Source organism: Equus asinus, chromosome 3, assembly GCF_041296235.1.
Source record: "Equus asinus isolate D_3611 breed Donkey chromosome 3, EquAss-T2T_v2, whole genome shotgun sequence".
NCBI lineage: Eukaryota > Metazoa > Chordata > Mammalia > Perissodactyla > Equidae > Equus > Equus asinus.
Window position 1 is genome coordinate 103,968,527 of NC_091792.1, and position 144,179 is coordinate 104,112,705.

Sequence of the window (144,179 nt, forward strand, 5' to 3'; positions counted from 1 at the left end):
CCCCCTGGTCCTCTGGGGCAGTTGCAGCAACTCTCACCAGGTTCTCACTGTCCCTCCCCTGTCTATCTGAGTCCTTACTATACATCCAGGTCCTTGTAAGGTGTCTTAGAAGGTTGTGTGGAACAACAAAGGAAACAGCAGGATAAGAGGATCAGGGGTGCCAGTGAGGGTAGGTAGCAATTGTAAACAGGCTGATTGGAGTAGGCTTAATTGAGAGGTTGACATTTGAACAAAGACTTGACAGAGTGAGGGAGTTACCCACAGGGATATCTGGAAGTAGTATATTCCAGGCAGAGGAAAGAGCCTATGCAAATGCCCTAAGGTAGGCATATGTATGAGTTGTTGAAGGATAATCAAGCAGCTCAATGTGGATGTGGACAGTGAGCAAGTGGGACCTAGTAGGAGATGAGGTCTTATTGTTAGCTAGGATATTATGGGCTAAATGTTTGTGGACCTCCCAAAAATCATATATTGAAGCCCTTACCCCCAATATGAGTGTATTTGGAGATAGTGCCTTTATGAAATTAATTAGAGTTAATTGAGGTCATAAGGGTTGGGCTCTGATTCAATAGGATTAGTCTATTTATAAGAAGACACACCAGAGAGCTTGTTTTTCTCTTTTACTCCCTGCCCCATGAGGATACCGTGAGAAGGCAGCTGTCTGCAAGCCAGGAAGAGTGCTCTCAGCAGAACCTGACCAGGCTGGCACCCAGATCCTGCCTCCAGAACTGCGAGAAAATAAATTTCTGTTGTTTAAGCCACCAGTCTATAGGCAGACTCCAGCAGGGTGAGGTGGGGACAATGGAGCAGGGCAGGTAACATAAGGCCTTGTTGGCCGTTTTAAAAACCATTTGGTTTTTCTCTGAGTGAGACAGAGAATGATTGGAAAGTTTTGAGTAAAAGAATGACATTATCTGATTTATGTTTTCAAAACACCACTATGGCTGCTATTTTGAAATATGCTGTGCAAGTATTGAAGCAGGAGGTCAATTTGAAGATAATGGCATCTTCAGGTGAGAGATAATATGAGCTTAAACCAGGGAAGTAGTAGTTGAGGTGGTGAGAAGTGGTCATATTCTATATACATTTCAAAGGTAAATTCCACAGGATTTCCTGACAAAAATAATAAGTGATGTGCGGGTAAAGAGAAGTCAAGAAAACTCCAAGACTTTTTGCCTGAACATTTAGAAGGATGAGTTTGCCATCAACTGTGATGAAGACAGTTGCAGCTAGATCAGGTTGTTGGGAGTGATCAGAGTACCATTTTGGACATGTTCACTTTCTTAGACTTTCAAGTGGAACTGTTGAGTAGGAAATTAGCTGTACGTGTCTGGAATTCAGGAGAGGGTTCAAGTGTGGAGTTATAAATTTGGGAGTCATTTAAAGTCCTGGATGAAATCACAAAGGTGTGTTCTTTTTATCTTCCTCTACTTTGAAATTCCTCTCCTTGTCCCCTCTCCTCCCCTACTTGTGCTGCTGCTTCTGTATTTTCTAGCATCAGAACAGGGATAGAGGGATATAGAAAAAGGGTAAAAATTCTTTTTACTTAATTTGTACTATTTGTGATTCTTTTTTCACTGACGCTGGCTGGTCGTGCTTTGTTTTATAGCAGCCTACACATGTTAGCTTTTTATGGGTGTGTGGGTAGTTCTCCGGACAGCCTTGCACAAAATGCTCAGCACCATTCCATTCCCTGATGGGGAAAGGGGGGGGAGCCAGGCTCCACCTAACTTCTTATGAACCCTTCTCCCCAACTCTGCCCTCAAGGCACTACACCTCCAGCTTTCTTCTGGTGGTGTTTCCTTGATCTAACAGGAAACCTCTTAGTAATGTCCCTTAAAGTTGACTTATGCCATTATACTTATAACTAAAATGTATATATACACAGGAAAACAGACTGGAAGGAGATGCACTAAGATGTGGCAGAAATTATGTTAATATAGTAGGACTTGGGAATTACCTTCTCATCTATTATCCAAAATATATTGTAATGTGGTTAAATTTCTTTTTGAGTGAAAAACTATATTTTTGATATTATTTTTGTATAAAAATATGTATAGCATATTGTGTATACAAGCATATATATAATTTTTGTATAAAATATAAAGTATTTATGTACATACAAATATATTCAATATAAAAATACTTTATATGTATAGTTTTTATTTAATATATGTGCATATACAAACACATGGATATACTTGTGTGTGTGTATCATACACACACACGTACCTATGTTAAAGTTTAAAATTACCTTTGTTCTTCCCAGAAGATGACACTGTCATAATGTATCAATCCACTTTAAAACATGAACTACTTTAAAACCTTCCAGATTGAAGAGAGCTTTTAAACACAGGTTCATTATTCTTAAATACGTTGTATGTGACTCCCTCATTAAGAAGCCTGTTTTCCAGCAGTCCTAATTTAAACAATATATATTTTGGAGATGGGTACAAGGTTGGAGGCAGTATCCTTTTTCTTTATCCCAATAAATTCTTATTTAGCAGATTTTTTTAAGTAAAGGGAATCCAGCAGAAGTTTTTTAAAGGTAGAAAGATGACTGAGGAAAATCTTTTGAAGAATTGAGTCATGAGGCTTAAAGTGGATCTCCTGGGAAAGGAAAACTAGTTTCCTTTCCTCTACGACCGTGCCAACTATAAGGTGTTAATTAATGATTAAATGATGAAGACAATGAGATAAATAGGAAACATTAAGGTTTGAAACTTGTTTAGAAAGTATTGAAACTTGATTTAGATATACAGGAAAAATAAATGATATGTAGATCTTAACTGAAAGGAGCAAAAAGACGATAATTAACAACAATGTTACTACGTGAACAATAGCAATAATATTAACAACAAATAATCGCTACCATATACTGAAAACTTAACATATGCCAGGCACCTGTTAGCACTTTACATGTGGCCTTTACAGCATCCTTGGTAGTGGTGGTGGAGGGTGACTACCATTTTTCTTCTTATTTTACAGAGGCAGAAACTGAGGCTCAGACACACACATACATATATTTGAATTACAGGAAAGAGATACTCAATTCTTAGATAGAAAAACTCAGTAGTATAGATATATCAATTTTGCCTAAATTAATCTACAATATAGATTATATTATTTAATGTACATTACATTAATTATATTGATCTGTAAATAAAAGTAGCTTCATTTCTTTGGAATTAGGCAAATTGATTCTAAAGTTCTCATGGAAAAACTAACATTTGAGAAGAGCCATGAAATCTTTGAAAATGGGGAGTTACAAGAGGAGGATTGGCTCCACCTAATATTAAAGCATATAACGGCAGAGTAATTTTTAAATTAAGAAGATAGTTTATGAAGAATCAGGTGTCAGTAGAACAGAACAGGAAGTTGGAACTAAATTCACACAGAGGTTAAATATGTGCCAAAGAAGGTATTTAAAACCAGGGGGGAAAAGGGATGACAAAGAAATGGAATTGGGACAAATGGTTAAACATCTAGAAAAGCTGAAGCTAAATCTCATCTGACTTCTGATACCAAAATAATTTCCAGGCAGATCAAACACCTAGATTCGAAAAAGATGAGTTTTAGAATGAGGAAGTGCTTGGAAGCAAAACACAAACTCCAGATACCATTAAGGAAAAATTTAATGAATTGATTATACTAATAATATTTTTCCATGGAGAAGAATTGAAACAAAATAAAAATACAAATAGAAAGTACGAAATAAATATTTTACAATTCATTTTGCAGAAGAATGCTTATTTTCTTAATATATAAATATCTCTTACAGATAAATCATAAAAGACTAATAATCAGCAGAAAAATTTCCCAGATTATAAAATATAAATACCTGCAAAAGAATGAAAAGAAGCCAAACATGACTCATGATTAGAGAAAAACATACTCAAACAATGAGATAGTAGTTTTCACTATCAGTCTGGCAAAGTCAAAAAGTTTGATAACATACCACCATCAAAGACTATACAAGGGTGTTGGGAAATAAGCATTTTCACAGTCTAATAGATGGAGTTTAAAATGGTGCAAATTCTTTGGAAATGTTTTGGCAATGTTTATCAAAATGTAAATGCACGTACCCTTTGAGTCAGAAATTCCTGTTCTGTGGTTTTATCTTATAGATATACATGCATAACACGTAGACAAAAAATGAATATGTAAATATTCACAAACATTATTTATTGTACAAAAAAAAGTCTAGAAACACCTAAATGTCCCTCAAAATGGACTGGTTAAACAAATAATGGTGCATACCTTCAATAAAATATTCTTCTCCAACTCCCCATCTTGAGTAAGTAAGTAAATAAATAGATAAACAAAAATAGATGTTCTGAAATACAACAATGCTCTCATTTATGACATCGAATATGCTGGTGCATTCAGATAACATTTCTGGGACTACATACTCACCCAAATTGGTAAAAGTCATTACTCCTAGGAATGGAAACCAGACAACTCAGTATTTGGGGTAAGATGAAAACTTATCCCTCGCCCCTTTTTTTAAATCTGTACAAACTCTTACATTGTTTGAATTTTTACCATGTACACATGTTCTTTCAATAAATATAAGCACATGTACCTATTTGCTAATGTAAGTTTTGTCCCATGGGTAAAAAATAGCAAATTGAATAAAATGACGTGAAAGGAGCGTGGATCTCTCTTTTGACCAGATGACCCCAGGAGTATCATAATTTGAATGACTCCAGGAGGACCGAGTCAGAGCTGGGTCCATTCGATGTGTTTAGAGGCAGATCTTAAGAATAAGAGATAATTTTCATAAAGGATACAACTAATGGTCTTTCTTAATTATTGACCTGTCTTATAGATGAGGGATCCTTCTCACCTGGTGAGATTTGCATTTTAGAACAATCATTTGGCAGTGAATAAGAGGGATAGGGACAAACTGGGGTCAGGCAGACCAGTTAGGAAGTTCTTTCAGGGATACAGGTGAAAGCTTGGGCAGGCCAGAACTAAGGCAGTGGCAGAGGAAAGAGAGAGGAGGGCTAACTGAGGGTTAAAAAAGTTGAAAAGGCAGGACCTGGAGCCCGGCTGAATGCGGGGCAGAGGGAGAGGGTCACTCTAGGATGACCCCTAAGTCCCCAGCTTAAACAGATGGATGAACTGTAGTTTAACAAAATAAAACAGAGGAACAGTGGGTTTGGGGAAGATAATGAATGCAACTTCTCCTCCTTGAGCTCCCTGGCCAATGGGGTCGGGCATTGACCGATTGGTGACTGGTGGTGATGAGAGGAAGGGGGACAATTCTTTCCAGCAGTGATAATGATTAAGTCTCAAGAGAAGAGAAAAATTTCTGTGTGAATGATGAGTTCTGGAAGGAGATTTGGCTAAATTAAAATGATAACATGTTTCTGTTGGCACCAGGAAGAAAATGCAGAAGATAGATGTTGGTCCAGACCAAGATTATGGCATCTGATGATTCAGTAGGGGGAGGCTAGCAGAGCTGGCAAGGACTATCAGTCAGGATGTCTTAGATGGCCTGATGAATTACCGTGTCATGGGGAAGAAATGCACCTCAGCCAGAAATACACAGAGGGTCTCTTTCTGGAACTTATATGTCTCAGCATCCCAGAAGCTGGGTGTAACAAGGGTGGAACTGGCCCTGCTAGCTGAGGTAGCAGGAATAGAGATAATTGGGGATAAAAATCAGGATTCCTGGCTTCATGCCTTGGCTCTGCCACTAGCTAGTTTTATAATCTTTGGCAAGTCATTTATGTTTGTGTTGATTTAAAAACTTCCTCTGTAAAATGAGCTAAAATGTTAAGCCATTATAATTTTGACAGCTTGTATAGATGAAGAGCAAATACCCTAGACTTGAGGGGCGTGACAAAGGCCTCCTAGAGGAAAGGATATACAAACTAAGATCATTCTTCAGATGTTAGCTCCTCTAAATGTCAGGTCAGGTGAAGGGTAAGGAGGCAGGACACGGGGAAATGCTCCAAGTAGAGGGAGCAGTATGAATACAAGCTTTAAGCCAAGAAATGGAACAGTACCTTCAGAGGGACTATAAGTAATTTGATCTGACTTCTGGAGCATAAATTGGTTGAAGGCATTCACTTCTTTCATCCTTTCAATCACTCTCTAAAGTAGACATTAACATTTTATAGAAGAATAAGCTGAAATTCAGAACAGCTACTTATCTGAAATCACGTAACTTGTAAATAGTAGAACTAATAGGGTCTGTCGGCTCCAAATCCTGTTTCACCTATTAATTTTTACCACTTTCCCACATTAACACATTAAGATGGGTGCGGCGAGCAGGAATGAAGGCATATTTTCCCAATGTACCCAGCAGGTTACATTTTGAAAAGCTCTTTGCACCTAAAGGAAAAAAATCATAGTGAAAAAATGTAAAACGTGTGATTCATTAGGTGTATAGTGTTTGAACCACAAACATAAGGAAGCAAAAAATTTGTTGTGAAATTAGTCAAATAAATAAATGAATGACTAACGCTGATTTCATCTTAATGGTTCACTGTATCCCTTAGAAACTGTTTCACATCTAGGCATACTAACACAAGCCAAATGTGGTGACCCTGATTCTTCCTTACAAACATGTATACAAAACTGGAGCAATTTGATATTTTTCTACAACTATTTTATCCAGAGCAATCATTTTAGAAAAACCATGTATTCCTAGAGACCTGCCACAGGTTTCACCTTTCCTTGAGTCCCTCTTCTAGGGCACTTGACACATGGTGGCGCATGCTTATTCATTCATAGGTCTTATCTTTGCATTTTGTTTCTTTCAGGTTCACTACAACGTAGTTGAGTGTGAGTTTTATTTTTCTCTCCTGCTTAGCATCTACTGGGCTTCCTGAATATGGGAGTTTCATCTTAGTCATTATCCTTTCAAATATTACTTTTCACCCATTCACCGTCTGGAATGCCTTTCAGAAATAAGTTAGATATTATCATACTATTCTTGAAGTCTCTTAACTGCCTTCTTGTATCTTCTATATTTTTATCTCTGCTGCATCATAGATGCATCTAAAATAGTTGTCTCTCTACCTGAATCTAATCTACTGTTGAAGCCATCCAATGAGATTTTACTTTATGTAATCATACTTTTATTTTTAGAAGTCCCCTTGTTTTTAGGTTTTTTTAAATTTGGTGTTCCTTTTCTTATTATCTATTTGTCCCCTCCCCAAAATCTGCTTGGTTTCCTAGTATCTTATTATTTTCTCATGATTCTATTCCTTCTTTGATGTCAGATGATTTGAAACATATTTATAACAGTCTCCTTTGTTGATTTGAACACTTTTGATTTTAGGGATGCTGTTTATTGTGGGTCTTGACTGCTGCTTAGGGTGGATGGTTCCTCTAGAGTTTTGTAAATGTGGACTATGGATTTGTCTTCAGCATGGCTTTGTCTTTGAGACTCCTGTGGGGTCCATGCTGATGGTATGTTCTACTAGGGCAGTTTTACTTGCATTTCTGCCAGACATGGATCTGGCTCCTCTTCTATGCTAGCTAGGAGCTCACCGACCATACAGGTGTTATAATGGAATCCTACCTGAGGGTAGACTCTTGGTAGAGACTTTGCAGGGAGGAAATTGTTTTTTTCCCAACCATTGTCCATGTGGAGGTAGACATACTCCATATCACAGACCTGTGTTTTTTAGTAGCTTTATTTCTATTGAAGGTTCTGATTTTATGCTAGGATCTTTGTTACAACTCTCTATGTTAACAAAGATCCACAATCATGCCATCTGTCCTAATGTGAGATCAAAATGCCAACATCTAGCTAAGTGATTGCGACTACCTTCAATCCTCGCCCTGCACAACGCACAGCATTTACCTAGGAGATTTCCTCTCTCAGTTTCTGCTTCCTTTTTTAGGGGTCTGGGGAAAGATCCTGAGGAATTAAGCTATCCGTTTGGAAGGATTTATTTCACATCTTATCCAGTATTTCTAGATGATTTGTAGTGTAAAGCTTTTTAGGTTATTTTGTCCAAAAAAAAAAAAATCACCTGTGGAATCAGAAGTGCCACGCTCACTTTCCCTTCCCTTAGTTTTGAGAAAGGTGCTTTCTGAGTTGTAGAGAGGCCCCACCGAGTTATCTGCCAGCTGCTTGGAAGATCGCCAGCCTCATCCTGGGGTGGCTGCAGCAGCCAGGTCTCCGCAGTGTGTTCCCACTCTCCTGTCCACAGGGGGCTAGACCGTGAGTGGGTGTATGACTCAAACTGTGCCAACTGGATCTTTTTCTCTTGAAATTTGGAATTTTATATTCTAAAATACCATTAGTCTTCTACTTGTGATCCTGAGATAGTCCTTTTGTCAAACTCAGTCTCAGAGTTAATTGTTAGAGTAGAGCTTAATGACATGATTATAATTTTGCCATGATCCGCAGCAAAAACTTGCCACCTGCTCCAGTTTAGAGGCTTGGGCTATAAAACTGTGGATAAGGCAGTGTCGATAGTACCATAAAACTGGCTTATTAAGTACTAAATGGGAAGTAACTTTACAATTTTCTTAATAATAAGGACAACACTATACATAAAGCAATAAAAATAATGACACTTTATATATGAATTTTCATACTAACTTTCAAAGCAATCTCAATTTTATTAACTCCTCTTAAAAATCCCATGAGGCATGGAGATATTTTGTTCTGTTTTGTTTTGTTTGGCCATGTTTTCACATTTACAACTGAGTACAGAGAAGTTCAGACACTTCTTCAGAATCATAGAGCCCAACTCTTTCGACTTTTTGCCTGGGGCTCTCTCAGTGTGCATGTCACCTCTCTAAAGAGCAATAGTTTCTCTTTAGCAAGAGTTCCATATTGAGGAAATGTGTTTTCTCTTTCTGTCTCTCTGGTTTTGCTTTTCCCTCTGGCACACGCAGACACACACATGCAGGGATGGAATCCTTTGGAAGTGCCTGCCCAATTCGTACAAATGCTCACTTCTCTGTGAACTGTTTTTGCATTTTGCAATGATGGGTCTCAGATGGTCTTGTTTGCACCAAGTAACCACAGCCCCTTGGCCACAGTTGATTGGACCTATATGGACAGCTGAATCAATATGGCCAATAAGCTCTTCTATCTCAAGAATTAGAAATTGACTCTTAGAGATAGCAAGTTACTTTTTGTGGCTGACTTGCATAGAGACCAGAAAAGCAGAGAGAGAGAGAGAGAGGCAAAGACACAACAGATGACAAAAGAAAGTCCTGAGGGCTCCAGTACCTATGGATTGAATCCTTTTCTGCTATGAACTGATTGTTTGTGTTCCTCCAAAGCTCAGGGCCGCTAGAAAGAAATTAGGTCATGAGACCAGAACCCTCAGGAATGGCATTAGTGCCCACATAAGAAAAGACCAGAGGACTACCTTTCTCTTTGTCCACCATGTGAAGGCACAGCAGCAAGATGGCCATCTGTAAACTAGGAAGAGTACCTTCACCAAGAATCTGACCACGTTGGCACCTTGACTTTAGATTTCCAGCTTCCAGAACTGTGAGAAATAAATGTTTGTTGTCTAAGCCACCCAGTCCGTGGTAATTTGTTATGGCAACCCCAATGGACTAAGACACTTTCTGAAGCAGCATTTCTGTTCATTGGCTCCATGAGAGCATCACTCATCTGTTTACACATTTTTTTCTTCAGAAACAGTAAAAAGAAATGTGATATTTATTCACTGAATATGGTGTTGTATATGCAGAAATTTTACTAAGAAGTTAAATGATTAGAACATAGCTTTAGCTCAGTGTTTTCCATCTCTTCTTTCTGAGGCAGCATCCTTGTGATCTTCCCTGGGTCTATTTTGCTTTGTTTTATTTTTTAAGAATCCCCCTCCCCCCCCCCCCCGCTTTTTTTCTTTTGCTGGGAAAGATTAGTCCTGAGCTAACATCTGTTGCCAATCTTCCTCTCTTTTTTTCCTCCCCAAAGCCCCAGTACATAGTTTATGTTCTAGTTGTAAGTCTTTCTAGTTCTTCTATGTGAGCTGCTGCCACCGCATGGCTACTGATAGACAAGTGGTGTGGTTCTGCCACTGAGAACCCAATCTGGGCTGCTGAAGCAGAGTGCACCATACTTTAACCCCTAGGCCATCAGGGCTGACCCCTCCCTGGGTCTTAATGGTCATAAATTCCCTCCCTTTCCACTCTCCACATGATGACCTTATAGTTTCCTAGGTTGGATCACTTCTACTCTTGGCTGATGTTATCTATTAGGTTTGCTTTATTTAAAAGTAAATTCTTAAAATTTAAGACAATTCTATTATACAACTGTTGTTGTTAGCGCCATTAAATTGATTCAGACTCCTAGTGACCCTGTGTACAGCAGAGCAGAACCCTGCCTGTCTTTCTTTTGGCACTATTATCATGCAATGCTCTGCTGCTATTCATAGGGTTTTCACGGTCAATTTTTTCAGAAGTGGGTGGCCAGGTCCTTCTCCCTAGTCTGTCTAGTCTGGAAGCTCTGCTGAAACCTGTCCACCATGGGTGACCCTACTGATATTTGAAATACAGGTAGCATAACTTTCAGCAAGACTCAACCACCACAGTATGACAAGCGACAGATGGGTGCTGTGGTTCCCTGACCAGGAAATGAATCTGGGCCATGGCGGTGAGAGTACTGAATCTTAACCACTGAACCACCAGGGCTGGCTATAATACAGCCGTATGACATCTCATTTCCTTCTTCTTAAGTACATTCTTATTTCAGATCTTATAATGAATGGAAAATTTTTCTAAAAGAGATATTTCAGTTTTCAACACTGTAGATAAACAACTTTATACTGAGATCCAAGGTTGTGGGTGACTAAAATGGGGTGGAGGTTAAGGCATTTGGAATTCAAAGGCTGAGCAATCAAGAGAGCAGAGTGTTGACAAGTTAATAAAGAGCCATACTGATGTCGTTAAGAATCACATCAAAGGATGGGGTGAAGAGAAAAACAGTGGTCAAAGGCCAGAGTCAACTAGGAAGTTAAATGGACTAAAGGCGGTAGGGTGCAGCATGGAAAAGGTAGCATCTGTGAAGATATATTGACCCTAACAGGGAAACTTCTCACCTACCATCTGAGTTTTGGGGACTATCCTTCCTACATAATGGAAATTTCATCAACTTTCCTTCTATTACTGCCCTCACAAGTAGCCTGTCACCTGCCTGAAAACAATGTTTAGGTCTCCAGAATAAGTAGAGAAAGCAGTTCAGCAAAAGTTGAATTAGCAAAAATTAATGCTACTTTCAAAGAAAATTCTGGAGGATGTCCAAGCTCACAATGATGCCAAGGGCTCTCGATACCCATAGCATGTGATGTTCCTTGTGTGGCCATCAGCTAGGGGCACTACAATACAAGCTATACAGATACACAGGATTACCCATGTGTAGTCCCTTGTAAGAAAAAAGCCCACTAAAGAATAAAGAAAAAAGCCCACGTGTTTGGTAAGTTGAAAATTAATAATAGCCATAATTAAGTACTTTACATGTATTATATCTACTTCTCCCATGATAGAGCAAAGTAAGAACAAATGAAAACATGTGAATCCCCAATGTTAAGTGAATTTTCCAGAACGACATAAGCTGTAGCTGGTGGATCTGGAACACTAAACCATAGCAATAGGATTAAAAAACCCAAGCTCTCCCAACAGTTTGCATCACTCAACTGTCAAGGTGACCCTCGGGTGAATCATAAGCTCCATATACCCTTAATTTATTTTCCTTTTTATTTTTTAATTTAGAAAACCATGAAATTTAGTTTTTTGTTATGAGTGGTCACCTCTCCCTTCTTACCCAATGCTATAGCTTAAAAATCCAAGAAAATCCTAGGGTTTTTTCAGAAGTTAATCCAAACTCGCTCCCATATCACCTGCCAGTCCTTATTATACCCTTTCCATCCACCAATTTGCAAATTCCATTTGAAGTTTAGTTTCTAGAAATGTTCTGTCAGAAATAATTTTTTTTTCAAAAGGGGGAGGATTTTTTCTTAAGATCTCTTTCATCAAATGGGTCTATTGCCTGCCCAGCTGGTCTGCATACAGCAGCTTCTAGCAATTTTAAATCACTTTTATATTCAATGGAGATATTTATAACATAGGTCAAACTTGGATATTTTGTTCAATAGAAGATATGTACCAGTAGTTCTTAAACTTGAGTGTGCATCAGAATCACCTGGAGGGCTGTTAAAATGGGCTGCCTGCTTTCAGAGCTTCCAAGTCAGTGGGCCTGAGGTGAGGCCTGAGAATTTGCATCTCTAAGTTGACAGGTGATGCTAATTCTGGTGGTCAGGGAACCACATTTTTAGATTCTCTGAATAGCCTTATTCTATTCTTACTGTAATTTTATCCTAATCTATACCAGAGCGTGTATATATTTTAGATGTACATTTAATTAAAAGAAAAGAGAAAGCAAGAATATGAATATGATGGTGCCTGTCCATAAGCTTTTTGATGATACTCATCACTCATTTAGTCTCAAGATTCAAACAACTTAATCTCCCACCTTTAAATGTGATTCTGAAAAGAAAAGAGTGCTTTGGTTAAATAATAACGGTACTTAATTTAATAATGCTTCAAATTTCTTCATTAGAATTTCTGCAACATAAAATGCATATGCTTAAAATGATCACGGGGTTTTCTCAAACTATATTAATCATCCTCTTAGAATACAACTTTATTCACATCTGTGTGCACAACTCAGTTATTTTTAATCAATTAAAGAATAACATCTTTTCTTAGAGTCTTTTGAGATATCAGCTAATCAGCAAACATTTATTGGGCTTAGGATGTACGAGGCACAGTGCTAGACTCTGAAAAATCCACACAAGTGTAATATCTTCCAGGCTGCCAGTTATCAACCACTTACTATATATTCTTTGTCATTATAACTATTCTAATTTTGTTAGCTTTTAGGATCTTGTTAAAGCTTCATTTATTATTGGGGAGGGGAGTATAAATTGCTCAGTTAAATTGATTCTGTAGTTTTTAACTACACTTCACAGAATGACAGAGTTCCACCCCTTTGAAATTCATTACATGAAGACCAGATTATCTTGCCATACTCTGACCTGAAGTGTACATTCCAGGGTTTAAGAAAATAACATAATTTAACATCTGATTATGAAAACTAATAAAAATTATAATGATAATATAATGACTCCTTAACAAGTCACCAATACAAGGATAGCCGTAAAACATTGTACATAATGGTGAAAAGGTCAAGGTATGCCCTTTGAATGCAGAAACCAGACAAACGTGTCTGCTGTTACCACAGCCAACTCAGCAAAGCTAGAAAGATAAACAAAAGACAAGTTTTCCGAAAGAGGAAACTGAGCTGCCATTGTTCCCGGATGACGTGACCACTCAAGAAAAGGATTGATGGTACAAAATCAATACAAAATTTTATGTTTAATCACTGATAATAGCAAGACTGTGACATTTTATAAAGATGTTCTTTATAATAGCATGAAAAAAATATAGACTAGACTAGAAATAAATTCTTTATAATAAAAAGGATATGGCAGGCGTTTATGGAGAATATTATAAAACTTTGTTTAAAGACATTAGAGAAGGGCTCAAAAACTTGAGAGCTATTCTATGTTCTTGAAATAGAAAACTCAGACCCATAAATATATCAATAATTCACAAATTACTGTATAATTTTGAAGAAATTCCACTCAAAATTATAATTTAATTTAGTGCAAATTTTCAAGATGCTGCGAAGATTTATATGGAAGAGCAAAAACCTAAGAAAAGAAAAGCCACTCTGAAGATGGGAGAATTTTCCTTTCCTGATGTTAAGAATTATTATAAAATGTTAACAATGAAAATAGGACACAAGTATAGACAAATTGATTAACGTGACAGAATAGAGAGGTCATAAGCACTCCCACACATTGAGGGGAACTCAATTCATGCGAGAAGTAGTGTTGCAGATCAGTGGGTAAATAATAATATTTTAATAAATAGTGCTGGAACAATTGAGGAGCCATATAGAAAAATAAAATAAAATTGGATAATCCTTCACATCATATACAAAAATCAATTCCAGGTGGACTAAATTCTTAAATACAAAGAAAAAATTTGAAATGACAATATAGAAGAATATTTTTATGACCTCTGTGAAGGGAAATTGTTTTGAAACAAGACACTAAAAGTGCTAACTAGAAAAGAGCACATTGCTAAACTCAAGTGTATTCAGAATACAAACAGGTTAATTAAAAAGACATCATAGAATGAAAATATGAGCTACAAATTGGAAAATGGGCTATGTTATCTATAAATCTGACAAAGGATTAACATCCAGAATATGTAAAGAACACCTGTGAGTCAATAAGGAAAAGATAATATCCAACTAGGAAAGAGTCAAGAATGCAAGAAGCCAAGGAGTTTCCACTCCTGCCATCTTGAAATGCTGCTGCCACCATAAGAAGAGAGCTAAGCTCATCTGCTAGAGACATGAGGCCCAGCCAATGGCCAGCACCAAGCACCAAACCTGTGAGTGAGGCAGTCCTGCTCAAGTCATCAGATGACTGCAGCCACACGAGTGACCCCAGAGACCCCATCAGAAGAACCACCCAACTAAGTCCAGACCAGCCGCTGCATCACCTAGCCCAAACTGATGACCTATGGGGTCATGAGCCAGAATAAAATAGTGGTTGTTTTAAGTCATTGCATTTTGGGGAGGCGATAGATAACTGACAGAGTAACTTAGCTGATCACACAAAGTGGCTGAACCCATTTTTTACTTCAAATTGTTTGGCCAAATGTTCATCATATTTCCTTTAGACTGCCCTACAGTAGCTTGTGGTATGAATGGGTTATTAGTTCTTAATTAGTTCCCTGAAACTGCTTATACAAATTTTAGAAAGCCAATCCTAGAACCAAGATTCAAGCTAATAATCTTCTTTGGCAGTTACGAGAATGATCTAGTTAATGAAAATAGTACTGTACTAAATATCAGAACGTTGAGTTGCAGTCCATTTTCAAATAAAATAGTTCTGTGACATTTGGTAATTCCTTAGGGGTCTCTGAGCCTCCCCGGTGCCGTCTATAAAATGAGACAACTGATTTTTGTGTGTGATCTCTCAGGTTTTGAACTTGGCTGCTAAAAGATCAGTTCCTGGTTTTAATCTTGATTGTTTATTCCTCTCCAAACTATGTGGTTTCTTCTTCAGGGAACTGTTGAAAGCAAAAGGAACAATTCCAACTACTCCTGGCTTAAACAGAGCATATTGCTATTATCAAGTATAATAAAAATACAAACATGTCAATTGAAAAGACACCCTAGAAAGAATGAAAATATGAGCTACAAATTGGAAAATGAGCTGTGTTATCTATAAATCTGACAAATGATTAATATCCAAAATATGTAGAGAACACCTATGAGTCAGTAGGAAAAAGATAATATCCAGATAGGAAAATATCACTTTTTATTTGGAAGACAAAATGTCACCAGGACTACCAACTTCTCCACAGATGAAGTTAAGGTCCCGGATGTGGGTTTAGTAGGTTCTAGCCTCTATCCTGAACTTTAGGGTCTTATGGATCCAGCTTCCATGTTTTGACTTCAAGGTCAGCACGGGAAGAGTAATCAGAGGCTGATGCCCTGCTGTTGGAGTGAATTATGACTCTAATGTAAATCCAGCAATTCCAATTTCTTGATTTGAGTTGGTTTCCTAGTTTCCTCAGAATAAGAAAGCAAACTCTCAGAATAGCCTCTAGGAAGGTGAAGAACTCAGTTGTACTTGATGATGGTCTGTGTGGTTGTGGTTAAGCACTGCCCTATTAGTTGTCACTTTTTCCCTGCCCTACTTCACATTTTCCTTCCTTCTGATTTTCTGCTATTATTCTCCTTAATAAAATAAGAGTATAAGTCTTTGCCTTGAGATCCAATTTCTGAGGAATCCAAGCGACCAAGTTTGGGTTCCCCTGAAAGCAGATTCTGATACACAGACTTGTGTGCTGTAGTTTATCTTGGAGATGATCATAGGAAGAACAAGTGAGGGAGTGGGGGAATACAGGATGGGGGAGACAGAAAAGATAATAAAGTATATGTCATAAGTGAAATGTCACTGCAGGTAACTAAGGCTTAATCTTGCTATGGAGCCTCTGAGAAACCTTGTAAAACATTCCAGGGAATTGTCCCATCAAAACTTCCATTTCCAGCCATGTTGGAGTAAAAGGAAACTGTCCTAACCTCCCGCTGTAAACAACTAGAAAACTCAACAGAATATATGCAACAACTGTTTTTAGGCATTGAACAACAGTCAGCAGAGGACTAGGGCCCCTGAGAAAAGGAAGCAAACATGGTTAGATCCATGACCACCCTGGCTTTTTCCTGGAGCAATTCTGGACCACTGTGCAGGACGGGAGATCCGAAGCAGAGCACAGTGGTCTTGTTGAGTTGAAGACACACAGATTTGAATTCAGGGAAACTGAGGTGACTAGAAGTTATGGAGTAAAGCTGCAGAAAGGAGAGATCCATGCAAGAAAATAAAGCTCCAGAAATCTGCATCGAGGTTCCATTGGGTCTCTTTGATCAATACTAAGTTACACATGATAGGGTGAAACTCCAGAAGATCAGGCTCAGGCTTCCTATGGGACAGGGACATAGGTATATATATATTTTTTTAAGTTAATTTTTATTGAGTTTATGATAGTTTACAATCTTGTGAAATTTCAGTTGTACATTATTGTTTGTCAGTCATGTTGTAGGTGCACCCTTTCACCCTTTGTGCCCACCCCCTCCCTTTCCCCTGGTAGCCACTAATCTGTTCTCTTTGTTCACATGTTTAAATTCCTCATATGAGTGGAGTCATACATAGATTGTCTTTCTCAATCTGGCTTATTTCACTTAACATAATTCCCTTAAGGTCCATCCATGTTGTTGTGAATGGGATGATTTTTTTTAAAAAAATCAGTTACAAATATGCTTAAAGATTTAAAAGAAAATGTGAACACAAAGAAGAGAGAAGTTGAAAAAATATATTTATATACATACATAGTGTAACCTCTAGAACTGTCCAACCAAGGGACTGGAAAACAGAATATTCATCCACTAACTCCTGCCCCTCAATGAGGGTTGCTCTGAGGGCATTAAATTATAGGCCATCCTGCCTGTGAGCTGAGCAAAGTCTCTCTACCATGCTTCCCTCCCCACACCCAAATAGAGAAAGCCGTCAGGAAGAGAATCAGAAGGATAGGGGAGGTTGGGCTGGGAAACTGCCAGCATGTATGGATGTTGCCCATTGCAACTGCAAAACTCACTGGTAAACAGAGGGGATATGGAGTGGGGCATCACTGCTAAAGTCAGGACAAGCCCTTCCCCTTATTATTTGTGTGGGTAGTCAGAGAAAAGAGAAACAGTATCATCTTTGTCCCTATTACACTATTGCAGTTGTGCCACCTCCGCCATACCGCAAATGTCTTTTCCGTTACTTCGGGAAGTTCAGAGAGAACATCTCAGTGGAACTCACAAGGAAGGACTCACAGTGATAGAATAGGGTCAGCCATATTTCCTCCTTTCTGGCTCTAGCTTCTTTGGTGTCATTGTTCAGGAAACCTCAAGTCATTCTTGCCGTTGCTGCTTCCTGCTGATGACCTCTTAAAGTTGTGCTGTGTCACATATTTTTTTCCTACTTCCTTCACCCAATGGCCACCACCTCACACACTCTTGTGTCCCATTTCCTGCCATAACACTCTCAGTGGGAGACTGCTTTGTACTCACAAAGTCTCAGAGCAATTTGGTAAGACAACAACACTACATATCCACTTCATCCAAGACTGACACTGAAACAACGTCCATGAAATTGGTCTGAGGACCAATGGCAGATTTCTGAAGCCATTAATAATCCTTAATCACTGCAACAACTTCAGAAAGTGTTTTCTGTTATTGTCTTTGTTTTACAGAAGGGGAAATGAAGTTGGATGGAGTCAAGAAATTTGCCTGAGACCACACAGTCAACAAGTGATAGAGCTGGAATTTACTCCAAAGTCAATCTGATTCTTTGAAATCTTTGTCTTTAACCACCCTATGAACAGAAATATCTCCTTCCTCCTTTTTATGCTCCGTGTTCCATATTGACAAGAACTAAGTGGCCAGTACAGCAAGCTTAAGACAGTGTTTGAATGTAAGGACCGGTCTTAGGTGTGAGGGCTTTATTGAGCCCTTGGAGTCCTACTTGTAAATATTTTCCAACAACCTCTGATTTGGAGTTAGAAAGTGAATGCTAGCATTTATGAAGCTTCTAGAATGTTTTGCCTTTATTTACTTCTGTACAGTTCACAAATTTTCTTTCATCTCATTTGTAATTAATAACATTGGAATTATGAAGAGTTGACTGTTTTTAACTATTTTAAGAGGGAAAAGAAGCTCACACAGTTATTTCTTGCTACTTAGAGCCTTGCTTACCCAGCTGCTTGGAGCAAGCCAGAACTTGATCTCCAGTATTTAGGCTGCCAGCTCTGCCTTCTTACCTCTGCTGAACTCTTTTACCTAGGGCTCAGGATTCCCTCAACTAGTCCTGAGTCAGAGCCAAGCACACGTCCCACACATCCACAAACCTTCTTCCTTTTCAGGTCTGGATTACACTGGTTTAGCTTACAGGGCTCTTTCTTCCCTTGACGTACCAACTTTGTTTCCGTCTTGGAAACCTGGAGTGCTACTGTCATCCTGGGGCAGCACTGAATACCAAGTTCCTGGATTTTCTCAGTCTAAATAATCTATCAGTTTCCATACAAAATGCACTCAAATCTTAAAACCATTCTATCTGGTAAGTTGGTACCACGGACTGGGATAACATTAAACTTAGTGGTAGTAACTTATAAATGAAGGTTAGAAAATTGAACCCGAATATCCATCACATCACTTCATAGGTCAAGTACTCAGTGATTCACTTTTTCTTCTTCTATTGATAACACAAGTTAAGTTTCAAAGAAAAAACCCACTTTACCACCATTTCACTGCCAGCTTTATTAAATTGTCAATAATTGTTTGAAGAATCATTTAGCAAAAGGAATTAAATAAGAGTCCTTGTTAAGATAGCTGTAAGAATGTAAGCGTTTTTACAATGTATGTAATGTTACAATGAATGTAGCTCAAGAATGTAAACTTGAGTAGTGAGGTAGAATGGAGCTCCTTATAAAAGCCAGCAATATATATCAGTGACTCTCACACTGAGGAGGGAGGGGGCAGCCCACAGTTTGGAAAAGCACAATCCTGGGTGGGTGAGAGCCAAGGGGAATGACAGCTATCACCAGATGAAATTAAGCATAGCTGATATTTTCATTTATCTGTGTAGCAAATTGAATGCCCAGGAGGGGAAAAAACCGTTGAGAAATGTTGACGTAAATCATCACATTATCCAGTAAAGACGGCCCTCTTTTTTTTTCCCAGAAAACAAAACAAACATTGCTTATTTTGAAATACTTTATTTTCATGTTTATTTTTGCAAAAAACATCAATAAATATTTAAAGCTCTCTGTTCTAAGACATAAAGAAACATTGCATAATTAACATGAAACAAGGCATTATGCCTTACAAGGAAGACATGAAATGTCCAAAGGATATTTAGAACATTGTGGTTCTGAAAGCTTCAACATGAGAAGTGTTGACCACTTCTCACTTCTATACTACTATAAAATCACTTCTCATACTATAAAGTCATTTCAATAAAGAATAACTGACATTCCTTTAAAAAGTTAGAAAAATAGACATACACACATATTCCCCCACCCTGACAATGACCTCACTGTCTAATTGCTTCGACTCCCCAGCCTCTGTCACAGACACTGGTATGTTGTGGGCTCCTCAAAAATATTAGTTTAATGACTGCAGGGCGTTTGCAAACCTTCTACCTTCAAAGTAAATACAAATCAGGATTGTACTAATTTGGGTTTGGCATAAAATAAACAATAAAAATAATGGTACAGTGCACAAATAGATGCAATTACATAATTATTTTATATTTAAAATAATAACATAGAATCTTGGAAAAATCAAGCAACAAATAAATAAATAAATAGGGGAGGATCCCTCCTAAGCGATGTCAAACACATTAAGCCTGATCCAGGCGGCCTCGGGAGCTGATGATCCGTTTCTCTCTTTCTGCTTTGATTCCTGTAAGGGCAGGGCCTACTTCAGCTACAGCCACTGATCAGCTTCTTCCTCTGGTCAGTCGGAGCTGCCCCTGTAATGAGAAAAATGTACTTAGTAACTGCTTAGGAAAGCTGGCTGCATAACATTCTTCTCCTGGCCTGCCCCACCGTGTTCCAGAGTTTTCTGAATTTAAATTTTCCCAGCCTGGCACCACGTGGCTACTCCCTAAACTGTAGCAGAGGCCTCTAGGCTCTTGTATGCTCTTATTTAAGATGCTTTTCTTTAGGATGCTTTTATTTAGAAAAACTGAATTATTGGCTACAAACAGCCAGAACCTGTGACTCTTTGTCTGTCTGTCACACTGCACCTCACTTCAGCCTCACAGTAACTCACAGCAACCCCATGCAGCTTCCCTGTTCGACTGGGCTTAGATAAACCAAATAATCGTCCTTGAACCACATGGCTAATAAGTGGTGAACCCAGGTTTGTACTCAGCGCAGCGTCACTGCAAAGTCCCTATTCTTCACCGCTAAGCTTTAGGAGCTAAGTTGCAGAAAATCAAAGGTTCTCCTTTTCAGGTGTGAAGCCCAGAAGGCACTGAGGAAAAAAAAAAAAAAAAATGCCTGTTTTCTAACAGGGGAAAAGCTTTTTAGCATAACTGACCAACCCCAATGAGTATTTTAATGAAAGCAGCTTTACCCACACTTATTTGAATGGGGATAGAGTCAAGGGTGGAGATGGAGGGTACTAGAAATGCCCTTCTGGCACCAGAGCAGATTAATGATCTTAGTGGCAAATTAAATTGAGAAATAATTATTTTTCCCTCCTCAGCTAAACCCTGGGTTTCTCTGATACAGTTTTCAGGAGTCAGATGCCAGTGACCAATGGCTCTTACTCACTTGTTTAGCATCCTTTCGATCATTTTCTTAACCATGGGGGCTTCAGGGTTGAGACAAACTTCCTGTCCATTCTTGAGAGTGGCTCTGCAGAAAGAGGGGAAAATCCAAGTGAGGCAGGAGGTCGGGCTGGGGGTCGGGTTGGGGGCATCGGGACGGTGCAGGTCACAAGGACGGTAGCAGCGGCGGCGCGTGGTGGCACTTACATGACTTCGGTTTGGGCGCAGTGGGAGCCCGCCGGCGTCACCTTCACGCTCTGGATGTTCTTGAAGTGAATCCCCTGCACGGTCTGCAAGCACTGGCAGCGCAGTTCACTGACCACGGGGGCCCCTGCAGGGAGAACGGACTCGGTTAGCATGACTGTCCCCCGGTGGGCCCACCCGATCCCTGTCCCGCCCTTGGAACCCCAGGGCGCCAGGTCTCACCTGCAGCGCGCCGGGTGGAGGCGACCAGGAGAAGGAGCAGCAGCGCGGCCCGGAGGAGCCGGGGAGCGCAGGAGGCGGTGGCGGTGGCGGCGCGGGCCATGGGGCTCAGCTCAGTCGGTCGGGGCGGCGGGGCCTGGAGCGGGAGAGCTGGCGGGATTGCTGGCGGAGCGAGCTCTGTGGCTCCCCGACCTCGGAGCACCCCTTTTATCCACGATGGGGCTGCAGCGCCCACAGCCCCGGGCCAGGGAAATTCCCGGACCTCCAGGTCTCCCCCGGGTGCGGAAAGAAGCGCGGCCCCGCCCTAGGATGAGGCGGGGTGCTGGGACCCGCCGGTGCCACCCTACCGCGTGTCACCTCCTGCGTGACTGTAACTGCGCCTACTCGGGACTCTTCACTTCCCTCCCTAAGTGAGTGAGCGAGGCGAGTGAGTCGCAGCCACCCTGGAGCTCCGCCTGCGAGGGGGGACCGTGGGCGCCAAGTGACCCCTAGTCCCGGAGTGGGCAGAGGGGAAAGAACTGAGGGCGGGTCCTTCTGTGAGACTCCCGAAAGGCAGCGACAGCTTTAGAGGGACAGAATCATGTCGCTTTAGTTATCAGACCTGGGAGAATTAAGGAGGGGCGAAGGGTTAAATTTTGCTGTTACCTATCCTCTATCTACATATAGTCTCTGTCTCTCTAAAGATTTTGGATTTGCATGCTTTACGTGTCTGAAGTGAATGCTCTCTGTCAAAAATACAGCTGTCATCTCGGATTCCAGAGAAGAATGTTTGACACGTTCCTCTTGTTGCATATTCTCAAATCACACTTCGAAGATCTTGGTTATGTTTTCCATGTGGTGGAAACTGGAATCAGTGTCAAAAGCTGAATCCAGTGTTAATTTCAGTGAAATTAAGGGCGGTAATGTGACCTCTTCTTTTGTAACCTGCTGAATTTCCTTCTTCCCTGAAATGTTGGAACTTCTAAAATTCTCAGGACATCTCCTTTTCCATGCATGAGGAGATCAGACTTGATCCATGAAATTTGGGACTGGAGATCACTTTAAAGCTGTGGAGAGGCAGGTTGGTCAGGCTCACAGGGTTCACCTTTTTCGGTCTATCCCTGGACAAAATAGCACATGGACGCTAGAATGGGTACCTGCTGTGTAGCAGCCTTACTCCGGACGTGGGGATGAAATATGAAATGCTGAGTCACATGTAAAACCCCATTACATTTACTACCAGGCCCTTCCGTGTCGGTTCCCCCTTTCTCTAGAAGCAAACATTGATGTCTCTGTTTTCTGACCAGGAATTTCAGTCTTTTTACCTGATGCCTTTACTATGTTTTCTCCAGAAGTTTTGTAGATCTTTGATTGACTCAACATTAGGTATAGAAGGTTTAAGTGTGTTAATAAACAAAATTCAACCGAGAAAATCTGAAGATCTAACTGGCTTTGTTAAATAATTCATGAATCAAGCAACATCCCAACTAGGAATTAGGAGGGTGCTCTGAGCAGTTGTACAAAAGGGAAGGGTTTTTATGGGAAGAAGGATGGGGCAAGGGAGCTGTTATCGGAAGAAAAAAAGGATTCTTTTTAGGTCAGCCCATCTCCTCTTGGGAGAAGGGAACTAAACAGCAGGGGTCTTTGTCATGAAGATTGCCTCTTCTTCTTCTGTGGGGGTGGGGAGGGGATGGAGAGGGCCCACCCGATAGATTACCTTACTGATGCTTGACCATAAAATTCCAGACTGGTCTATTAAGATTACATTTCTAGGAGAGGCTGAAACTGCTGTTCGATGAGATATTAAATCTAGGTTTGGTATCATTGGGCTGTAGCATGAGTGACATCATTTGGGGCCAGTGGTTTTCTTTTTAACAAGTGTAGGTCTTCAGATTGGATTCAGACCTCTTGGAGATGTGAAATACGATGGGAGGGGGAAGGAGAAAGAAATGGCCTCTAGCCAAGGGATGAGTGTCTAGGGACAGGGCACTAGGCAGCCCAGCTCAGTGGATCAGAGCCTGCCCGCCATAGCCAGCCATTGCAGTGCAACAAAGTGCCTGGATTTAGTTGCCACCCATCACCTGTGAAGGGAAAGAGAGAGAATCCCCCCCCCCCACACCCCTTTTTCTAAGGTTCTTATGGCTGGTCAAATAAATAAAAAGGCAGGTTAGCAGGAGAGAATCAAACAGAGTTTAATAAAATGTACATGTGGGAGAAACCCAGGAAAACTGAGCAACTGGCCAGAATGGCCAAAGCTGCCACCTTAAATACCATCATCAGCTAAACACAAAGGAGGATGCAAGGGGTAGTGGTTTGGGACTTCAAGGGGGAGGAAGGCCATTTACATGGAGATGGAAATGCAAACGTTTGTTAAACAAGTTTTGCTGGGTCAAAAATGGTGCCTTGCTATCACACCTATTTTTATATTATACTATAGTTATTTTATGTTATTAGCTCCTTCCTGTAACAGGCTTTCTGTGTTCAATTCTTTTAGGCAGTTTGGGGGAAGGTTAAGTGTTCTTCCTGAGTCTTCTAAGCCCTTATTGTCTTCAGCTCGAAATAATCCACATACCAGAGTGGCACATTTTGGGGCAGCCTGCCTTGAACCCCATCATCTGCAAGTTGTTAAATATTTCTTTACCTACCCCAACATAGTGTTAAAAAACAAAATGATTCCACCCAGTAAATTTGAAGATCTAATTGGCTTTGTTAAATGATTCATGAATCGAGCAGCAGCAGCCCACTTAGCATCTTGAAGGGTGCTCTGAGGAGTTGTACGAAATGGAAAGTTTTATAGGCAGAAGAATGGTGGGGAAAGGAAGCTATTAGTAAAAAGAAAGAAAAGATTGTTTCAGACCAGGACATCTTCTTTTGAGGAGGATGGAATGGCAGGGGTCTTCATCATACAGATAACCTCACTGTGCCAATCAGGAGATTTCAGATTGACTGTTTAAAGATCACATTCCTGGAATAGGTTGAAACCATAATTAATCCTTGGTTTGCTTGTGGTGGGGGGCCAATGACTCCATTTTAGGTCTGTTATTTCTTTTGTAATGGTAGTTATGAGAAATGAATCAATGTTTGTGAGAGCCAGCACCAATTAAGTGACTTATAAATGTTTGTAAAATAAATAAAATGGAAATAGCTTTCTCCAACATCGCCTAAACAGAAGATCATTTTAGAATTCTTCTATAAAGAAAAATAAATTATAATGAAAATGTTAACTCTCCAATTTTTCTTTCCACATCTAATATTTTCTGTACCAGGCTTTCTGAAAGCAAGGCACATCTGTACTCTACTGGGAGATGCACTTATGAGATTTCTTGATCTGAGATTTTTTATATGAGATTTTTTTTTTTACTGCTGACATCTATCACTGATTTATTTTATAGTCCTACTTTCCATCATTTCATCTATAAAAAGGAAATTTGAGGGGCTGGTCTGGTGGTGTAGTAGTTCATGCGCTCCACTTTCGTGGCCTGGGGTTCTCAGGTTCAGATCCCCAGATGACCTAGCACTGCTCGTCAAGCCATGCTGTGGTGGCATCCCACATAAAACAGAGGACAATTGGCACAGATGTTAGCTTAGTGAGAATCTTCCTCAAGTGAAAAGAGGAAGATTGGCAACAGATGTTAGCTCAAGGTCAATCTTCCTCACAAAAAAAAAAAAAAAGGAAATTTAAATTAAAGACTCTACATCTTATTTTACTGGAAAAGATTTATAAAATGAATGACTGTCTTTAAAAATACTATAGTGTTTATCAGTATAATCCTGAGAGAAAAATCAGGAAAATTAAAGGGAGATTAAAATTTGTATTAAGCAGTAGGAAATAAGAAATAATCTAAAAGTTGTAAAGTATGGGACTAGCTCATGAATAATTGAGAATTTGTATGGTTACTCCTCTTGTTATCAATAATTTTCTGGGATTTGATGGGAAACTGGCCCAGAAATACAAAAGTTATTCATTAAAACTTGAAAGGTGTATTGTTTTGTTTTCTAATTGTAAATGTAATGCAGGCTCACTTTGTAAAATTTATAAAAGCCAGAAAAACTTGAAGAGATTATTTTTTTCTCTAAACTCTCTTAACTTTTGTCTGTGGAACAAACTTTAACAGGTCAGTGAAAATTTGATTTTTTCTTCAACAAACATAGTAGCTGACAAATTATAAGAGCTTACAGGATTCTGAGTCAATATGGAACAGACCGCTTCCTTTATTTAGTTGCCACACACTGTGGGCAGGTTACTAAACCTCTACACTCACCCCAAGGCACGGCACATCTATTTTGTGCTCCTCTAAGAGTTTTACAAATTTTGACTCACTCAATCCTCCAACAAACCGTGAAGGAGATATTGTTATCCTTATGGAATGTTAAGGTTACAAAGAAGAAACTAAGGTGCAGAGAGGTTAAGCAACTTTCCTCAGGTCACAAAATATTGAGCCTGGGACCCAAACCCAGAGAGAATGACTTTTCACCATTATGCTACGACAGAATGCTCTGTGGTATCTGGTTAATAATTTCTGGAGAGGAATGATGTTTTAAACATCTGTTTGTTATTCCCCTGGTTGAATGGTTCAAACTTACTTATTCTAAAATGCAAATACAGCAAAATGGTCATACATCTCCATGGTTTTGTTTCACTAATGACCTAACTTTCTCCTGCGGCATTGATATAGTTTATGTTTTTTTAGTGTCCAATTCTGAAAAACAGGTAACTTTACTATGGAGAAATCTGGCAAACATCTGCTTTACCAAATGGTGAAGGTTAATATCATCAGCGTGATGTCAGTTTGATATCAGGTACCCCCTGATATGGTGTGATGAGAAGGGTACTTCACCTTTTGGTATTCTTGCAAAAGATCACAACTTCAGTCTAACGATGAGAAAAAAATTCTTCAAACCTAAATTGAGAAATATTAAATAGCCTACTAGGACTCTTCAGACCTGTCAAGGTCGTGAAAAATAAGGAAAGACTAAGAAATGGTCACAGTCCAGAGGAAAGCGTGGAGACATGACAGCTAACTACAATGTGGTACCCTGGATTGGATCCTGGAACAGAAAGAGGACAGTAATTGGAAAACTGGTGAAATCCAAGTAAAGTCTAGAGTTTCGTTAATAGTAACGTACCAGTGTTGGTTACTTAGCTTTGGCAAATGCACCAGGGTAACGTAAATTGTTCCTAATGGGGGAGATTGGGTGAAGGGTACATGGAAACTGTACTATCTTTGCAACTTTTGTAAATTTATAATTATTTCAAAATAAAAAATTTATTTCTAAAAAAGTTTCAGTTTCTAAATCAATTTAGAATACCACCAAATGAAATCGGTGGACATGAGTGCTTTACTCAATAGCTTCTAGAAAGGGAACTGAATTTTTGTTGAGTCCATATTTGCTCAAACATGAATATCCAAAATATCTGCGGTCCCAGTTTGGCCACTTCATTGTGTTTCATGGGCTTACATAGTTTGTCTTCACCATTAATCATGCTGTCCAAATCTCTCCTCTATTTCTTGTAACTGAAGAAAAACAGAAAGTATTGGCTGTAATGGTCTCCAGACCCAACCCAGAACTGACATAAATGAGAATACTCAGGAAGAGTAGAATTTCAATCATCTATAGAAGTTGCCAAAAAAGTGAAGCAAACGAAGCTTGTCATGAAGCAGACAATATTTATAGAGTGTGTAGAATTTGATTCCTGGGAATGACAGTCAAAATCACTTGTTTTTAGAAATGAAGTGAAAAGGAAAGTTTTCTTTTTGGTGGTTGTTCTTTTCTCCTTAATATGCCATTTGAATCCATGAGATCTCCATGAACTAAAATGCAGAAATATTTATAAGGACAAAAGTCCTGTAGTTAATGGTTTATTGTTAATACAATAAACAAATTCTTTGTCTGTTTGAACAAGTGTTTCTCCAAGTCAGTTACTTTTGCAAGAGTGGAACGCCAGGTTTTGAGGCACAATCTTTAAATCCATGCAAGCAACAACTCTTAAACAAATGGAAGAACCTTTAAAGTGAAAGCTTTGGTGGCTAATTCCATTTGCCCTGTGTTATTACGAATCTTTCAGAAATGACAGTAAAATTCAGGATGCTTACACCTTTCAGGCCCCCTGTTTTACCCCAGTCATTGCTGTAGCCAGCAGCTGCATGCAAGTGTAAATTTACAGCTCCCCACCTGGGCTGCACCAGGGTCTTTCACTTTATGCAAAGCATCTCCATCACTGCAGTGGAAAATCTCTTGCCCAATAGGGAACAGGAGGAAATTGATAAATGTTTCCCTGTCTTTCATGTTTTAGGCAAATATTCTACATGACTTCTTAGAGGGTCTCCAGCAGGATTGAATCCCAGTTACCCACACCCTATTTCCCTCTTCCCAGTTCTCCAGTCCTATGCATTAGGAACATTTCCCTAAATAAATCTGCCTGCATGGCAGGTGATGACTCAGGCTCTGCTTTTTGTGGGGGCAGCTTGGCTAAGACACTGCTCCTTCCTGAGAACTAACCATGCTGATTGGCAAGCAGGAATGAGCAGCGTAGCTCTGCTCCACCCCGAGCTTGCCTAAAGAATTTACTCCCTCACGACTGCCATCTCTATTTCCCCACAGTGACGTCTTCTAATGTGAGACTCTGGCTCTGAGGGGAGAAGAGTGAAGATATCTGAAAATGATATTAAATTCCTGGGTCAGTTGACCCCTACAGGCCAAGGTCATGAGTGTGTACTGGGATCAGAGTCAGCCTCCCCACTCAGTCCCCCCCGAGACTGCATGTCTGGCTTCCCTTTTTCTTCCCAGGGTAACACACCCAAGATTTACCTGCTCTCAGTCCATAGCATTCAGGTGGGATGATCCATTTCTCGATTCCTTTCCTATCGGGGCCCACCCCCAACCCTACTGATTGATTCAGAGATGGGAGAGTGACTTAAGCCTGGCCAAATGAGAAACAGTCCTAGAGTCTTTGTTCAAACAACTGAAAAAGAAGTTCTTAATTCTTGCTGGGGTTGCAAAACTGGTGAAATGGGGGCATAGAGGTCAGCCAATGCTTGAGGAAAGCCTGCCTGAGGATGAAGCTGGCCCAGAGGAAAGCACATAAAATGGGACAAATTACTAAGGACCTTGTTTGGGCACCTGTGTCCTCCAGTTGGCTCTGAATTATTCATGGGCTTTTCAGCTATGTAAGGCAACAGATTTCCTTTTTTTTTTTTAAGACCATTTAAATCAGATGCCTATCTTTTCCCAGTGAAATAGTCTTGCTTAACACCATCCATCTTCCACGCTTCTGCTATGGATAACTTTCCAGCACAAGTTACTCTATTTACTCTACTTAATCTCTCTAGCCATTCATCCCTTCCACATCTATCTACCATTTATAAACTAGGAACTAAATTATTAAGTTACGAAGAGGGAAAAGACAGACTCTGCCACTACTGAACTCATGGTCTACCTGAGTAGGACAGAAAGATATGGAGTTGTCTAGAGGTCCATGATACTCAGCAAGGTACAGAGCTTTATAGGCATTCAGAGTAAGGAGTGAGGGGGCATCTGACTCCTCTTCTCAGAAGGGTGGGAGCTGTCATAAAACTTTCTGGAGGAGTGTGCTACCTAATGTCAATGGGTACAGGACCCATTCCAGAAAAAGAGGACCAAATGAGCAAAGGCATGGAAGCTGGAAGCAGTGTGGTATGACCTGAGAACAAAAATAAGTAGTTTATTTGTTTTAACATGGAGTTTAACGCTGAGGCAGCGAGACAGAGAGATAGACCTGGAGGAAAGGCATAGCCCAGTCACCAGAGGTTCCTGCTTATCACTCAGGAGCCATTTCAAATATCACCTCCATCAGAAAGTCCCTAACTCCATCCAAGAGCTTATCTTGGCTCTTGGACACAGAGCACCTTATGGGGGACCATTGATTTACATACTCCTATGCTAGATTAGCTACCCTTCAAAGAAGATATCATATCTCATTTCTTTTTGCATCCACCATCTTCAATATTTCTGGTTCGTACTAAGCATTCAGCAAATGTTTGCTGAAATAATGCATGAATAAATGGTTTCAGGCCACTGTTTCATGTAACCAAGTGTCCTGAGGTTAGGATATCAGGAAATTGTCCTTGAGGGATTGCAACAGCCTAAATTTCCTTAGTTTCTTTTGCCTATTTTGACTACTCAGCATCTGAGTAAAACTCCCCAGGGGATATAGGTGAACCTGGATGAGCCAGAGTTTGAATTAAGTATAAGAGCTGGGGAAAAGTGTCCTACCTGGTGCAGCCAGAGAAATGAATCTGAACTAAAATCCTCAGAAAGTTCTGAGGCTAAGGTCTGCCAACAAGTCCAAAGAACACAAGGGGGGCCTGCAAATACATTCAAAACCAGAGAGCCTGCCTGCCAAGGTCTAGAACAGAGCGGGAGCAATGTCAGGAATAAAGCAAGAGAGGTCTTGATTGACTGCCGCAAATGGAGCTGGAATATGTTTGGCCTTTGTGGACCATCTGCTTCATGATAGAGGGGAGGGTCCAGCTAATTAAAGGTACAAAGTCTGAGCAGGAAGTGAATGGAAAGTAGCTATTCATCCCTTACGTTTTTTCTTTCATTTATGTGCACCAGGCAAAGTGATAGGTGTTGTAGGAGATGTAAATTTGGATAAAGTCCAACCTCTAATATAAAAGTCTTCGTTTAGCCTGTCTACTTTCTTCTATAATGTTAGATCATTTATTTTTCTGTTCCTGGCTTGATAATCTGATGATATGACCAGTCTACAAATACTTAAAATCTCAGTTAACACTGAGAACCATTCTATATATCAGCTGTTAGCAGGGTTTTTTTTTTTTTTTTAAATTTGTTGGTTTTTAAAAACATTTTTATAAATTGTTTTTCATCCCCATTTTGTAAAAGTTGTTTCCTGAACTTTCTGGAAGTAGTACTCACTAAACAAATGATGTCATGATCGTATAGCACAACAAAAAGATACAGGATTGCGAAAACTGTAGAAAATAAGGAAATGAGAAAACTTTTTTCTTAGAAATAATCTCACAAGAAGTTGTTTCAGAGATGAAAATATCAGTATGACATTGTGATGTTATGTAAACAAAATTCAGGAAGTTGAAAGATGAATGTATAAACTGCAAAAGAAAATAGCATGCGTAGCATAAAGATACAGATTTCAACCAGGAAATTTATGAATCATCATAAAAACTTGATATTGAGCATGTTGACCACAATGTTTTCCGATGTTTATTATCTCCCAGTTCTTTGGCCAGAAATGGTTTTGGTTTTATTTTTCCCTTCTAGGTTCTGTTCATATATTTAGGTAATCTTTGGGGCAGAGGATTCTGAATGATACTTATTTTCAAGGTGTGTCTCTGCTGTATGACTGAGCTGTTCTTTGATTGACATTTCTGAAGTAGCTGAGGACATTAAAGAAATACGAGATCCAATTATGTAGGGTGGAAATTATGGTGGAAGTGGAGAAAGGATTGGCTTAGTTGTGTGTATTTTACATATGTGTATGATATACATGGAATGTAAATATCTATCATCAAATAATGTTTAATGAGCACATATTATAGCATCTGTAGATGGTGAGTGTGGATGGACAGATGAGGGGAACTCTTAGCAGATTCCCTAATAGTTACAGATGTGACTCTAACTAAAAAATCATACAAATCACTGATGGGGCAAATAGCCTGAGCGTGCTATAATGTCTCCTAATAATTTGGTGAAATCTCTGAGCCTAACAAGGTCAGGCATTGGGAAACAGAGTCTTTAATGTTGGACCAACTTTGTGTTGGCTGAGTGCCTTCTCCAGCACCTGCTGCGCCGTTATATCATAGTACCAACCGCATTATTGTCTCCTTTCATGTAGTTAATATTTGACAAACATTTATTTAGTACCTATTCTGTCAGGCACTTTTCTGGAAGTGAGAATGAAGAGAGGTTAATAGACATGACCCTTATTCCCTGATCTAAAGGAGGAAAACAAACAGATAAACAAATAATCACAGTGCCGTTTAATGGTTATTTTGTGGAGATACATATAAATTGCTTTATTCCTTATTCCCCAGCTGATCCCTAGAATTGCTGGAAGCAGACTGGTTCTCCAACACATATGATAAGTAAGAGCTGATTCTTTCAACTCTGCTTGATGCTTTCAAGTGTTCCTATCCCTTACCACAACACCGGCTAATAATAGCACGATCCCCATGTTGTGTCTGCCTCGGGAAAGAAATAAATATTTGACAATGTTAGATCCAGAGTTTATTTCTTTTCCTCATTTTCTTTACTAGATAGACAGTTAAGCCAGGCTCCAGATTACAAAATGTCCCGTATATTTTGTAATTTTATAGATATGCTGGTTGATAAACATTGTGTTTTTTTTATTTGATTTTCTTTTAGTTACCATGAATGGAAAACACAGTTTATGTTTACCATGTTAAACTTTTTTCTTAACTAGTTATTTGCACCCAAGCTTTGGATGGTTCTGTGCAGGGGAAAGTTCTGGTTTGTTGACCATGTTCTTAATGGGTTGCTTATTAGTTCAAGGATTGTGGCCACCACTGTTTGGAAATGATGCATGCTCTCAGGGTAAAACTCCAAAGAGATGAAAGAAAAGTAAATTTTACTTATAAGCTTCCAATTTCGAGTCAGGCTCATGCTGGGACCTGTTATAAATGAGACTTACTCCTTTCTAGAGCCCTGTGAGGTGGACATTACAGACCTTGTTTGGCAGATAAGAAAACTGAGGAGATTCAGGGTCACATAGAGACAAAACTGAGATGTAACCCAGGATTGTCTTATTGAAAAGACCATTGGGCTAAAGTCAGCAACTACAAGGACAAGGAAAAGAGCTACAGGGGAAGAAGAAATAAGTATAAAACCACCAATTAAATTCACCAAATGTCTTTGCTTTTTTCCCAAGCCCTCCTGGAAAGCAATGTACTTTTTGCCCTCGATTCAATTATACCCCAAACTAAGATGCTCACAGCTGAAGCAGAATGGGCAGTGAATATAATTCAGACTAAAAGTAGACCACAGGAAGGTGATTTAACTATTCTCCAGGTCTCAAGCATCCTGCCCCTACTGACTCTCCAAGTATCTTGGGAAGCACTCATTAGAGTGTGGACGCCAGCATGGAATGTTGAAAATGGACTCTGATGGGGTTCAGGGCAGGCCACCCCAAGATGTGCTACTTTGGCATGTGGATTATTTTGAGCTAAAACAATCAAAGTCCAGAAAACTCAGGCAGAAACTTTGATCTTCTCCCCAACTGCTTGTTAGTGTCTTCAATTTGATTTTGACTCCTAGTGACCCTGTGTACAGCAGAGAGGAACGTTGCCTGGCCTTTTTGTGCTATCCTCTCACTTCAGACGATGCTCTACTGCTATTCATGTGATTTTCATGGTCAATTTTTTCAGAAGAGGGTGGCCAGGTCCTTCTTCCTAAACTGTCCTAGAGAGGAAGCTCCACTGAAATGTGTTCACCATGGGTGACCGGGCTGGTGTTTGAAATGCTGGTGGCATAGCTTTCAGCAACATAGCAACTTGCAGCCACCACAGTAAGACAACCTACAGATGGGTGGTGCAGCTTCCTGATGGAGAAATGAATCTTGGCTGCAGCAGTGAGAGCACTGGATCTTAATCACTGGACTATCAGAGGTGGCTGGAAGGGAGTTATCACTATAGATAACTTCAATATTGTATGAACTAAGTGTGGTAGATAGGGAGGAACTTATCAAAGCCTGTTTGATAAAATTTCTCTTTGTGTCTCATTGTTTCTGTGTGGCCCAGCAAACAATTGTTTACCAAACATTTACTATTTTCATCTTCCTGTGAATTGCCTTCCTTCCCTTTGAAGTACCAGACCTCTAACTCCTTCTCTTTAGTCCAGGATGACATATATACCTCATTTTGCCTGACTGTCTTTGGAATTTCTCATGCTTATGTGGATTCCCCGTATGTACAAAGTTGAATTTGTTTTTCTCCTGTTAATCTGTCTTACATCATTTCCATTACCAGCCAAAAGAATTAAGAAGAGAAGAGGGAAATTTTTCCCTCCACCACAGTCAGCAGCAGCATCAAGGGCTGGAAGACTGCTTGCTCCTGGGACTGCTACAGAAGAAGAGATCCTTAACCTCTGACAATGGCTGGCAGAAGGTAAGATTTCTTACCACATCAGCCTCTTGGATCTCTGTCTATAGGGTCTGGTGGAAACAAAAGTGGTGAGAGTCCTTTCTCTCTCTTTCTAAATTTAGATTAGTTGGAGAAAATATTTGTGGAAGTACTTTCTTGGGCAGAGTGACTCTGGTAAAATTTTGGTAATGAGTACTCTCAGTTTTTGATTAATCTTTTTCCTCCCAGAGATGGTCACTATTTTTCTTTGCCTCTGTCTATTGTGTTGTTTGTCATAAAGAGGGAAACCGTAAGGCAAGACACAAGGGTAAGCCCTATAAGCCTGCTGTTTGAGCCAGCCTCACAGACTGGTGAGCTCACAGTTCTCATCAGACCAGTGTCTGTTTGGACAAACTGCTGTGGGTTTAATATACACATGAAGTAGAAGGTGTTGATAAGAGATACATTGGAAGCCAAAGCTGAAAAATTGGGAGGCACAGGTCAAGCATCTAAGAGCTGTTAAAGTGCTTGCTATTTAACCCAAAGACTCCTATGTTAGGATAAGTTGGTCATGGAATGGGTTAGAGTGACACTAGATGACCTATCAACATGAAGAAAATTTCTGTGCAACAAGGTACACTGTCAAAACATCACACAATCCCTAACCCCATGGCACATCCCTTTTGGCGTTAGTTGGGCTCAGAGGGACCCAAGGCCTGGCTAAAGCTGTCTTTTATCAAAATAATGCCCTGTGTTGTTTTCTTAGGTCTTTGATTACTTAGAAAACAAAGTCTTCTTAATATTAAAATAATTAAGTTCAGCTTACAACTATGTAACCTTTTGTTTTTACTTTTGAAATCTTTTGTTCTCATCTTGGTCAAATAGATAATTAAGTATTGTTTCATAACAATCTGTGATCTTATTTGGTCAAGTGTCTAAATCTTTTGATATTTTTGACAAACCTCACAAAATCAATCTAAATGACGTCCTTTGGACCTCTAGCTAACTTTGGGATTTTTCAGAGGGCCCCTGAAACATCTCAAAGACTTTGCTCTCTTTTCTTGTAAAAAGAGAGATGTTACACTAATTAGGCTTATTTTACATGTTAAATTACATGGAAAACATTGTCAAATAAGTAATACTAAATCATTTTTACGTTGTATCTGTATAATTGTAGGTTATAAGTGTTTCAGAAATTACATAAAATTCCTAGAGGTCTGATACATCCTGGTATAATGTTATCAGTCATAATTCTAGGTATTATCTTGAAATGTTGTATGTTATAGAAATAACTAAATTTCTTTCCCAAATACATTGTAAGGAACTCTCATCAAATCTCTAACCATGCCCATTTTTAAATCTTTTATCATTTGCAGAAACTTATTGTCTTACTCTGATACTTTTGCAGAAGTGCTCCTTCAGGAATGCTTCGTCTTCAGGAAGATTCACAGAAAGGACTTTTTGACAAGTGCAAGTTTCTGATAACTTTAAGATCATAAAACTGAACTGGACAACAATTTCCAGAACTAGTGAAAAAACAAACTGGATGAAAACAGAACAAATACTTGGGACTAAATGAACTGAGGATGATTATAAGTTTTTATGGCTTTTTAAAAAATCTCTTGTCTTCCACATGTAAGAAAACCTTTCTTCTTAAGCTAACTATGACTGACAGCCATTTGGTAAATTATACTCTGGTAAGCAGGAGTGAAGCACTTATCTTTTTCTCCCTACCTTCAGAATTCAGAGACTCTCAGTAAGTATTCTTATTTCATGGAAATATAGTTATTTGAATATGTTCAGTAAAAATCTGTTTTGTCCTTGTAACAGGGCACAATTGGAAATTAGTTATATTACTAAGGCTTTGACTGGAATGTCACATTGTGAGAGACATACATAGACCTAGATATGACCAGACAGCTTTAAGGAACTAAGATTGACTTTATAGAGCCAATAAAATCCCTTGGAAAAACAGCCTAGCACTTCACTTACATAGTTCCCAAGTGAACTACCAAGTGAGTATGAAAGGTCACTTTCTGTCAGGCCCAGGAAACTCAAGATATTTTGGGTCCTTGATAAGAGAGGAATTCACCCAAATCTTGAGGTATTGAAGGTGAAATCTGGTGGCAACTCCTTGGTTTGGCTTTCCTGGTCTTGAGAGCCCTTTAAAAGTTCCATCTGAGATTCCTTAATAAAAGTTCTGCAAAGAAGATTTGAAAGAACCTATATGATCAGTTGCTATCCTTCTGTACTTATGTAAATAATCAGGCCAAGTTTATTGAAACTACACTTATTTTGCAGGCAAATTTGTCTTAATTTGGCTATCTTTGGTAAAAATGGGGGTGATTTTAGAGAAAAAAATTATGTTTAAGTAATATACATTTGTGGATATTAGATCCTAGTGCTGTTTATTTTCTTTTAAGGTTTTGTTTTCTATCTATAAATTAGACCACATCTTGTATTCTTCTAGCTTCCTCAAATATCTGGCTACAAATCCCCAGGCTAACATTTCCAATTTTCTCCCATTTTTTGACTTGGAATTATTGAGAACTAAAACTGCCCTTTTCCTGAAACCATACAAACTGTAGCTCAAGGTCTTGAAATAAACTTCAGAGAAATCACCCCGAAAGCTCAGGTATAGACAATCGTCATGCCTAGTGCTATGTGGGCTACTCAGAAAGATCACCAGAGACATTCAAACTGCAAACCAGGAAAATCTGTCAGATTGCCACTGCCTGCCCTCACTCCATCTAAAGATGCTTTGAGCCAGACACCTAGAAATCTTCTCTACTAGCTGCCTTCAAAACTCAAAAATGGGATTATAGTTTGCTCCAGTCATTAATCGTTGTTTTTCTTTTGTTTCCGTGGAAATGTCACTTATTAAATACCTGATTGCTTGCTTATGCAATATAGGCCTAACTTTGAGAGTCACCTGTAACAATACCTCCTGAAACTGGAAACAACTGTTAAATTAGACTGACCTATTCTCTAAAACAAGAAACTAGTTCAATGAGATAGAATACTCTACGAATTCAATTTCTGGACTGTGAAACTTCCAGGGGAGTTTCAGAGGAGGGAACTGATGGGGTTCAGGGCAGGCTACACCAAGATGTGCCACTTTAACATGTGGGTCATTTCTATCTGAAAAAACTCAAGGCCTAAAAGACTCAGAAAAAACCTTTGACCTTTCCTGTAAGTGCCTAAAAGAATTTAGTTAGAAGACCTATTCCAGGATGGGAGTTATCACCATAGATAACTACAGTATAATGTGCACTCGGTGTGGTAGATAGGGAGGAACTTAGCAAAGACTGTTTGTTAAAATTTCTCTCTGTGTCTCATTGTTTCTGGGTATCCCAGCAAACATTTGTTTACCATTCATCTTCCTGTGAATTGCCTTCCTTCCCTTTGAAATCCCAGACCTCTAACCCCTTCTCCTTAGTCCAGGATGACATATATATCTCATTCTACCTGTTTTTGGAATCTCTCATATTTACGTGGATTCCCTGTAGGTATGAAAGTAAATGTGTTTTTCTTCTGTAAATCTGTCTTATGTCATTTTAATTACTAGCCAAAAGAACTAAAACGAGAAGAGGGAAATTTCCTCTCTCCAACAAATCTTTAATTAACAAGTAAGCAATGCTTTTAAACTTCAAGTTATAATCCATCAGTGAGTTGTAAAATCACTTTAAAGGCTTGCAGTGAACATTTTTTAAAAAGTGGATAAAGTCATGGGCTGGCCCCGTGGTCGAGTGGTTAAGCTTGCGTGCTCCGCTGCAGGCGGCCCAGTGTTTCGTTGGTTCGAATCCTGGGCGCGGACATGGCACTGCTCATCAAACCACGCTGAGGCAGCGTCCCACATGCCACAACTAGAAGGACCCACAACGAAGAATATACAACTATGTACCGGGGGGCTTTGGGGAGAAAAAGGAAAAAAATAAAATCTTTAAAAAAAAAAAAGTGGATAAAGTCAGATAGCATAGTATAGAAAATAAAATACCAGAACTCTTTGTACAAAGCAAGAATAAGTATTGTGTAGGTATTCCTTTAAGATATGGCAGGGTTAGTCCCAGACCACCACAGTAAAGCAAATATCACAATAAAGCAAGTCACCCAAATTTGTTTGGTATCCCAGTTCAGGTAAAAGTTATTTTTACATTATACTGTAGTATATTAAGTGTGCGATAGCATATGTCTAAAAAAACAATGTCCATACATGAATTAAAAAATACTTTATTGCTAAAAAATGCTAACCATCATCTGAGTCTTCAGTGAGTTGTAATCTTTTTGCTGTTGGAGGGTCTTGTAAAAAACAATATATGCAAAGTGCAATAAAGTGAGGCACAATAAAATGAGATATTTCTGTATTGTGAACTTGTTTTAGAGGGGTGTGTGTGTGTTTGTGTGTTTGTGAATATGTACAGTAGGGCAGCAGAATTTGCCACTCCAAAAGACGTCTATTTGGCATAAGGATTATCTTGATCTGGTTATTTTTTGAAAAACTGCAGACACAGAAAAAGTTCTAAAAACTGAGTACAAGTTACCCTTTTGTAAAAGACATTTTCATTTATAAGAGAAATCTCCATTTGTAAAGGCATCTTCCTACCTGTACCAGGAAGAGAGGGATGACTCAATTTCTAGAAATTCTCATCAATGCAGAAGGCAATGACTTAAATCTGTAGAACAACCTTACCCTTGTTTACTGTGCTTTTCCTGGTAGCCTCTCATATCTGACTCTCCACCCTCAACGTCATTCTTTTGTCTTTAGATGAAGATGGTTTTTAAGGTGATGGCTTCAGCCATATAGGAGACTTACTTAGTTTTCCTGGGTCTCTCCCATGTATATAGGAGTATACATGTTAAATTTTTGTTTGTTTTTCTCCTGTTAGTCTGTCCTATTATCAATTTAATTATTAGATCAGCCAACGAATCTAGAAAGGAAGAAGTAAAAATTTTTCCATGCATACATACATATATACATACATAAATACACACAGTGACTATATACATACATAGTACCTGTAAATGTATGCATGAATACTAGATCACGTGGCTTCAACATTCTTTCCCTGGTCAAGGAAAACCTTATTCTGTTACCCAAAATTGGGGCAGAAATGCACCCTAACTAGTTTCAACTCGATGAAATGTTGACACAAAATAACCAAGAACCATTGTATAGATAAGAGAGACAAGGTGAGTTTTACTTGAGTGAGAGTGAGGATTATAGCCCTGGGAAGCCTTTTCCAGAAATAAAGAAAGGGTTCAGAGAAGCATGGTTTTCAGTACAGTCTTATATCTTTTTAAAACAAAGAACATGCATTAAACACGCCCAGGTCACATATTCGTCAAAGTTTCAAAAAGGTATTCAGTTACAAATTAGCAGGTCAACCTGCCTCTGATGTCAGGAAAGGGATTAACAATTGCGCCTGGGAGGGATGTAGGCATTCTTATCTTAAGAGATCACATTCTTCACTTTGATGGTTAAAGCTGAGGTACAATGTATGTCTGATAGGCCATAAATCAGGCTCCTTTGGTTCAAGCCAAATTAGTTTTTGAACCCAAATAGTTATCCCATATACCTCAATATGTGAAAATCTCTTGTCAGAAGTAATTACCAAGTGTTTCCTTTGTGATTGTGTACAATGGTATTTTACTGAAAATTCGCAGTTCGCTTTATAACCACATCAAATGGCTAATATTTTAAAAAAGGGCAGAAACATTTTTGAGTAATGAAATTGCAGTTTTTTAAAGTTTTCTCATTTCCTCTGAATGTTCTATGTTATCCATAATGAGTATGCATTCATTGTCCTTTGTAATGAGAAAAAAATGTGGACATATCTTTAAAACCAACTAAACCCTCAATGCTCTATGAAAAGAGTGAAGAGGAAACTTTTTACCACAAAGGCCTTAGAAGGGAAAAAAGCAAAAATAAGAAAAATGCAGAACAACTTCCAAGAGCAAAATTTCCTTTGGTGGTTTGGTTTTGTTGATAGGAATCTATGAATATGTAGTTAGTGCCTAATTTGTGAACATTTTCTGCTGACCGCCTCCAGCCAGCCAAAAAAAAAAAAGGGTAAGCACATTCAATCTTTATCACTTCATAAATGTTTATGCAGCAGGGAACTACAATAAATTATTGTCTGACTTGTGCTTTTCCAGGCAGGAAAGCCCTTTCCCAATTCCATGGCTGATAAAGGCGGCAGCTTGAAATACTTCTCAGGGTAGTTAGCCAAGGTAATTCTGAAGAGAGTGTTTACAAGTCACCAGCATTGGTTGACTTTGCAAAATTTGCTTTGGTCCTTTGGCCCTTTGAGTCATACCTACTAATTATTAAATCCAACTAAATGTGTTGTTTGAGGCAGGTAGTGAAAAGAGCATAAGCAAAAGAATATTGTACCACCCACCGCTCATTTCCAATATTTTCCCTCCCAAAATTCATTCGATTTGAGGACATTTTCTTGCTATTTCAGCCATTTTTTGCTGCTTGTCACTGTTGGGGCCCAGGGAAGGCTACCCCAAACACCTCCCACAATAGCATTCTCATTATTTTGAATTAAAGTTACTTGAGAAGCTAATGGGCATTCTCACCCTCCTGTCGCTGTTCGCCCTGAAGGCAGGAAATAAATCTGCCGTGTGAAAGGTGCTCTTCTTGAATCCTTATCAGCAAAGTTGGGGAATTCCAGGGTGAGAAGGCTGAACAAATAAGCCTTGCTAATTTACTTCTCAAGCCTAAACTCTGCTTAAATTCCTCACTAATTACATACTTCAAATCTAAGTTTCTTTGTCCTGTCATTCCTCACAAACGTACTGTTTCTTTGTGTAAAAGATATATAGACTGCCTGCTTTGTTCACTCTCTGAGCATCATTTCTCTAAGATCTCCAATATGTACATAGTAAACTGGGTTTTTCTCCTGTTGATTTGTCTTGGGTCTATTTATTATTAGTTCAGCCATAAGAATACAAGAAGAGTAGAAAGGGGATTTCCTTTTCCCCAACAGTTTTGGTGAGCCAGGCAGGAGACCTCACCAGCTGGAAAACTGCTTTCTCCCTTGGGTTACTGCAAATTAAGAGATCCTGGACATCGGACACAGACGCTGGCAAAAAGATAAGTCTTCCTAGCATATCAGCCTCCTAGATCTCTGTCTGCAGCATCCAATGGGAAGAAAAATGGTGAGAATCTTTTTCTATCTCTAAATTTAGATTTGCAGGAGAAAATATTTGCTAAACTAGTTTCTTGGACGAAAGTGACTCTAGTAAAGGTTAGGGATGAGGACTCTTGATTCTGTTGATTCTTTCCTCCCAGAGATAGTCTTTTGTCTCTGCCAGCCAGAGGATGCATATGTATCTGAAGGGCAACCGAATAGGTTATGAATCTGAGCTTAGGGAATCTAGACACTCTATTCTATTCAAAAGGGGGAAAACACATGATTTCTTGTGTTTTGCAACAGCTGTTTAAAAACAGGCTAGTGCTTAGGCTAACTCTGGGAGTGAACTTTTTGGATCTTGGGACAGCTGCATCCTTTGTACTCTCCTTTGGGGATGCCCCTTGCATCCACGATGAAGCCGTTAAAAGGCATATTTGTTTGAGTTGCTATTAAGATCCCACGCATTAATGTCCAGATGATGGATCCTTTAAATTGGAAAAATTTCTAAATTGGAAAAAATTTTTAGAGAGCTCTCATATTGGTATAATGGCTAGCCCTTAAGACTCCTTTAACCAGATGGAAAGTCAGAAATTAGAACAAAACTCAAAGTCCACTCAGAGTCGTTCTTATTTGCCTCAAACATTTGCAGATATGGCAAAAAGTCAGGACATTGGAAGTACAATTGTCTGGCACTTCAGAAGGAAAATCAAAAAATAATGTAACAGCTACATTTAGGGACTCCCTAACAAGACGAGAGAACAAAAAATTTAGACCTAATACGAAAATCCAATGTAAAACCCTCTTTTTAAAATCCTTCCCCATCTGTTTGTTTTAGCTTCTTTTTCCTAAAATATTTACAGAGAGCACTCCGGCCTAATCTCTAAGAGTGTACAGATTATTTGTGGAAACATTGCAAGGCAGAAAATAAGTTTAGCAGAAGCACCTGGGACAGGCAGTAAAGCTCACGTTGCTGGCCTCCACAATCAGGCTTCAGTTCCTCCTATGCGATAGCTTATGCAGAAATATCCTAGAACTCCCTCCTAGGGAATTTATGTCCCTTGGACAACAGCCGTTTTATCTCCACTCAATGGTTATTCTGTCATGCTCAGTCAAGAGAAAGAAAAAAAATTTCACATTGTCCCTTCTTTTCCAAATCCAGACCCATTGGTTGTTGACCTTTTCTCTCCCAGGGATAGCTATTGTGTTCTTGCTTGTCTCGTTTATGTCCTGAGGGCTTGGCTTAAATTGTTGCCTGCCTGGGACATACATGCAAGCCTTCAGTCCTTTCTTTTGATTATCTTTGGAAGTGACTCTGGATCTTGGAAAGGTAATAACCTTTGAGGATGCCTCTTGGGTCCATGGAATTGTTTAATACTGCCAGAAATACTTAACCATTTTTCTTAGCTGAAACTGAAAAGATATTTGGAAGGAATTTTTTAAGTAGCTCTATGGCCAAAACATGGCCAAATTGAAAGCTGATATTCCGAGCCTGATAGGAATTCTTTATAGGCCTTCTTATCTAAGTTAAAATAAAACTCTGTACTCAGAAGGAAAGAAGCAAATTAAGGATAATGTAACTGGATGGGTAGATCAACCTATGATGTCATTTAAGTTACAACCCAATTTAAGAGAAATTGAGAGCAATTGTCCTTATCTTTGTGAAACTGAAAATGCAGCTCTAAAGGGGATTCAGATTCCTCCCATTCTCTTTCACTGATCTCAAAACCTCCCTTATTTATGTCAAGAGGCTTGTAACCTCTCCAGGAACTCTTATTTAGAACATCCCCAATTCCTAAGACTGAAGGAAAATTTTAAACAGCAATTACCTGAAACTCCTATGAAAAAAAACTTGCATTTTTCTCTCTCTATCCTTTGAGGTTATAAATTTTACCATGTCTTTAGAATGTAAACACTCCAGAAGATAACAGCCCACAATTGCCTGAGACTACACCTGGCTAGCTCAAGCAGTGAAGCCAAAGTTAAAGGAAAAAAAGAGTTTCATTTTAAGTGCAGGCTACTAGGGAGCCTCTCTCAACTCAAATCTAATTCACAGCCACCTTGTCTAAGGCAAACATAAATTTTAAAAGTCTTCACAAATATTAACAACAAAAAAAATTTTAAGCAAGTAACGTTAACTTGTTGCATCTGCTGGAGACACAATTATTTATAAGATAGTGAGTTTTGTACTGTTCCTGATTCATGGCCGAAATTTTTAAAATAAAAAAGTTATAAGATCTCTTTTTGTATCTGTCTATATATATGTATCTATGTATGTTACAGATATGGCATTTTTCTACCTCTGGGTGGTATTATCAAAATTAGTTTCTAAAGAGTTCTATTTAATTAGCTTAAAGTGAGTGCTTATATAAATTATTTCTAAATATAATAAAAATTAACCCAAATATTTTCCAAGTTAACATGACATAAAATAATCTTTGGTAAATAAAAGCTTGTTGGTTTAATTAAAAATTGGCTTGTCTTGGGGCTGGCCCCGTGGCCGAGTGGTTAAGTTCACACACTCCGCTGCAGGCAGCCCAGTGTTTCGTTGGTTCGAATCCTGGGTGCGGACATGGCACTGCTCATCAAACCACGCTGAGGCAGCATCCCACATGCCACAACTAGAGGGACCCACAACGAAGAATATATGACTATGTACCAGGGAGCTTTGGGGGAAAAAGGAAAAAATAAAATCTTTTTAAAAAAAAAAATTGGCTTGTCTTCAGAGTTAGTGGCACTGGATGTAATGCAAACATGCAACTTTGTTCTACCTGGGTTATTAGTCAAATGAGCTCATGCTATCTCTGTTACAAAATTTGTCAGCAAGAAAAAAATTAACTTAAGATATCAGCTAATTGCTTTAATACTTCATGAAGTTTTCGTGAATAATCGAAATATGATTGGTAAGAACAAATGAATTAATATAGCTGTTAATGAAATAAAGATTTTTAGGTGCAATAATTATGTTTTATGGTATGTATACTTTAAAATAGCTTCCATAAACCTTTTGGTAACTTGAAACTTTCAAGTTTTGCTAAATAAAATTAAATGTTGGAAAATTCGCTAAATATCTAAATCGTCTCCAGATAAGATAAAATAATAAAACATTAATTACTGTACAGGGGTTTATCTACTTTGGGCTGTTACAGAGAAACTAAAAGATAAACTTGAGTCTATTAATAAATGTTTTATGTTTTTTAGAAAAATGGCACTATAAAAAATATGTTTCTAGAAGTTATAAAATGTATTCACAAATTTGTCAACCTAAAGAATATGGTATAACATACAATTCACAATTGGTTACTTCTTAGTTTTCACTATAAATTACGGTTTCTAAAAGTTAAAATTCTAATTAATATATGTAATTAAAGCTACTAAAAATAATAAAGGAAAAATCTCCATGTGCAAGGAAATAAAATGAATGTTTTTGGTAATACAAAAGGCATGAGGAATGGAGATGGATTTTTGTTGAGAAAAAAAACAATAATTTTGTCCAAAAATAAACTGATTTTTTCTAAATAAAAATAGAACAGGAGACTAAAATAGACATGAGAAGTTTTAGAAGTTTATAGAAAAGAAGTCTTTGGAAAGAGATTTTATATGTGGTCAATGCTAATGTTGAAATGAATTTAATTAAATGAGTGAGTTTTAATATCAAAAGTACGCTGGTACAAACTTAAAATTTGATTTTCTTTCCCTATTAAAAAAATAGAGAGAAAGAAAGGGAAGAAATCCTACCTTGTATGGTCACATTTTATAAAATTAAATTGTCATTGTAAGAATTTTAAGATGGCGCCATGAGTAGTCCTCTTTGTATCTCCCCCGTCGAGTCTACAATTATTTGGCCATTCATCACTTAGCAAAGGATATCCATATAGCATCTCAGGACGTCTGAGAGACCCACATGGCTATACATCGGAAGACTGATGGACTTGCCTCCAGGAGGAGGTGGAGATAGATGAAAACTCTCCGACCCTGACCGAACAGCCTAGTACCTGCAAGCGGCTTTCTGCCAATGGACGCACCCAGAGCATCAACACACACCTAGGGCAGGAGGGAGCGCATACCAGAGGAGCAACAGTGGAAACAGGTGACCAGAGCCCTACCTAAGCCCCCCGCAATTACTCCTAAACTCAGAGGGAAGCTCCAGAGTTGCACACCTGAGTCCATGGGGAGATCCTCACCCCGCCATTGGCGGGGAGGCCCCGCCTGGAGTCCATGGCGCCCGGAGGGTCCCGGAGAGAATCCCAGAGGGTGCGGTGGCTCCTCAGCTGCTGCTGCCTGCCTGGCGGGGCACGGGATTGCCAGAGATCTCGGAGAGGACTGGGGCTGGGTGGAGCTCAAGCAGCTGGCTCCATGGCCCAGGGGGGAAGCTCCAGAGTTCCACCCGGGCAGCAGACAAAACTCTCTGCCTGCCATTAGCGGAGGGGCCCCTCCCAGCATTCACAATGCCGGGAAGGTCCCGGAGAGGAGAATATCAGGCAGGGCAGCAGCCGGCCAGCTACCACTGAAATCAAGGTCTCCAGCTATCCCCCAGACAGGGCAAAGGGCTCCCCGAGATCCTGGGGGACAGGACTGGGGCTGGGTGGAGTTCCAGTGACCTGGCTCCGTAGCCTAGGGGGAAACCCTACAGTCTCACAGCAGCCTCAGTGAAAGCCTCTGCACAGCACTGGCAGAGAGCAGCCACAAGGCTGGAAGACCCTGGGACAAAAGTAGCATAGCTACGTGAGCTAACCACAGACTGTAGAAGATGCCAATAGCTCTGCTGTGACCCATAGTGGACAAGTGAGATTTTGCAGGTGCCGACAGTGACGGAGCAGCAAATATAAGTGATCCTACCCGTGTCCGCTGGAAAAGCCTATAACACTGTTGCAGACCCCAAAGAGGGAGCACATCTACGTGGGCTGCAACAGTAGGCATCAGCAGCCTGAAGCCCCCCCATGATGGCCCCCACGGCAGAAGAGGGAACCCACAGGACCACTGTGACTAAGAGGAGGGGCTCAGGCCCAGTTAGCAACAGCTGATAGGGTTCCTGGTTGGTGCAGTATAAACAGCTGCTCCCCCACCACACCAGCAGAAACAAGTAGAAGGAGTAACTAAACTCTATCTCTATGCGGAGGCACAAATCTACAACATCAAGCAATATGAAAAAATACATTAAATCTCCAGAACAGAAGGAAAATAACAAATACACAGAAAACAATCCCAAAGAAAATGAAATATATAACCTAAATGACGATGACTTCAAAACAGCCATCATTAAAATACTCAATGAGTTAAAAGAGAACTCAGATAGACAACTCAATGAGTTCAGGAGCTATGCCACAAAAGAGTTTGATACTATAAAGTAGAACCAAACAGAAATACTTGAAATGAAAAACACAATAGAGGAGATTAAGAAAAATCTAGATGCACTGAACAGTAGGGTAGATAATATGGAGGAAAGAATTAGCAGTTTGGAAGATGGGAATATAGAAATGCTGCAGGCAGAGGAGGAGAGAGAAGTAAGACTAAAAAGAAATGAAGAAACTCTCCGAGAATTATCAGACACAATTAGGAGACGCAACGTAAGGATTACAGGTATACCAGAGGGAGAAGAGAAGGAGAAAGGGGCAGAAAGCCTATTCAAAGAAATAATGGCTGAGAACTTCCCAAATCTGGTGAGAGATGAAACTTCATGTGACAGAAGCCAATAGATCTCCAACTTTATCAAGGCAAGAAGACCAACCCCACGGCATATAGTAGTGAAGCTAGCAAAAGTCAACGACAAGGAGAAATACTAAGAGCAGCCAGGCAGAAGAAATTAACCTACAAAGGAACCACCATCAGGCTATCAGCAGATTTCTCAGCAGAAACTTTACAGGCTAGAAGAGAGTGGAATGATATATTCAAAAATCTGAAGGACAAAAACCTACAGCCAAGAATTCTCTACCCAGTGAAAATATCCTTCAAATACGATGGAGAAATAAAAACTTTCCCAGATAAACAAAAATTAAGGGAGTTCATTGCCACAAAACCTCCTCTTCAGGAAATCCTCAGGAAAACCCTCACTCCTGAAAAATCAAACAAAGGAAAGGGGCTACAAAACCGAGAGCAGAGGAGATAAGTAGAATGACAACAACAGAGAATAGCAGCTCTTCATCAGAACAGATTAAATCATGGGATGAGAAACAAAAGAAATTGAAGAAAACCAGAAAACAAGACATAAAATGGCAGCGGTAGGCCCCCACATCTCAATAATCACTCTAAATGTAAATGGATTGAACTCCCCAATCAAAAGACACAGAGTGGCAGGATGGATCAAAGAACAAGACCCACCTATATGCTGCCTCCAGGAAACACACCTCAGCCCCAAAGACAAGCACAGACTCAGAGTGAAGGGATGGAGAACAATACTCCAAGCTAATAATGAAAAAAAGAAAGCAGGTGTTGCTATACTAATATCAGACAAGGTAGACTACAAAGCAAAACAGATAAAGAAAGACAAAGAGGGACAGTATATAATGATCAAAGGGACTCTCCACCAAGAAGACATAACACTTATAAATATATAAACACCCAACACAGGAGCACCAAAATTTGCAAAGCAACTCTTAACAGAACTAAAAGAAGACATCAACAACAATACAATAATAGTAGGGGACCTCAACACACCATTAACACCAATGGACAGAGCATCCAGACAGAAAATCAACAAGGAAATAATAGAATTAAATGAAAAATTAGACCAGATGGACTTAATAGATATATATAGAACACTTCATCCAAAAACAGCAGGTTACACATTCTTCTCAAGTGTACATGGAACATTCTCAAGGATTGACCATATTTTGGGAAACAAAGCAAACATCAATAAATACAAGAGAGTTGAAATAATATCAAGCATCTTTTCTGATCATAATGCTATGAAACTAGAAATCAACTACAAGAAAAGAGCAGAGAAAGGTGCAAAAATGTGGAGACTAAACAACACGCTTCTGAACAAACAATGGATTATTGAAGAAATTAAAGAAGAAATCAAATATTATCTGGAGACAAATGAAAATGAGAACACGACATACCAAATCATTCGGGACGCAGCAAAAGCAGTCCTAAGAGGGAAATTCATCGCAATACAGGCTCACCTCACTAAACAAGAAAAAGCTCACATAAGCAACCTCAAACGACACCTAACAGAACTAGAAAAACAAGAACAAACAAAGCCCAGAGTCAGTAGAAGGAGGGAAATAATAAAAATAAGAGCAGAAATAAACGATATTGAAACAAAAAAGACGGTAGAAAGGATCAATGAAACAAAGAGTTGGTTCTTCGAAAAAATCAACAAAATCGACAAACCCTTAGCCAGACTCACCAAGAAAAGAAGAGAGAAATCTCAAATAAATAAAATTAGGAATGAGAGAGGAGAAATGTCAACAGATACCAATAAGATACAAGGGATCATAAGAGAATACTATGAAAAACTACATGCCAACAAATTGAACAACCTAGAAGAAATGGACAAATTCCTAGACTCCTACATCCTCCCCAAACTGAATCAGGAAGAAATGGAGAATCTAAATAGGCCAATCACAAGTAAGGAAATAGAAACGGTAATCAAAAACCTCCCCAAAAATAAGAGTCCAGGACCAGATGGCTTCTCTGGAATATTCTACCAAACATTCAAAGAAGACTTAATACCTATCCTTCTCAAACTATTCCAGAAAATTGAGGAAGATGGAGCACTCCCTGATACATTCTATGAAGCCAACATCACCCTGATCCCCAAACCTGACAAGGACAACACAAAGAAGGAGAACTACAGGCCGATATCACTGATGAACATAGATGCAAAAATCCTCAACAAAATTCTGGCAAACTGAATACAGCAATACATCGAAAAGATTATACACCATGATCAAGTGGTATTTATACCAGGGACACAGGGATGGTTCAACATCCACAAGTCAATCAACGTGATACACTACATTAACAAAACGAGAAACAAAAACCACATGATCATCTCAATAGATGCAGAGAAAGCATTTGACAAGATCCAACATCCATTTATGATAAAAACCCTCAATAAAATGGGTATAGAAGGAAAGTACCTCAATATAATAACGACCATATATGACAAACCCACAGCCAACATCATACTCGATGGACATAAACTGAAAGCCATCCCTCTGAGGACAGGAACAAGGCAAGGGTGCCCACTTTCACCACTCCTATTCAACATAGTACTGGAGGTGTTGGCCAGAGTAATTCGGCAGGAAAAAGAAATAAAAGGAATCCAAATAGGTAATGAAGAAGTAAAACTCCTGCTGTTTGCAGACGACATGATCTTATATATAGAAAACCCCAAAGAATCCATAGAAAAACTATTAGAAACAATCAACAACTACAGCAAAGTAGCAGGGTATAAAATCAACATACATAAATCAGTAGCATTTCTATACACTAACAATGAACTAACAGAAAAAGAACTCAAGAACTCAATCGCAACAAAAAGAATAAAATACCTTGGGATAAACTTAACCAAGGAAGTGAAGGATGTATACAATGAAAACTACAAGACTTTCTTGAAAGAAATTGACGACGACATAAAGAGATGGAAAGACATTCCATGCACATGGATTGGAAGAATAAACATAGTTAAAATGTCCATACTACCTAAAGCAATCTACAGATTCAATGCTATCCCAATCAGAATCCCAAGAACATTCTTCACAGAAATTCAACAAACAATCCTAAAATTCATATGGGGCAACAAAAGACCCCGAATTGCTAAAGCAATCCTGAGCAAGAAAAACAAAGCCGGCGGAATCACAATCCCCGATTTCAAAACATACTACAAAGCTGCAGTTATCAAAACAGCATGGTAGTGGTACAAAAACAGGTCCACAGATGAATGGAACAGAATTGAAAGCCCAGAGATAAAACCACACATCTATGGACAGCTAATCTTCAACAAAGGAGCAGCGGGCCTACAATGGAGAAAAGAAAGTCTCTTCAACAAATGGTGCTGGGAAAACTGGACAGCCACATGCAAAAGATTGAAAATTGACCATTCTTTTTCACCACACACCAAAATAAACTCAAAATGGATCAAAGACCTAAAGATTAGGCCTGAAACAATAAGTCTTCTAGAAGAGAATATAGGCAGTACACTCTTTGACATCAGTTTCAAAAGAATCTTTTCGGACACTATAACTCCTCAGTTGAGGGAAACAATAGAAAGAATAAACAAATGGGACTTCATCAGACTGAAGAGCTTCTTCAAGGCAAGGGAAAACAGGATTGAAACAAAAAAACAGCCCACTAATTGTGAAAAAATATTTACAAGCCACTTATTTGACAAAAGGTGAATCTCCATAATATACATAGAACTCACATGGCTTAACAACAAAAAAACAAACAACCTGATCAAAAAATGGGCAGAGGACATAAACAGACATTTCCCAAAGAAGATATGAATATGGCCAATAGACACATGAAAAGATGTTCACCATCGCTAATCATCAGGGAAATGCAAATCAAAACTACACTAAGATATCACCTTATACCCGTTAGATTGGCAAAAACATCCAAAAGCAAGAGCAACAAATGTTGGATAGGTTGTGGAGAAAAAGGAACCCTCACACACTGCTGGTGGGAAAGCAAACTGGTACAGCCACTATGGAAAGCAGTATGGAGATTTCTCAAAAAGTTAAAAATAGAAATACCCTATGACCCAGCCATCCCATTACTGGGTATCTATCCTAAGAACCTGAAATCAGAAATCCCAAGAGTCCCTTGCACCCCTATGTTCATCGCAGCATTATTTACAATAGCCAAGACGTGGAACCAACCTAAATGCCCAGAAACTGATGATTGGATAAAGAAGATATGGTATATATACACAATGGAATACTACTCAGCCATAAAAAAGGACAAAATTGGCCCATTTGCAGCAACATGGATGGACCTCAAGGGTATTATGTTAAGCGAAATAAGCCAGACAGAGAAAGACGAACTCTATATGACTCCACTCATAGGTGGAAGTTAACATATTGACAAAGAGAACTGATTGGTGGTTGCCAGGGAAAAGGGGGGGTAGGGGCAGGTCACAAAGGGGGAAGTGGTTAGTCACAACATGACTAACAATAATGTACAACTGAAATCTCACAAGGTTGTAATCTACCGTACTATTAATAAAAAAAAGCTTTAATATCAATAGTGTATTTATATAAAACTGGAAGTTAATTTTCTTTTTGTCTCTTAAAAGAACAAGGTATTCTTGCAATATTGGTCTGCTCCTGGTAAGAGATTGTGAAAGGTTTTCTTTACTTTTTTGTGTTTTACCAGAACTATTTCCTGTGCTTTATATTAAAAGCTGAGTCTTTCCTATTAAAAAGAGCTAATGCTTTGCAACTATGTAACCTTCTACATCTGTCTTTGAAATCTTTTTGCCACTTTGTTTAAATAGGTAATGAAATATTAAGTTTTATAATGATCTGTGATTGTATTTAGGCAAGGGTTTTAAAAAATCTTTGACGTTTTTAAACATCAAATCCTTGATGAACATCTCCAAATCAAATTCTAAATGAAGTCTTTTTTGACCTCTAACTAACTTTGAGATTTTTCAGAGGATCCCTGAAACATTTCAAGAGATTTATTCTCCCTCCTTATAAAAAGAGGAATATTAAGCTAATTAGGTTTATCTGATATGTTAAATTGCATGGAAAGCTTTATCAAAGAAGAAATAACAATCAGGGACCAGACCTGTGGCCGAATGGTTAAGCTCACATACCCACTTTGGTGGCCCAGGGTTTCTCTGGTTCAGATCCTGGATACAGACCTAGCACCACTCATCAAGCCATGCTGAGATCGTGTCCCACATAGCAGAACTAGAAGGACCTACAACTAAAATATACAACTATGTACTGGGGGGCTTTGGGGAGAAGAAGAAGAAGAAAAAAAGATTGGCAACAGATGTTAGCTCAGGGCCAATCTTTAAAAAGAGAAAAAAAAGAAAAAGAAATAACACTTAACTTTCTTTATGATGTATCTATGTAAGTCTATGCTGTAAGAATTTCAGAATTTATGTGAAATTCCTGGAAGTCTAAGGTGTTCTGGTATAAAATGTTGCCTTCAAAATTGAGGCTCACACTAAATATCAAGAAAGTATCTTAGCTGACTTTCATGCAAAGGCAGCAACAATGGAATCTATAAAGGTCATGACACATGTAGGTAAAGTCCATTCTGCTTCTGCCAAAAAAAGAAAAAAATTGACCCCTCATTGCCATACTTTTGCCATCCTGATGTCCTTGTAAAATGGCAGCAGGCTGCTCCTGAATCAGAGAAATTAAGATGGGTAAACAAAGGCTGTCAATTAACAAGTCAGGGCTATGGGAAACCCAAGACACCCACTTGGTTCTTCCTGGCTCCCTGGAAAAACCCATTTTTCAGTTTCTATATTTCTGAACCCACTATAGGAAAAACTATTTCCATTCCAAGAGGCCTCAAAAGTCCCTGTGGGTCCTTTGAGCACCTACAGCTGGACTTCATTCAACTACAGCTTACTATGGGTTATCAATATGTTCTTGTTATTGCATGTATGTTTTCCAGATGAGTTGAAGCCTTTCTCTGCCACAAGCCTGATGTCCTCACAATGGCAAATAAAACTCTTAGAAAATATGTTTCCTGCTTGGGGCATATACCTTCCACAATCTACAGTGATTGAGGCATTCACTTCACTGGGCAAATCAGATGAACCTTCACAAAAACCTTACAAACTTCTTGAAATTATCACTGTTCCTATCACCCTCCATCATCAGGCAAAGTTGAGAGAGCAAATGGGAAAACTGGCTTCCAGCAGAATAAGTATTAATTACACAGGACTGAAGGAACTGATGAGAATGATTACGATTTTTTTTTACTTTTTGTCTGAAATATTACTATTTTTTCAATCTTATGTTTTTCCACATTTAAGAAAATCTTTTCCTGTAAGTCATCTATGACTTACAGCAATCTGGAGAATTACACCTTTGTAAGCAGAATTGAAACAATTACTTTTTCTCCCTACTTGATGCCTCCAGAATTCAGAAACTCTCTGAGTATTCTTATTTTCATGACAATATATTTATTTGCATAAGTTCAATAAGAATCTGTTTTCTTTGTAACAGAACACAATTGGAAACATGGATTATATCACTAAGGCTTTGACTAGAATGTCATGTTTGAGACAGACATGCGTAATCTCAGGTATAACCAAACAGCTTTAAGGAATTAATGTTGACTCTACAAAGCCAATAAAGCCCCTTGGAAAAACAGCCTGGTACCTTATTTATAGGGTTTCTGGCAGCCTAACAAGGTGAGTAAGGAAGATAGAAGAAGCTCAAGATATGTTGGGAGCCTCAAAAGGAGAGGAATGCACCCAAATCGATAGGTACTACAGGCAGAATATTTGGCTTGGCTTCTCAGCCTCAAGAGACTACTAAAAGTTCAACCCGGAGATTCCTTATTAAATGTTCCATCAAAGAAAATTTAAAAGAACCTATATGATCAGTCGCTATTCTTGCTGCACTTATGTAAATGACTAAGGCCAATTTATTGAAACTAGACTTACTTTGCAAACAAATTAGCCTTAATTTGACAATCTTTGATAAAATAAGGGTGATTTTAGAAAGAAAAATTATATTTCAGTAGAAATTATAATGCATGCTTATGGATATTAGATTCTAGTGCTGTTAATTTTCCTTGAGGTTTTATTTACCAAAAAATTGGACTGGATCCTAAATTCTTCCACTTTCCTCAAATATTTGGCTACAACTCTCCAAACCAATGTTTCCAATTTTTCTCTCAATTTTCACTTGGAATCATTGAGAACTAAAGCTGCCCTTTTTCCTTGAAGCCCTGTAAACTGAAGCTCCATAACTTGTTATAAACTTGAGAGGTTGCCACAATAGACCTTGTGTAAACCACCTTCGTGCCTGCTTCTGAGTAAGCCGCGCAGAAAGTTTACCTCAGCATCTGATGACACCATTAGAGACATTTCAAACTGTAAGAGATGCTTTGACTCTGACATTTAGAAATCTTCTTGACTGGCTGCCCCCTGGCTCAGAAACTGGTTTATAATTTGCACCAATCATTAATCATTGTTTATCTTTGTTTCCATAGAAACGCCTCTAACTAAATACCTGATTGCTTACATCATAGACCTAACTTTGGGAGCTCACCTGCATCACGGCATCCTGAAATAGAAAAGCAACTGTTTAACTGAACTGACCTATTTTCAAGACTAAAAGGTTAATTCGTTAATTCAATGAAAAAAATGAAACAATCTACCGGCTCTACTTTTAAAGGGATCTGCTGGTACCCAGGGAAGGCCACCCCAAGATACCCCACAATAACATACTGGGTATTTTGGATAAAAGTTACTTGAGAAGCAAAAAGGGCATTCTGGCCTCCTGTCTCTGTTTGCCCTGAAAGCAGGAAATAAATCTCCACTGTGAAAAGTGCTCTCCCTACATCCTTATCACCAGAGCTGGGGAATTCTGTGCCGAGAATAAACAAACCTTGCTAATTTACTACTTCAAGCTTAAACTCTGCTTAAATTCCTCACTAATTATGTATCTCAAATCTAAGTTTCTTTGTCCTGTCATTCCTCACAAATTTATTGTTTCTTGTCTGCTTTGTTCACTCTCCAAGCATCATTTCTCTATGCTCTCCAATAGTGGGTTTTTTTTCCTGTTGATCTGGTTATGCGTCAATTTTATTATCTGGCCATAAGAACACAAGAAGGGTGGAAAGGGAATTTTCCCCTTCCCCAACATCACCAAGAATTACTCCGTTAAATGCCTTACTCAACACTCCAAAATGACTGAGATGGTGTATTGAGAACCAAATTGAGAGTGATAATAACAATTAATAGTTGCTAATTTTTAAGCACAGATTATGTATAGGGAACTATGCCAAGTGTTTTGCATACATCATACATTTAGTCCTGACAGTAACCGTTGAAGTAGACACTCATAACATCCCCATGTTAGAGATGAGGAAACTAAGGCACAAAGGGGACGTGACTGTGGCACAGTCTTGTGTTCCATGCTAAAGACTTTGGACCTTGAAGGTTTTATGCAGGGAAGCATCTGTGTTTTGGAAAGATAATTTGGGTGACTGTGTATAAGGTGGGCTGAAGGTGAAAAATACCAAATAGGCAAAAAGTACTTGGGAGACCATCATCATTCTCTCTCCTCATAGACACTCCAGCTCTGTGGAATGGTAAATGTGCTGATGACTTAATGATCTTGTGTCTTTCTGCTTATTTTTCATCTTGTGGCTGTTCCATTCTTCCCTTTGTCCCATGGCAAATTCCTACTCCACCTCTAAGAGCTGATTCATGGAACAGTTTCTCTCTGAAGAATTAGCTAACTGGTCACTGGGCTGTGTAACAGGCACCACTACAGTGTGAGAGCAAGAGCAGGGAGTTAGGAGTCAAGCTGATCTGCTCAGCCTCTAACAAACTGTGGTGTTGGGAGGTTCCTTACCCTTTCTGAGACTGTTACCTCAACTCTACAATGGGGATAATATTACCTAATTCAAAGCGGGTGTGGAAGTTTAGATGATACTCCGGCACATCATAAGTCTCTATAAATAGTGTCTATTTCAGTAGTTTGTCATCTCAAAGCCTCCCTCTCCTCCTCAAAGAGACTGAATTGTACCATCCTCCATTTTCTCCTAGCAGTCTAATCCCACCTCTACACAACATTGCCACATTAGTTTGGAATGACATTGGTTCATGAGTAAGGATCTGTAGTTCTCTCCTGCCTCAACTACATTCTCTTTCTTGCCCATTATGATAGACTGAATAATGCCCCTTCCCCTGAGATTTCCACACCCTAATCTCTGGAACCTATGAAAATGTTACCTTATATGGCAAACAAGACTTTGGAGATGTGTTAAGGATCTTGAGATGGGAAGATTATTATGGATTATCCAAGTGGGTCCAAGGTAATCACCAGGGTCTTTTTAAGAGGCAGCCAAAACAGAAGGGTCGGAACAGATCAGCGGTTACCAGAGAGGAAGAGGACAAGGGGTGAGCGAGAGGGAGAAAGGGGCACATATGTATGGTGATGGATAAAACCTTGACTATTGGTGGTGAGCACGATGCAGTCTGTACAGAAACTGAAATATAGTAATGTACACCGAAGTTAAACAATGCTATAAACCAATGTGACCTCAATAAAATAATTTTTTAAAAAAAGAAGTAGAAGTGTCAGAGGTGACAATGGAAGCAGAGGTCAGAGTGACTGAGTTTGAAAGTGAAAGAAAAGGCCACCAGCTGAGGGATGCAGGTGGTCTCTAGGAGCTGAGAAAGACAGAGATGGATTTTCCTCTAGAACCTCCAGAAGGAACGTAGCTCTGAGGACACTGAGTTTAGCCTCTCCGACGTTTGGGACTTGTGACTTCCAGAACTGTAAGATAATAAATTTGTGTTGTTTCAGCCATTCAGTTTGTGGTAATTTATTACAGAAGCAGTAGGCAAACAACATATTCATCTTGCAACACCTTCCTTTCTCTCCAAAGTAGAGTGGTGTCTTCCTAAAGCATGAATAAAATTACAACCTTGCACCTCTGCTGGTTTCCACAGCCGTTTAACATATAATTGCAACATCTCCAATGTTAAGGAGTTCACTGAACAGTGGTATGGTGCCAATAAGGTTTTACACAACCTGGAATACTCAGGGAAAAATCTATTCAAGCTATTTGCATGTTTAGAGCAACACTCACGGTCTATAAATGGAGTGTAATAAGAACCAATTCTGTAGGTTTGCCACCTGTGGGATTCACTACAGGTAGTAATGTCAGTATTAGAACTGTTTTTAATATTTCATTTTTGTGAAAAGTCAACTTTATCAAAGGATCAATAAAGAGTAAAATATTTTATGGTCCAGCACTGTGGCCAAGTGGTTAAGTTCACATGCTCCACTTTGCAGCCCAGGGTTCTCTGGTTCAGATCCTGGGTGTGGACCCACGCACTGCTCATCAAGTCATGCTATGGTGGCGTCCCACACAGAAGAACTAGCATGATCTACAACTGGGATATACAGCTATGTACTAGGGCTTTGGGGAAAAAAAAAAAGAGGAGGAAGAGTGGCAACAGATGTTAGCTCAGGGCCAATCTTCATCACCAAAAAAAAAAGAAAGAAAGAGTAAAATAGTTTAATGTAATTCTCCGGAAAGTATCAATATACGTCCACTAAGTAGTATAGATTCTTGTTTTATTTTTATTAATTTTGTAATATTGGTGTAGAATATACATCTTAAGGGGATAAAACAGTCTGATTTATTTATTTATTTGTTTTTAAAAAGCAGCCCAGTAAAGTTTCAGTGCTATTAATATTTAGTGACAAAGCTAATTAACCATTAATATCTAAATAAGTAGCTATTAAGTAATACAATCAAGTAGGCAAATATGTATCCGCCAACATATAACACCAAGCCTTAAACCAAAACTTCCTTCAAAATATATTTTTGCTTAAAATTCTGGAGATGTTTTTTTCTTATATGAAATTGTGATGCATCAACACTATTTCTTTGCTCTTCTCAGAAATATTTTGACAATACCACAACTTGATTTATTTTATTTATTTAGAATTTGAAGGACAATAAAAACATCAGATTCGACAGATTGAAAATGAAAAAAACAAAATACGTTAGATAGCAAATGTATAGACTTAGGCAGCTGGTGGCTGACTCTCCAAAAGTTTCTTGATTATTTTCTTATACAGGGGGGCCTGCGGGTCCACGCAAATCTTGCTCCCATCCCTTATCGTAGCTCTGCGAGGGAAAGGAGAAGAGGCGCGCCTTTCAGCTGCTGGCTTTGACCAGGGGATTAGGCTCAGGGTGGAGCAGGGTGTGGAGGGGAGGAGGGAAGGGCAGAGGAGGCTGAAGGCGGGCACAGAAGAAGCAAGCGCAAGGACTCACATCACTTGAGGGGTAGGACAGTGGAGTCCAGCCTTGATCACCTCCAGGCTGCGGACTTGCTTGGGATGGACTCGGGTGGTGGTCTTCACACACAGGCAGTGCAGGTCTCCCTCTCCTGCTTCAGGATCTGCTGGGGGTGGGGAAGAGGTTGGAGCAGGGGAGACAGAGGCGACTCCATGAGCGGCCAAGGGTTCCTTAGGGATCTTTCCCACTGCGTTTGGCCTTCATTTCCTCATCCACAAATCATACCTCCTTCAGAAAGAAGTATTGTTGGCCAGATGAGGAAGCGCACGGGGCAGCGCTGGGCACAGCGCCTGCACACTTAGCAAGCCCTTAACCAAGTCCTGGGGGCTGCCCCCGGTCCCTCCCCCGCTTCCTCCCCGCCTTGCTTTGTTCTCACCGCTGGCGACGGAGACTACGACCGGCAGAAGCAACAGCCCCAGGAGCAGCAGCCCCCGGCGGGGCCAGGGGCGGGAGGCGCGGGAGCCCCCTCCGAGGCTCATGTCTCGAGATGCTAGCAGAAGCCGAGAGCGCAGAGGCAGTAGGGGCTGGGGTCCTCAGGGCGGTGGCTTCTGGAGACTGCCCAGGCCCGTTTTATACCCTCAGTCCGTCATGTCTGGAAGCCGGGGACGGAGGGCGGAAAACTGCGGTGCTGAAGCTGAGACACTTCGGGGAAGAGCTGGGTTCTGGGCAGCCAAGATTAGGGGGGAAAAAAAAGGGAGCCCAGGGTCAGCAGTCTTGGCTGGGAACTGTTAGCAGAATCCATAAGCCCAATTGAATTCACATACATACACATTTGTGCAGTTAGAAACAGTACCTGAACCTTATAAAATGTGTGTTATGTTTGTCATGTGTCATAGCAGGTTCTCTGTAGTCACCGTGTTGCAATTTGTGCAGTATGGAGACGGTTTCCGCTCCCTTCCCAGCTCCCAACTGCCTTAGCAGGAGCTGTTCTTTGGTGCCTGCCTTTCTTGTGGATTACCACTGAGTTGAGTTTGGTGGCTGTGTGTGTTAGAGGTGTGTAGTGTGTAATTGTTTTTTTGCTACTAAAAAGTTGAATTTGGTTTCTAGGTGATGGCTAGATGCTGACCTTCACCTGAATGTGAAGGGCCCCCCGTGGTCTCCAGAGTGGATCTAGCCCCTTCTACCAATCATCATCCAACACACTCTGGGAAGCAAGGTCTGTTCGCCTCCTCTCTCCTTTTACTCTGAGAAAAGTTATAAAAGTAGTAATTGAATGCATTCTTTCTATAAAAACTTGATGTCTAAATGTTTTTCCGCTCCCCTTGGCCAAGAAGGGAGGTCAGGAAGGAGAGCTTGTAGGCCACATCTCCCTGTTTCTGTCGTGACGTGGGCCAGTACCAATGACAGGGTGAGATGGGCTGCATGGCGGTGGGAGCAGTGATGCTGGCGGGAGGACACAGAGCATCTGGGAGTTGTGTGGTAAAGATGTGGAAGAGAGGCTGGAGGGTATACAATAGAATCCTGCACAGGAAATATTGAGAGATCGATATGGACCATGTTCCCCTCCCTGAAAAACGACTTTGGCTGTTGATCAGGGCCAAGTATACTCTCATCTCAAAGCCAGAGGCTGTCACACTGCTGATCAGTGGTGAAAGGCATCAGGGGCCCACTGTGTGGAACTAGCTGAACTTTTAATTCTCAGCAGGACCAGACTTCTGCAGGGATGTGCAATTTAATGCCTGGGCCTGGAATGTTCTTTCTCTTACTCTCCTCCCACCTACCCTTTCAGTAGGCTGAGTCCTAGTCATATTTCTGGTGTCAGCTTCAGTATCACTTCCTCAGAGGGGGCTTCCCTGACAGATAAGCTAATGTATTCCCTGTTGTTGTATCTTGTAACATCCTCTGCTTCTCCTTTTTCTCACAGATCACACACACACACATACATATTTACACACAGAGATAAATATGTGTGCATGTAAAACTGTTTAAAATGGTTTCTCTCTTGTTTTGTGCTGGTCTCAGTCTTTCTGTAAGCAATATTGTGGTTGGACCAGCCCTTGTGGTTCTTATTATGATTGCAAGATGACCTTCAGCAATAACCATCAGGAAACTTTGAAAAAATAAAGGTTTATTACCTACAAGACCTGGAAATTACACAGCAAGATTGTGGGTAGAGAGAGCGCGCGCGCGCATACAGGCCTAGCTTCTGCTTTTATTGGAGTTGAGGGTTAGGGCGTAGGGTTTCCTGGGCTCACTCTCTACTGGTGAATAAAGATAAGAGCAGGAATTTAAAGCTTGAGGTCAGTTATCTGAATCAACCCAAATCCGTAAAACAAAGGAGCCTAGTGGAGGGTAGGGGCTGGCTCTTTATTTAGCTGTGGAGCTGCCAATGTGTTTATTGGAGATAGCCCTCTTCAGTGGGTGCCTCTTTGAAGTGGATTCCTCAGCATTCAAACTTAGGTCAGGCACTTGCATTACAAAAAGAAAAACAAAAGGAACCATTGTTAGGGCTTAAACTACATTTCCCGAATGGAAAGGTCTTTGAGAGAGATCCCAGCGCTTATCTAGCATACTGATAGGGACTCAATGTGAAGTACTACATTAGTGAAGATGTAAATGTTGAAAATGATGAAGAGGAGGCTTTGACTTGTTCCTGTGTCCGTTCCTTTGTGGAGTTGGAGCATACCTTTATATTAACATGTGTCACATGCAGTTGTGATTATTTGTCAACCTGTCTGCCTATTCTCTGTGACTTGTATGTCCAGCATCCAACCCAATGACTGGCACAGAATATGTTGTAATTCATACATGTGTATGGAACTGAAACTTGAAATCTCAAGTTGGGTTACTGGCAGAGGGACTGGATAAAAGGGGAGGTTTTGGATATAGATGGGCAACATACTGGATTTGTACAACCTTACCCCCAGATTTCAATATTTGCAGGTTAAAGGAATCCAGGAAGTAGTAAGTGGCAATTAAATCGTTCTCTCTCTGCATTAAATGTAACACTTCAATATATACTCACAAAAATAAAAGCCGTCTGCATGTTAGGAGGTAGTAGGACAGTGCAAAACCTGTGTCATGTCTCAGGAGCTGGCCTTGATGGATTTCAGTAGAAAACCACTAGACAAATAAACAAGATGTCTGAACTATTTAGAATTGTTAGAGAAAAACTGATGAAAACGACCATTTGCTGCTTTATTATGTGTTTATTATGTATATTTTTTGTTAACGATTACTTAATAAATGCACTTAGTTTGTAGACAAAACATTTTAAGGCATTGAGCTTATAATAGTGAGGAGATAATAAAAGGAGACTTTAATATGCAAAGTTTGTGACCCAGATGCTTAATACATGAAAGTTCCCCAAAGTTCATGTACAGTTTGAGTAGGTGAACATATTTCTTTTCCTATAACCATCATAGTATATGCAGTGAGCTATTAAGTATCAAGTCCTATTTTGTGTGTCAATAGCATTATGTGATATATAATGTAATCTCTTTGTTAGAGAAAAAAGAATCAAGGAAAGTGGTGTGGTGGTTAAGAGCATAGTTTCAAATTCCCGCTCAGTCACCTATTAGTTATCTGATCATGGGGCAAATTTCCTAACCTCTTTGAACTTCAGCTTTCTTCTCTGTAATACCGGGAATGCTAATAGTAACAATAATCAATAGTCAGTCACATGTATATATGGGTTATTGTATGTCATGCATTATTTTCAGCACTGTGAACTTATTAACTTTGTTAATTTTCACATCAGCATATGAGATACACAATATAATTATCACATTGAGAGATGAAGAAATTTAGGCACCGAGATGTTACACAACCTGCCCAAAGTTACACAGCTAGCAAGTGGTAGAACTAAGTTACCCAGTTATTTTCTCTCCAGAGAACGGACATGCTCCTAAGCAGATCACAGCCATCTTGTAAGAATTGTTTAATTCATGCATATAAAACACTTAATATGCTTGGCATACTAAAAGTCATCTGTAAAGTTTAGCTATTATTATAGTACATTAAAAATGGCACAAATCTTCAACTAGTGACTATTGTTGTCCATATTGTGAAATATCAAAGTGTTAAAAAAATAATTAAGGTTTTTTTCACCAGCAATTCTGTTAAAATTAATAATATACGACAACAAAGCAATAACAAATTTTGATTTTATGGTAATACTTCTGTAAGAATAGTGTGAGTGTAAATTTAAGTAATTGAGGAATGAAAGTTCTGGTGATTATAAAATAATAATTAGAAGTCTAGTAAAGTTTAAATTCTCTATTGTACTTATTTGCAAGGCTGATTCTAATACTAAAATTGTAACCATGTAGATATTAAGTAAGTGCAAAAATGTACAAACACACTGGGGTAAAACATTTAACAGCAAGTAGAACCTGTGTTCAGCCAGCCCTGGTGGTCTAGTGATTCAGATTGTGTGCTCTCACTGCAGTGGCCCGGGTTCATTTCCCCGTCAGGTCAGGTAATCACACCACCTATCTGTCAGTTGTCATACTGTGGTGGCTGTGTGTTGCTGTGATGCTGAAAGCTATGCCACTGGTATTTCAAATACCAGCAGGGTCACCCTTGGTGGACAGGTTTTGGCAGAGCTTCCAGACTAAGACACACTAGGAAGAAGGACCTGGCCACGCACTTCTGAAAAAATTGGCCGTGAAAACCCTATGAATAGCAGTGGAGCGTTGTCTGATGTAGCGCTGGAAGGGGAGAGGATGGCGCAAAAACACTGGGCAGAGTTCTGCTCTCCTGTACACAGGGGCACTAGAAGTCGGCATCAACTCGACAGCACTAACAATGCAGAACTGGTATTATTATTATTAATATTATTTTTCTTGTAGAAAATACTGGAGTTTTTTATGGAGTATGTTAATACTCTTTGTCGTGTATATTTTTTGCTCTACTAGTATTAAATATATTTGCTTTAAAGTGAATAACCACAGCTGACAAGACTCACATTCTACAACTTTATTATTTTTAGGATTTGAAGTCTAAAATAAACATTAGAAAAATCTTTTTGAGAATGTTTGAAACAAGACATCCTAGGACTAAGACAACGAAAAATGTTATTAAGTCCCTAAACATATTAATAAACATTTATTGAGCAAGTGTTCTATGCTGGACTCTGTAATTTCTAATATCATTGACCATTATGGAATCTATTAATCACCATGGGCACATCTAGACCAACAGCAAAGTAGAGCAAAAGAAGTTAACACAAATGTATTAGGAAAGACATTTTTAAATAAAGAAATGCAAAGCACAGTACCACATTCAGCCAAAATTTAGAGAGTAAACCATATTTTGAAACTAGGCTTGCTTACTTTCATCTTGTCATCTGTTAACCAGCCTTCTCAGAATAACAAGTAACTTTTTGAGACAAGGTGGAAAACATATCCAAAGTTTAATCCAGTATGAATTGGCATCCTGGATAAATAAGAACTCTAGAAAGTCAAGGCATCAAACTCTTACTCTTCCTGGGAATCAGAAAGATTTGACAGAAAGTGAACAGATGAAGCAGCTGATCCATCGCTTTCCAAAATTTTCTGGACTATATTCTTGATTCTGACAGCTTCTGGGTCCAGGCAGATTTCCTTCCCATTCTTCAGTGTGGCTCTGCAAGAGAGAAAAGAATTATCTGTGAGTGTGCAGGCCTGACTATCAGAAGGGATCCACGGGGCTGGATAAACCAGCGTTGGTGGGGATAGAGGTGGAGGGCTTCCCTAAAGAGGCAATGAAACAGAAGCAGGGACTTACATCACTTCGACTTTGCTGCAGTGGGGTCCTGCCCTCAGCACCTGCAAAGTTTGGATGATCCTGGGATGAATGCCAGAGGTGGTCTTCACACACAAGCAGCGAAGTTCAGCATACAGCTCATCGTCCACACTTTTGGCTAGGGTAGAAACTGTGGAACCACTCTGTTAGGGGTCATGATTGTCTTAGGGATCTTATCTATTAACTTGTTTCCTCAGGCCCCTTTGTGAATTCTACCTCTCTCACAAGGCCATTGTGAAGATGATCTGTAAGCCTTTAGTAAAGTACTCTAGCAGAATGCCTGGCACACGTTGAGTACCCACTAAGCATGGCTCCTCTATTTAGAGTTATTAGTATAATGGCCTCTCCAGCCCCAGGAGCGCCTGGACAGTCTTTCCCCAAGACACAGCTGCAGCAGAAGCAGCCACAGCTGCAGGGAAGCGGGACTCCACTTTCAGGTAAGGGAATTAAGTTTCTCTTACTTTCTCCGATGGTGATGGTGGAGGAAACCAGCATGGTCGGGAGTAGTGAGAGTAGCAGCAAGACCGGCAGGACCTGAAGTGGGCTGGCACTGGTACAGGAGGAGGTGGCCTTGGGCCTGAGCCTCATGGTGGAGAAGACTGAGCTAGAGTTGTTCCCAGAGCAAGGAGAGCGCAGTGTGAGGGTGAATCTCTGCCTAGAAGTCTGCAGCGAAGTAGCTTTTCAAGCTCTCCTGATGTCTTTTATACATACTCCCTCAAGACCAGTAAGGAGAAAAAGCGAAGGGACAGGGGAAGTAAGGATGTGTGGTAATTTACGTATAACAGTGGTCGAATTGTGCCCAACCCAGATAAACACCAGGCAAGTCAAATTTCCTGCTAAATTTCATTTTATGCATTACTTCACTCTTCCTTTCTCAATCCTATCTTCCTTACACATATTTAACTCTCTCCTTAGGTAAGAACTGGAATGAAATATTGCATGTATTTTCCTTGTATAACTATGTAATATTCCCTGCCTTTCCTATAATGCAATTCATAGGCCTAATAGACACTTGACTAGTACCTGAAAGCATAAATATGTGGCCCTTGGAAAGGAGAGCTATCGTCCCTTTCCGGTTGTCAAGGAAAGCAGATATTCCTACCCTGGTTGTTGATAAATGTTGGGGTTCCTTTGGAGTATGTGGCTAAAATACTAGCCAATTGCCATCAAAACTTCACTTTGCATATTAGTTTATGGGCTTCTTTCTGTCTTCCAAATGTGTTGCCTTTTGTAATTTCATCCAGAAACTGGAAGCAAACATCCTCCCTTGTGTTAGAAAATAAACTACTTGTTTCTACCATCAAAATATACCCCAAAAAGCAAAACCCAGCATCTTTATTTTTCCTTTTATTTGTAATCTAACAGAGAAATATATAACAATTTATTTTAAAAGATTCATACGCTGCAGATATACGTGGAATAAAGCATGCAACTTCCTCTTCATCATTACTCCACGTTCCCACTTTCTGGTGGTAACAATTTGGCATTCATTTTCAATTCTGTCTGTGTTTATAAACATACATGTACATAGAGACACACATATACATACATAGAGGTAGTCCTAGATCTTTCTATATAAATGGGATCATTATACAGCTTTTGACCTTCAAAATGTTTTCAGCATCCATTCATGCTACCTCAATGAGTTCTACCCCATTCTTTTTAATGGCTGCGTGACGTTCCATGGCTTGGGCAATTGTCATCCAACTTCTGTCTTATTGGTCACCCTGAGGGTGTTTCTAGTTGTGCATTATCCAAACTGTAATCAGATCTGTATTTTTCAATTCTCAGACCCTAATTAAGGGCCTCGATCTCAAACCCTACATGATATGGACAAAGCTCCACAGAGATACAGAGGTGAACTCACACATGCTGGCTTGTATATGTTTTTGTCTGGGTCTCTGGCCCATCCATAAGACTGGCTTCCTCAACTGGACTGTACACTTTTGAAGGCAGAGGCATGTCCAAGGTTTCTTTGATGCCTCATGTATCCTGTAGCTTGTAGGATAATGCAATAGACATTGAGTCTTAGTGTTAGTAAATAAATCAATGAATACGTATCACATGAAGGAAAGTTTCTCTTTCCTCTCTAATCAGCCACATTCCCAAGCCAAACTCCACATGGCCAAAGTACCTGTGATATAAAAAGGTGATTTGGAAGGATGGGCATAAAGGATGAGGCCCTGGCCACAAATTGTCTTCCTCTTAGAACCATATACAAATCTTATACAATATTTAAAGTTCCTATTTTCTTTTTTGCTTATTGTTTTATACCTTTAAAATCCTAGAAGAAACTCTCAAAATAGTAAATGTACAAGACTACTTTTTGCCAAAAGAAAGATTGCTAATATTTACTAATAATTTTTCCCAATCTTTGTATTTTTCAACTTTTTTTCTTTTCAGGAAGATTAGACCTGAGCTAACATCTGCCACCAATCCTCCTCTTTTTGCTGAGGAAGACTGGCCCTGAGCTAACATCTGAACCCATCTTCCTCTATTTTATATGTGGGATGCCTGTCAAAGCATGGCTTGATAAGTGGTGCATAGGTCCGCACCTGGGATCTGAACCGGCGAACCCTGAGCCGCTGAAGGGGACGGAGCAAACTTAACCACTACCCCACCCGGCCAGCCCCTTATTTTTTAACTTTAAAGCCAATTATCCCTGTTTAACAGTTACTGACTAAGCCTATTTAAGTTCTTAGGTTCTGTTTTTCAGTTTATTTCTTATTTTTCTCCACCTCATTTGTTTTCTTCTTATAATTTACAGTCTAGCAGTAAAACATATTAAATTAAAATGATTTTCCATCTCTCTCAATCCCAGAAATTCGTAGGTTAAGAAGCAAGCTTAAGGAAAAGCTTAAACTGAAAATTGGAATCCTTCTCAGAGCTGAGATGTGGGGTGAATTGTGGGGAGAATCACCACAGGAAACAGAAGAAAGAGAGCACCCATTTTTCTAGTTCTTCCTGAGTGATGACTTTATAGCATTTCCCCATTATTGTGATTGAAATATTGTTGGTTCACAAATCAGATGTATGCTTATTTAAACATAAGCTCAAAACCATCTCCTGAGCAAGGTATAAAAGTTTTTAGCATTATTTGCAGGATCTTTCTTTTTCTGTCCATCACAATCCCCCCGCATATATTGTTTACCATATTTGTTGGTTCACTGGACATTTTCCCCCTGGTAAAAACACTATCAAGATTTCTTTCCTGGTTCATTTACTAAGATTACTCAACCATTCCTAATCCTTTGGAAGAAGCTATGTAGAAATTCTTCTCGGCTAATGATACTATTTGAGCTAGTTGGGGCCAGGAAAGAGGTAGATATGTAGCAGAGTATCATCCAGTCATTGTCTTAATCAACAAACGTGTTTTGTCACAAAAGATACGTCAGCAAGATTCATGAGGAAGTGTTAACGAATTTCTTGTGTCACTAAAATTTCACAGGCTTATTAGTCAGCATTTGAGGTTAATTAACTTTTGCTAGTTTTTATTTATTCAATAAATATGAATTAAGTACCTGCTACGTGCCAGGAATTGCAAAGTTCGCTTTGTTGTGTAGCTTAGACATTTAACTATTTCGTTTTTAAAAGTGAAATCTCAAATATTTGCACAAAGCAATAAAATATAAATACTAATCTATTATTATTACTACTACTGGTAACTGCTGTTACTGCCATTCGCATTATTTTCTTTGATTTCCATGAAAAGAAACACAGTATAGACAAAGACAAACTGACTGTACATAAATGGGTAAAAGATATTTCAAAATTGGTTATTCAATGAAAAGAAGTTAATGTATACAAAATTATAATTCAAATACATGATAGAAAACTAGTGTCAGAGGTTCTTGAGTTTAAAAATAACTTGATAGCCTTTTTGTGAATCTTACATTGTCAACCTGGTTGGTTTTCCTTTTTTCCTTTTTTTTTTTTTGTGGTAAGTTACTTTATCGTTTTTTCCTTTAAGTCACTGTATAAATAGCAGAGTCATTCAGGAAACTAACAAGTTTTCTAAGACTCAAAACACAACTTATCTGTTAGCTATTTCAGAAGAAAGTATCTAGAGACATTGGAGGAACATTTCCACTAAAATTAAGACATCTACTAACTCTGCCTTACATAGCACATTTTGACTGACATGTCTCAAATATAAAGGAAATAAGCTGTCACCTGCAAGTTCATCATAAAAGCAATTGGTACAGAAAATCTTAAGGATAATAAAATTTGGGGTCAGTTTGTTAAAGTGCCTTAATCAGCAAATTGAAATACTAGCCAACAAACGATTTCCTGTAAGTTCTGGAACCAAATGTGTTTTCCATGTAACTCTGAGTTGACAAGAATGGTCCAGACCTCAATTACTCCGGCACTCATTCAGTTGAGGATGCATACTGTCCAGAGGTGAAGCATGGGGTGGGCGTGGGAGGAGAGCCAGGAGGGTGGGAGAGTTGAAAGGGAACTATCTTCCTGGGTGCTATTACACAGAAGCACTGCAAAGTTTTGCGGGCCTGAGAATTTTAATTTTAGGTTGATTAATGCTATTTTTTGAACATCAGATGCATGATGATCCTCTTTTGCTGTTTAGCAAGCCAATCCCAAACTTAGTGGCTTACGACAAAAATTTATTACTTCTGAGAATTCTGTGTGTTAAAGAGAGCGTCTTCTGCTGTCAATCTTGCCTGAGTCCAGGTAAGTGGCTGCAGTCGGAGGGCAATGGGAATGGCTGAGAAGTCCATAACGGCCTCATCCATGTGGGAGGTGCTGGCTGCTGGCTGAGATTTCTGCTGGGGCACCTTAGTCCACCTCCTCTTTTAAGTAGCAGCATTTTACTTCAGGAATAAATGAAGAATGGAAGGGAGGGAAGAAGGAGGTGAGGAGGAAGGGAAGGAGGGAGGTGAGAGTAGGGAAGGGAAAGGAAGGAAGAAAAAGAAAGAGAAAGAAAATAAAAAACAAAACACAGCCCTCCACTCTCCTCCCTCCCCTTACCTTCCTCTCTTCCCCTCTCCTCTCCCATCTCCTCTCCTTTTTTCTTCTCTCCTATTTCCTCTCTTCCCCTTTCCTCCCCTCCCCTGCCCTCTGAAACCATGATGCACTACCTAGATGCCCTTTCAGGGTCCTCTGGGTGGTGCACCCTGGCTTTCTGCAGCTGCTGGGAATGATAGCTGCAGATAGCTCACAACTGAGGCCATCTCTGGCATAGCCCACAGCCTAAAGGGACTGTCTCACCCACAGTTATGCTCACTGTCCAGGGGTAGCCCACATCTAATGACTGGTCAATGAGGAGATACAGAGTTCTGCCTTCCTTGCCACAATTCAGAAATAGCTCTGAAAGGCCATCCAGCTCCAGAACTTCCCATTGGCTCTCCTGAATCTTCTGTTGTCCCCGCGACTCTCCCTCTGCCCAGTGCTGCTTCCTTACTTCCTGACAGATGTGCATTTTTAGAGCACACCTCGGAAAACTTTCTGCACAGATGTCTCCTCTCAGAGAATCCCACCTAAGTCATCCTTTCTCTCTCTTTTTAGAAAATCTAGTCCCTTTTCATTCCGCTTCTGAGTAGAGCTTTGTTAGAGAAAACTCAGTACATTTGCTGCCAAAAGACCTTAACTTAGGCTGAACATTTCGTCTTTGTAATCTCTATATCATAAGGACCCCGGACAGGGTCCAGTATCTAACAAGATTATTAAGAAATGGATATTTGATGGATGAATATTTATAAGAAGGAAAATACCCCATACATGTCAATCATGTTACCATATAAATGACAGAAAATGTATAAAGAATATGAATGCATTGATTCCAAGAGGTTCTTAAAAAAGGCTTGTGGAGACACATTCTTCCAAGGACTAAAAATTAATCATTCATGCATAAGTACAAAGAATATTGATAAATTAAAGGAAATAGTAGTGCTTAAACTATGAAACTCTCAGTTTTCTCATTTGTAGAGGAGGGTTTGAATTAGAAGACTTGGGAAAGGAGCTAACATTTATCAGCCATCTGCTTTGTTCCAGGATTAGCCCTTAGTGTCTGTGAGATAGGTAGTATTGTACTGATCTTACTGATGGGAAAACTGAGGGATGGAGATGTTAAATAAATTGCCAAGGTTACATAACTAAAGGACTCAGAACTGTATTTGAAACACAATTGCTCTGACTTTGTACGGCACCACAAACCGTAAAGAAGCGTCACTCGCCTCTCTTCTTGGGAATGAATCAACTATTTTTCTCTTTTTCTAACCCTAGAGGAGTATCAGAAACAGTCCTCACACATTTATGTGGCAGTGGAAACACATCCATTAAGAACATGGATTTTTCGGGAGGGAGGGTTCTTACAATTTTTCAATGTTTAAGAAACAGGACTCTAGACTTTGTAGAAACAAAACTTTCTACCTCAACTCTAGGTCTTTCTATGTCATTATTTCACACTATGTATTTGAAGTATGAGCAATCCTTCTTAGGAATGTAATATTAATTTTGCGGACGGAAAGCAAACCAGGACCATCAGCGAAAAGCAGAGTCATGTGCACTCTCCTTGTCTTCCCTGATTTAGTCAGGAGGCACATCGAAATCCCCAGGTGCTCAGTCTATCTGGCAGATTTCTCAATTTGCAACATCCTGGAAGCATTTTTGAAGTTACGTACAATATGAGAGTTACCCACAGCCATTCTTTCCCTTGTGCCAGAATTAAAACTGTGATAGCAGAACAAAGCCACTAGTCATATTTTATCATTGATCTTGTCATACCTTCAGGAATTGAAGGATTATATGGATGTGTCACACCCAGAGGCAAACAGGAAAGTCTGGTAGAATGAAAGGCATTAGTTACACATTAGAAATTGTCTGGAATGGGGCAATAACAGAGTAGATTTTAGCTGACCACTTGTTCACTTCCCAGTGATTTCATATGTGAGAGAGAGTTTCAGATGGATAATGGACGAAAATAATATTTAGGGGTTTGTATGAGAAAAATGTAAGATATTTCCCTAGAAGAAATACATAAGATTAATTTTCTCCAGATTTGTTAGTCCTTGAGTTTGCTAGTGGCAGGATCAATAGTAATGGTAGGATTGGTGAGTAGTAGCTGTCATTCAGGTTCCTGTAAATTAAACTGCAGTATTATACTGTAATCTTTTTCTTTATAGAACAACCAATTATAGCATAAGCATGACAAATAGAATTGCAAGGGTATTACAAATAGGTTTTATTCTATGATTTATGAGCAAACTAAGCTTATAAATCTTGTTTTGGGGAAAAACAAACATCATGAATAATGATGAAGAGAACGTAACCTGTAATGTTTATTTCTTCACAAAACATATATTTTGCCCAAGCAAAGGGCATTTAATATGCTTTCATTTATCATTGTTAGGTGCTTATTCAATGAGTATTTTGGGGCTGATATGATAAATCAGGCATTGTTTAAAACATTGAAGTTTATAGTTCAAACATTTATGGTAATCTGATTTGCTTTTTTAGTGTTTTCCCAGGATTAGTGTATAATTCATAGTTTCAAAGAAAAAAAATACTATTTGAGAGAGCAAAAAGAGACCACAGAGATTTAATGAATTTCTTTAAAAACTTGAGTTATTTTGTGCTTTGCTATATTGTGGAAAAACTTGTCCACAAACCCATCCCTTTGAATCTACTGTAAATTTTTCTGTATCTTTGTATCTGTTTCTCTCTCTATATATTATGTATATATATAAATATATAATAATAGAACATATATTCATCTGATATTTTATATATAAGGAGAGAGATGAAAAGATGTAGAATAGCTTAGATTAGATATACATATGCTAATGATATATTACATATACTAATATATACAAATACATGCCAATATAATCATATATAATATATTAATCCAATTGGGATATGTGTGTATGTCTACTAATTGGATTACTTTCTCTATCTCTTTTTTTTTGTGAGGAAGACTGGCCCTGAGCTAATTTCTGTTGCCAATCTCCCTCTTTTTGCTTGAGGAAGATTATCACTAGGCTAGCATCTGTGCCAATCTTCCTCTATTTTGTGTGGAATGCCACCACAGTGTGGCTTGATGAGTGGTGCTAGGTCCATGTCTGGGATCTGCACCTGTGAACCCTGGGCTGCTGAAGCCGAGCTCATGAACTTAACCGCTATACTACTGGGCCAGCCCTGGATTACAGGCCTTTTTGTTTTCTTGCTTTTCCTAAAAATGAGCTATTTACATGAAATTTCTATTTTCATACTAGAGAGACAGTGGGACTTGTTCAGCTTAGATCATTCATCTGTTTAAGCACTGCTGTCCTAAGAACTGGAATGAACATGGTACATGGTCCCTGCCCTCCTGGAGCTTACAGTGAAGTTGGAATAGACAATAAATACATGACCACATGTATATAGTTTCTATAGACTTTATAGTCACGTTGGTGACACAATGTTATGAAGGAAAAGAACAAAGTTCTATGAGAAGATATAAAAGAAGCCTTAATCTGGTGGGGGGAAGGGTCAGAGAGGCCCTAAGTGGCAGGTAAACTGTCCCCAAAGGAAGGCTGAGTGTTATCCAGGTGAAAGTGAGGGGTAGGTGTTATAGATTGAGGGGATGGTGTCTGCCTAAGCTCTTGTTGGATTACTTGTCGACAAGAAGGAGAAAAGAGGGTAAAAAAGTTAGAATTTATTCAACACCCACATGAGCCAGGTTATCAATTTTGGGACATTATCTGACAACCACAGTGTCAGGATGACTTACTAATCATTAAGTCAGTCAGTGTCAGGTATTGGGGATGCAGAAATGAATGAAATATGGTTGACACTTGGGGAAAGCCCTTAGCAGAGTAGGGTAAAGAAACTTACAATTAAATAAAAGCGATGCAATATTTGATATTCAAGTAAATTCAAGTATCTAGAAGATCCTGTGGGAACATCAAAAGGGAACCACCAGTTCTGCTGGGAATGCCAAGGCAAACTTCACAAAAGAGAGATTGTTTGAGTTGAGTTCTGAAGGAAGGAAAGGCTTCCTCCTACAGGCAGAAAAGCAAAGCGATAAGGCTCTTCTGGATGGAGGCCCCAGCAAATGCAAAGGCCTGGACCTAGGAAAGGACACCCCCCAGTTAGGGAACTACACTCCTGACTGCCAAGATGTCAGGGAGAAGTGAAGTTAAAGCGGTAATCAGGAGTCAGATGAGACAGAGCCTAATCTGCCATGCTTCACAACTTTTATTTCATGTCCAGGAAATAGGGAGCCAGTTAAGGGTTTAAGGTAGGGAAGTCTTAACCTATTTGGATTTTCTAAAGAACCTAGAGGCTGCTGGTACTCGCAAAGAGTAACTGAAAGGGGACTGAGCTTGGAGAAAGGCTGGGCTAATGCAATGACATTGGGAAATGAGGGTCTCCTCTTCTAGCCAGAGAGGAGCACGGTTAATTGTCAAAATAATGTAGAACTAAAGAAAAATAAAATGTTTGTAGCAGTATAAGAATGAAGAAACAATATGAGTAAATTTATGTCTTTTATTTTTTTCCAAAGAACAAAAGAAGTACAATTCACCAATGACACACAATTAAAAAGTGTAATTTTAACATAGTAAATGTGATGCATGTATAACTCTTTATAACAAATGGTCAAAATTTTAGAAAGATACACCATAAGCATCTACAAATATTAGCAATGCTATGTACTTTTTTGAAAACTAATGAAGAATTTATATTCAAATAGTCTGGATATGTTTTCAAAACTTTCAGAGTATAGATCATTTTTAAGTTTGCTGTTATTCTTAAAAAACTAAAAGAATGCATTTCTATAAAAACTAGAAATAAGGAATTTACCTATTTCCTAGCTTCTTCATCTGTCCAAAACATATATTTAGTGACTAGAATTATAGTACTCCTGATAAAATAGTTAATAAATACCATGTAAAATCAACGTTTAATGAGTAATTCATGACATTATGCCATACTAAGAAGACATCAAATGTCTAAAGTTATATGAAAAGAATACATTAGTCCTTATAGAACTTCAACATTTAGAAATTCTAAAGAAGGGAATACATTCTACACATATAGGCCATATACTATATTCTATGATACGCCCAGGTTTCTAATACAATGTAACTTAAATAGTATCCCAAGGTCAAGAGTAAGGAAATTCTCTAACATATTCCCCAGGTAACAATACTAAAATAATTCCTGTCTCATGAGAAGAATGAAGACAACAGTTTATCTCCATATACAGCATTCTAATGAAATATCATTCGCATATTAAATCCACAGCCTTTTCGGTAACACTGAGGAATACATTCTTCAAATACAAGTCACCTTGAAAGATTAACAACCAGTGATTCTTGACTCACAATTTAGTCAATTGCCAAAGACTTCAACAACGTAGCAGATAAAATAGCAACAAATAAATAACAGAAATACTATGCTAAATACTTCAAAAGCTGAGCACAAAGCCGCAGAGACAAACATAGGTCGGTCCTCCCAACTCTCTCTCCAAGTGGGGTCTTCATGAAGAACCCTAACTCACTGGAGAAAACCAGCCCTTGATTCTTGTCTCCAGAGTCTACAGATCCCCAGAAAACTGCTCTGCTGAAGAACTGGGCAAGTTTTTCAATGCGTGGTCCTTTCTCTTAATCAATTTTTCTTGTTTCCACTGTAGAGAAAAGAATTATATCAGTTTAGCCAAATTTCCACTCTTCTGTCTAGTCCAACCTGTTTTCAAAACATATAGCTTAAGATCAATAAAAAGCAAAGGGTGGGCTCAAGACTATACTAACAAAAAAATACATCTCAGGCATGAGTTTTGTGTAACCTCTCAGGCAATTACATATGAGATTGTTGATAAGGATTTTCCAAGGACATTCCAGAACCACCTTCCTCTCTACTCCCGAACAACCTTTTTATTCTAAGCACGGTCTGGAATGTTGTAGCCAGATCCTGCAGACAATAAAGACCTTGAGAAGTCTACACTCCCAAGAGAGATTAAGAAACCACAAAGATCAAAGTGACAAGTACCTGTCCAACGTTTTCTGGATGAATTTCTTGATCAAAGGGGCTTCTGGGTCCAGACAGACTTCCTTCTTGTTCTTCAAGGTGGCTCTGCAGAGATAAAAAGGGGATGCATCCATGAGCTGCAGGGGCTGAAGACCCAGGCTAGGGGTACTTCTCTCTTGTCAAGGTCACAGTGGGCAGCGCAGCGCACAGGGACTTACACGACTTCCACCTTGGAGCACTGGGGACCCACGGCGAACACTTGCAGACTACTGATCATTTTGGGATGAATCCCAGGTGTGACGGTTAAACACATGCAACGCAGTTCTCTCACTGCGGCCGCGACAGGACCAGCTGGGGAGAAAGAGAGACATCGAAATAAGGCAGGTTGCTGGGGGAGCTCTTCCCCAGCAAGCCCTGCCCTGGACACTTCCCCGCGTCCTGGACGCAGCGGCGGCCGCTGAGGCTGAGGCGCGCCGCTCTGCCCGGCGTCCCGCGTGCTGTGCGCTCTCACCGCTGACAAGGGGCCCGGGAGGCGTCAGCAGCAGCAGCGCGAGCAGCGCGCACAGAGAGCTTGAAGGGCCGGGGACGCGGGCTGCGCGGCTGGGCAAGAGGCTCATAGCGGCGAAGAGAGCGTGGCGAGAGGGCGCGAGACCAGGAGGCAAGAGCAGGCGCGGAGATTGGAAGCTCCACAGCACTGTGGCTTCCCCAAGCCCTCCGCAACCCTTTTATTTGCACTCGCCTCTTCCCCGAGGCAGGAAACGCAAGCTTTGGGATGCTTGGGAAATTCCCTAGACTGAGGGGGGCGGGGGAAGGGAGGTTGGGTCGAGGAGGGCAGAGCAGCGGGAGTTGGGGAGGAGGATGGCTGGGAGGAGCTGCCCGCAACCGGTCCGGTCCCCGCGGAGTACATTGTAGCCCTGCCCCGCGGTGGACGGAGCTGCTGCTCCCGCCGGGGATGAAGAGCAATCCTGCGGAGATTTCTTCCCCTGGGCCAGCCAGGGCTAGGAAGGCCAGCTTCTCCTGGGGGACAGAGCCCTCTGCGAGATGCTTCTCATCTCCATCTAAAGAGCAAGGCTGAAACCAAAGGAGTAGGAGCTTTGACTTTAGAAAACTTTCTGTACATCCTTAACCCTAATTATTAGTTATTATTATCATTCAGGAACTATATACCCGCAACTGAAAGGCCTACCTCTTCTGCTTGCAGGCAGGTCATGCTAGGTTCGTCAAATTAGTTTATGATTCTTTGGACTTCAGCCAGCTTTACAAGCTAAGGTAATATGATGAAAGTGTCTGTACTCCCACTTGAAGTCAGTGGCAGAATCAGGCTCCACAATCCAAGTGTGCTTGCTGGAGACCCTCTGCTTGTAGTTAGCAAGCATATGCGGGTCGAGGTGGTTTAACAAAAGTTGTCAAAAATCACCCAGCAAATTGCCCTGCAAGATGACGCCTTGCTTTCTGCAGTAGAATGCACTATTGAAGTGGAAGAGGTGTGGTCTTCGTTAGAGGTGGGCTTGGGTGGGGCGAGTCCCGAATAACGCAATGCTGAGAGCTGATCTAGCGATGGCTTCTCAGCCAGGTGTGTAATTGACCCAATTTGGGAAAGCTGATGAGTTTGAGGGGCTTATCTGAAACTTTGGTCTAGGGATTTGAATCAATCTGGCAGCAAGACAGCACCTTCTCTGGTTTTACTCAACTTTGTGGGAGGGAAGGGTGACTCACACCTTAAAACTTCTGGAACCATGCAGCTTCACAATCAGTTGTGTGACCAAGACTGTTTCCATAGGCCTGCTCTAGTCCAGAGCGAGCCCAGAGCTGCCCCCTGAATTTGAAGGATGAAGTAGCTTCCAGCTTCCTCTCCCTCTTGCTCCTCTCTCTATCTGTGGGAGTAGTTAGAACACTGAAATTTTAGCGGCTAGCTCTGTTACATGTCTAACTCCATGACAGGCATGGCTCTGATACTGGAATGGCACTTAGGCTTTCTTTCATAGAAATCTAACTAGATCCTCTTCTAGATTGTTCTCAAGACCCTTGTCCTCACAGTAGGCCAGCAAAGACAATCAGTAAACACAATGGCAACCGGAAAACAGTCATGGAATGAAGTTCTTTTCCTTGTCCCTGTGACCTTGGGGAATTTTATTAACTCCCCCACACGTCTTCTTTAGCAGGACTTCACCTCCATTGGTGAACAAGGAGGAGGTGTCATAGATGTTTAGAAGTTTTAGTCTAGAAGGAAACTTAAGAAATTTTCTAGTTGAGGAAGGCTGAGAGGTTTGGCCTTACTTTGTGGGAAACTGAATGGGAAGTTCTCTGTTCTGCACAGCTTCCTGATACCAACAGCATCATACCTGACTCAGCTAATATAATCCTTCATCCTTCTGGGGAGCAGTGATCCGGGAAAACAGCCTGCAGATTTATTATATGGACTTTTTTAGAGATTAGAATGTGGATAAAACAAAACTTCAAAAATGTGACTAAAAATCTTGGGGAATTAAATTCAACTTAACCACAGGGAATAAACTATAGAATAATAAACCTTTAATGACATAGGTTATTGAGGGGTTTTTGTGTGTGGGTGTGTTTAGGTTAGTTACAAATAAGCTATTTTAAATCTAAGTGAACATATGATTTAATTTTGGCACCAGGTAAGATCAAAGGAAGGTTATGAGATGAGATTTCCGTTTCCTCCTGACATGCGTAGATGTGCATACTTCACCTGGTTTGCGCTCTGAATCCGTTTACCATGGATAGTTTGTAGAATATAAGGCACAAAAGAAAAAAAAATTTCTCCAGCTAGGAAACTGGTAATAGAAAGTCCCCGCTAGAAGTGGGCCGTTGGCTTGCCCAATCTCCTCAGGAAGCAATGTGTAACTTAACCTGGGTTCTCATTGAAATCGTTCTGGCCCATTGCCCATGTCTGGCTCCTGTCTAGGCATCTCTTTTTGCAAAGACATGTAGGAATGTGGGTGGTCCAAAGACTCCCTGTAGTTGAGAATGACAGCACTACTACTACAGGAGACAGAGCTCTTCAAAACTAATTGCTTCTTTATCACCAATTCAAAGCGAAGCTGTTGGCCTTACCTGCACTGTGTCTAGATAGTAGAGAAAGGTACTGTGTCATTTTTGTCCCAAGCTATAATACAACAATCCACAAAATGACATCAATATCCTGATAGCCTGAAAGATTTACTGTTTGTCAAAAGCAGTTGAATTTTAATCATGATACCACAGAATAATGTAGTATGAATTAAAACATTTTTAATAGTTTGCAGCTTCCAAAAGACTTTCGTGCTCCTTATCTTTTGAGCCTCCTCTTGATTCTTTGAGGGAAATAAGAAAAACCCCTCCATCCTCATTTTTCAGTTAGGGACAGTAAGGCCAGAGAAAGAGTTAAGAAGTGGAAAATTCAGGCTTGGAAGTTAAGCACTAGAGAAATTTTTAATGATTTCCAGATTACAAACCACTTTCTTCATAGTCACTGGCAAACACCCCATGGCTGTCCACATCTGGTTAACCACTTTGCTTGTGTTGCCCAACAACCATATTTTAAGCTGTTGTAATCCTTAGTCTATTGACTCCTGGCCTTTGGGGCCACAATGATGTCAAACATCCAAGAGATGTCCAGGTTAAGCAGCCTGAAACTGTCACCTGCTCTTGAAATCCCTCTCTTTCTTCAAGACCAGTGCAAAGTCCTGTCTTTTCTGAGAAGGTTTATTCTGACAAAGCCAGTTGAAATGTATTCCTTCCACCTTTCATCTTTGAACATCTAATGAACTTGTAATAACTATCTCATGAGACAGAATTTAATTTTTCCTTAATTTTGCTTTTGTCTCTCTCAAGTCAACCAAAAACTCTTTAAAATCAGTGTTGATGTTTTGTATTTCTCATGGAAACTCCCATAAGTTCCAAGTTCAGTAGCGAGCTGTCTATGAACATTTGATGACAGATGGTGATAACCTTTTATTTTGCAGTTTTATTTAAGTTACAAGTGGATCTTAAAGTTAAGGAGGAAAGAATGGGGCTGTTTACTGCACTAACCATTTGAGCTCCTCTATTTTGAATTAGCTTTTCCCTATGTTGCAGATTGTTTCTTGGTTATTCTTAGGGCCAGTTCAAACAGTATTTTCAGTCTTTGGAATCTGAACTATTTGAATGAATATTCAGAAACCAGCAGAATATTTGATGTTGAAAGAAAGAAAATTACATAACTAAAGTATCAACCAAATTATTTATTGTCTGTGACTTAGAGATTGTCAGAGATATTTGACAAGGGAACATTCTTATTAAGTTATATTGTGTTGAATGTTAAGAGTGTAAGAAAATTATTCTAAATTGATCTCTTCCAACAAATCAGAGAAGACTCTAATTATGTGATTTAGTGTATGGCTTACGCTTTTTCGAATATTTTTGTATATTTCTATTTTCCTTTATATCCATTACTCTTTATATTATATTTATATGAGAAATGTTATATGGGGGCCAGTGTGGTGGCGTAGTGGTTAAGTTTGTGTGGTCTACTTTGGCAGCCCATGGTTCACGGGTTCGGATCCTGGGTGCAGACCCGCACACTGTTCATCAAGCCATGCTGTAGTGGGGTCCCACATACAGAGTACAGGAAGATTGGCAACAGATGTTAGCTCAGGACCAATCTTCCTCGCCAAAACAAAAAAAGCTACATGATTGCAGTAATAAAAGATGTAGACATAGCATTATCAGGTTAAGCACATCGAGAATATCAGTATAAGAATTTATTAATCAATAAAGAGTTCAAGTGGAGGAGAGCGTTACTTGCTTATATGCACAAGAAAAGAAAAAGCCAGTTACTCTTGGGTTAACATTGCGTTATCAATGTGGTCTGTCTCCTTCCACAATGGGCTTGTAAGTCCAGTAAGTGGCAGCATCATTTAGTGAATAACTTTGCTTACAGTTGCCCCAGCTTTACTGCGAAATGTCAGGAAGGTATTCTCTCCTTCTGTCCACCATCTAATTTTTTTGCTGCTCATTTCAGAATAAATCTGCTTGAAAAAGGAGTAAATCAATGAATCTTGATTGAGTCCAAACTGAGTTAACTCCAAGTAATCATCGGTAGGCTTTTCCTTGCCACCTCCTGGGTGGATGGGGTAGCTAGTTGTCTCTTGTTCAGCTGTGCAAGCCTGCAAAAAGTTTTGTGGCAAGGGATGATACATAGGAAAAAAAAGATTTAGGATTAAAGTTTTAAATGTTTTCAAAAAGCCTTGCGCTTCTTGGAAATAGGAAGCATTCATTGCTTTCTTCAGAAATTTGATCTGGGCTAAGCAAAACAAAAATCTTTTTAGGAGTTGGCTATTTTAAATAACTTTTGAGAAGTCATTTGTCTGATACTTCAGAGGTCCTTTATGGATATTAAACTTTTAATACTGTGCTTAATAATGGTCATTTACTATACCATTTTTGACCACCATTACTTCCATATTTCTTTTTTTAGGAGAATATCTACTTCTGCATGAACTCACAATATCTTTCATTCTCATTTAATATGTATTATAAACTCATTGATTGCTGTTTTAATGGGAATAATTGTAATGTATTTTCATGTGTGTGATTGATATACTTCCTAGGTAATCAAAACCCTCTCTTTACCTCCCTTGTCACTACGTGAGCAAATAGCAAAGACTCAACATTTGACAAGTATCCAAGACAATATTCATGTACTTAAAGGTCAAACACACACATACACACCACCGCTATCACCACCACCATCAACAACTATGCCATGGTGAATGTTTGTATTCCCCCCAAATTTATATGTTGAAATCCTAACCCCTAGTGTGATTGTATTTGGAAGCAAGGCCTTTGGGAGGTGATTAGGTCATGAGGGCAGATTACTCATGAAGGGGATTCGTGCCCTTATAAAGGGGGCCTCACAGAGCTCCCTCACCCCTTCTACCATGTGAGGACACAGCAAGAAGGTGCCATCTGCAAACCAGGAAGTGGGCTCTCACCAGACACTTAATGTGCCAGCACCTTGATCTTGGACTTCCCAGAGTTCAGAACTGTGAGAAATACATTTCTGTTGTTTATAAACCACCTAGTCTATAGTATTTTGTTTGGCAGCCCGAATAGACTAAAACAAACAACAAGATCAACAAAACAAAGATCAAAAGAGAAAAATGGGAATAGAATATGTTTCATGTTCATTTCTTGCCATAAATTTTTTCATAAATGTGAACTTCAATTCTCAGTGAATGAACTACTTTTATACATTTTTGAAATATTATTTTCACAAGAGTTTGGAATTAGGAAATTGAGCCCACTGATATAAGAGGTGTTGCAACACCAAACCAAAAGTCACAAAATCCTAGAAATTCTGGCTAATGTTGGACTAGGAGTATCTTGCTAAGCAGTTGGCATTTTAAAGCATGGCTTCCCCTGGAGGATAAATTGACAAAACTACTTTAACGAAATGTTTTGTTTTGAATCATTTTGGTTTCCAAAAATTCAGTAAGTCAGACTGGAAGTTGTTTTCTTTGGGACAGAATATTCCTTGGGAATAGCTTTCATTTTTCCCTAATTTAAATTTGAGAAGTAGATTGGTGAATACTATGACCAAGGATTATATCATAGAAAAGAGGAAAATAGTAGTGGCTAATGTACTAGAAATAGACCAAAGCTGGTATCTCCCACAATATGATTTTACACGTTAGTTCTTTGTAATAAATTAAAGTTGTGAAAGTTTTATACGAAGTATATCCAATTAGCTTTCTATGATGGTTTGAAAATGAAATCATAACTTAAACTGAGGAAGTACGATCTATGAAGGAAAGAATTTATGAGCTGGACTTCATTAAAATTAAAAATTTCTGTTCTGTGAAAGACACTGCCAAGAGAATGAAAAGTCAAGTGACAGGGAGAAAATATTTGCAAAAGACATATCTAATAAAAAAAACTTATCCAAAATATACAAAGAACTCTTAAAGTTCAACAATAAGAACACAATAACCTGATTAAAAAATAGGACAAAGACCTTAATAGAAACTTCAGCAAAGAAGATATACAGGTGTCAAATAAGCACATGAAAAGATGCTGCACATCATATGTCATCAGAGAAATGCAAATTAAAACAACAATAAGATACCACTACACATCTATTAGAATGATCAAAATCCAGAACACTGACGACACCAAATGCTGGTGAGGATGTGAGCAACAGGAACTCTCATACATTGCTGGTGGGAATGCAAAATGATACAGCCACTTTGGAAGACAGTTTGACAGTTTCTTACAAAACTAAACATACTCTCAACATACAGTCCAGCAATCAGGCTCCTTGGTATTTACCCAAAGGAGTTGAAAACTATGTCTACACAAAAACCTGTTTATAGCAGCTTCATTCATAATTGCCAAAATTTGGAAGCAACCAAGATGTCCTTCAGTAAGTGAATGGATAAATAAACTTTGGTAAATCCAGACGATGGAATATTACTCAGTACTAAAAAGAAATGAGCTATCAGTGCATGAAAAGACATAGAGGAACCTTAAATGCATATTACTAAGTGAAAGAAGCCAATCTGAGAAGACTACATATTCTATAATTCCAACTATACAACATTCTGGACAAAGCAAAACTATGGAGACAGTAAAAAGATGAGTGGTTACCAGGAGTTAGGGGTGAGGGAGGGATGAATAGGTGGAGCACAGAGGATTTTTAGGGCAGTGACACTACTCTGTATGACACTATAAGGTGAATACATTTGATTATGCATTTATCCAAACCCATAGAATGCACAGTACTAAAAGTGAACCCTAATGTAAACCATGGACTCTGCACGGTAATGATGTGTCAATGTAGGTTCATCATTTATAACAAATGTACCGCTGTGGTGGGGGATGTTGATAATGGAGGAGGCTATGCATGTGTGGGGGCAGGGAATATATAGGAAATCTCTATACTTTCCTTTCAATTTTGCTGTAAACCTAAAACTGCTCTAAAAAATAAAGCCTATTTAAAAAACTTTTTAAAATTATTTTTTAATTTTGAAAAAAAGTGTTCTTCAGCCATGAATCCTTGCCTTATCTGAAATCTACTTATTGCTATGCCACTATCTGTATGATCTTAAACAATTTATCACCTCTTTAAATGAAAATATCAATATCATTTTCTTCTCCATAAGACTTTCGAGAGGAACAAATAGGATAGCTATGAAAAAGTTTTAAAACTATATATAGTTTTTCTTTTTTATGTCTTAAATTGAGGTAAAATTTACATAGTGAAATCACACATCTTAAGCGTACAGTTGAGTTTTGAAAAATGTAAACAATTAATCAAGATATAGAACACTTTCATCTCCCCAGGAAATCTGTGCTCTTCTCCATTTAATCTCCCTTCTCCAGAGGAAACCACTTTTCTGATTTTTAGTTTTACCTGTTCTTGAACTTCATATAAATGGGATCATTGAATATGTACTCTTTTATGCCTGGTTTCTTTTGCTCAACTTAATGCCTCTGAGCTTCCTCCATGTTATTGTGAATATTCCTCCATAATCCTTTTTATTCAGTTGAATATTCCTTGAATAACTCAATGAAGTACTCAATTGTACAAATATATTAAAATTTGTTTATCCATTCATCTGCGGATGGACATTTGGGTCATTTCCAGTTTTTGGCTAAAAATTTGCCTATTAGAAATACATTGACTATAACCATTATATAAATATTTTTGTGTGTTGTAGAATAAAGATGGTCATAAATTATTGCTACTCTTTTCATTGAAATGTGGCATCTATTTTTCACATCCTGGAATCTGAACTGCTCCTGTGACTGATTTTAATCAATGTAATTTGCAGAAGTGATGCTATGTAATTTATGAGAATAGATCTGGAGCTCCCATCTTTGTCTTTTGGAATGCTCCCTCTTGGATCCCAACCACTAGGATGTGGGAGGCCCAGACTATCTTCAGAGTCCTTATGAAAGAGAACCAAGGCACTCTAGCTGGTATCCTCAGCTGAGCTTCCAGCTAAAAGCCAGCACCAACTGACAGTCATGTGAGTGATCATCTTGTACCTTCCAGCCCAGTTAAGTTTCAGATGACTGCGACTCCAGGGGCATGAAGCAAAAGAATCACCCAGATGAGTTCAGTCAACCCACATAATCCTGAGGCAAGAAGTACTTACCGTTTGAAGATGCTAAGTTTTGGGATAAGTTTTTAAAGTGAGAATAGAGAAAATAGATATTCTCATTTCTCTTGGGTAAGTATGTAGGAATGGAATTGCTAGGTCACAGGGTATGTATACATCTAACTTTATAGAACTCCAAATTATTGTCACACTCCCACCAGCAAAGTAAGAGTGTTCTTACACATCCTCATCATTGCTCTTCTTTAAATTTTAGCTTCTGGTAGGCATTTAGTAGTAAATCATTGTGTTTTTAATTACTATTTCACGATTGCTAATGATGTCATGTGCTTTGCCATTTGTAAATCGTCATTTGTGAAGTATATTTTCAATTTTTTTGCCATTTTCTTTTAAATTGGTTTGTTTGTCTTTTTGTTATTGATTTGTGGGAGTTCATTTTATAGTCTAGTTACAAGTCCTTTGATTTATAGATAAATGTATTGTGACTATTTCTCCCAGTCTATAGCTTGAATTTTCATTTTCTTAAGAGTGTCTTTGAGGAGCAGGAGTTTTAAATTCTGATGAAGTCTAATTTACCAATTTTTAATTTTATGGTTAATAATTGTTTTTGTGTGTCCTCTCTAAGAAATCATTGTCTACTCCAAGGTTAAAATATGATATTCTCCTCTGTTTTCCTCTAGAAGCTTTACACTTTTAGCTTTTATGTTTAGGTATATGGACCATGTGAAAGTAAATTTTTTTTTCCTTAAAGATTGGCACCTGAGCTGACATCTGTTGCCAATCTTCTTTTTCTCTTTCTTCCTCTTCCTCTTCTTCTTCTTCTCCCAATCCTCCCCCTCCCCCTCCCTTCCTCCTCCTCCTCAGCCCCAAAGGCCCCCAGTACATTCCAGTTGTGAGTGCCCCTGGTTGTGCTATGTGTGATGCCACCTCAGCATGGCCTGATGAGCGGTGCCATGTCCCCACCCAGGATCCAAACCTGGGAGACCCTCGGCTGCTGAAGCGGAACACATGAACTTAACCACTCGGCCATGGGGCTGGCCCCTCAAATTAAATTTTTATGAACTATTCAAAGTAGTGGTTGAGCTTTATTGCTTCATTTTTGTTTCCAATATAGATATCCAGTTATTCTAGTAAAATTTTTTAAGATCTTTTCCCACTGAAATTCCTAGGAGCCATTATCAAAATTCAATTGATGGTATATATGTGTGCCTACTTCTGTACTTTATTTGGTTTCATGGATCTATTCATCTCTTCTTGTACCAATACCACAGTGTCCTTATTAATGTAGCTTTGTAAGTCTTGAAATCAGATAGTGTGATTCTTCCAAATTTGTTCTTCTTTTTCAAAATTATATAGGCTGTTATAATTCCTTTGCTTACATATATAGATGTTATTAGGGATGCACCAACTTCTCCAAAAGTAGCTTGCTGGGATTCTTATTTGATACTGCACTGAATGTGCATGTCAATTTTGGGAGAATTTTCATCCCAATAATAATGAGCCTTCAAAACTATGAACAGAGCTTAGGTATCTTTTCATTTATTTAGATCTTTTCTTTTTTCCTTTTTATGTTTTATAATTTACAATGTAGAATTCTTGCACATATTTCATTGAATTTATTATTTTATGATTTTGATGCTATTGTGAACCATATTTAAAATTTTTAATTTACAATTATTTGCTGCTGAATACAGAAATAAAATAGATTTTTAATATATTTACTTTATTCCTGAAATCTTACTCAATTCACTTATTAGTTCTAGTAGATTTTGTAATTTTTCTTTCGTCTTCTTCTTTTTCTTTTTGCTGATTATTAGATCCCCTAAACTTATTCATCTTATAACGGGAAGTTTGTATTGTTTGACCAACATTTCCCACCATCCCCACCCACAAGTTCTGGCAACTACGTTCTGTTCTCTGTTTCTACAAATTTGGCTTTTTTTTGCATTCCACTATAAATGATATCATACAGTATTTCTCTTTCTCTGTCTGACTTATTTTACTTAGCATAATGCTCTTAAGGTCCATCCAAGTTGTTGCAAATGGCAGTATTTCCTCCCTTTCTTATGGTTAAGTGACATTCAATTGTATAGATAGATGTAAATATAGATATAGATATAAATTTCTATCTATCACATTTTATCCATTCATCTATCAATGGACATTCAAGTTGTTTCCATGTCTGGGCTATGGTGAATAATGCTGCAATGAGCATGGGTTAGGCAGATATCTTTTTGAGATGGTGATTTTATTTCCTTTGATGTAAGTGGGGTGGTTGAATCGTATGATAGTTGTATTTTTAATTTTTTGAGGAACTACATGCTGTTGTCTTAGTGGTTGCGCCAATTTACACCCCCACCAACAGTACACGTGTCCCCTCTTCTCCACATCCTCTCCAGCACTCGTTACCTCTTATCTTCTTAACAGCTATTCCAACAGGTGTGAGGTGATATCTCCTTGTGATTTTGATTTGCATTTCCCCAATGACTAATGCTGTTGAGCATCTTTTCCTGTACCTGTTGGCCATTTGTGTGTCTTCTTTAGAACAATGTTTATTCAGGTCTTTGCTCATTTTTAAATCAGATTATTGGTTTTTTTGCTATTGAGTTGTATGAGTTCCTTATATATTTTGGATATTAATTCCTTATCTGATATATGGTTTGCAAATATTTTCTCCCATTCCACAGGTTGCAGTTTTACTTCTTTTCCAATTTTTATGCCGTTCTTTCTTTTTCAGGCTTTATTGCACTGGCTAAAATCTCCAGCATAAGGTAAGGTTGAAAGGGTGAGAATGGACACAATTATCTTGTTCTCATTCAAGTAGGTCAAGTTGGTTGATATATTGTTCAAACAACTGTAGATTAACTGATATTTTTGTCTACTTCTATCAATTACCAAGTGTTATGAAAATCTCTGTGATTGAAGAAATGCCTGTGATAAGTTTTGTTTCATGTAACTTAAGCTCTGTTATTAGGCACATGCATATTTAGGATTGTTACATTTTCTTGATGAATTGACTCTTTATCATTATGAAAAGTCTTTCTTCATCTCTGACATTTCTGTGTAAAAACAACTCCTTTTCTTGAAGTCCATTTTGTCTAATATTAATAAGGCCACCCTAGGATTCATATGCTTCATAGTATGGCTTTTTCCCTCTAGTGACTTTTCATATATATGTACCTTTATATCTAAAGTGCATTTCTTACAGTCAACTTGTAATTTTCTCCTGCTTTGTTTATGCAGTCTGACAATATCTGCCTTTTTATTAATATTTTTAGTTGATTTACATGCAACATAATTATTGCTGTGGCTATTTTAAGTCTACCATATTGCTTTTTGTTTTCTAATTATATTTTTAGTGTTTTGTATCTGTGTTCAACTTCTCATGCCTATTTAGAGAATTTTTTTATTTGTAATGTTGCACTTTTTGGTTCTAAAATTTCCACTTTTTTATGGCTGCCATTTTCTTACTGATATCCCCCATCTATCCACTAGTTATGACTACGTTATCCTTTAAACCCTTGAAAATATTGATAATAGGTGCTTTAAAATCCTTGTCTTCCCACTCCAACATCTCGTTCACCTTAGGTCTCATTTGAATGACATCTTTTTTTCTCAATTTTGAGTCATATTTTCCTGCTTCTTGATGTGTCTAATGATATTTGATTATGTGCAGAACATCATATATCCAATCTTGTCAGGAGTTGAATAATGTTTTCTTTTAAAAGATATTGATTTTTATTCTAGAAAATGTTACATTACTGGTAGATTATTTTGGTCCTTGCAGGATGAGTTATTTTTTTAATTTAACCCTGGAGTATGTCCTTTGCTTTAGGGCACACATTATAGATATTTTGGCATCTCACCTGAATACTGGAGATATTCAGCAAGTTCTATTTACTCTTTCTAGGCCAGAGCTGCAACATTCCTAGCACTGTAAGACCTCTGGAATCACTATCAGCTCTCAGTCACACAATAGGTCATATTTTCTAGGCCTCACAGAGTATTACTCTGTAATTGAGTAGCCCAGGCTTTGGCCAGGGAACTGCATTAACCCCTATGCAGTACTCCATTTTCTCCAGTACTCTGTCCCAGCAATTGCATTTCCTTCAGGTGTCTGCTCTGCTTGAGCTCTCTGTTCCCTTTCTTTGCAGGTTGAAAATTCCCCAAGGCAGAGTGTCAGGATGGTTGAGGGGCTCACATCATGTGTTTCCATTCTCTCAATGATTATGGTCCTTCACTGCCTATTGTGCAATGCATCAAAGCTGTTACCTAATACATTTTATCTAGTTTTTTATTGTTTTTGGCAGAAGGGCAAGTACCAGTTGCTCCATCATGACCAGGAAAGGAAGACCTGGAAAGCTTTTAATAAAGTTTAAAGAGCTAAATAGTGTAAAATATTATTACTAATATGACTGTATGTTAGTAAATTAGATAAGATGATAATTCAGGAAGAGTCTTACGGAATAACTTTATGGATTCATAATGTTAATTTCATTCATTCATCTGGGGGTGTACCTAAACATTAATTATTCTTTTTCTTTGTCTACTTTAGCCTTTTTTTCTCTTGAGTCTGTGCCCCAGTTTCTAGGAGGAATATCTCATTTCCTTGCCTTGAAATTTGTTAGCTTTAATTTCTGTCAGTGGCAAGAGAGTTTCATAAATTATATAATTAGGCTCATTTAATTTTTTCTTCTTGCACACTGTACATAAATAACATGCCACACCATGTCACGACTAAGAAGGGTGGTGGTTTCCCATAGTTGGCCATATTATGCCTTTTCAGGAGTCCTCATATTCTGTAACTGTCCAGGGTACAAATATTGGGTTTTACTGAGGACTAACTTGCTGCACTCAGATCTACATTCAATGACTATGCCATGCATCGATATGGGCTGTAGCATTGGCCAATTTGGATCCTTCCTTTCTATTTTTAGCTTTTAAAATGTCTCCCTTCCTTTAACTATACCCGCACAAGAATGAATGAAATTAACTTTCTGAATCCGTAAAATTACTCTGTAAGACTCTTGCTGTACTATTATCTTGTTTAACTTTACTAATACACAGTAATATTAGCAATAGTATTTTACACTATTTTACTCTGTACACTTTATAAAAAGCTCTCCAGGTCTTCCTTTCCTGGCCATGATGGAGCAATTGGTACTAAACCTGCTCTTCTGCCAAAAACAGTGTCACTCCCGGGAGCCACACAGGATCTAACCTAAAACTTACAAATCATCCATAATCATTCAAATGAGCACTATAAATCACCTTTGTTGAAGAATTATATACCCTCTTCTGGTTGCCACCATTAAAGACCTACCCTTAGCATCATTCAACATGTCATCTATTGAACATCAAGAAGTAATCATGACTACCTATTCATTTAAATTTTGCTCAACTTCATTGTAGAATATGCCATGTGGACAACCCATTTCATCTGCATATGGTTTCCTCAAAATAGAAAATAAAATCCTACGACAGGGTCAATGATAGTATAAAAAGGAAAGCCTGACCTTGTACTAACGTGAAAGTAAATAGAAACTAACTGGAGTTCTCCCCTCATTCCAAGTCATAAGAGTAGTGACACCACTACAGCACATATGTACTAACTTGTTATACTTGTAATACGTCTAATAATGCTGCCACTGGCTTTGCTTCTTGTTTTTTGTTTGTTTGTTTTTGAGATTTGGTTCAGAGTTATGGCTGCCTACAGACACCTGATTTGGGGTAGAGATTCTAGACACTGTCTAGAGTAAGTTTAGTACCAGCCAATGACAGCCCAGGATACTTTATCCTTTGTCAAGTATGCACTAAAACCTTAAATATCTAACCACAAGCACCATTCCAGTATGCCCACAGCATTTGAGGAATTAAAAAAAACTCTGCCTACCTGACAAGCTGCTGTTGAAATTCATATGGAAATTCAAGAGGCCCAGAATAGCCAAAATGATGTCGAAAAAGAAAAACAAATTAGGGGGCTGGCCTTGTGGTTGAGTGGTTAAATTCACATGCTCTGCTTCGGCGGCCCAGGGTTTCACAGGTTCAGATCCTGGGCGCAGACCTAGCACTGCTCATCAAGCTATGCTGAGGTGGCGTCACACATGCCACAATTAGAAGGACCCAAAACTAAAGTATAAAACTATGTACTGGGGGGCTTTGGGGAGAAGAAGGAAAAGTAAAAAAATATATAAAACCTTAAAAAAATTAAAAAAAAAAACCAAGTTGGAGGACTCACACTTCCGGATTTCAAAACCTGCTACAAAGTCACAGTAATCAAGGCTATGTACTACTGGTATAAGGATAGACAAATAGATCAATGCAATAGAATTGAAAATCCAGAAACAAACCCATACATTTATGATCAATTGATTTTCAACAAAGGTGCCAGGACAAGTAAATAAAGGAAAGAATAGTCTTTTCAACAAATGGCGGACAGCTCGATATGCACATGCAAAAGAATGAAATTGGACCTCTACTTAACATCATATACAAAAATTAACTCAAAATGAATCAAAAACCTAACTATAAGTGCTAAACTACATAACTCTTAGAATAAAACATAGATGTCATAGGTATTAGTTTTCATGACCTTAGATTAAGCAACAGTTTCTTAAATATGATACTAAAAGAACAACCAAAGAAAAATTAGGTAAATTGGACTTTATCAAAATTAAAGACTTTTGGGCTTCAAAGGACATTATAAAGAAAATGAAAAGACAATCCACATAATGGGAGAAAATATTTGCAAATTATATATATGATAAGCATCTACTATCCAGAATATCTAAAGAACTCTTTTAACTCGACAACAAAAGGACAATCCAATTAAAAATGGGCAAAGTATTAACATATACATTTCTCCAAAGAAGATATACAAATGACCAACAAGCACATGAAAAAATGTTCAACATCCTTATTGCTTTAGGAAAATGCAAATAAAAAGCCACAATGAGATACTACTTTACAACTACTAGGATGGCTTTAATCAAAAAGTCAGATAATATCGAGTGTTATGACCATGTGGAGAAATTGGAATCCTCATACATTGCTTGTGGGAATACAAATAGCACAGCAGCTTTGAAAACAGTTTAGCAGTTCCTTAAAATGTTAAATATGGAATTACTATATGTTCAAGCTGTCCCACTCTTTGGTATATAACCAAGAGAACTGAAAATACATGTCCACACAAAAACTTGTCCATGAATGTTCATAGAGGTGTTCTTTGTAATGATGAAAAAGTAGAAACAACTGAAATATCCACCAACTAAGAAATGGATAAACAGAATGTGGTATATCTGTACAGTGGAATATTATTCAACCATAAAAAGTGCCAATTTATACTACAACTTGGATGAACTTGGAAAACATGCTAAGTGAAAGAAGCCAGAAAGAAAAAAGCTACATATTGTATGATTCCATTTATATAAATGTCCAGAATAGGCAAATCCACGGGGACAGAAAGATTAGTGGTTTTCAGGGGCCAGGAAAAGGGAGGAATGAGGAATGACTACTAATGGGTATGGGGTTTCTTTTAGAGATGATGAAAATGTTCTGGAATTAGTGGTCATGGTTGCACAACTTTGTGAACATATTAAAAACCAATAAATTGTGTGCTTTAAAAGGGTGAATTTATGGCATGTGAAGTACATCCCAATGAAAAAAAATAAGCAAAAAATATTCTTGGGCCCTGCCCTAGAACTATTAAATCAGAATTGTGGGGGTGGGGGGGGGTGGGGCATGTTACCATGAATATATGTTTGAGCAAGCTCTTTAGAAGATTCTCATGTACACTATGTTTGAGAAGTGCTCTTTTAAAACACGAAATAATAAAAAAGTGACTCCGGATGATTAGTGCTTAGAATGGCCTTTCTGGCCTCTTTCTCTCATCAAGACTCCAGAGTGTACCTTTATAGAGTTTCATAATAATGAAATGTTTTTCATGAGTCTATAATAATAATAATGGCTACCATATGTGCCAAGTGGATTTTAAAAAATCATATGATCATTCAGATTATAGCACCTCACATTTTCTAAATTATTTATGCTGACTTAGTGCCATGTAAAGGCTTTTACTTTTTCTCAGTCAGCTCTTTCTCTTATTCCCTCTAGCAATAGTTTGAACTTTCTCTGATCTGGTCTCTTTAAGTACTGGCTCTCTCTGTTAGCAATTTCCTCAATTCTTGTGTCCCTGTCTTCAGATTCTTCTTTATTTGTACCTGGCTTTGTCTACTTCCAATTCATTCATTCATACACTCAGTTTCTATTTATTGAAAATCTTTATTGTGCTAGGAACTAAAGACACTGATGAACAGGGCTGTCAGTTTATAATCTAGTGGAAGAGGTCAAAATAAAATGCAAAGAAACAAGATAGAGATTGTAATAGATGCTATGAAGGAGGCAGAGTAATTTCATAACTTGATAAAAAGTTACATGGGCTGAGAATGCTTGCATTAGAATAATGGTCATTGAGGAGATGATATTTTAAGCTGACACTAGAAGCATAAAAATGACACAGCCCTGCAAAAAGCCTAGAGAAGAGGGTTCCAAGCAGAAAGAACAGAAAGGGAAAAAGCAGAAAGAGCTTGTTGTGTTTTAATAACTAAAAGGAGACTGGTGATGATTGGAACTTAGAAAGGGGGACAGTGTATTGAGGTTGGATAAACAAATAAAAGCCAGGTCATTTAGAATTTTTTGGGCCAAGATACAGAGTTCATATTTCATTTTATTTGCAATGAAAGGCCTTTCTAGGATTTTATGTTGCAAGAAGATATGATCTGTTTTCCATTTTAAAAAACCTCTGACTTCTTCATGGAACTCTAATAGGGTAACATTTGGAGACAGAAACACAAGCTAGAAGGCAATTCCAACAGTTTAGGTGAAGCATAGGCAAACTATCATCTATGAGTCTGCCACATGTTCTTGTAAGTGAAGTTTTATTGAAACACAGCCAACCATGATTGCCCATGGCTGCTTTCATGCTACAATGGCAGTATTGAATAGTTGTGACAGGAACCATATAACCTGCAATGCAAAACTATTTACTATCTGGTCCTTTACAGAAAGATTGTCAACTCCTGGTCTAGATGAGAAATTATGATGAATGGACCAGGATGTTATCAAATGGAGACGCAGAGATGTTGGAAGATTATGAACATACTTTGTAGATGCAACCCTTAGAGCTTGCTGATAGGATAGATGCAGGCGATGGAAAATCCAGAAATTATTCTTAGCTATTTGATGGATACAATTGAGTGTATAGTGATGCCATTTATTGAGATGTAAAAGACTGGGGAAGGAATGTGTTTAGATGGTAGTAGAATTAAGACTTCTCTTTTAGGCCTGTAAAATTTGAAATGCCTGTGAAATATCCAAGTGGCAATGTCAAGAAGGAAGATGCATATGGTGCTGAACTCAGGGAAGTGGTCTGTGCTGGACATATTGTGTGAGAGACATCAGCATAGAGAATTGCTTATGAAATACACTTAAAGAGAGCACTAGAAAGAAGCCATGGCCTAAAACAGTGCTTTGATGACTCTAATATTTAGTAGTCTCCAGTCTCAGAATATTTGTCCTCATGTTCAAGTCATTTCCTTCTTTCTGCATTACCAATCCCTTCTCATCTTCTCCAACATCTGGTTCAGTACTTCATACCAATTTTCTATCATTCTTATAACAGCCCTGCAAAACAAATGCTATTATATTATATTCTTTGTATATATATAAGGAAAAATGTTACAGAGAGTTTAATCAACTTGTTACAGATTGTAAATGGTAGAGCTTTTGATTCCAAGGCCTATGATCTTTTCACTCTGCCACACTGCTTCCTAAAGAAAGTTTTTTATCCTGTATTTGGTGGGATGTGGTTAAGGGGGGATGTCAACTATCACTTCTTGTTGCTGTTCACTCCCTCCTGGGGTGCAGTCTGCTCCACATTGCAACATTTCACAAAACTGGCCCTTTCAAGAGATATATTCAAATAGACTCCATGCAGGCTCTCATGAGATCCTAATATCTTGCTAATGATAATGATGTCACTAGGTACAAGTAAAAAAATAACAATTTAAGCAAAAAAGAATGTATTAAAAAGATACTGGGAGAATCATAGAATTTCCAGGAGGGCCAGAGAGCCAGTCTCAGAAGGTGCACATCAAGTACAATGTTCAAAACCACACAGGAGAACCAGGCTAGTGCAGACAGCACAGACTACCCCCGATGGTCATGGACACCACTGTTTGCATCACTGACACATACCTGCAGTGCAAGACAGTGGATGTTTTCATGAGGACTGCTGCAGCTGAAACAAGATATATCCACAGTCCTGCCACAACATATTGCTGGAGTTACTCTACCTCCTCCAGGTGGGTCTCACCACAGACCTTCTTCTTCATTAGGTGGTGAAACCTACAAGGGGTTTCTGATAACATCTCCTGAAGCATCTATTTAAATGCATGAGTGACCCCACTGAGCAGACAAAGGTGGGTTTCCCCTATTTCTCATCAACTGTTGGTACCTGGTAATAGCACCTTAATTGTAAACACTAATTTTGTAGCAAGCCAAAAAAGTCATCTTGCTTGGCAGGGGCAGAGGGGAGGGGTGTGGGGAGGCAGCTTTTTGGCCAGCCTTAGATAGACAATTGAGAGTATCATACTCAACAGACATTCACACGCTTTTTTTCAGAATTCTCTTTTTCAATTAGTGAGGAATTTGGATTATGGGATCATAGAATAATTCTCAAGCCAACTGTTAGCCAACAACTCTATGACAGATGTCTTTAGGTCACTAATCTCTAATAAAGAAATTATCCAAGATTTATTCTAACACTTTCATGAGTCATTTAACATTTTGATATCCTGTTTGCCTTGTAAAAGCCAACATTTATTTCATGTAGAGAAAGTACAGTAACCCTAGCTATGAATTCCCCTTTGATATATTTTACTATCCACAGGTAATGAAGCTTTCATTAATTGAAAGCTATTTGGACTCAATTCATGGGATCTTCTTAAAAGATACTCAAGAGTAAAAGGGATTATCAATTATTTTCTTTTCTCCCCACCTCTAGCTTCTAATAGCTGAGCTGATTGATTTTTGCCAGACTACTCTTTCAAGAATGTACCACGACCTTAGAGAAGATAAAAATAGTCTTGTTAATGTCATTACTATTATAGTTCATGTTGGAGCCCCATGCAACATAGCATCCACGTCCATCTGTTCCTTTAATGTTACAATTTCATAATTTCTTCAAAGAATTTCAGCCTCTCCATAATTCACCCCAGCTTGAAAAAGCATCAGGACTACAAAACACAAAGCCCTATTTTGTAAATTTATTAACGCATTTACTCCACAGACATTATTGATCACCAACTGTATGAGGGGCAAGGCTGTTCTCTCATAACATTAAGCAACAGGAGGGGCAGATATTAATCAGGAAAGGTCTTTAAAATTATCCCTCCTTCTACTCTTAGTTTGTTCTCTAACTGATAGAGGCTTATCAGGTAGAGAATAGACTTCAGTACTTCAGAGTCTAATTTGTCATTAAGAGACTAAAGCTCTGTACCATATCTATCTTTATGGCCCTTCTCTAACTGATTCTGAGAGGCCATTTTCTTAGTTCCAAACAGGGGTTCCTCTGGTGGGTAACTAAGTTGCCTCCTGGTGGTAGCAGAGATGTGAGTATGTCACTGAGATCTTAATCTTTCAAGGATTGAGGAAATGTAGACTCTACTTAGGGAGGAATCCTGGCTACCCACAACCCTCAAAGCTTTTAACATGGAAGGCATGACTTCAACATGCTGTCACGACAACACCAGTGCCTATAACCAAGGTATGAGCTGAGGTCCCTGGGATGACTTTGTGGTCTTCTCCTTTTATCCCTACTTTAAGCCTCTAATACCACTTCCCTCTCTTGCTTCTCCCAAATTCTAATTACTGCAGCCAAAAATTAGGGTGATATGGTAGTCACTCAGCATTCTCAATTCACGTAGGTCTCCATAGAAGCATTTAGCTGAAGCTAGCATCTGTTCTCATATTTTGTAAGTGAATTTAATCTGCCAGAATCTGTTCTTGTTTCTGTCTCCGCTGTCCTCAGAAATAGCTTTTTTAGCATCAGCACATAAGAGGTTTCTATTTTCCTCTGTCCTTTGTTAGATTTTTAAGGATTTAACATACATAGCCCTTCTTTTACATTCATTTCCTTTCCCTTCCCTTTCTTTTCTGCTCTTCTCCATATTCCAAATATCCATTTAATAGTCTTTGATAGTAAGGCCACAGTATCAGAGGTACTGATACTCTTTGGTCATTGAACAACCTCTAGAGGAGGAACTTGTCAACATATTTTCATCAGTCTCCTTTTCTTTTAACTGACTATTTCTGCTATATTTCTCTAAAATGATTTAGCCTCCTATCAGAAAGGAGTAGTTCTGTAACCACAACCAGAGTTTTTGATATATCAGAGATTCTTTCATGAACATCAAGACCTATCCAATCACTGGTTCTCAACCATAGCTCAAACTTCACAGAAGTCTATCTATAAAATTAAGAAAAAGCTCGGGCTTCTGGCTGGAGAAAAATTCTCTGTTTTTGATTTGTTTTTAAAATTTGGTGACCATAGGTGCTGACTTACAGATTAGTTCCTAGGGATCCTCCTTCCTTTCTACCTTGGACAGTTCCCACAAAACTAGGCCTCTCACACTTTTCAAATCTTATATATTCATCTAAGGGCTCTGATGCAGGAAAAAAGATGGTCTAACAGCTGCCCCATCATACCTACGTGGTATCATAAAGACCAGCAGATACAGGAGGAGTCAATATGGACCCCTTAGTTTACAGTTTGGCAGCCATGGGAAGGATGCTCCCACTAATTCTATCTAGGGATAGTCATGTCTGAGACTGGGAAATGTGTGACTCCGCTCTCCTCCTCTATGTCTGAGACATCATATGAGCCTGAAACACACAATATTTAAAACCCTAAACATAAGCTATAATAAATCAAGGCTATGATAGGCTAGGTGGGCATTTGGCATGTGAGATGTTATTAAGTTACAAAGTCTGTTATTCCCTAGAAATAACTTATGAATTTATATTCTCCTTCACCCCTAAACCATTTTCAGGTGTGTTAATTTCCCAGTTATATTTGATTTATCAGGATCCAGAACCACACTGCCTAGAGAGAATCTACTGGGGTAGCATGTTTCAAGCTTGCCTTCTGTCCTGCCTTTCTATCCCCTTTCCACACCTCAATGACTAGGCCAACACTCTGCCTTGTGTGAAGAGTTAAATAGCACCAGAGACTTTTCCTCCTCATTCATCATCAGGGCAGCCTCATTCACTTCTCTCTTTGTCCTCTTCTTATCACAGAAGGACCTGCTGGGGAGTTGATCCACTCAGCTGTGAGCCTGGACCAGACCTCATGCTGCTATAGCCCCAGTTGGTTGGTTGATGGCCTTTTTGTCTAAGCCACAGTTGCCCACCAAAACAGGGAGTTGCATTAGCCTTCCTTCTCTATAGATAGACACGCACAGTGGGAGCCTTTCCAAGACCTTCATTCCACCCATATTCAGAGCAGATACCTTTCTCTAGAGTCCCACAGCAGATGTGATTTGAATTTTACATTGAAATATTTGTTTCAGGTTCAACAATGAGACTTTTCTGCTTCAAGATCTGACTTAAGGGTTCGTGTATTACTGGTCAACTCATCCAACATCAGGGTTCACGGAAAACTCCTGATACTTAATGACAGAGGTAAGAATGAGCTGTCTGTCGATTTAGCAGTCTTAGATGTGGGCGTGCCAAATAGGAGATCTCCAATAAAAACAATGTTAATGCCCAACTGCGTATTTCCGTTTCTGAGATCAGTCATTTCTAAGAGAGGTTTTGCCAACCTGGTTACCTTAACTGCATTGATCCCTGTGATACAAATCTTAGTATTTAATATTTTGGTAAACACTGAAATTGTGAATTGGCTCCAAATCTATTCAAGCACCCTTACGAATCATAGAAATCTTAAATGGTATGATTTGATGTGAACTAATACTTTGATTTACTAACCTATTCAGGTAGGTATATTGAGGAAATGGGGAGAAAATAGAAATAACTGAGTAAATATACTAAAACATGTTCTTACAGAGGCTTTGATATCTTTATTATTGATTGAATAGAAAATATAATTCTATATCTATAATGCTATAACATCTATCATTTCTTCAAATACTGGGACTATAAAGAGATGCGTCACTTGTACTTTTCTTCATCATCTGATGGCTGTGTTGACTAAAGCAGGACTTAGTTGTTTCTGGCAATGGTTGCTGATACTGAGTAAAGTTAATCTCAACGATCCTTGTACTGTTAGGACACGTGATATCGGTTAACGTTCTACAAAAATAACAGGATGTGGTGTAACATGACGCACCAAATCCTCTGCTGAATCAGGCTTTCAGTTTTTCTCAACTGCCTTCCTCTTTTTATCTGGACTTTCATCTGATTATGCCTTAGTTCTATTCATGAAGTCTGAAGTCTAACTAAGTCAACACTAGAAAGATTGTGACTGTTGGTTTTCTATTTACATCTTACAGTAGACAAGCATTTAACAGGTGCGAAAGACCTTACCTGTGTAAATATTTGCTGCAGAATAAGTCCAATTTCTTGGCTGTTTTCATCATTCTCTTTTCTCTTTCTTTCATTATCCCACCACTAGCCAGCCCCATCCTACCATACAACAACAAACACCAGCTAGTATTTGACGACAACTACTTTATACCAAGTATACTTTAGGAATTATCTTCATTTAATCCATCTAGCAACAAACTCATTTAGCTCCTTTTTGGATAAGCATATAAAGGTTTAGAGAGGTTGAGTTGCTTGGCTAAAGTCACACAGGAATGTGGTGGAACTGTAGTTCAAAACCAGGCCACCTGACAGCAGAGCCAATACAGCTAACCACTGCCTGATATCTTCCTTGCATCTCCCAAGGTCCACTTTGCATATGCACAACTTTGCCTGCCAAGAAGGATAGGATTTGACTTTTCTCAATGACTGGCAGGTGTGTCAGAGATGCCATTGTGCATTTTCCATGCTCTTGCCAGTCATCCCCATCCATTTCTTCATATCTGTCTCATGATCTCTTCTTTCCTTATGCCATTCATTCATTCATCAAATATTTATTGGGCTTCTACTAAGTACTGAGCAATGCTCCCAGCACTGAAGATATAGCAATAAGCCAAACAAAGTTTCTCTCTGGTAGAACAGTCATTCCATTGGGAGTGACAACTGGCAAATAAGAAAAAAAAATGATATGTGTGTGTATGTATGTATGATGTGCCTGTATATATTATATAGAGTAATCTACAAAGGACTCTAATACAATGATATTTGAGCAGAAACCAGAAAGAAGTGGAGGATAAAATTTGCAGGCTCTGGGGAAAAAAGTTTTTCAGGCAGAGAGAACAGCAGGTGTCAAGATCCCAAGGCGAGTTTGCTTGGTCTGTTTAAGGACCAGCCAACGCTGAGCATTATCAGTAAGAAGTTGTCATAGGTGGTAAGATTGGAGGCTTTGTGCCTTGTAGGGTATGAGGAGAACTTTGGATGTCTTCTGAGCGAATTACAAAGCTGTTTGGAGGATTTTGGACAGAAAAGTGAAATGATCTCTCTTATTTTTTAAAAGTTTACCATACACTGTGTGAAAAATAGAACATGGGAAGGCAAAGAAAGATGCAAAGAGTGTGGAGGCTTTTACAACATTTCAGGTGTGAGGTGATGATGCCCTCATTGTAGTGGGAACCTTGGAGCTGGTGAGAAGTTGTTGGGTTGGGGGTGTCTTTGAAAGGTGTTACTGACAGGAATTGCTGCTGAATTTGATGTGACGCATGACATACGTGATGTAATAGGGATAACTCTGAGATTAGCCTGAGCAAGGGGAGGTAGGAATTTGCCATCGCCGAGGTAGGGAAACTCGAGGAGAAGATTAGATGGGGAATGGCTTGGGATTTAAAATTTTATTTTGGTCATGTTAATGTTAGAAATTCCTAACAGATCACCCAACTAAAAATCTAAAGTATTGGGGCCGGCCCAGTGGTGCAGCGGTTAAGTGCACACATTCCTCTTCGGCAGCCCAGGGTTTGCCAGTTCCGATCCCAAGTGTGGACATGGCACTGCTTGGCACACCATGCTGTGGTAGGCATCCCACATATAAAGTAGAGGAAGATGGGCACGGATGTTAGCTCAGGGCCAGTCTTCCTCAGCAAAAAGAGGAGGATAGGCAGCAGTTAGCTCATGACTAAACTTCCTCAATAAAGAAAAAGATCTAAAGTATTAAATAGTTGGATATAAGAGTGTGTAGTTCAGCAGAGAGGTTTGGGCTTGAATTTACATAAATTCAGGAATGATTATCACATGAATGGTATTTACAGTCAAAGACTTGGGTTAGGTCCTTTCCAGAAGTGAGTACAGAAGAAAGAGGAGAAGCATCCTCTTACTACTTCCCTATCCTAGTTGCACTTCAGAATCGTCATGGGACTTTAAAATATATACACATATCAGAGCTCCACCACAGACTCATCAAATCAAAATTTTTGAGAGTAGAGCCTGGGGATCTATATTGTCAATCAGCTTCCCTAGGTGATTGATCATGAAGAAACTGACATGTGTTTGGGAATCAGTATTATAAGCCATTCTGTTTGTGTTATAGTAGGAATTAGCTTTTTAATGTTGAGAAGACACTTCTTTCCATATCCACTGCCACCTATTCAGATCCAAGCTATGATCGTTCCTTACCTTAAGTGTTCTACCCACATCCATCCTTACTGTTATTTTTGCATGATTAGCTCACATAATCTTTTCAAAGAATAAAATTTCAATGCCATCTCATTGCCCTCAAAGGCAACAATTCTAGTCATGGCCTGCAAGATCCTGCCTGGTATCGGCCATCTGTCCCTCGACCTCATCAAGCACCAGGCACCCCCTCTTGCTCTCTACACTGCAAACACTGTCCTTCCTTCAGTCCCAAGTACACATATGCTTCCTCTTGTTTCCAGGTTTTGTACTTGCTGCATCCTCTTATGACCTTTTCTTCCCTTCTTTGACCTAATTAACTCTTACTCACGTTTTGAGCTCAGCTCAATCATCATTTCCTTAAAGAAAGCTTCTCTGACTTCTCTGAGTAAGCCAAATCCTGCATGGCAGTAGGTTGTGAAATAAATTTAGGAAAGTGTGGCCAGCATTTTTTTTTTAAGGATATAGAAAAGAATGGAATAGAAAACATCAGAGTGGTTCACACATAATGAGGATGAATATCATCTTATCAACTTTTGTTTCTGTGTGCACTAACAGGACGATGAACTCTCCTCGTAATACTTTTGCAGTTGCAATATTTTGTGTGTGTGTGATTGCTAGCTTATTGTCTGACTTTCTCATTAGCCTGTAATCCCATGAGGGAAACGATCTGTGTCCGCTTGCTTTCCATTTTATCCATAGTCCTTAATCAAATGACTAACCCTTATGAAAGCACTAGAAGCATATTTATGGGAAGAAGGGAAGAAAGACGATAGATGTGGGAATTTATTTTGGGGGCAGGGTAAGTTTGTACCATCACACTTTATAGCATGCAGCCACACTAGTTTTGCCAATGCAAATTCTGTGGGCTCATTGACCTCATATTTGAACAGAACAAGGCTTCCCATTTTGTTCATTTATTTTTAATAATGTTTAAACAAACAATGAAACACCTTCATTTACAAGTGTTAAGTGAAATGGTAAGCTGGGGAAATCTGATACAACCATAGGTTGCATTACTTCTTGACAGGAGCTTCAGAAACCCAAGCCTTTCTGAGTAGAGTAGGGTGATCTCCTTTTTTTCCTTCTGGAAATTTATGGAAAATTTAGAGATGATATCAGAGCTAATGAACTGGTGTCTCATCCCTGCTGGGAAATATTTTTTTCTTCCCCTGAGAAGCTCTTTTATTCACCCTTGTAGTCACTGTGTTCAGCCTTTCTACTCTGTCAGCTGTAACTTTTCCGTTTCAAGTGTCAGAAACCCCAAACTTAACTAGCTTTCTGAGAAAAGGGAATTAATTGGCTATTTTACTGAATCTTGCAGTTTAGAATTGGTTTCAAGTCTAGCCAAATCCAGGACCTGACTATTGTCAGTCCCCAAGCCTTGGTTTCCTGGCTCCATCTTCTCTGTGTGGCTCCATTCTCAAGTTCCATGTAGTTGCAGGATGGTTGCTGGTGATCTCAGTCCCTCTACGTTCTTAAGTTCATTAAGTGACTTTCCCAGCAAAATTCTCATTTTCTTCCATTCAAGTTCAAACCTGTCCCTGAGTCAATCACTTTGTGCAAAAGAATGTGATATTCTGATTGACTAGACCTGAGCCATGTGCCTAGAGTGGCTTCGGAAAGTCCATGGATTGAGAATGGAGGTGGTTCCTCAGAGGAAAATCAAGGTATGGCTCCCAGAAGGAAAGTGAACCAAAGGCAATAATAACTGTTAAGCACCCCACCTCCTGTGACCCCTCCCCCTTATCCTCAGCAAACAATCTTCCTTTCTGCCTTAAGAGAGCATGAAGTTAACTGTCCTTTGCTCATCTCTATATCTATCTGCACCGGCACCCACTCTTACTTGATTTCCCGTCACAGCAGGGCTTTGGTGCCCAAGATACTATCTATGCTGTTGATTATTAGCTCAGATCCTTTTCTTTATTAACATCTCTGGGATTTTACTTCAATTATCATATTTCTCTGTTTATTTACTCTTTTCTTTTTCTCCCACAAGCCTGTTCAAAGTTTCCCATCATTACTAAAACATCTCTTGACCCTACCACTTCTTCAGACCACCAGCCAATTTTCCACCTTCCCTCATAATCAGGTTTCTCAGTAGTTTTTTTCTCTATTAATTTCCATTTCATTTACTCCTAATTTTATGACAATATGGTTTCTTCTCTTATTAAAATTGCTATAGCAAAATTTGACTAAAAATTGGGCAGAGGATCCTACTAGAAATTTTTCCAAAGGAGACATACAGATGGCCAACAGGTACATGAAAAGATGTTCAACGTCACTAATTATCATTATGGAGAACAGATTAGTGCTTGTCTTAGGCGGGGGGTAGGCAAAATTTGTGAAGGTGGTCAAAAAGTATAAAATTCCAATTATAAAATGAATAATACTGTATTATATATTTGAAAATAGCTAGGAGAGTGGATCTTGAAATTTCTCACCCCAAGAAAAAGAAGTTTATAACTGTTTCTAGTGACAGATAGTAACCAGACTTGTGGTAATCATTTTGAAATGTATAGCTAAAGCACTAAAGCTTATGGACAACCTTCCTTGTATCCATGAGTGCATCTTATACATATGAACATCATCTATCACTTGAAGCAAAAAAAAATGTTGCAAACCACAATTTAGCATCCAAAGTCTCTTGTACTCTGAATCTCCTTCTCCCGTTTTTCTCCCTGCCACTGTCCTTGCTAAGCCCATTATGCTCTAGCCACATTAGAGTATTTTACAGTTCCTAGGATGCACTGCGTTCTCTCAGGCCTCTGTTTATCTCTTCTGTCATCAATGTACCCACATCACAAACTCCTACTCACCCCTTAAGATTCAGATTAAATGTCACCTCCTCCATGATGCCTTCTCAGCCTCTCAGGAAGTGACTTTCTTTTGTGCTCTCACTAGACTTGATTTACAGCTCTGTTACAGCACTTAACATTTAGAATTGTCATCTGGCTGTTTATGTGTGTCTTTCCCATTAGAGAATGAACAAACTTATGGTTTATGGGCAAAACCATACCTCAATCATCGCTCCTTGCATTCTCAGCAGCACCACCAAGCACGGCGTCTGATAGCTAATGAAGCTCAATAAGTGTTTGTGGAATGAATTAATTTTTAGACTATACTTAGTGAATCCTACATTTATGAAGGATGAAATAGAAAACTGATGAAAGAGTCATGGTTATGATTTTATATCACCTGATATTCTCCAAAAATAACATTCTTAAAACTGGCTACCTTTCAAAGTTATTACTTGGCTTTCATATAATTACGTTATAAATTCTTTTCTTAATTTGAATAAAGCAAATCTATTTGCCCCCAAAATGTGTGTTCCTTGAAAACAGGAACTATATCATGCATCTGTATTTTCCTAGGATCTAGCAAATGCCTGGCACATAAAATGGAGTTATGGTGAAATTTAAAAAATGAAACAAAACCTTCAAATATGAGGTCCCAGTACCTAAAAATTGTACTGGAATACACGTTAGATTAGTATAGGTCCCCTATAAAGACAAAAGCCGTTAGCTAGGGCTTGTTTAAAATTAGACCACTTAGATTCCTAAATCATTCATCCTTCCTTATATGTGCTGTATTTACTTACAACCTTCTCCAGCTCTTTAACTGTTTATGTAACACTGACCTTAAAATATCCAACGCAAATTCCAATTCATCTTTGCATCTGAGCACTCAACATACCCTTTGATTAAGGCTATCCTAATAACTGTTTGCTTCTCCAGATTCTAATTGACTTGTTGCCGCTCTGGCACACACAGTACCTTCTCACATACTAGGCTTTTCTTAAATTATATCCCTACATCATTTAGATATAAATGCTGCTTCCCATACTCTCTGGTTTTACCAAAAGTTTCATGTGTATAACTTGTCATCCTAAGTATTCTAATTTCTTCGTAAGTGACTACCAGGCTAACCATTGTGTTGTACTTTTTACCATGATGGAACCTCGATTTCTTCAGGGAAGTCCCTCCCCACTGCTGGAGTAGGACCTCCAGCTCAGTCCCCACATTTAACCTCTTTTCTTAATAGTCATATAGTATTTTAGCTATTAAATAAGATTTAGCTGCCTTAAGCTTGGGATCAAAAGGTATTTCTGGGAAGAAGGGGAGTATTTAGCCTTAGAAAGGAGGGAATAAAGAGAAAGTTCTCAAGAATAGTAAGAGGGAAAAGATCTTAAGAAAGATCAGAAAGAATAAGTAACTCATGTTATAAACGCACATTATTATTATCAAAATACACTTAAAAATAATTTAAAATCATGGCTCAGATATAGAGTGAGAAAGTGCCAAATGAGTTATTTAACTCATTATTAATGGAACTAGAGAGATGATAAATGCTGGTTCAATGGGAAAAAGAATGCTGGGACTAAATTGCAAAGCTAGATAAATCTGATTAGTGTCCCACAGGGTAATAAAAGTGTAACATTTGATGTTATTTTTTTCTATTGGGCAAAGATAATTTGCATCACTAATGGACAAAAACAATTTGTACTTATCAATCCTCTACGAGTTAAAACCTAACTTCACAGAGGCTGGACAAATCAGTAATAATAGAAAATGAAACAAAGTTACATTCCCTTGAGAGGGAGATTTAATTTACGTGAGCTTGTTAGACAATACTCTGGTATGGCTTTGAAAAGTTAAGCAGTAATCTTATTTCCAAATTTCAGAACTTTTTCTTAACACTGTAAATTAACGAAGACATCTCAGTACCTGGGTTGGAATGGGAAAGATAAAGAGGGCTATTTTCAGCTTCCAGAAATGGAGGAATTCATGTGCGTACCATAGAACAAGAAAAGTTAGAGAGAAAACTGTCAGCTCTCAGTTTCCATAAATTGGGCATAACCAAATTGAAAACACAGTTTAACAGTGGACCAGCTGATGTGGGAAAGGCTAAGAGTAGAGCTTTCCTAGGAGGTTAACTAAAACTGTATACCCAGCCCACTGAGGTGGCTTGTTCCGGGGAGATCTCTAAAGGCTTTAAACCCATGAACAGGCGCTATAGGAAGATGGCTCAGGGGAACTCTGCGGGCTCCCTGCTGGACCTCTTTATGCTAATGAGGCATGCCCCTTAATCTGCTTCCCAGAGACTTCCAAAATGAAGGTGTGATAAATCAACAACAGGTGAATGGGAGAAGATATTCAAAGCCAGAGAGAAGGGTGGAAGCCCCAGCAATTTGTAAGTTGCATAACCAAGATAACTACCTGTTGCATCCATAGATAACATCAAGTCCTATGATTTCTGTGCATGATTTAATAACTTAGAAGCTTTGAAACTTGGTTCTTTCTAGATGAAAATGAGTATGTTCTTACTCTATTTGCGGCAGTATCTATATACTATCTTGACACTTTCTGTACTTTCATTCCTACTGAAGTCTTGCCTAACTTTCTTGTGAGGTTGGGAATATCCTCAGGGACTTCTAAGAAATCAACAGCAGAGATGTGACCCCATGTGTTATTGCTGGCAGTTTTGGTAATCATCACCATACTTCAGTTGCAAAAACCACTCCCCACAATCTTCTTTCTTACAATCCACTCTCAAAAGCACAAAAGATGTATTAGGGTCATAGCCATACACAATGTTAGAATAAATGCATTTGGGGCTAAGAATTCTAATAAAGATCTTTATTACTTCATTGGGGATTTGGCAAATACAGAACTGACTCTTCTGTGTATTGAATTGATAATACCCCTAGAGGAATGACCCTGAAATTATAGAAAATGCATATTTTTTAAACTTTGTCTTCAAAAATAATCCTGTGCATTTTTTTTAAACAACAGAAAACTATAAAGTGGAAAATAAACAAATGAACACACAAAAATGGGAGTTTCTATAGCAAGTCTGGAGTCCTGGGGCAGTAAGACGTTTTCCTACTGTCTGGCTCACTCCTCATGATTTTCCTCAGTTTCTCATAGTCATTTTGCTATCTTTATCATGTAACAAAACTGTCTTGACCTCAAAGAAAATACACTGTTTGGTGTTGTCTTTAAAAACACAGATGGATAAGCAGTATACAAAATTTACTAGGGATTTCCACAGAAGATCTCCTCTTTCTTCTATGTTTCTATAAAAACAAAATTCACTATTTTAATCGCAATGGAATATATGGAAGAGGTGAGATGCCAAAAGCACCAGAAATTACATTTTAGGAATATCAATTGTTTGCCCCTATTGAGTAATCATAGAGAGAAAATAAAATGAGTTCCCTAAAAATAATATTTTTCAGAACTCTATTCTGGGAATTACCACAAAGGAAGGCATCATTACTTAAGGAACATATTTCCCTTAAGTTCAGTCGGTATAATATAATGCAAAGCCACACCTGTATATACTATCTGCTCAACTTCTGGTTCCACCCAGGGCCATGAATGGGTGAAGTATGTTTGCCTTTTGAAATGCTGATGATTTTGCTTCTGACACTAGGTAGGTCGATAAATAACTGGCCATTTGTTCTTAAGGTGAAACAATAGACACTACAGTGAAACCAAGAATAGTGGTCACAAAAGTTACTGGCAAGCCTGGTCCATAATCAAGTTCTGAGGGAGGGGACTTTGTCTCCCTCTTCGCCTGCCTTCTTCAGACCTCTCCATTTTCCTTCTAGCACTTCCCCTTTGTTAAAATATTTTTTTCCTCACTCAGGAAAAAGATCTGATTTCAGTCATACACATCTTACTATAAAATTTTATGTCTGCCTGGTTGATACAGCTATTGTTTTTGGCATTTTAATCTGAGTGTTGAAGGAATAAGGAAGGGCGGTGACCCCCAAAAGAGAATTTCAGGCATTAGAGAGTAAATGGGAAATTTGAGGGAGAAAGGAGGTACTTTCCATTAAAGCCTGAAATTGCAACATTCCTGCTAATAGAAAATGTACAATGCCTGTGCTGTGAGAGAACCCAGGCTACTTTGCGTTGAATGCTTTCAAACTTTAACTACACTGCTCTGTGTCTTAATAATGTTTTTGTATCTTGTCAAGTATACCAGTATTATTATACTTAATTAAATTCTGTTGCATGATTATTTTTGATTAATTTATGCTCCTACTTTCTAAATGACACATTTAGTTGTCATTGACATAGAAAAGAAGAAAATCATTTAAATTGTAAAGTCCCATTTTTTACTAATCACAGCAAACAGGCTTTTTCTTTCTTGTCTCTCAGCTATAAAGTGGGATCATTTAACCATTACTCTTTCTTACCACTACTACCTTCAAAATAATTAATTTTTATTCTTTTGTTTTGGCAGCTCTGTCTTTCCATGATGCTATACTATCAAGCTCCCTTCAGCTCTCTTGTTTTCCTGTGAACTCCAGCATCATTTGTTGGCTAAATCATTTATGTGATGCCTGTATACTCTCCCTTGAAGAGCTGTTTTTATTTTAACATTTATTCTTCTCACATCCTCTATATTATAAACTCCTTGTGAAAAAAACCTCATATTTCATCTCTGTATTCTAAATAACTTGCACCATGAGTTTTTAAATTGTATGTGCTTAATATATTATTGCTGTATTTGAATTAAGAGTAACGTGGGGTTGCATATCTTATAAAAATAAAAGACTTGTATCCAAAATATGTAAAGAAATCTTAAAATTCATCAATAAAAAAAATCAGCCCAATAAGAAATGGGCAAAAAACCTGAACATACACTCTACTATAGAAGATATAAAGATGGCAAGTAACCATATGAAAAGATGCTCAACATAATTTGTCATTAGGGACTTGAGATACCACTATACACCTATTATAATGGCTAACACCCAAAACACCGACAACCCCAAAATGCTGGCAAGGATATGGAACAACAAGAAGTCTTGTACATTGCTAGTGGGAATGCAAAAGGATACAGGGACTTTGGATTACAGTTTGGTAGTTTCTTACAAAGCTAAACATAGTCTTACCATACTTTCCAGCAATCATGCTCTGAGGTATTTACCCAACTGATTTGAAAACTATGGCTGTAGAAACACCTGCATAAGAATGTTTATAGTAGCTTTATTCACAACTGCCAAAACTGGAAGCAACCAAGATGACTTTAATAGGTGAATGTATAAATAAACTGGTGTATCCATACAATGGGATACTATTCAGTGCCAAAAAAAGAATGAGCTATCAAGCCATGCAAACACATAGATGAATATTACATGCATATTGCTAAGTGAAAGAAGCCAGTCTGAAAAGGCTACATACTATTTTATTCTATTTGTGTGACATTCTGGAAAAGGAAAAAACCATAGAAATAGTAAAAAAAAAAAAAAATCAGGGATTGTCAATGGGTTTTTGGTGAGGAGGGGAAGTGGTTTAAATAAGTGAAACACAAGTAGTGTGTTAAGGTGGTGAAAATTTTCTGTATGATATTGTAATGGTATATACATTATACTATGTATTATTCAAAACCCACAGAATTTTATAGTGCAAAGGGTAAACTTTAAGGTATGCAATAAAAAAAACGTTTAGGAGATTGTAGGATGGATTCCAGATTGTGACAAAACAACCTAACTGTCATACAAATATATGAAATAACCTCACTGAAGGAGTTAAGAAAAAAAGGTGCTGACCTAAGTAACTTTGGAAATGGGTGGAGTCTGTAAGAATTTGAAAGGTAAAACGAACTGTATATAAGACTGTACTCTAGTTGATAAAGTTGGTTATCCTGGAGGTACAGCTTAGTTCTAATGGAATTGTCCAATGGAATTGGACAATTAAGTAAAGAGATATGGGACCTGTCTTTGCACTTGAGTTTTCTAGAGTTGAATGATCTTGAAATAATACAAATAACATTATGAATATTACATGACATTACATGTTATTCATAACATTTTGAATAACATTATGAAATTACATTATTAATGTAGTGTAATATTACATTACAAAGAAATGGCATTATTGTGTAGAGTTGGCCCACAATAGGTACTCAGTAAGAGTGGAGTAATTAGTGTCTTTTCTTTTTCCCACTGCTACAAGTTTACTATTGAACATTTCGGAATTCTGCTGTTATTCTGACAAAAATTTTATAAGATCCAAAGACAGAAAGTTGGCTCTGCTTCTCCTGTGGTGTGATAATCTACTAGATTCCAACATGCCACTTCCAGGTTAAGCACTGAAATGTGCATAGAAGGAATTGTGCCCTGTTGGAATTTATAGGAAAGAAATAGTCTAAGTTTTTCCTTTTTTTTTTGAGGAAGATTAGCCCTGAGCTAACATCTGCCGCCAATCCTCCTCTTTTTTGCTGAGGAAGACTGGCCCTGAGCTAACATCCGTGACCATATTCCTCTACTTTATATGTGGGATGCCTGCCACAGCATGGTGTGCCAAGTGGTGCCATGTCCACACTCAGGATCTGAACCGGCAAACCCTAGGCCGCTGAAGTGGAATGTGTGAACTTAACTGCTGTGCCACCTGGCTAGCCCCTAAATTTTTAAATTTAAATGTAGATCATCTTAGAAAAATGTGGATTTGCTGCAGCAACCTTACAGAGGAGTTCTATTCAACTGTTCTATTGTCTATATTTACTGAAGGTAAATTTTGACATTCTCTATCAATTATTTTGGATAATTATTCTGGATTAGGTTGCAAAAATATTACTAGTCAATGGAAATTGGAGAGCATATAGTATCTGTATATAAGATCTCTCTTCGTGTCTTTAATCATAACTTAATGAAAATGTAATAGTTTAATGGAATAAGGACAAAAATACATACAGGTCAGAGAAAATGGAGTGTGAACATTAATATGCCAGATGTAAAGAAAATGTGTAAATTGGTCCCCTAATGGCTAGTTGGAAATCTTGTGAACAGAAGATCATTTAGGTGTCAGAAAAGAAACTTCCAATCATTAAGCATGTAAAATTTCTTTTGATATTACAGGTTAATTACTTATAGACTTGTCAAGAGGGGTGTGAAATTTTTAGGAAAAGAATGAGTTATCCAAATCAGTAAGAATATAATGCCTATTGACTTCAGGGTGAATAGAAGCATGCAAGGCAACATAGATATATGTCCTAAATGTTATTTTTTCTTGTTTATGCAATTATATCCAGTCTATAAGACAAATTACTAATTGTAAAATTAATGTAACTACAATTCAACTCTTCATACATAGGCTGTTGACGTGGGAAGTTAGAGATAAGAAAGGGGAGGAGGCTTGAATGATCTGTGTGGTAATTGGTTAGTGTTGAAGACATCAGTATGAACTCATGCTTACCTTAATATAAATACAGATAGTTACATATAGAATTATCTATAGGTATGTGTTTGTACTTTGGTTAGTATTCACACATATATTTTCTTGCTTTGTCAACTAAATGAGTCTAGAAGCAACAATGCCCCAATAGCAATGAGCAAATCTAGTGCTCAGATCTTGGTTTCTAATACCATTCTCCAATAAAATGAATGAGAGATCCTTGGAAAAATGGCTGATGCTAAGACTGGAGCACAAAATATATTATATGTGCCTGGAGTATCTTGTAGTTTGAAAAACCAAGAAAGTCTTAAAAGAAAACATACACACACACAATGCTGGGATATATCAAATTGACATAGGAGCCAAGTGAAAGAGCTCCCAATGTCCAAAGCTGGAACAATTTAAGCAAAAAAAATAAAGTAATATTGGGCTAAACCAAAGTATAAAATAAATATTTATAAGTTCATATTGGTATAAATGAATCACATAATAAATAAATAAATGGAGGAGAGCATACAAATCTCTGCCACAGAAAAATTCCAAATAATTTGTGTAGATATTCTGCCTTCATGGAGGTGGAGTGTAAGTATGGGCTGAACATAGTGACTTCCTTCCGCATAGTACAGGATGGAAAAAGCAAAAAAAACCTAATAACTTTATAGTGGAGAAACCTGATGAAGACTACCTCAGCCAGACAATCAAGGTTAACTTCAATGATAAGTCATGTTGATATGATAAAGTTGATATGGTACTCTTGATATGACTCGACAAAAAAGACACCTTACCTTTATAGGCTTCCTTTCAAAGACCAATAATCCCAGTCTAATCATGATAAAACATCATATAAATTCTAATTGAGAGAAATTCTACAAAATGCCTGACCAATATTTCTCAAAACTGACAAAGTCATCAAAAACAAAGGAAGTTTGAGCAACAGTCATAACCAAGACTTGTCTGAGGAAACTTGACAACTAAATGTAATGTGGTAACCTAGATGGGATCCTGGAACAGAGAAAGGATATTCGATAAAAACTAAGGAAATCTGAATAGTGAATGTAATTTAGCTAATAACAATGTATCAATATCCACCCATTAATTTTGACGAAATGCACACTAATAATGTAAAATGTTAACAGAGGAAATTGGATGTGGGATATATGAAAACATTATGTACTATCTTTGCAATTTTTCTGTAAATCTAAAACTTTTAACATAAAAGTTTATAAAATAAAAAATGGAAGAGGAATTTAAAAATCTAGTATTCTTAGATTAGGGAAGATATTTCACAATCAAGAATAACATGCTGTGAAAAAGAGCAATCAGAGAACAAAAATAAACTCTTGGAAATTTAAAATATGACAAGTGAAGTCATGAGTTCAATGAAAGGATTGGAAGGTAAAATTTAAAAAATATCCCAGAAGGAAGAAGTAAGTGTAAAGTCAAGGAAAATATAAGAAAAAGGGAAATAAACATTGAGAATTAGACCAATGACTAATAGGAGTTCCAGAAAAAGAGAATGGAGAAAAAATGGAAAGAAGGAAATGATCAAAGAAATAACAAAAGAGAATTTTCTGGATTGAAGGATGTGAGTTTTCAGGCTGAAGTAGTTCTGCAAGCATTCAGTATAATAAAACACATGCACACCCCCATGAGTAGGTTATTATGAGGTACAAAGTTCTTTTCCTTGTCTGTTTATTGCTTATTCTTATGTTGTCCTTTTTCCTCCCCTAATTCAAGTATTGTATTTTCCCAAAGACTTCTGATCCAGGACCCCTCAACCTCCTACTCTAATCTGACCAGATTATTCTCTGATCACTTTGTTCTCTGATTGAATTCATTATTTGCCGGAACCTGTGTCTTCTCTCATTGCAGATTTATTCACTTGATTTGTTGAAGCACATCTTCAGGGAACTTTCTAAAGAAGGTTGTAAGGGGGAATCTGGGTCACTGTAAAGAATAAACATCAGATTGGGACCATCTTTTCTATTAGCAAAATTTGAAACTAGAAGACAGTAGAAATACTGAAGGAATATAATTTTCAACCTAGAATTCTATATCTAGCGAAACTATCAATTGCACATAAGGGTAGAAGATGAAATATACTTTCAGACATCTAAAAGCTCAGAGAATAACCTGTTCAGATTAGAGTAGGAGGTTGAGGAGTCCTGGAAGCGTCTTTGGGAAAATATAATACTTGAATTGGGGGGGGGACAAAGGACAAGATAAGAATAAGTAATAAATAGAAAAGGAAAAGAAAATTGAATTTCAAGATAGACTAAAATCTGTGCAACAAAGAATGTTATCATATAGTACTTTTGTTTTCAGTAAATGATATTTTTGTAGAATAGGTAAACACCGTTTAATGATTTACAAATTTTATAGTCAACAAATCCAGGTCACTTATTATGATTATAGAACAGAATGTGATAGACAAATAAAAGGGAACTAGATTATCAGCCATCATAGCAAAAAGTCAGTAGAAAGTCATTAATATGTATAAATAAAAAAATCTTGATTCATATTCATTATTTAGAGATATGGCTTTACCTACCAGAACAAAACAGCTAAAAGCTTTAAAACTGGTTGTTCCTGGGGGGCTGAAAGGGGGGAGAGGGGATAGATTTTCATTACAAGTTCTTCTGTGCGCTTGACTTTTTAAATAATGTTCTCATCACTTTAAAAAAATTTAATTATTTTAGTTAAAGGTAAATTATAGGTTAAATTCAATTTAAATATTCCTAGATATTTCCTTTTTACTTTTCCTGAGAATGCTCTTATCTATTTGTAGGTATTCAAGTGGTGTAAGTGTCAGCTATAAAAGAGACTGCTGTTCTTATATTTCCTATTTCATGGAAGGCAGGGATCACTGAAAATCTTCAAAAGATGTTTGTTGCTAGATTTCCTGGTCAAGGATTCAAACAAATGTGGTTTCCCAACTGTAACAACTTTGTATTCTATGCACTCATGTTCATGGCAGCATTATTTACGATAGCCAAGAAGTGGAAGCAACCCAAGTGTCCATGAATGCATAGTCATAAAATAGATAAAATGTGGTATATCCACACAATGGGATATTATTCAGCCTTAGGAAAGAAGGAAATTCTGACACACGATACAATCTGGATGAAACTTGAAGACATTATGCTAAGTGAAATGAGCCATTCACAAAAGGACAAATATTGTAAGATTCCACTTATATTAGGTACCCAGATAGGTCAAATTCGTGGAAACACAAAATTGTAGTTAGTAGGGAGAGGAGGGAATGGGAAGTTATTGCTTAATGAGTGCAAATTTCAGTTTGGGAAAATGAAAAAGTTCTGGAGATGGATAGTGGTGATGGTTGCACAACAATGTGAATGTACCAATGTCACTGAAGTTTACACTTAAGAATAGTTAAATTGGTGAATTTTATGTTATGTATACTTTACCACACATGCAAAATTCTTTTTGACTTTTTATTTTAAAAAATGAGTGAAATCCTTTTGTAGGTAAAATAAGACCTGATTCAAGTATTTTAAAAACAAATGCTTTAAATATTATGTACTTCTTGCCTTGGGTAGAATTCAGCACCTAGCACACTGTCTGGCACATAGAAGGAGTTTAATAAATGAGTAAGCTACATGATTATGGCCATCTAAGATGTGGAATTTTTGACATTATGTTGTTGCTCTATGTGTGGTTTATATGGAGGTTAATTGCTGGATGAGGTGGGCCCATATAAAGCTCCAATCTCTGTTGGTACACATTATGTCCACCCATTTCTCAAAGAGAGAACTGTAACTGAATGAGACATAATTTTGTCAACTACTGACTGGGCATCTGCCCCTTTGGTTTTAACTATGTAAAGTCAAAGGGCCTCCGAAAGAGCTCCTCAACATCAGGTCACAGGTGATACCTAGCCTTCACCCGGTGATAGATCTCAAGGTAGAAAGTAAGAAATTCCCACAAAATATCTACAGAGCTGTATAAAACTTTGTGATCTAACATGTTTCTAGGACATTATTTCCTGGGTGTATTTTTTCTCTTCTTTTTGTTTGATAATTTTAAAAAATGTTTCGTTAGGTCTCAATTATATTAAGGAAAACCCAAAGTAAGGGGTTTGTCTATGTGTGGATCTAATATAAATGGGAGCTCCATGAACCCATGGAGCCAGCAGGACAAGAGCAGTGGGGGTCACCATGAGAAGGATCCACCAAGGGGAAACTAAGGAAGACAGAGCCTGGCACCTAGAGTTAGATAACCACCTCGCCACACTTTGATTCCTAACCTCTGGCCACAGAGGTTCCTTGTGTTTTGTTTTGTTAAGGGAGGCAATGTTTCCTTTATCAATCCTTTATCTTTGAAAGAGGGAAGTTTTCCAAATGTTTTGGCCTCATGAATAAATTTTTGAATTCATGTATTTCAAAGAAAAGAGAAGTGGATATTTCAAAAGAAATAAATTTTCTGCTGTGACCTCTGAAATACTTTGCCAAACCAAATTTGCTTGCAGTACAATTTCATTTCACACCATACTCATGACACAAGCTTTGTGGAATTTATTATCCAGGGAGAATATGACAACTCAGCATTTTGATTTCAAAGAAAAAAGCCTTTTTTAAAATTCAAAGTGAAAATGAGAGATAAATCCTTGCAAGAAAAGGTTTTGTTTCTTTCCTTCTCTTTTTTTTTTTTTTTTTTGTTTTTGGTGAGGGCAAGATTGTCCCTGAGCTAACATCTGTGCCAATCTTCCTCTATTTTTTGTATGTGGAATGCTGCCACAGCATGGCTTGATGAGCAGTGTGTAGGTCTGTGCCTGGGATCCAAACCTGTGAACCCTGGGCCACTGAAGCAGAGTGCGCCAACCTAACTGCCAAACTTAACTATGCCACCCTTATGCCAACTTAACTAGGCCGGCCCTTGCTGCTTCTTTTTTGTGTGTGAAATTCTCTAGAATGCCTTTGATATTTCAACTTCTCTGCTTTGATTTAGAAACTGACAATCCCAGGAGTTAGGGAGGGCCTAGCCTTATTTAAAGAATTTGAAAGGCCACACTACTTCTAAAATAACAATACCGTGTACTGCATTGATTAACTAACTTAACTTATTTATTCTTAATACTTATATCATATGAATCTATTTTGAGCTGATTATCGCAAGCTATTACATAAATATAACACAAAAACAGAAGAGACACCTGAAATGAATATTAAAAATATGAGAGGGGCTGGCCTGGTGGTGTAGTGGTTGTTTGGTGTGCTCCGTTTTGGCAGCCTGGGTTCATGAGTTCAGATCCTGCACACAGACCTACACACCACTCATCAAACCATGCTATGGCAGGTTACCCACATACGAAATAGAGGAGGATTGGCACAGATGTTGGCTCAGGGCCAATCTTCCTCATCAAAGAAAAAAAAAGAGAGAGAAATCTCTTCTTGGAATCCTGAGTCAATATTTTTGGTTGGAAGAGCACTTATAGGAATAACAAAGAGTAGGATTTTATTCTCATAAAACTGTAAATGACTTGGTAGGCTTCTTGCACTTTTCTCACATGTAAGCATGAAAACTTAACTTGTTAAAGTGTGAATATTTTCCCAAAGTTATGGAATGAATTCAAAAGAGTCGTGGCTTTTTAAGAAAGTCAGTGTAAGAGCGACATCATCAAAATGGCAGCCCAGGAGACCGCAGCCTCCATCTCCGCACAAAGATCAACAATTAGACAGTTATCCGCAAACAAAAACAGCTCTGGGGGAACTCTGGAGCCTTCTTAAGAAACTTCAGCAACACAGTGGAAGAAAAAACCCGAGAATAGCGACACACAAACAAGAAGGATGACAGCTTCCTTTTGCCCGCATCCTCCCGTCTCTCAAGCCGGTGTTTCTCAGTGCCAAGAGGGAAGTCCCCAGTTAGAAAAGGTTCCCCTCCCTGGGAAAATAAGACCACAGTAAGCAATCAGCTTTCCTAGCCTTTGGGGCACTGCATGAAGGTTGGTTTCATTCCACTCAGACCTGCAAAGCTGAGACATATAGAGATTGTTAGGAACAAGGCAGAAAAACAGAAGCTACCAGGAGCAGCCACACAGCAGGAGCAATCACAATTCACAGTGACCTGCTCTGTGGACAAACTCAGCATCTTTCACCAATAACCAGTACAGCTGCCATAGACACCCCTGCAGATTTCACCAGCTTTTGCCCTATAGGTATTCATGTTTTCTGATGCCAGTCACCCAAGTCCCTTCCTGCTCTCTATCCGCTGCCTCTATTAGAGTCCAGGACAACACTGACAGCCAGCCCAGGCCTCTGCAGCTGCAAGAGTGCAAGACACCACGACTGACCCCCACCACCATTCATGCACTCAGCGCTAGCCCCTTCAGCTGTGCACTTGTACACCACTGGCCTAATGCCTATCACGACTCCACTGTCATGTGTATACCTAGGGAGAGACTGTACAGCCATGGGAAAACACACCAATAGCTAGGGCCCCCAAACTTCTTCTGGGCCTGGATAAGGCCTGATCCTGTCACCGGCCTGCATCACTGTACTCACTTGCAGCTAGCCCTTCCAGCTGTGCATCTGCATACCCCCAGCCTGACCCCCATCATCGGCCTCCACTGCTGCACACTCGTGGTGAGATCCAGCAGCCACAGGACTGCATGCTGATAGCCAGGGCTCTGTACTTGTTAGTGTACCCACACTTGCCTCAGCCCTTGCTGCATGCCCTGGCCCCATCACTACATATGTGTGTGCAACTGGCCCCTGTTACTGCACGAGCACCTGAAGCACACCACTGGCTCCAGCCACCACTGCTGTCTACTCTGGTCCCTGTATGTGATTGAAGTTCAATTGTTATCGCAAAAAATAGACTACTATTTGTCTATAAGATGTTTTATGTGAGCCTTATGGTAACCAAAAGACAAAAACCTACAGTAGATAAAAAAATTAAAGCAAAGGGAATCAAAGCGTATCACTGTGGAAATCATCAGTTCACAAGCGAAGTTGGCAAGAGAGTAAGAAAGGAATGAGGGACCTACAAAACAATCAGAAAACAATTAATAAGAGGCATTAGTAAGTCCTTACATACCAGTAATGATTCTAAATGTAAATAAATTGAATTCTCCAACTAAAAGACATAGTGTGACTAGCTGGACCAAAAACAAGACCCAACTATATATTGCCTACATGAGACTCACTTCAGCTTTAAGGACACACACAGGCTCAAGGTAAAGGGATGGAAAAAGATATTCTATGCAAGTGGAAACTAAAAGAAAGCAGGAGTAGTTATACTTGTATCAGACAAAAATAGACTCTAAGCCAAAAATGGTAACAAGAGACAAAGAAGCTCCTTATATAATGATAAAGGGGTCAATTTATCAAGAAGACATAACAATCATAAATTCTAAATGCACCTCACATCAGAGCACCTAAATATATTAAGCAAATCCTAACAAATCCGACGGGAGAAATAGACAACGACGCAATAATAGTAGGGGACTTCAATACTCCACTTTTAACAGTGTATAGACCATTCAGACAGAAAATCAACAAAGAAACTTTAAACTTTAACCATACTTTACATCAGATGGGCCAAACAAATATATACAGAGCATTTCATCCAACAGCAGCAGAATATGCATCCTTCTCAAACATCCATGAAACATTCTCCAAGATAGATCATATGATAGGTCACAAAACAAATCTTAGCAAATTTAAGAAGACTGAAATCATACCATGTATCTTTTCCAAACACAATGGCATGAAACTGGGAATTAACAATAGGAAGAAAACTGGAAAATTCACAAATATGAGGAAACTAAACATCACACTCTTGAACAAATAATGGGTCAAAGAAGAAATGAAAAGGGAAATCAAAATATGTCTTGAATCAAATGAAAATGGAAACACAGCATGTCAAAACATAGGGAAAAAACTCCTTGGCATAGATCTTGGCAATGGTTTTTTTGGATATGAGACCAAGAGCACAAGTAACAAAAGGAAAAATAAGTGGGTCTGCATCAAATTACAAAGATTCTGCACAGCAAAAGAAACAATCAAGAAAATGAAACGAAAACCTATAGGATGGGAGGAAATATTTGCAAATTGTATATCTGATAAAGGGTTAATAGCCAAGATCTATAAAGAACTCATACAACTCAACAGCAAAAAAAAAAAAAGAAAGAAAATCTGATTTAAAAGGATCTGAATAGACATTTTTCCAGAAAAGACATACAAATGGCAAACAGGTACGTGAAAAGGTGTTCAGCATCACTAATCGTCAGGGAAATGCAAATCAAAACCAGAATGAAATATCACCTCACACTTGTTAGTACGGCTATCATCAAAAATACGAGAGATAACAAGTGTTGCTGAGGATCTGGAGAAAAGGAAACTCTTTCACACTATTCGTAGAAATGTAAATTGGTGCAGCCTCTATGGAAAACAATATTACAGTTCCTGAAAAAGTTAAAAACAGAACCACCATACGATCTAGCAATTCCACTTCTGGGTATATAGCCAAAGGAAACGAAAACAGGATTTTGGAGAGACACTTGCAGTCCCATGTTCATTGCAGGATTATTCACAATAGCTAAAATATGGAAACAAAAGTGTCGATGGATGCATGAATAAAGATGTGATATATATAAGTGTGTAAATGTTGCACATTTGCAACAACATGGATGGGCCTTGAAGGTATTATGCTAAGTGAGATAAGTCAGACAGAGAAAGACAAGGACCGTATGAAATCATTTATATGTGGAATCTAAACAAGACGAACTCATAGAAACGGAGAGTAGAATGATGGTTATCAGGGGTTGGGGGTTGGGGGAAACAGGGAGATGTTGGTCAAAGGGCACAAGCTTCAGTTATAAGGTGAATAAATTCTGGGGATCTAATGTACAGCATGGTTATTGTAGTCAATAGTACTGTATTATGTGTTTGAAAATTGCCAAGAGTATAGATCTTAAATTTTCTCATCACGGGGAAGTAATGGTCATTATATGACATGATGGAGGCGTTAGCTAATCCTATGGTGGTGATCATTTTGCATTATATAAATGTATTAAATCAACATGTTTTAAATCTTACACTTCACAATGTTTTATGTCAATTATATAGCAATAAAGCTAAAAAAATAATAAAGTCAGTGTATTAGAGTCCAATGAGTTATGAGCAGAAGGTCAAATGGTTTGGGTTTAGGTGCCAGCTCTGCCCCTCACCTACATGTATAACCTTGGGCAAGTCATGTCGCTGAGGGCTGTCGACCTGAGCTCTTCCCTGTACTTCTCCCTGGAGTGAGATTAATACGTTTGCTCAAGGTCACTCTCCTGAAGAGTTGAAACTGGATTTGCCTCAGAGAGTTTAATTCCAGGGGCTGAACTCTTAACCAATAATCTTTAGAACACAATATATGGCCAATTGATTTTCTACAAACGTGCCAAGACAGTACCATGGGGAAAAGATAGTCTTTTCAATAAATGGCATGGAACAACTGAACATCCACATGGAATAAAATGAATCTCGATCTTTGCTTCACACCAAAGAAAAATTAATTAAAAATGTATCATATACCTAAACATAAAAACTAAAATTAATGAATGTCTAGAAGAAAACACAGAAGAAAATTTTTGTGACTTTAGGATGGGCAAAGGATAGTAAAAGCATAAATCATAAATTAAAAGAATTGTTAAATTTGACTTCATCAAAATTTCAATCTGCTACTTTTCAAACAACACCATTAAGAAAATGAAAAGCCAAGTCAAAAACAGAGAGAAAATATTTCTGATATATCTATTGATAAGATTCATAATCAAAATATATAGCAACTCATACAGCTCAACATGAAGAAGATAAACCATTTAATAATAAACAGGGAAAAGTTTTGAATAGGTACTTCAGAGAGGAAAGTATATAATTGGCCAATAAGCACAGGAAAACGTGCTCAAGGTCATGAGTGGCTAGATGGGTCAGTATCTTTGTCAGAACACATCAAGTAGTACACTTTAAAAGGATGCTTTTTACTGTATGTAAGATATACGTGGAGCTGTCTGCTTTTTCATATCTTTATTCAAACGAAATGCCAGTATGGCAACTCTTAAGATTTGTCACAAATAGGAAACAGTGTCATCTTCACTAACCTCAAAATTGCATGCCTTAAATCTGGAGAAGGAAGCCGACACCCCTCTGGAGCCATGAATATTGTCCAGACTCCATCTGTTGCTCTGATTGGAATTTCAGCAGATTTACAGACTCAGACTGCTGTGGGGGATGCTGCTGACTCCTTAGCTGATTCATTCACTCAGCCATCCATGAAACGTGGGGCAATGTCTACTGCTCTGCTTCATCATTTGCTCTTTCTGAGGCCTAGATGACACCAAATCCATCTGAATTTTTCATTCCAGCAAGTGAGGCTCAGCCAACGTTATGAAAATTTTCAAAGATGACTAACATTGAGTCCTCTCCTCTGAAAAACACAATTTGAATAATTTCAAACGTTCTTAAACTTGTTTTGTTTTAAAGATAAATGACACGGTTTATAAGTAGGAATCAAAACAAGAAAATGAAGGCTATTTTAAAAAGTCCTTAGCATCATTATTAATAGAAAACTTTATAAATTTAAAACATCTAGAAATGAAAACGTCATCATTTGTGAATTTTTTCCCCCTTAAGTTTAAAATACTATTTAGAAGCAAAGGTTTTATTTGTTTTGGCTCAACATGTATTATTTGTTTAAAATTACGTAAATTCAAAAAGCAAAAGTAATATGCTTTTAATGTTCCCCTAGTGATTTAAAACAAATTGTCAAGCACTGCTGCATTCCTAATCTTTTTACAATGATTTACTAGAAGGTTAACAAAATCAACTACATCCAACTTCTCGAGACTTTATGTAAAATATATCAAATATGCATTGTACATATTGAAAGATACTCTTCAGGAAGCATTTCTTTGGATTGAGAGTACTTCAAATAACACAGGTTAGATGTCATTTTTTTATATCTGAAAAATCATACATTTTTGTGCTTGTTTACTAAAACTGTCATGATAAATGCTGAGAGCCTTTATTCAATCCCAATAAAGGTATGAGGCATTGTATTGAATATGGGATTCATCACCTTTACATATGAAGAGAAAAGTCTTTGTTTCTCAACAAAAGTGCACACTTATACCTTTAAAAAATATCTTTTTCATAAAAATTTTTGTTTATAAAGTTTATAAAAATTTATAAAATGTAAATGTATTGCATAAGCCAAAAAGAGAAAAGCAAAATGCATAATACCGTCAGCAGTAACACGTGGCTGACGTCCTCTGGCTTGTGAACATGGAGACAGCCGCTTGTAGTAAAAGTCTGAAAACAAGTAAAAGCAGTGCATTAAGTCAATATTAATCCTGAGACAGCATCGTGCATGTTCTCAGACTGTTTCCACTCTGCTCTGAAGACCCCTGCACCAAGAGATGGGTGGGACAGGAGAGTTCTAACGCCCACATTTCAGACACCACAAAGGGTTACAGACTCGGGGACCTTTATGGGTTTCACCAGAAGTTGTATCAACATCCAAATGTTTTGGCTTTTTTCTTAAGCTGTGCCAGAGAAAATAGTTTCCTTTTAGAACCTCTAGCTTAGAATCTAGGTTAATAGAGGGCTTTATATAAACCAGCTAAATTTTCTGTTTCAGAATGAAACCACAGAATGGATCTGGTTCGGGGTTACTAATTCCCATAACAAGGAAGAAGGAAGTTTGGCAAGTAAAAGCCCAAAGGGATTTTTGGTGGAGGAAATATTTAAATTCTCTTCTTTTTCTCTGTTAAGGGAAAACATTCACAAACATATTAAGATTTTTAACATTCAATTATAAAAGCTTTTAAACAAAAAAGTAAAATATATATACATGTAACAATTTCCTATCTATTTTCCTCTGAGATTAAGCAACATTATATTCATAATATATTTGCTTCAGGTTTTTTTTAATTTAAAAAATGGTATGGATACTAAAGCCCCGTTGGCCAATTCTTTTTCCCCTTCACTGCCCAAATCCTATGATAATGTCATTCTCATTAATGTTCTGAACCTTTACTATACATGCATGTTTCTATTAATGATAAATACAGTACCATTATTCGGAGCTTTAACATTTGCATAAATGGCATTGTTCTAAACATACCTTTTTCTTTTAAATTCAAAACTATGTTTTAAAGGTTTACCCATGTTAATCCCATCAGATGGAGTTGTTTCCTTTTAACTCTGTCCCGTGGCATTGTTTATCAGTTTGACTACTGAGGGACAGCAGATGTTTTCACATCTTGCTTTATCAACAGTGTTTCGTGAGCATTATTATACATCACTTCTGATGTACACGGGTGAGAATTTCTCTAGGGCGGACGCTTACAAGGGATAATGCTGGGGTAAGAGGTGCCTGTCTTCAGCTTCAACTAGGTATTGCCAAACTGCTTTCCAAGGTGGTTGTATGCCTTTATCCGTCCTCCAGCCAAGTCTGATTCCCATTTCTCCACATCCTCACCAAAAGTCAGTGTTACCAGATTTACCAATTATCAACCATCTGATGGATCTGAAATACTATCTTATTGTGATTTAAATTTGATTTTCATCCATAATTAATGACACTAAGTATCTATTATGTTTCTGTGAATTACCTATTCATATTCTTGTTCATTTCTGTTAGATTGTTTTTCTGCATCTTACTGATATGTAGCAGTTTGCAATATATTCCAGATACCAATTTTAGAAGAATGAGACTTTCATTGTGTTTAAAATTAATCTGTTAGACCATTTAGATGTGCCAATTTAATTTTAACTTCAGAGTCTTAGTAGGAAAGTTTTACAATTTATTTTACTTCTGTCCTGAGTCTTGAACCTTAATCCTCAATATTATCCTCACATTCTTTTACCTATTGTAATATACCTTGATATATCTATCTATCTATTCATCTCAAAGAAAGACAGTGTAGCATCATATTTAAGAGGACAAGGCAGGCTCTGGGCCAGACTAATATTTCCTAGCTTTGAATCCCAGCTCTGTATCTTCCTAGTCATGTAACAATAGGCACATTATATAACATCTCTGTGCCTCAGTATTTTCATCTGTTAAATGTAGAAAATAATAGTACTTACCTCATAGAGCTATAATTAAGACAGAACACTTAGCACAATGCCTGGCAAAGAGTAAGCACTCTGCGTTAGCTATGATTATTATTCTATAAAATATTTTTAAATTACGGTATTATTTCAAACTTTTAAAACTGTAGCTTAATGGAAGAAGATCCAAGATGGTGCCGTGAGTAGTCCTCTTTGTCTCTCCCCCTTCGAGTCTACAATTATTTGGACACTCATCGCTTAACAAAGGATATCCAGATAGCATCTCAGGATGTCTGAGAGACCCACGCGACTATACATCGGAAGGCGGACAGACTTCCCTCCGGGAGGAGGTGGAGATAGGTGAAAACTCTCCAACCCCAACCGAACAGCCTAGTACCTGCAAGCGGCTTTCTTCCAACGGACGCCTCCAGAAGATCAACACACACCTAGGGCAGGAGCGAGAACACCCCAGAGGAGCGATGGTGGAAACAGGTGACCAGAACCCTACCTAAACCCCCTGCAATTACTCCTAAACGCAGAGGGAAACTCTAGAGTTACACACCTGAGCCCGCGGGGAGAGTCTCGCCCTGCCATTGGCGGGGAGATCCCGCCTGGTGTCCACGGCGCCCGGAGGGTCCCAGAGAGAATCACAGAGGGTGCGGTGGCCCCCCGGCTGCCACTGCCTGCACAGTGGGGAAAGGGATTGCCAGAGATCTCGGAGAGGACTGGGGCTGGGTGGAGCTCCAGAGGCTGGCTCTGCGCCCTGGGGGGGGAAGCTCCAGAGTTCTGCCCGGGCAGCAGACAAAACTCTCTGTCTGCCATTAGCAGAGGGGCCACGCCCAGCATCCACAACTCCGGGAAAGTCCCGGAGAGAATCCCAGAGGGCACAGCAACCCCCAGCTGCTGTTGCCCGCCCAGCAGGGCAAGGGATTGCCAGAGATCTCGGAGAGGACTGGGGCTGGGTGGAGCTCCAGAGGCCGGCTCCGCAGCCCTGGGGGGGAAGCTCCAGAGTTCCACCTTGGGCAGCAGACAAAACTCTCTGTCTGCCATTAGCGGAGGGGCCACTCCCAGCATCCACAACTCCGGGAGGGTCCCGGAGAGGAGAATATCAGGCAGGGCAGCAGCTGACCAGCTACCACTGAAATCAGGATCTCCGGCTATCCTCCAGACAGGGCAAAGGGCTCCCCGAGTTCCTGGGGAACAGGACTGGGGCTGGGTGGAGTTCCAGCGACCCAGCTCCATAGCCTAGGGGGAAACCCTACAGGCTCACAGCAGCCTCAATGAAAGCCTCTGCACAGCACTAGTAGAGAGCACCCATCCAGCAGCCACAAGGCTGGAAGACTCCGGGACAAAAGTAGCATAGCTAGGTGAGCTAACCACAGAGTGTAGAAGATGCCAATAGCTCTGCTGTGACCCATAGTGGACAAGTGAGATTTTGTGGGTGCCGACAGTGACGGAGCGGCAAATATAAGTGATCCTACCCCTGGCCGCTGGAAAAGCCCATAACACCATTGCAGACCCCAAGGAGGGAGCACATCTACGTGGGCTGCAACAGTAGGCACCAGCAGCCTGAAGCCCCCCGGTGACAGCCCCCACAGCAGAAGAGGGAATCCAAAGGACCACTGTGACTATGAGGAGGGGCCCAGGACCAGTTAGCAACAGCTGATAGGGTTCCTGGTTGGTGCAGTATAAACAGCTGCTCCCCCAACACACCAGCAGAAACAAGTGGAAGGAGCAACTAAACTCTATCTCTATGCAGAGGCACAAATCTACAACATCAAGCAATATGAAAAAATACATTAAATCTCCAGAGCAGAAGGAAAATAACAAATACACAGAAAACAATCCCAAAGAAAATGAAATATATAACCTAAATGACGATGACTTCAAAACAGCCATCATTAAAATACTCAATGAGTTAAAAGAGAATTCAGATAGACAACTCAACGAGTTCAGGAGCTATGTCACAAAAGAGTTTGCTACGATAAAGAAGAACCAGACAGAAATACTGGAATTGAAGAACACAATAGAGGAGATTAAGAAAAATCTAGATGCACTGAACAGTAGGGTAGATAATATGGAGGAAAGAATTAGCAGTTTGGAAGATGGGAATATAGAAATGCTGCAGGCAGAGGAGGAGAGAGAAGTAAGACTAAAAAGAAATGAAGAAACTCTCCGAGAATTATCAGACACAATTAGGAGATGCAACATAAGGGTTATAGGTATACCAGAGGGAGAAGAGAAGGAGAAAGGGGCAGAAAGCCTATTCAAAGAAATAATGGCTGAGAACTTCCCAAATCTGGTGAGAGAGATGGATCTTCAGGTGACAGAAGCCAATAGATCTCCAAACTTTATCAAGGCAAGAAGACCAACCCCACGGCATATAGTAGTGAAGCTAGCAAAAGTCAACGACAAGGAGAAAATACTAAGGACAGCCAGGCAAAAGAAACTAACCTACAAAGGAACCCCCATCAGGCTATCAACAGATTTCTCAGCAGAAACTTTACAGGCTAGAAGAGAGTGGAATGATATATTCAAAAATCTGAAGGGCAAAAACCTACAGCCAAGAATTCTCTACCCAGCGAAAATATCCTTCAAATACGATGGAGAAATAAAAACTTTCCCAGATAAACAAAAATTAAGGGAGTTCATTGCCACAAAACCTCCTCTTCAGGAAATCCTCAGGAAAACCCTCACTCCTGAAAAATCAAACAAAGGAAAGGGGCTACAAAACCGAGAGCAGAGGAGATAAGTAGAAGGACACAACAGAGAGTAGCAGCTCTTCATCAGAACAGATTAAACCATGGGACGAGAAACAAAGGAAATTGAAGAAAACCAGAAAACAAGACATAATATGGTAATGGTAGGCCCCCACATCTCAATAATCACTCTGAATGTAAATGGATTGAACTCCCCAATCAAAAGACACAGAGTGGCAGGATGGATCAAAGAACAAGACCCAACATTATGCTGCCTCCAGGAAAACACACCTCAGCCCCAAAGACAAACACAGACTCAGAGTGAAGGGATGGAGAACAATACTCCAAGCTAATAATGAACAAAAGAAAGCAGGTGTCGCTATACTAATATCAGACAAGGTAGACTTCAAAGCAAAACAGATAAAGAAAGACAAAGAGGGACAGTATATAATGATCAAAGGGACTCTCCACCAAGAAGACATAACACTTATAAATATATACGCACCCAACACAGAAGCACCAAAATTTGTAAAGCAACTCTTAACAGAACTAAAAGAAGACATCAACAACAATACAATAATAGTAGGGGACCTCAACACACCATTAACACCAATGGACAGAGCATCCAGACAGAAAATCAACAAGGAAATAATAGAATTAAATGAAAAATTAGACCAGATGGACTTAATAGATATATATAGAACACTTCATCCAAAAGCAGCAGGTTACACATTCTTCTCAAGTGTACATGGAACATTCTCAAGGATTGACCATATTTTGGGAAACAAAGCAAACATCAATAAATACAAGAGAGTTGAAATAATATCAAGCATCTTTTCTGATCATAATGCTATGAAACTAGAAATCAACTACAAGAAAAGAGCAGAGAAAGGTGCAAAAATGTGGAGACTAAACAACACGCTTCTGAACAAACAATGGATTATTGAAGAAATTAAAGAAGAAATCAAATATTATCTAGAGACAAATGAAAATGAGAACACGACATACCAAATCATTCGGGACGCAGCAAAAGCAGTCCTAAGAGGGAAATTCATCGCAATACAGGCTCACCTCACTAAACAAGAAAAAGCTCACATAAGCAACCTCAAACGACACCTAACAGAACTAGAAAAACAAGAACAAACAAAGCCCAGAGTCAGTAGAAGGAGGGAAATAATAAAAATAAGAGCAGAAATAAACGATATTGAAACAAAAAAGACAGTAGAAAGGATCAATGAAACAAAGAGTTAGTTCTTCGAAAAAATTAACAAAATCGACAAACCTTTAGCCAGACTCACCAGGAAAAGAAGAGAGAAATCTCAAATAAATAAAATTAGGAATGAGAGAGGAGAAATCACAACAGATACCAATGAAATACAAGGGATCTTAAGAGAATACTATGAAAAACGATATGCCAACCAATTGAACAACCTGGAAGAAATGGACAAATTCCTAGACTCCTACAACCTCCCCAAACTGAATCAGGAAGAAATGGAGAATTTGAATAGGCCAATCACAAGTAAGGAAATAGAAACGGTAATCAAAAACCTCCCCAAAAATAAGAGTCCAGGACCAGACGGCTTCTCTGGAATATTCTGCCAAACATTCAAAGAAGACTTAATACCTATTCTTCTCAAACTATTCCAGAAAATTGAGGAAGATGGAGTACTCCCTAACACATTCTATGAAGCCAACATCACTCTGATCCCCAAACCTGACAAGGACAAACACAAAGAAGGAGAACTACAGGCCGACATCACTGATGAACATAGATGCAAAAATCCTCAACAAAATTCTGGCAAACCAAATACAGCAATACATCAAAAAGATTATACACCATGATCAAGTGGGATTTATACCAGGGACACAGGGATGGTTCAACATTCGCAAGTCAATCAATGTGATACACTGCATCAACAAAATGAAAAACAAAAACCACATGATCATCTCAATAGATGCAGAGAAAGCATTCGACAAGATCCAACACCCATTTATGATAAAAACCCTCAATAAAATGGGTATAGAAGGATAGTACCTCAACATGATAAAGGCCATATATCACAAATCCACAGCCAACATCATACTCAATGGACAAAAACTGAAAGCCATCCCTCTGAGGACAGGAACAAGACAAGGGTGCCCACTTTCACCACTCCTATTCAACATAGTACTGGAGGTGTTGACCAGAGCAATTTGGCAGGAAAAAGAAATAAAAGGAATCCAAATAGGTAATGAAGAGGTAAAACTCTCACTGTTTGCAGACGACATGATCTTATATATAGAAAACCCCAAAGAATCCATAGAAAAACTATTAGAAACAATCAACAACTACAGCAAAGTAGCAGGGTAGAAAATCAACATACATAAATCAGTAGCATTTCTATACATTAACAATGAACTAACAGAAAAAGAACTCAAGAACTCAATCCCATTCACAATCGCAACAAAAAGAATAAAATACCTTGGGATAAACTTAACCAAGGAAGTGAAGGATGCATACAATGAAAACTACAACACTTTCTTGAAAGAAATTGACGACGACATAAAGAGATGGAAAGACATTCCATGCACATGGATTGGAAGAATAAACATAGTTAAAATGTCCATACTACCCAAAGCAATATACAGATTCAATGCTATCCCAATCAGAATCCCAAGAACATTCTTCACAGAAATTCAACAAACAATCCTAAAATTCATATGGGGGAACAAAAGACCACGAATTGCTAAAGCAATCTTGAGCAAGAAAAACAAAGCCGGCGGAATCACAATCCCTGATTTCAAAACATACTACAAAGCTACAGTGATCAAAACAGCATGGTACTGGTACAAAAACAGGTGCACAGATCAATGGAACAGAATTGAAAGCCCAGAGATAAAACCACACATCTATGGACAGCTAATCTTCGACAAAGGAGCAGAGGGCCTACAATGGAGAAAAGAAAGTCTCTTCAACAAATGGTGCTGGGAAAACTGGACAGCCACATGCAAAAGATTGAAAATCGACCATTCTTTTTCACCACACACCAAAATAAACTCAAAATGGATCAAAGACCTAAAGATTAGGCCTGAGACAATAAGTCTTTTGGAAGAGAATATAGGTAGTACACTCTTTGACATCAGTTTCAAAAGAATCTTTTCGGACACTGTAACTCCTCAGTTGAGGGAAACAATAGAAAGAATAAACAAATGGGACTTCATCAGACTAAAGAGCTTCTTCAAGGCAAGGGAAAACAGAATTGAAACAAAAAAACAGCTCACTAATTGGGAAAAAATATTTACAAGCCACTTATCCGACAAAGGGTTAATCTCCATAATATACAAAGAACTCACACTGCTTAACAACAAAAAAACAAACAACCCGATCAAAAAATGGGCAGAGGACATGAACAGACATTTCTCAAAAGAAGATATGAATATGGCCAATAGACACATGAAAAGATGTTCATCATCGCTAATCATCAGGGAAATGCAAATCAAAACTACACTAAGATATCACCTTACCCCCGTTAGATTGGCAAAAACATCCAAAACCAAGAACGACAAATGTTGGAGAGGTTGTGGAGAAAGAGGAACCCTCATACACTGTTGGTGGGAATGCAAACTGGTACAGCCACTATGGAAAACAGTATGGAGATTTCTCAAAAAGTTAAAAATAGAAATACCCTATGACCCAGCCATCCCATTACTGGGTATCTATCCTAAGAACCTGATATCAGATATCTCAAGAGTCCGTTGCACCCCTATGTTCATCGCAGCATTATTTACAATAGCCAAGACGTGGAACCAGCCTACATGCCCAGAAACTGATGATTGGATAAAGAAGATGTGGTATATATACACAATGGAATACTACTCAGCCATAAAAAAAGACGAAATTGGCCCATTCACAACAATGTGGATGGACCTCGAGGGCATTATGTTAAGCGAAATAAGTCAGTCAGAGAAAGACGAACTCTATATGACTCCACTCATAGGTGGAAATTAGTATATTGAGAAGGAGATCTGATCGGTGGTTACCAGGGAAAAGGGGGGGTGGGGGGAGGGCACGGAGGGGGTAGTGGTGTACCCACAACATGACTAACAAAAATGTACAACTGAAATTTCACAAGCCTGTAATCCATCATAACATTAATAAAAAAAAAAAAAAAAAAAAAAAAAAAATTAATTAATTTGGGGCTGGCCCCGTGGCTGAGTGGTTAAGTTCGCGCGCTCCGCTGCAGGCAGCCCAGTGTTTCGTTAGTTCGAATCCTGGGTGTGGACATGGCACTGTTCATCAAACCATGCTGAGGCAGCATCCCACATGCCACAACTAGAAGGACCCACAACAAAGAATATACAACCATGTACCAGGGGGCTTTGGGGAGAAAAAGAAAAAAAATAAAATCTTTAAAAAAAAAAAAAAAAAAAGATTGAAAATTGACCATTCATTTTCACCACACACCAAAATAAACTCAAAATGGATCAAAGACCTAAAGATTAGGCCTGAAACAATAAGTCTTCTAGAAGAGAATATAGGCAGTACACTCTTTGACATCAGTTTCAAAAGAATCTTTTCGGACACTATAACTCCTCAGTTGAGGGAAACAATAGAAAGAATAAACAAATGGGACTTCATCAGACTGAAGAGCTTCTTCAAGGCAAGGGAAAACAGGATTGAAACAAAAAAACAGCTCACTAATTGGGAAAAAATATTTACAAGCCACTTATCCGACAAAGGGTTAATCTCCATAATATACAAAGAGCTCACACGGCTTAACAACAAAAAAACCAACAACCCGATCAAAAAATGGACAGAGGACATGAACAGACATTTCTCAAAAGAAGATATGAATATGGCCAATAGACACATGAAAAGATGTTCATCATCGCTAATCATCAGGGAAATGCAAATCAAAACTACACTAAGATGTCACCTTACACCCGTTAGATTGGCAAAAACATCCAAAACCAAGAGTGGCAAATGTTGGAGAGGTTGTGGAGAAAAAGGAACCCTCGTACACTGTTGGTGGGAATGCAAACTGGTACAGCCACTATGGAAAACAGTATGGAGATTTCTCAAAAAGTTAAAAATAGAAATACCCTATGACCCAGCCATCCCATTACTGGGTATCTATCCTAAGAACCTGAAATCAGAAATCCCAAGAGTCCCTTGCACCCCTATGTTCATCGCAGCATTATTTACAATAGCCAAGACGTGGAACCAACCTAAATGCCCAGAAACTGATGATTGGATAAAGAAGATATGGTATATATACACAATGGAATACTACTCAGCCATAAAAAAAGACAAAATTGGCCCATTCGTGGCAACGTGGATGGACCTCGAGGGTATTATGTTAAGCGAAATAAGCCAGTCAGAGAAAGACGAACTCTATATGACTCCACTCATAGGTGGAAGTTAACATATTGACAAGGAGAACTGATCGGTGGTTGCCAGGGAAAAGGGGGGGTGGGGGGAGGGCACATAGTGGGAAGTGGTGTACTCACAACATGACTAACAATAATGTACAACTGAAATCTCACAAGGTTGTAGTCTATCATAACATTAATAAAAAGAAAACAGAAAAAAAAACTGTAGCTTAATGTAAAATTATATTTAATAAAGATATCAAAAATAAGTGCCCATAACCTCAAAGTATCCCCCCAAAATGTTTAATTACCATGCTGATTTTAACATATGACCACGAATGCTTTGATACTCCTTTATCTTAAGTATGAGATGAATCTAGTGAATTCTTTCCAACAAATGAGGTTTGCAAAGGGAAATTGTCACTTTACAGGGGAGCAACCTGGCTGATGTCACCTGAACCGGATGATCGAGGTTAACATCATCAGCCATAAATAATGTCGACATCAGGTGCCTCTTTTCCCTAAAGTTCATAATTCCAGCCTGTTCATGAGAAAACATCAGACAAATCCCAACTGAGAGAGTTTCTACAAAATACCTGACCAATACTCGTCAAAAGGCTCAAGGTCATAAAAAACTGAGAAGTGATCACAGATCGGAGGAGCTGAGGGAGACACAATAGCTAAACCAAGTATGGTATCCTGGGTTGGATCCTAAAACAGAAAAAGGGCAATAATGGAGAAAGAGACTGTAGTTTAGTTCATAGTATCATACTAATGTTAATTTCTCAGTTTTGATAAAAAATACCATGGTTATAAATGATGTTAACATTAGAGGCAGCTAAGTGAAGCATGTATGGGAACACCATCCAATCTTTGCAACTCTTCCATAAAACTAAAATTATTTTAAAATAACAAGTTTAAAATGTGAATGCCCATAATACTTTATTTTACTATTGTTATAACAAACCAAGACCATTTGTAATTAAACAAAAATATATAGATAGCACACACATGGGCAGATTATATATCTTTATTTTCTTTATGTTTGAGGACCTAGTATATTTTAAATCAAATTAACTAGGTGTATGTTGCAATGATCTTTAACACAACATGAATTATTAGAAAGTTTTACCCATTGGAGGATATTTAGCATTTAGATTTATTCTAACTGATAAGAGAGAGACTATAGACAAATGTAAGTGGATTTTTAATTTTTTCAATGTTCTGTTTAAGTATTATCTGTGGCCCCAGATGTCCCAGCCCCCGCCCCGAACATTAGAATTGCTGGATACTTCAGTTTTCTTTTATTCCTGGCAGCATACTGAAACTTTTAATTTCTCCAAAAATGTTTTCATAAATACATGTATGACTCTTACTTTGGAATTGTATTAGTCCAAACTGACAAAATCAATTAAGGAAGCCAAAAAATCTAAGTTAACAGAAAAGCACAACACAATCAACATTGAGACTAGAATGTGTCTGAGAAACTTTTTTTAATTCTACCTAGAAAATTCGCGTGGAATAATTTTACAGGACCATATAATTTGCAATATTGTATGCGATTCATAGAAACCAATTTTAAAAGACTTTAATTATTTACAAATAAATAATTTAGCTACAAATTTGTGCTCATATTTATGTACTTTCAAATATCAATTTGGACAATGATAGATTATATAAGGAAATATAAGAAATTTAGACAATTTTACCCATTTCAGTCCTTGTTCAAAATCCAAACTTTTTCACTAACGTTTCACACTTACAACTTGATTCTGAATAGTAGTAATTCACTATCACCATGAGGATAAAAATGTATATATTGAAATATTTTAAACCCAAACCTATAAAATAATTCAATCAGCTAAATACTTTGTCTTAATTAGAAGTAGTAGAGAGCAAAATCAGCCACACTTTATTTTTTTCATTTAAAAGTTCCAGTAATAAAAGATTCTAGAATAGACAGGATTTTAATCTTGGAATCTTAAATCTAAGGTTAAATTTTCTTAAAAGTATGGCAATTAGAGCAGACTTTTTCCAGGCTTCCTTATCTCTAGCTAGAAATGGCTTCAACCCAGAGGAAAAAATGTTTTTAATGTATAAAACTTTTAGCCTTTTAACGACTATTGCTTTTTGACATGATGTTAGTTTTAATATATTTGTTTATTATCTCTAATTGAGCTTACACTAAACAAGCTTCTGCCTCTAGGTCAGATGCTTTTCTTCTTTTTCCTATAGAAAATCAGGATTATTAATTTAAAATAGAGCTCACATTCATCATAATAATTCTGGTTTGTTTTCCATAATTATATTTATCACATTTATTTTTCTCCACTAAATTTCAGTGTTTTACAAAATAAAAGTTTAAAAACTCTATAAAATATTTAATTTTCCACCTCAGAGGGAAGATTTTCTGATAGAAAATCATTTTATGATCCAGTTCTCTGCACACTGATTTCTTTAACTCAAGTAGTGCAATTGCATAGATCACATTTTTCCAAGCTCAGCTCTCTCAATAAGAATCCATCTTACCTGTAAGAACAAGATCAGCTAACACCTGCTCTGATAGAGGACCCAAAGGGGACTAGGAAGAGTGAGTCAAACAAACTTTTAATGTTACTAAAAAAAAGAAAGAAAGGAAGGAAAGGAAACACCAGAAATTTATATCAATACTTTGTTGATATCTTGATTACCCCTGGAGGGTAAATCCTGTATCTTAAAATTCCCTGGCCTCCCTTTCCTTGGCCATGAAGCATATATAAGAAGTGGTTCTAATAAATTTCAATGCACTTGGAGCCAGTGCTCAGGGATACCATTTTCATATAATGAATAACAAATTTAATCTTAAGATAATCTTAGTGTATTGAGAGATTGCAAGGTGGTTTTCCCGCACTCATCATATTTGTGTTATAACCACTTACTCCAGTCAAACTGTAGAATTTGTTGGACACCACATAGAATATTAACGTCCAGAAATGTGCCTGTGTATTTTTCCACTTTATAAATCTGCTCAGGAATTGTGTGTCAATTGAGCATACCTATTTGTGTGTGTGTGCGTGTATTGGAAGGTGATATTTAATCAGAACCAAGAGTCTGAACAAGAAGTGCCTGGAGTTGAGACCTTAGGCAAGTTAGCCATAGATCAACACCTTCTCTTCCCTTTCTGGATGTCTATTTTCACCAAGAGTCAAAAAGAGAAAACCTGCTCAGCCAGCTAGTGCTGGGCAGCTGCTTAAACATAACTTTATCTGTCCTCTGAGAACTCATTCTCCAGGGACAGAGTTCACTTTGAGAATCTAGTAACCAGAGTTACCCACAAGTGTCAGAAGATACTATTTTGGTCAGCAAGCAATTTTGGAATTCTTTCCTCTATGGCTTTATAAGCCAATTTGTTCCAAAATAAAAATTATCCAAGCACTCTATAACTATTTCATGCTTTAATCTGATTAATGTCTTAATCTATACAGATAAAAAGGCTGAGAGAACAATTGCTCCTCTTCTTTCATGATCTCACAGACTGTAGGTCAGAATCTTCATTCATAGACATGCAAGATCTTCTGACATTGCTTCTAAAACATAAGTTGCTCATTAAATAGACCTATATTCATATGTTTTTCTTTACCTAATTTCATAAGTCTAACAGATTCCACCACAGTTTATACAAGGTATAAACTGAAATGGTTCTGGGCAAGGGACCTTTATTTAGATGGGAAGTCTCCATTCTAAGGATAGATCTATTCACTATCAGGTAGTACATTTTACAACTTATTTTTAAAAATCCTTCCCTATCTCAAGGTCAAAAAGACATTCCCCTATATTTTCTTCCAAGAGTTTTAAAGATTGCATTTGGATTTGTTTTTTGTTCATGCTGTGAGATGAGAAGTCATTTTCATTTTTAAAATAAATAAACTTTTTTATCTCAATATAGTGATCTGTTTGTCTCTCACTGTCTTTGCCAACACCACAATGTCTTAACTATTACGGATTTCTAGTAATTCCTAAGATTGCAGTATGTCAAGTCTCCTCTCTTTCCTCTTCTTCTGTCTAAGAATCTTGGTTATCCTAGGCCTTTTTTCATATCAATTTTAGAGTCAACTTGTCAAGTTCCATTTTTCATGGAACTTTCAATTAAAATTTTGGTCGAGACATCATAGAACCTATAAATCAGTTTGAAGAGAACTTATATCTTTAGGATTTGAAGTCTTTCATGTCACTTATGATTATATATTTAAAATAGCTACCATTTATTGATTGCTTTTTATGTGTCTTTCACTTACCGTATTATATAATTTTATAATAACTCTATGCTACAGGAAATATATACAGTTTTCAAACGTGACAAAACTGAGTCTCAAAAATTATTTGTCCCAACTCACATGGCTGTGCAGTGTCAGAACAGAGATTTAATACTATGTCATTCTTGGTCCAAGTTCATGCTCTTAACAACTTTTCAATACTCTTTTCCCATATATTGTGAGAACTTCTAGCTAAAACCTTTATTATAAAGTGTTTCAGTAGCAGATTCCTGAAAAGAAGGAATGTGTGCTGTCCCACATAACCGCACCAAGCAAGAACACAGCACTGCTTATCATTAAAGTATTTGCTACTTTTTTTTTTTATGTACTCTATAATCATTTGCAAGGGCTGCTGTAACAAAGCACCATAAGCTAGATGACTTAAATAAAGAAATTTGTTGTCTCACAGTTCCAGAGGCTGGAAGTACAAATCAAGGGGTCAGCAGTGTTGGTTGGTTATGAGAGAGATTCTGTTCCATGCCTCTTGCCCAGCTTCTGGTAGTTGCTGGCAATCTTTGACATTTTGAGCTTGTAGATGCATCACCTCCATCTCTGGCCTTCATCTTCATATGGCAATTTTCCTCCCATTTATAAGGGCATCAGTTATATTGAATTAAATGCCCATCTTACTCCAGGATGACCTTATCTTCTCTAAACTAATTACATGCAATGACCCTATATCCAAATAAGGTCATATTCTGAAGTACTAGGGGTTAGGACTTCAATACATGAATTTGGAGGGAGGTGGTTTACACACAATTCAACCCAATATGTGATCCTAGTAGTAAACTGGTGCTACTTAGAAGCCTTATAAATAAAGACAAGTTTGTAAAGTTGTACTAATTATTATATTCATTTCCAAAGTAGAGGTAAATGATCAATAAATAGGTCAGTCATTGGGGAAAAGTTTTAAAAAAGTCAGTGTTTTACAACTTTTTCATATGGAGTCACTCATGACTCTTTAATCTTTGTCCTCTAAGTGATGTGTGGGACCAGTGAAAGCCCCTGAGTCAAAGGTAGGAGCTCTGTTTATGCTCCAGTCATGCTGCTTTGTTTTTAGTTTGCCCTCTGAGTCTCAAACAGGTTTCATAGAAATGACTGTACCTTTGTATCTAGTACCTAGCACAGCGCTCAGTATTGGGTGCTCAACAAATATCACTTGTTTGCTCTCACCAGGACTTCCCAAAGAAGAGTGCATGAATTACTTTGAGGAACACTAACATGTACCAGACCCTACTTATCACTTGGAGATGTGAAATGATGGGGACAACAGAAACTTATGCTATTTGAATTAGATGAAGCATTTTATGAACAAAATGTTACATACTCACCATTGTTTCTGACCATCTATTGACAGATTTCTTTTTTGAAAGGAGAGAGGGTTAAGGTAAAAGTCTTTCCTCTAGGAAATATACATACACACATACACACATATCTTTGTCTATCTGTCTATCCATCTATCTATCACCAAGACACTAAATCATAAACATCTGGTGTATAGTAGGCGCTCTGTAAATATTTGAAGAAGGAAAAAAGAAGAGGCACAAGGAGAAAGAAGAGGAGGTAAAAGAAAGGAAAGGAAAGAGAAGAATAAGGAGGAAAGAGAGGGTAGAAGAAAGGAAGAGAGAGAGAGACAGACAATGTTAGGCTATCTGGGATCAAACCACCCTGTCACTGGTAAACAGAGTGGTAGGAGTTTACTTGTGACTAACACAACTTAGTCTGAGATTATTCCATAAAGATAAATTTGGTTCTCCCACCCATCAGCCACTACTGATTCACATGTTATGCAAGTTCTATGGGGATTCCCTTTATTTCATGCACACAGTCAAAAGGAGATTTTCCATATTTTATCTAACGTCTCTAGGCTTTTGAAGAAGAAGGGTTTTTTTTGTTGTCTGCCATCTTGCAAAACCAGAAGTTCATTTTTTACTCCCACTTCATTCTTTCAAAATATTTATTAAGCTCTTCACAGGTTTTTTTTTTTAAAGATTGGCCCTGAGTTTACATCTGTGGCCAATCTTTGTTTTTTCCTTCTTCTCCCCAAAGTGTGCCAGTACATAGTTGTATATTCTAGCTGTAGGTCCTTCCAGTTGTGCTATGTGGCACACCGCCTCAGCATGGCTTGAATAGCAATGCTAGGTCTGTGCCCAGGGTCCGAACCTGCAAAACCCTGGGCTGCCAAAGCAGAGCACGTGAAGTTAACCACTTAGCCATGGGGCTGGCCCTCATAAGCTTTGCACAATTCTAAGCACTGTTGTACTATTGTAGATATCAGAGACACAAAAGTGAACAAAATAGGCAAATCCTTCCTAGTAGGGAATAATAATAACTAACAATAAACATGATAAATATGTAAATTATCAGGTACGGTAGAAGGTAATGAGTGCTACAGAAAAATCCCAAACAGAGCAAGGTAAGGAGGATGAGGAGTGTGACGATGAGCAAAAGGGCTCATCATTGGGGTGGATGGGCCTGACACACTGGATTCCACTAGTTTAAAAGAAGACATTTACCTTGGCTGAAATTCATATACCAGAATGTGTGAGCTATAGTTTATCCCTCACTATGGCCCCAGTAAAAAACTAACAGCTCAAGCTTTAGAGACTCAATTGACAAGCGTATTTTGTTGGTTAAATTACCCTCAGGTGCCAGGCCAGTGGCGCAGAAGTTAAGTTCGCACATTCTGCTTTGGTGGCCGAGGGTTTGCAGGTTCAGATCCTAGGTGCAGACATGGCACCGCTTGGCAAGCCATGCTGTGGCAGGCGTGACACATATTAAGTAGAGGAAGATGGGCACGGATGTTAGCTCAGGGCCAATCTCCCTCAGCAAAAAGAGGAGGATTGGAGGTAGATGTTAGCTCAGGGCTAATCTTCCTCAAAAAAAAAAAAATTGCCCTCAACTATATACTGGCTAACTCGCTGAAGTCTGTGCAGTAATGATACACGTTGTTGTGTCTGGGTCAATCCTTCAGGAACAGTGGAACAATCAGTTAATCAATTAAAAGAAAAGACACTTGGTTAGCTAAGGGTGGATGAACTGATCCATAAGGCTTACGATTTTTTAATTAAGCTTATATCAATATTTGCTATTTGTGATAACTTTCACTGTTCTTCCCCTCCCCTGCTCTCTGATACACAAGAGTTTAAAAGCTATTCCACAGCCATTATCCTGAGCCAACTTCCAGATGATCAAACTGTGCCAAAAAAGAGAGAGAGGGAATTCATAATGAGGGAAACAGTGCAGACTTGGCTGAACTAAGGTGGAGATGCCAACATAAGGACAGAGAGATGCACATTCTCTTGTACATGCCACAAGTTGCAAAGTTTCTCAGAAAAGTCACAAGTAGTAGAATTGTCCTCTCGAATAATTCTGTCAGCCTACTCAAGGGAGCATCCTCTCTTTGATAGCTTTTAGCCATTTATCTTACTTAAAAAAAAAGAAGAAAACACAAGACTCTCTATTTTGAAAATTGTCTGAGGTTTCTGGTCTAGTAAACTTTTGTTGTGCCTTTGTTTATGGAGGAAAACTTTATGAGCTCTGGCGTACTGGCTGATACTGGCTCTTGAGAACCATTTCTTAGATACTCAGAAATTTTACCAGCCAGTTGTAAAACCATCGGTAGCTTGAAAAGAGCTGTGGTGAGAGTATTTACATCTCAGAAACTGGCAAATGCTACAAATCAAGGCTTTTATTTTGGAGAGTTCTTTACCAGCACAAGACTATTACAAGCCTTGTCCTAGAGCCAAAGTCAGAGGACACCTGCATCTCTCAGGAAGGGATCTACCTTAGTATTCCTGCCATGCATCATTGTCAGCTGGGAGCAATGCCTGGGAAGCCTGGTCTTGGGGAAAAAGCAGTGGGAGATTTCAGAGCACAGTGGCTGAAGCCAACAGTCAATTAGGCTTCCTGAGATCCAAGGGGTACATTTACCACTGCCACGATGATGGAGACAAGGCTCTAGGATTCTCTGATGATCTTACTGACTTTCCTTGGAACTGTACTCCAGTCCAAGATGCCTCCATCCAACCTACCCTCATTCCCTCCTTCACTCGGGGGCAGACCTGCGTTGTGGTCTGATGGGTCTCCCAGCCTCCTCCAGCTCCCTCTCCATTTTCCTTCATACACGTTTACTTTAATAAACTTCTTGCATATCTAATCCTATCTTGACATCTGTTTCTCAGAGGATCTGGACTTACTCACATATATAGAAGTATGTCTTAAACTGCACCCTAGCTTGATCTCTCTGAGTTATGACGTTGCCCTGAATTTCGCCATTCCTAATCTATTCTTCCACTTACAGTCACCCTCAATCCTCTCCCCTAGGTTCACGTTCCATGATGAACTCTCTTCCCCTTTCACCCACATTTTATTCTACACTTCTTCACAGAATGTTTATTCAACATTTTAAAAAGATTTTTATTAAAGTATAACAGGTATACTGAAAAGGGCACATATTTTAAGCTCAGGGAGTTTTAACAAACTAAACTAGCTCCCAGATCAAGAAACATAGAATTACCAGTACCCCAGAACCCTCTTTCCTCTTTAATCACATCCTGTCTACCAAAGGTTGCCATGATTTGGACTTCTAAAAAGCACATATTACTTTTTGCCTGTTTTTTTCTTTTCTTTTCTTTGGGTGAGGAAGATTGGCCCTGAGCTCACATCTATTGCCAATCTTCCTCTTTTTGCTTAAGGAACATTATCGCTGAGCTAACATCTGTGCCAATCTTCCTCTATTTTGTATGTGGGATAACTCCACAGCATGGCTTGATTAGTGGTGTGTAGGTCCATGCCTGGGATCCAAACCTGTGAACCCAGGGCGGCCAAAACAGAACATGCGAACTGAAGCACCATGCCACTGGGCCAGCCCCTATTTTTCTTTTTTCTATGTGGAACCATATAGCATGTAGGATTTTGTGTCTGGCTTTTTAAACCCCACAATATGCTTATGAGATTCATCCATATTCTTGTGTATAATTGTAGATACTTTATTCTCAATGCTGTAATGCTGTAAAATATTCCATTATGTGAATATGTTATAATTGATTTATATATTCCCTTGTTGATAGACTTTTCAGTAATTTTCAATTTAGCACTACAATTAATATTGCTCTGAACATTCCACTACATGTCTTTTTAGGAATACACAAGCACATTTCTTTGGAGTTTACCTAAGAAAGGACTTCCTGGGTCATAAGGAATGTGTATGTTCACTTCAGTAGATGCTGCTCATTGTTCACCTGCACACTTGTGCTGCTACTTAGATGGATCTCCAATTGCTTTGTTTCTGCACCATTCTATCACAGAGAGTGATTGCTATTGCTTATTCTACCCCTTTATTAAGTTTCGCTTGCCCTTTGAATTAGAAACGTTGCTTGTTTTGTATCTTTCTGGTATGAATAGATTAATAGTTGTCTTCCCTTCCTCCTCCAATTCTTTGCAGTCACAGATGAATAAGGTGACTACTTACTGAAGTAGCACTTTAGTTATGGACCAGTGATGCAAATTTTAGCAACCACAGTAACCTGAGTGTTCTTTGGAAATGATCTGCTAGGACAAGTCCTTGCACTTATTTCCATGGCTACCACACATAGGGTGACAGAAATGCCATATTTCTCCTACTCTTTTGTCCTGGGAGGCTTGCCAAGATTGGTGGTTCCCAATTCTGTTGACTTTGTAAGGATGAGTGGTTTCTGCCTCTTCTCCTTTCTACTCAGGTCCCATAAGATTTTTGCTATGCCAGAGTGTAGAATTCAGTCATATGTACAGTAAATGCACCCGGCTTTGTTTCCAAAATGACCCAAATTCATTTTATTTTTTCAAACAAATCAGATATCAAAAGAACCTTTAGTTGGAAGCATGGATAACATCATCCCTAGCATTAGAGTTTTATCTCCAGAATTGAAAGGATCTCAGAAATAGTTTTGTGAAATCTCTTGTATCCCAGTTCTGCCCTTTCTTAGCATCCGACTGACCCCTAATTCTATATGCCTTGCTTTCAGACTGACAAATGCAAATTCTGCATTTTGGCCAGAGTTAGCAAAAAGGCGTACAGGAAAAAAAGAATGAGGAAGTGTAGGTGTTCCTCATGCTTGTATAACTTGTTTTCAAGACCTAAGGCAATAACGTACACTGATTATCAAATTATTACAGACTAAGTTCTATTCTTCTCCTGATTTCATTTTACCCACAATGACCTTTTTACTGGAGTAAACGCAGGCTATGTGCTTGGAGAGGATTTTTGCAACCATACAGGAAGAATTATTTTAGCAGGCTGACACATGTTGCTCTTCCCAAGCAAGAGACAAGTGATTTGCAAATGTCAGAGTTCCATTTCTTCAGATTGTTTTCCCAAGAACAAGTGACTAGATGATTATTATCAACATTCTAACTCTGCGTTTTCATAATTCAGTGCTTAGCAAGCATAGGTCTTGCTTCTTTTAGCCCTCACAACACTTGGTACATGTGATGGACTCAAGACATTTTATTTTAGTTTTTGTTTTTAAGAAAAGGATTATTAACACAACAATTGCAGAATGAGAGACTAAAAAGTCTCTTTAAAGATAACATTTAAAGCCTCAATAAAAGGAGTCAACACTTTTTAAAGTCATCTAGTGAGGCAAAGAGTATCAATACAATAACAACCACCACCACCACAACAGTAACAGTAAAATATGATCTTGATCTGTCTACTATGTTAGCATTTCTAGTAGTCATACCAATTCCTAATAAAAATCCATTGTAGTTAATTCTAGTACTTTTCCATAGACTCTGGTTATAGTTTGTTGAGTATGATTATGCCACAGTTAAATTAAATATTAATTCTTTCAGTTGATATAAATGCAATGTCCCCAGAGAATGGAGATGAGGGAAAGAGAGAAAGATGGAGGAAAATATAAAGAGAAAAAAAGTATTTTATTTACCAGAATTCCTCATTAAAAAATTGTAATTTTTGATAAACATACTGTAATGGGCAAATAGGGGAAAATGTGAGTTTTCCAAAGGGTGCTAAATGTAAGTAGAATTATTTTGTGCGAGAAAGTGGAAGAATTTGAGATGAGAGAAGAGAAAGAGAACGAAGAAGATGAACCAGTGAGCTGTAGAAGACCATATGATTTTCCATGGGTCCCTTTCCTTCCCAACTAATATTATGACAGGTTTCGAAATGCAAAGATAGTCTAGAGTTAGTTGATGTCTGAGGAAGTAATCTGGTGAAGATTTGGGATTTGCACTGTGATGATCACAGAAGAATGAGTAAATTTTGGAATCTTACAGGATTAGTGCGGCAGAATCTAGATTCTTACAAAGCCTTGGACTCAGTGTTTAGGTCAAATTTAACCAGATTCCCAAGGGCAGGGGGCTCCAGCTGACATCTAAGTTATAAAGGTAACGGCGACAGTACAAAATCCTTACTCAGAATTATCTATGAGGACTCAGAGCTGTACAGCCTTTGCCAGTGCCTGTGGGGTACAGCACATTTGACTGTACCCATGGCAAATAATTGTACCTATGACTATTTTCTAGCCAACACTTCTCAAGGAAAATAACTGTAGCTTATTCACTCATACATATTACCTGAATTTTCCAGCTCAAAGATTAACAGATGTTTGTTAATCTTTGTTAATAAATTCTTATGAAACCGATTTGAGTAAGCCTGACAAGATCTTGTGACGTAATGCAGAGAGAGGATTGATTTGGAGACCAAAACCTAAGTCCAAATCTCGACTTCAGGTAACCTTAAGCAAGTTCCTAAAATTTTCCGAATTTTAGTCTTATCAATTACAGATGAGATAATATTAGCTTTCTCAAAAATGCTGTACTAAAATGAAAGAATATAAAAGTACCAATTAAATAACAGGCATAGGAATGCAATGTGTGTTTGTATAATATATATACATATTTTATTGTCAGGCTTTCAAAGATTATAAGTCCTTTATATTAAAATTTGGTAGGCTAAGGACTATCTTCCTTACATTTAGAAGAATCCTTTTACGTAATTTTGTATGGCCATGGGCCCCTGTAAAAAGGGGTTCCATGAAGACTTTATGTAAGGTTTTAATTATAGTTTTTAGTATATCTATATGCAACTTTTAGCGGCAGCACTCTATGTCTCAATGGTGAAATAAGTATAAATGCACCTAGTTCTTTTTCTATGTAAAGTGAAACATGACTATTACTACCATTCAGAAGAGTAAATAGTTGTTTATACTGAAATGTGAGGGAACATTTTATTAAGAGTGTCTTTGTCACTAACTCTTTGTGGTAATATAGCATTTGCATAAAATTTCTGGCATTATTTACTCACCATTTTCACAGAAATTCAGAATTCAGAAATAATTTTACTGTTGCTATTAGCAGTATATCCCCTCGGTGGATGTGAGTTTCTTAAGCTTCTAGAGGAATATAGCCAGGAGAGAAACTGATCAGTATTACAGCATCCTGGGAA

At 38.5% G+C, this 144,179-nt stretch overlaps 5 protein-coding genes and 1 long non-coding RNA gene across 8 annotated transcripts; 1 reads left to right on the forward strand and 5 right to left on the reverse strand.

The window, feature by feature from the left end:
* Positions 1-19,376: 19,376 nt before the first annotated feature.
* Positions 19,377-21,785, reverse strand: LOC106829714 (growth-regulated protein homolog gamma-like). The gene is made up of 4 exons (XM_014838979.3): positions 21,381-21,785; positions 21,162-21,285; positions 20,959-21,042; positions 19,377-20,150 (listed from the first exon to the last, which is right to left on the reverse strand). Exons 1-4 carry the CDS (start codon positions 21,478-21,480, stop codon positions 20,135-20,137), a joined length of 324 nt encoding a protein of 107 aa, XP_014694465.3. The 5' UTR covers positions 21,481-21,785; the 3' UTR covers positions 19,377-20,134.
* An 18,681-nt stretch (positions 21,786-40,466) lies between these two features.
* On the forward strand, positions 40,467-107,710 carry LOC123283799 (uncharacterized). Of its 2 annotated transcripts, none has more exons than XR_011502205.1 (6): positions 40,467-40,621; positions 58,615-58,723; positions 86,104-86,137; positions 96,995-97,106; positions 105,232-105,323; positions 107,388-107,710. It is a non-coding gene; the product is annotated as an uncharacterized lncRNA (long non-coding RNA). The 2 variants fall into 2 exon arrangements; XR_006524508.2 differs by lacking the exon at positions 40,467-40,621 and adding an exon at positions 57,482-57,555.
* On the reverse strand, positions 56,749-58,279 carry LOC106829746 (platelet factor 4-like). Of its 2 annotated transcripts, none has more exons than XM_014839016.3 (3): positions 57,944-58,264; positions 57,544-57,670; positions 56,749-57,396 (listed from the first exon to the last, which is right to left on the reverse strand). In XM_014839016.3, exons 1-3 carry the CDS (start codon positions 58,044-58,046, stop codon positions 57,294-57,296), a joined length of 333 nt encoding a protein of 110 aa, XP_014694502.1. In that variant the 5' UTR covers positions 58,047-58,264; the 3' UTR covers positions 56,749-57,293. The 2 variants fall into 2 exon arrangements, with proteins under 2 accessions (XP_014694502.1, XP_070361764.1); XM_070505663.1 differs by having other exon boundaries at positions 56,823-57,396; positions 57,544-57,673; positions 57,944-58,279.
* PPBP (pro-platelet basic protein) lies at positions 62,474-64,031 on the reverse strand. Its single transcript, XM_014838996.3, has 3 exons — positions 63,756-64,031; positions 63,277-63,424; positions 62,474-63,135 (listed from the first exon to the last, which is right to left on the reverse strand). Exons 1-3 carry the CDS (start codon positions 63,880-63,882, stop codon positions 62,988-62,990), a joined length of 423 nt encoding a protein of 140 aa, XP_014694482.1. The 5' UTR covers positions 63,883-64,031; the 3' UTR covers positions 62,474-62,987.
* CXCL6 (C-X-C motif chemokine ligand 6) lies at positions 72,762-75,010 on the reverse strand. The gene is made up of 4 exons (XM_014838971.3): positions 74,774-75,010; positions 74,481-74,613; positions 74,284-74,367; positions 72,762-73,921 (listed from the first exon to the last, which is right to left on the reverse strand). The coding sequence occupies exons 1-4, from the start codon at positions 74,877-74,879 to the stop codon at positions 73,903-73,905; spliced, it is 342 nt and encodes a 113-aa protein (XP_014694457.1). The 5' UTR covers positions 74,880-75,010; the 3' UTR covers positions 72,762-73,902.
* Positions 107,711-120,350: 12,640 nt separating the features above from the next.
* LOC139044853 (uncharacterized) lies at positions 120,351-124,762 on the reverse strand. The gene is made up of 3 exons (XM_070505664.1): positions 123,950-124,762; positions 121,573-121,641; positions 120,351-120,757 (listed from the first exon to the last, which is right to left on the reverse strand). Exons 1-2 carry the CDS (start codon positions 124,627-124,629, stop codon positions 121,575-121,577), a joined length of 747 nt encoding a protein of 248 aa, XP_070361765.1. The 5' UTR covers positions 124,630-124,762; the 3' UTR covers positions 120,351-120,757; positions 121,573-121,574.
* Between the last annotated feature and the right edge of the window lie 19,417 nt (positions 124,763-144,179).

What these genes read in the sequence shown, in the direction of transcription:
- LOC139044853 (XM_070505664.1), bottom strand. Translation starts at nt 124,629, where the DNA reads ATGGAGCTGGGTCGCTGGAACTCCACCCAGCCCCAGTCCTGTTCCCCA. An exon ending in GACTCTCCCCGCGGGCTCAG is followed by an intron (nt 121,642 to 123,949) that starts GTGTGTAACTCT and finishes ACTTGTTTTCAG; the next exon opens with ACTTTTACTACAAGCGGCTG.
- CXCL6 (XM_014838971.3), bottom strand. Translation starts at nt 74,879, where the DNA reads ATGAGCCTCTTGCCCAGCCGCGCAGCCCGCGTCCCCGGCCCTTCAAGC. An exon ending in TCCCGGGCCCCTTGTCAGCG is followed by an intron (nt 74,614 to 74,773) that starts GTGAGAGCGCAC and finishes CTTTCTCCCCAG; the next exon opens with CTGGTCCTGTCGCGGCCGCA. An exon ending in TGCTCCAAGGTGGAAGTCGT is followed by an intron (nt 74,368 to 74,480) that starts GTAAGTCCCTGT and finishes TTATCTCTGCAG; the next exon opens with AGCCACCTTGAAGAACAAGA.
- LOC106829746 (XM_070505663.1), bottom strand. Translation starts at nt 58,046, where the DNA reads ATGAGCCTCGGAGGGGGCTCCCGCGCCTCCCGCCCCTGGCCCCGCCGG. An exon ending in CGTAGTCTCCGTCGCCAGCG is followed by an intron (nt 57,674 to 57,943) that starts GTGAGAACAAAG and finishes CCCCACCCCCAG; the next exon opens with CAGATCCTGAAGCAGGAGAG. An exon ending in TGTCCTACCCCTCAAGTGAT is followed by an intron (nt 57,397 to 57,543) that starts GTGAGTCCTTGC and finishes TTTCCCTCGCAG; the next exon opens with AGCTACGATAAGGGATGGGA.
- PPBP (XM_014838996.3), bottom strand. Translation starts at nt 63,882, where the DNA reads ATGAGGCTCAGGCCCAAGGCCACCTCCTCCTGTACCAGTGCCAGCCCA. An exon ending in CACCATCACCATCGGAGAAA is followed by an intron (nt 63,425 to 63,755) that starts GTAAGAGAAACT and finishes GTGGTTCCACAG; the next exon opens with TTTCTACCCTAGCCAAAAGT. An exon ending in TGCAGCAAAGTCGAAGTGAT is followed by an intron (nt 63,136 to 63,276) that starts GTAAGTCCCTGC and finishes TCTCTCTTGCAG; the next exon opens with AGCCACACTGAAGAATGGGA.
- LOC106829714 (XM_014838979.3), bottom strand. Translation starts at nt 21,480, where the DNA reads ATGGCCCGCGCCGCCACCGCCACCGCCTCCTGCGCTCCCCGGCTCCTC. An exon ending in CTCCACCCGGCGCGCTGCAG is followed by an intron (nt 21,286 to 21,380) that starts GTGAGACCTGGC and finishes TTCTCCCTGCAG; the next exon opens with GGGCCCCCGTGGTCAGTGAA. An exon ending in TGCGCCCAAACCGAAGTCAT is followed by an intron (nt 21,043 to 21,161) that starts GTAAGTGCCACC and finishes CTCTTTCTGCAG; the next exon opens with AGCCACTCTCAAGAATGGAC.